At 43.1% G+C, this 133,102-nt stretch overlaps 6 protein-coding genes and 2 long non-coding RNA genes across 19 annotated transcripts; 1 reads left to right on the forward strand and 7 right to left on the reverse strand.

The window, feature by feature from the left end:
* Positions 1–2,447: 2,447 nt before the first annotated feature.
* Positions 2,448–3,456, reverse strand: LOC133954138 (uncharacterized). Its single transcript, XR_009920749.1, has 3 exons — positions 3,323–3,456; positions 2,636–2,704; positions 2,448–2,490 (listed from the first exon to the last, which is right to left on the reverse strand). It is a non-coding gene; the product is annotated as an uncharacterized LOC133954138 (long non-coding RNA).
* Positions 3,457–12,003: 8,547 nt separating this feature from the next.
* LOC133954016 (B-cell receptor CD22-like) lies at positions 12,004–17,765 on the reverse strand. 2 transcript variants are annotated; one of them, XM_062388266.1, is made up of 10 exons: positions 17,312–17,765; positions 16,994–17,221; positions 16,164–16,520; positions 15,872–16,069; positions 15,200–15,457; positions 14,835–15,095; positions 13,887–14,147; positions 13,589–13,673; positions 13,406–13,463; positions 12,004–12,926 (listed from the first exon to the last, which is right to left on the reverse strand). In XM_062388266.1, exons 1-10 carry the CDS (start codon positions 17,730–17,732, stop codon positions 12,849–12,851), a joined length of 2,205 nt encoding a protein of 734 aa, XP_062244250.1. In that variant the 5' UTR covers positions 17,733–17,765; the 3' UTR covers positions 12,004–12,848. The 2 variants fall into 2 exon arrangements, with proteins under 2 accessions (XP_062244250.1, XP_062244249.1); XM_062388265.1 differs by having other exon boundaries at positions 15,872–16,075; positions 17,312–17,764.
* A 2,191-nt stretch (positions 17,766–19,956) lies between these two features.
* On the reverse strand, positions 19,957–63,098 carry LOC133953995 (B-cell receptor CD22-like). Of its 6 annotated transcripts, none has more exons than XM_062388231.1 (14): positions 37,969–38,104; positions 37,750–37,782; positions 37,502–37,580; positions 36,707–37,063; positions 36,349–36,570; positions 35,042–35,398; positions 34,739–34,969; positions 34,338–34,604; positions 33,359–33,619; positions 32,267–32,536; positions 31,638–31,716; positions 31,461–31,521; positions 27,054–27,226; positions 24,453–26,026 (listed from the first exon to the last, which is right to left on the reverse strand). In XM_062388231.1, exons 3-14 carry the CDS (start codon positions 37,554–37,556, stop codon positions 25,957–25,959), a joined length of 2,403 nt encoding a protein of 800 aa, XP_062244215.1. In that variant the 5' UTR covers positions 37,557–37,580; positions 37,750–37,782; positions 37,969–38,104; the 3' UTR covers positions 24,453–25,956. The 6 variants fall into 6 exon arrangements, with proteins under 6 accessions (XP_062244214.1, XP_062244215.1, XP_062244216.1 ...); XM_062388228.1 differs by lacking the exons at positions 34,338–34,604; positions 34,739–34,969; positions 35,042–35,398; ... (3 more) ...; positions 37,750–37,782; positions 37,969–38,104 and adding exons at positions 56,411–56,671; positions 56,982–57,242; positions 57,349–57,606; ... (3 more) ...; positions 61,933–62,289; positions 62,943–63,098 and having other exon boundaries at positions 24,463–26,026; XM_062388226.1 differs by lacking the exons at positions 34,338–34,604; positions 34,739–34,969; positions 35,042–35,398; ... (3 more) ...; positions 37,750–37,782; positions 37,969–38,104 and adding exons at positions 56,411–56,671; positions 56,982–57,242; positions 57,349–57,606; ... (3 more) ...; positions 61,933–62,289; positions 62,943–63,098 and having other exon boundaries at positions 24,463–26,026.
* Positions 42,588–115,566, reverse strand: LOC133954005 (B-cell receptor CD22-like). 6 transcript variants are annotated; one of them, XM_062388248.1, is made up of 13 exons: positions 115,402–115,566; positions 114,394–114,750; positions 114,083–114,310; positions 111,882–112,238; positions 111,597–111,794; positions 110,815–111,072; positions 110,463–110,708; positions 102,858–103,118; positions 101,778–102,038; positions 101,472–101,556; positions 101,288–101,345; positions 100,661–100,749; positions 42,588–43,011 (listed from the first exon to the last, which is right to left on the reverse strand). In XM_062388248.1, exons 1-12 carry the CDS (start codon positions 115,454–115,456, stop codon positions 100,669–100,671), a joined length of 2,445 nt encoding a protein of 814 aa, XP_062244232.1. In that variant the 5' UTR covers positions 115,457–115,566; the 3' UTR covers positions 42,588–43,011; positions 100,661–100,668. The 6 variants fall into 6 exon arrangements, with proteins under 6 accessions (XP_062244232.1, XP_062244229.1, XP_062244235.1 ...); XM_062388245.1 differs by lacking the exons at positions 42,588–43,011; positions 100,661–100,749; positions 101,288–101,345; positions 101,472–101,556 and adding exons at positions 82,395–83,494; positions 83,583–83,770; positions 84,205–84,265; positions 84,828–84,909 and having other exon boundaries at positions 115,402–115,541; XM_062388247.1 differs by lacking the exon at positions 42,588–43,011 and adding an exon at positions 99,899–100,424.
* LOC133954039 (B-cell receptor CD22-like) lies at positions 70,857–81,042 on the reverse strand. Its single transcript, XM_062388301.1, has 10 exons — positions 80,158–81,042; positions 79,325–79,681; positions 77,353–77,583; positions 76,973–77,224; positions 76,603–76,863; positions 75,560–75,820; positions 74,750–74,840; positions 74,573–74,633; positions 73,391–73,533; positions 70,857–72,279 (listed from the first exon to the last, which is right to left on the reverse strand). The coding sequence occupies exons 1-10, from the start codon at positions 80,210–80,212 to the stop codon at positions 72,207–72,209; spliced, it is 1,785 nt and encodes a 594-aa protein (XP_062244285.1). The 5' UTR covers positions 80,213–81,042; the 3' UTR covers positions 70,857–72,206.
* Positions 103,846–106,398, reverse strand: LOC133954084 (uncharacterized). The gene is made up of 3 exons (XM_062388378.1): positions 105,573–106,398; positions 105,209–105,436; positions 103,846–104,254 (listed from the first exon to the last, which is right to left on the reverse strand). Exons 1-3 carry the CDS (start codon positions 106,027–106,029, stop codon positions 103,866–103,868), a joined length of 1,074 nt encoding a protein of 357 aa, XP_062244362.1. The 5' UTR covers positions 106,030–106,398; the 3' UTR covers positions 103,846–103,865.
* A 10,892-nt stretch (positions 115,567–126,458) lies between the features above and the next one.
* atpv0e2 (ATPase H+ transporting V0 subunit e2) lies at positions 126,459–129,376 on the forward strand. Its single transcript, XM_062388438.1, has 4 exons — positions 126,459–126,804; positions 127,737–127,784; positions 128,727–128,822; positions 129,238–129,376. Exons 1-3 carry the CDS (start codon positions 126,701–126,703, stop codon positions 128,818–128,820), a joined length of 246 nt encoding a protein of 81 aa, XP_062244422.1. The 5' UTR covers positions 126,459–126,700; the 3' UTR covers positions 128,821–128,822; positions 129,238–129,376.
* Positions 127,799–132,517, reverse strand: LOC133954140 (uncharacterized). The gene is made up of 3 exons (XR_009920751.1): positions 132,401–132,517; positions 129,212–129,342; positions 127,799–127,872 (listed from the first exon to the last, which is right to left on the reverse strand). It is a non-coding gene; the product is annotated as an uncharacterized LOC133954140 (long non-coding RNA).
* Between the last annotated feature and the right edge of the window lie 585 nt (positions 132,518–133,102).

A 133,102-nucleotide genomic window follows, 5' to 3' on the forward strand; every position in this document is an offset into this window, starting at 1 on the left:
GCTGTGTTCTCTCACCTCTACAATTCTCCCTGTATACCAACAGCTGCACCTCCAGTCACCAGTCCGTCAAACTCCTGAAGTTCGCGGATGACACCACCCTCATTGGGCTCCTCTCTGATGGGGACGAGTCCGCCTACAGGTGGGAGATTGACCGTCTGATGACCTGGTGTGACCAGAACAACCTGGAGCTCAACGCGCTGAAAACAGTGGAGATGGTTGTGGACTTCAGAAGGAACCCAGCCCCACACACCCCCATCACCCTGAGAGACGCCCAAGTCATCACTGCGGAGTCCTTCCGCTTCCTGAACATCAGCTCCATCACCAAAAGAGGACAACAGAGGATGTACTTCCTGCGACAGCTGAAGAAATTCAACCTGCCAAAGTCAATGATGGTGCACTTCTACAACTGCATCATCGAGTCCATCCTCACCTCCTCCATCACCATCTGGTTCGCTGCTGCCACCACAAACGACAAAAGGAGGCTGCAGCGTATCATCCGTTCTGCTGAGAAGGTGATCGGCTGCAATCTGCACTCTCTACAGGACCTGTTTGCCTCGAGGTCCCTGAGGCGTGCAGGCAAGATTATGGCTGATCCTTCCCACCCGGGTCACAAACTCTTTGAGGTTCTTCCCTCAGGCAGGAGGCTGCGGTCCATCAGGACCAAAACCTCCCGCCACAAGACCAGCTTCTTCCCAGCTGCCGTTGGCCTCATCAACAAGGCCCGGGACCCCCACCTGACTCAGACTTTTATTCCACTCCCACACCTCAAGGATGTGTTAAATTAATAAATTAACACATTATCTCATATCATATTATACTGTATTACATTGCATATTGCAATCGGACACTGTTTACTGTTTTGCATTTCACTTTTTACTTCACTTTTTATATCTTTTATCTTTCATATATTTTTTTTCAGAAATGTTTATGTCAAAATAAATGATACTTTGTATAAATATTGGAAAAAAGTGAGTAAATAAGAAGTAAACAGTGAGTAAATATATACTGGTTTTCTATTTTTTATTGCCTTTCCTATGTATGTTGTATTTATTGCGTTTTATGTTTCTATGTATGATTGTAAGCACCAATAACCAGAGCAAATTCCTTGTAGGTGTAAACCTACTTGGCAATAAAATACTTCTGATTCTGATTCTGATACAAGGCTTTCTTTTCTACAGAAAATCTTTTTCCTGAGTTGATGTCTCTGCTTATTGCTATCTAAAATGTAAAAACCAAATATATTTTTTGTGTACCCATATAAGATGTCCAATGTTACACCAATAAAATCCTGTCTACTACACTAACATTTTAATACCTCTGTTATAGCGAGTCGCCGGAGGCATAACTGCATGTTTTCGGGTTGTCTAACTGTGTATTTGTCTTAAAGTCAAAAGGTCAAGGCCACACTGACCTCATCTTATGGTTTCAGTTGTCAAGAGACACAGTGTCATTTATATGAGAGAAAATATGTAGAAATATGAAGACGGACACTGCACTGGTTAGCGGAGTCATACAACGCAGTGCGGTAATTCTAGTGTAGTTTTTTTTTAATAAATGGGTTATCTTTTTCTACAATCTACCAGTGTTAATTTCGTTGACGAAGACTATGACGAAATATAGGAGGAGATTGGCTCCAATCAAGGACCCTTTTTCCATGACGAAGACGAAGATGTAACGAAAACGAATCTTTGGAAATAGAAACTTGACGAAATCTATTTTAATTTTCGTTGACGAGACGAGACGAAAATGTTGGTGGTTGACTAAGTCACAATCATTTTTAAAACATCATCGTATCAGGCCGTCATGAAGTATCAGGAGCGGGCGAGTGAGTGTGTCTGTGTGTGTGTGTGTGTGCGCCCCATATAGCGCTCCGGTCCGTAGCTCCGCCCCCCGCCCCGCGCACTCGCTCAGAGAGACACAGTGAGATCAGAGGTCGTTTTCTATGAGCAGCCTCTCAGTGACCGACTGCTTCTTAACTATGGAAACAGTGAAAACACAGAGTTTCTCTGGTCTCAGCTGATCAGAGATCAGCGCCTCAGCTTCTTCATCTGAGCAGAAGCTGCAGTTGGTTCCTACCGAGCTTCAGTTTCTGTGTCCGGCTCCAGTCTGACCTGCTCTCCCTTTTTGTTTTCACATTTAAAATTAAATAAATATTTTTAAGCTATTAGGCTCCAGCTATATGTTTTTATAGAAAAGGAGTTTAATGTGGCTATTAAATGTGACTAAAATTAGACGAAAATGGAATTAGTTTTCGTCGACTAAAACTAAGAAGGATAAAAATGACTAAATGTGACTAAAACTAATATGCATTTTCGTCAAAAGACTAAGACTAAGACTAAATCAAAAATACCTGCCAAAATTAACACTGCAATTTACGAAAAGTTATCTATACATTTGGTCACAGAATGATGTCTTGCTGTCTCACCAGTGTGACGATGCAGCTGAAGCCTCCATCAAGGGCGTTCTGCAGGTAATTTGGATTGTTTGTTTCTTGTGAAGAGGAGAATAACATGAATTCATACCAATATCAGTTTATAATCAAACCTTTTTGTGTTGACCTTGTGTAAACAGGGTCAACGTACATTGTGCAACAATGACACACATTTTTCCACAGTACCTGTCGTTCACTACTGACCTTCTGACACCCATTACTGGACTGTGTCTTCCTGTAGAGTGGTGATGTTCTCAACGCTCTTTTCACAGTCTGTCAAAACAAAATTAGATTTACAAATGTTAATGCCCCACAACCCATTGCAGATACGGTTGTATTTGCACACCACATCGGATCAAAACAAAACTGCAGTCTGTGAAACAAGCAGTTTTGGTAGATATAAGTGAAATGCTAATATGTCTACATTAAACATATTCAGTCCCTTAAGCAAAATAACAATGATGGCAGGCCGCAACCTTGATGCCTTCGTCTACTTTGCTTACAGACTAGTTTGCAGAGTCTCGTGCTGCCGCCCACTGACCGATACATCATCGCTTTTTTCTGAAACTAATGAAGGCAAATTCACACATGTAGACAGAAATAATCAGTATAAATTAAAAGGTGTAAAGATTGCTAACATTATGTTTGATGGGGTCATCATTATACATAACAGAGGAAAACTTTGCACATGTATTCCTTAAATTTATTTTCATTCCTGTGGAAAAAGTTGTTTTCCGAGTTAAACAATCACAGCAGGGAAGCATGATTGATCAAAATTCTTTCAGTGTGATATTAACTTGTATTTCAGCAAGCGTACTTTGGGGATTTAATAAAAATGTCTATTTGTCATATTTTATAAAATGGTGTTTCTGGTATGTAACTTAAAAGTACCTCTTTAATGGTAGGATCATTTCTCTCCCTCATCTTCCTCGTGGTACGTGGATGATGGTAGTGGGCTCAACCCGGCTTCTCTTTCTCTCCAGGCTGCCCTTCCTGCTCTTCATCAAGCAAAACAAAGTGTTCGGTCCAAGGTATTGACGTTAATGAAACTCCTGTAGCTTCACTTGGATCCTCATTGATTAAAAAACAGAACATAGCAATTGTTTTATAAAATTAATCGCAACTCCATAACATGAAAATATTATTGTCATATTGCATACTATACATTAAACCAAATTGACCTTATATTGTGGAGTAATGGTAGAGAAATACAATCCTTATTTATCTAAAGCATTCATAAATCAAATTCATGTTTATATTTATATTGTAGCGTCCCTCAATGATGAGCTAAGCGTCTTGAACTGGTTTCAACAACCATGTATTCACCTCCCAGGTAGCACAGGCTACGTGGGGCTGTAGCATGTGTCTAACAATGGTGTATTAGCTGATGAATAGCATTGTGTGTATCAACGGACTGTCTCAGCACTTGCACTGTAAACCTAGATTGTAACGATCTTTAAAAACAATAAACTGCTTACCTGACAGGAGGAAGATGACATCGTGGCCTTCCAAGCGCTACGTGTTTATGACGCAGCTGAGTTAAAGGACCAGATGTTTACAAAAACTTTTTTTACGACAGCCACACGTCATGTCCGCTCGCGCACTCAGTCCGGTGGCGGACTCGGACCCGCCTCTGTATGAATAGACTCACAGGATCCTTCGCATTAGAGGTGTAATCTATCCTCAAATATTAATATTGTATAACGTGAATTACATTCACGATCACTGAAGGACGCCACGCAGGGACGGTGCGACCTGGTCTTCCGCATGGCAGCGTCATGGCAACCCTCATAGCAACGATAAAAAACATTCGTGATAACTATTAAAATATTTATCATAAGCACGAACTGGCTGAAGACTGTGGACGCAAAGAGCACATTTCTCGCTGGAAATGGTGTCAGAATGTATTTTTATGCCCAAACTAAGTTACAAAAATATATTTTTATCTGAAAAAACAAGGAATCTCCGCCATGTTTTCCAGATTGTTAGATGGTAACGTCGTTCCAAGTGGACCAACGTTGCCACTGAACGTTTTCTGATGAGACTGGGTTGTCTCTAACAACCCACCGTTGTCTGGTGTTCAGACAACGGTTCGTCACAGAGTCTTTGGTTGTTTCCAACAAGGTTCAACCAGAGTCACTGGTCCCAGTAAAACCTGACGAGAGGGGACATGTCCCACACAGCAGGAACCAGGAGTTCCTCAGGGTTTCTCCTGGGATCCAAATGGAGCTCAGTAACTCCTCAGTGACGTTTCAACTAAATCTAAATCTTTTAACCTTCTTATATTCAAAGTGTTTACAAGGTTGGGTTCTGGACCCAGTGCAGAACCCGTCTCTCTCTTTTTCTTTTCTCACACATTCAGCTGTCGGTGTTGTCAGGCAGAAAATCCTCCTGCTCCCCCTCATTCTTTGTAAATCCCCCTGTGATGTGTCTCGGTGCAGGGGTTGGGGAGGGGAGGGGAAATAGTCTGTCTGGACGGGTCAGAACCAGAGGAGCTTATTTATGTATTTGAACACATTTGTATAAAGTGAGTTTCATGTTCAATTTTCTCAGAACAGCTGTGCTGTGTTCCTGCATCACTGAAGCCCAGGCTGGTTCTGGTCCTTCATGTGGAGGGCAGAGTCCGCTGGATCCAACGGTCCGGGTACCGCATCACCAGCTTGGTGCTCCCCAGCTCCACCCCCTGGCCAGGAGGACACATAGACGTTACATAATGTCTATAAAAGGCACAAACATGGGACGATGGCCGGGACAGTGACATTCAAGAGTAATGTGAAGGGGCTCCAGCTAATCTCTGGAACAGCTTACATCTTCATTTCAGAACCGCTCAGACCCTAGAAATGTTTTACTCAATCTTAAAGACCCAAACTTTCATTAAAAGTTTGAGACCTGGATTGTATCTGTTACTGTGCATTATTTTCATTCTCACATACACTACCGTTCAAAGGTTTGGGGTCATTTAGAAATGTCCTTATTTTTCAAAGAAAAGCACTGTTTTTGTTTTAAATAAAGATAACATTAAATTAATCAGAAATACACTCTATACATTGTTAATGTGGTAAATGACTATTCTAGGTGGAAACATCTGGTTTTTAATGAAATATCTACATAGGTGTATAGAGGCCCATTTCCAGCAACTATCACTCCAGTGTTCTAATAGTACATTGTGTTTGCTAATCGCCTTAGAAGACTAATGGATGATTATAAAACCCTTGAAAACCCTTGAAAACCCTTGTGCAGTTATGTTAGCACAGCTGAAAACCGTTTAGCTGGTGAGAGGAGCTATAGAACTGGCCTTCCTTTGAGCTAGTTGAGTATCTGTAGCATCACATTTGTGGGTTCGATTATTCTCTCAAAATGGCCAGAAAAAGAGAACTTTCATGTGGAACTCGCCAGTCTATTCTTGTTCTTAGAAATGAAAGCTGTTCAATGCGAGAAATTTCGAAGAAACTGAACATTTCCTACAACAGTGTGAACTACTCCCTTCAGAGAACAGCACAAACTGGCTCTAACCAGAGTAAAAAGAGAAGTGGCAGGCCCCGGTGCACAACTCAGCAAGAAGACAAGTACATTAGAGTCTCTAGTTTGAGAAATAGACGCCTCACAGGTCCTCAACTGGCAGCTTCTTTAAATGGTACCCGCAAAACGCCAGTGTCAACGTCTACAGTGAAGAGGCGACTCCGGGATGCTGGCCTGTAGGCAGAGTGGCAAAGAAAAAGCCAAATCTGAGACTGGCCAATAAAAAGAAAAGATTGATATGAGCAAAAGAACACAGACATTGGACAGAGGAAGATTGGAATAAAGTGTTACGGACAGACGAATCAAAGTTTGAGGTGTTTGGATCAAACAGAAGAACATTTGTGAGACGCCACCTGTCCAGCAGTGTTGTGCATGAACGAACGCAAAAGAACGCTCTTGATATGCCAACTGATCAGCCAATGAGAGCCTGCCATCCCACAAAACTCTACAGCCATTGGCCTAGAGCTGTCACGTGCCCCACCCCTACCTTGTCACCATGTCGTTGCTCAGTGCCCGTGAAATGTCCGCGATGTAGCCTAACCTAAACCAACTAACTCGACTTCACACTACGTTACCCATGATTCATCGCCACACACATGCAGACCAAACAAGCAACGTATTCCAAGTGTTTTCTTCTCTGGCCAGTGTCTCGGCTCCAAACCGTAGTCTGCTCACTGGTTATCTTGGCTCGCTGTCTGGCCGGTAACCAGCCGTCCGGACCGCTCCGTGAAGAAGGAGGAGGAGGAGATGTTTCTTTACTTGGAATGCGGCCACTTTATTTCTCAGATATACAGCAGGAGCAACACTCACCTCTAGGTGGTCCATCACTTCTCGTTTTACACTTTTAGTGTCTTTTCCCATAATACCCAGGTGTACTACATCACATACTACAAACTTTTCTTAAAGGGGTATCGTATATCTTGGACAGCCGAGAGGTCGATGATGGTGAAGTTGATGCTGAAGGAAGAATTCTCCACAACTTGCTTGTATAGTTAAAGTTTATTACACAGCCTTCACAGGTCAGGACGGACTCTAGAAATCCAGAGACATTCACACGCCGATAGTGAAGCCCGATTTGCAGGCGTCAAACATACAATATATTTGCCTACGCCCATGGCAACATCCCACATCCCATGGTTGAGAGGTGCATGACTGAGCACATAACATGTAAATGTAAGGATGAATTCATAACAACATGCCTCGTGCTTAATAGACGGAAACCCATTTTCTACACTCATCCATTAAGGGGTCACAGATCATACCCTATGGGAGAGAACTAACAAGAAATGCATAGAAGAACTACTGAGAGTCTAAAGATGGCGGCGGCATGCTTAAACATGTGATTCTGGTTCATACTAAGGTTAAAAGTAGCAGAATATACTACAGGGGCAGGCCACACCTGCAACACAACAGCTCTCGGTCTCATATACAGATGGCAAGAGAAAGCAGAGACGCAGACTCAGCAACTACATCCGATGCACCTTATTATTATCTGAGGGATGTTTACACACTGTCTGATAAAGATTCCGACAGTAAAGGCAAGGGGTAGTGATGGATAAGGTTTTCTTTAACAAGTTAAGTCTTTCATTCTCACTTTCCACCTTAAAACTATGAAATGAACTGAACTATGAACTAGTTCAGAATTTAAATGGTGAACTATGAACTTAGACTATTCATTTTTACTTGTGTGAACTGAACTTTGAACTAGTTCATGAGAGTTGTGAACTTGCACAACACTGCTGTCCAGCATGGTGGAGGTCATGTAATGGTCTGGGGCTGCTTTGGTGCTGGTAAAGTGGGCGATTTGTAAAAGGTAAAAGGGATTTTAAATAAGGAAGGCTATCACTCCATTTTGTTACGCCATGCCATACCCTGTGGACAGCGCTTGATTGGAGCCAATCTCCTCCTACAATAGGACGATGACCCAAAGCACACCTCCACATGATGCAAGAACTATTTAGGGGAAGAAGCAGACAGCTGGTGAACTGTCTGTAATGGAGTGGCCAGCGTAGTCACCAGATCTCAACCCAATTGAGCTGTTGTGGGAGGAGCTTGACCGTATGGTACACAAGAAGTGCCCATCAAGGCAATCCAACTTGTGGGAGGGGCTTCAGTAAGCGTGGGCTGACATTTCTACAGATTACCTCAACAACTGTTAACAGCAGGGAGCTAACGCTAGCTTGCTGTTAGTTTGTGTTTAAAGTTGCAGCACTTTCTGGAATGGACCCGGGTCTGTCCGGGTTCTCCTCCGTGGGGACTGACGGTCCGTGTGCGGACATGAAGCCGAGTCGTTCAGCCGCTAACAACATCGCCGTGCTGCGTTCAGGGTAACTCGGATATCTGACCTCCTGCCACATAGCGAACATGCAATAGTTTTCATCGATGGAAATACACACAGACACACACAGACATACACACACAGAGTGCATTGTTTTCTATTAATAGGTGCTGCGTTTACCGGGACGAAACACACACACACACACACAGAAGCAACAGATCTCTCCCCCACCTCCCAGTCCGATGCTTCCCGGCCGGGGTATCCACATGCAATACTGTTGTAAATATGTTCACAAGCAGCCATTCCAGAAAGTGCTGCAACTTTAAACACAAACTAACAGCAAGCTAGCGTTAGCTCCCTGCTGCTAACAGTAAACAAACACCGACAGGTCCACCAGAAGCGAGCAGCTGACATTGAGCTAGCATCCCGACGACATCACATAACGAGCCCGGACTGAGGAGGGGGCTTGGGCTTGTCACTTACCCCGACCGCAGGCTCTGCTTCTCGGCCAGATATCCGCCTTTCACCCCGGTTGACATGCCAGATACCCACATTAACGTGTAGAAGCACTACAAAAGTGGATTTTTCATAATATGTCCCCTTTAACAGGAGTTACAGTGTTTAAATCTGTTTCCAGCGCTTGATCATCTACAATAAGATCTTTGGGGGGGGGGGGGGGGGGGGGTTGTCCTGTGTGCTCCTACCTGGCTGCTCCTGGCCTCCTTCTCCTTGTTCTCTCTGGTGATCTGCAGCCCTCTGCTCCTCGGGCCTTTGAGTTTGATGTGGCTGGCGGTGTAAGCCACAAACGCACTGCTGACGTCCCACTCTGGCTCCTGCAACACCAACAAGCACCACTGGGAACTCAGTACAGCAGACTGGGTGTGATTACTGGGAACACAGGAGGACGCCTGCAGCCTGAACCCTGAAGCGACCCAGGATATTTCCCACGGACGACATTCAGATCACATTTTTATCTCACATTTTATTTAGATTTTGAATGAATGGGTGAAATAATCAACCGGCCTGGGTACACCCCCTCTCCTCTGACGTCCTGTGGGGGAACTTGCAGTTGTTCTTGTTCTCTGTGGTCCTGACGCCGGGGACTGATTCAGGGTTCCACTTGTTTGAGGGTAACTGCAGTCCTTGGCTCCTCCTCTTTGTAGTCCTCCTGACTGTTGCTCTCCGTCGCAGCTCCTCCAGACGCTTCTTCTTCCTGTTACAAGTTAAAAGCATATTAATAATAGAAGCAATTCATATAGGAAATCACCCCAGGAGGCCAGGACGGCCAATATCCTTATTGTATTGTTATTACAGAGGTTGTATTGTAACTTTCTGGGTTCACATAGTGACTGGTAACAAATAGCTGTGTTTACCTCCCTGGTCAAGTTTCAATAACACAAGATAAGAAGACGGAGGTAGTTTAGACGTGTGAGCTCTCACCTGCTCTCAAGCATCCTCCATCCTCTCCTCTCGCTCCAGTTTCTTGCGCTCCTTCTGCCTCTGAAAGGACAACATGGACACGTGGCTGTGGGATGGACACGGACAGGGATGGACACGGGTGTGGAAGCGATTGGGGGTGTGGCATGAACAGGGATGAAGAGAGCGTGGTCACAGGTGTGGCGACAGGCGAGGCGACGACTGACAGGTGTAGAGACGGGTGTGGTGACGTGTGGAATGTGGTTCAGTCGTTAGCAGATGAAATAAACCAGCAGCTGCTCAACATGCTGACATCACAGATTCACAGCTTTGTTCAAGTGTCATTAACTTGTTCTGACAACAAAGCAATTGAATGTTTTAGTAGTTTTTACAGATCTGTAGATGAAGCTTCTGCCTCAACATGAATCTCTTACACTGAACCTGAGCTTTCTGTTCTTTACTCTTTGTGGGTTTATTTTGTTGAGTTGTATAATACTTCAGCTGAAGGTAAATTAATGAAATTAGTCCGATGTGTGTAACTTCTCCTCTGATGGTCGTCAGGTAGATTCCATTCACCTGCTCCGGCTGCACTTTATAAGCTGCTGGCAGCCAGAGTCCCACTCTTCACTCCTCCACAGTGTTTGATTTGATGGCTTCCATTTCCATTTCAATTTCCATTTCAAATGGTCAAGATAAACTTATTTTTAACTCATGTGTGGTCTGTCTCACTTTGTCCAGCCTGGAGCCAGGTTCTGACAAAGGGACAATATGAACACAAACATGGATCTGTCCACTACTTCCTTCTCCTTGAATTATATGTTGTTATTCCAAACCTGAGTTTCGTTTCCCTGTCCGGTCCTGCAGGTTTCTTTTTACTCACTTTCCTCTTGGCTCTCCTCCTTTCCGCTCTCCTCTTTGCTCTCTCCTTCTCATCCAGACCCTCCTCACTGTTCACGATGACCTGTTCCAGGACACACAACATGCACACAACAACACTCAGGTCACAACAGACACGTCTTCTTCAATCTGCGCTGGAAACAATTAAACATCAGAATTTATTGCTGGAGTTTAACAACGCAGCAATAATCCTGAGAGACAGAAACTAGCTCTTGAGATAAAAAATCCTCTGGGGAAATATTAGTTTTAATGTCTGAAGATAAGTTGGCACCTTTTAAATGGAGCTCCATTATAACACCCAGTGGTATTTAGTGATACTGCATCTCTGAGTGCATTAGGAGATTTAAGAGATTAAGAAATATGGTGAGAGCAGATGATAAGACTGCATATCAGTTTAAGCCATTTTAACACACACATGATCTGTATAATATTCATATAACTGAATATATATATGATGCAGTTTTTCCATATATTTACCTCTGGTGAGCTTTGGCCTCTTCTTCCGTGTGCTGGGCCATCCAGCTCCTCCTCTCCTGCCCCTTTAACACACACATGGATACAAAGGGGTGCACCGCGGCTCCATATGCAAGATGGCTGCGTTTTTTGGCTTCATTTCCAGGAAGTGCAGACGTGGCATCCATCATTATTCACACGTTTCCGATTTGAGTTTTACAGGATGAAAGATTTGTTGCTTTCCTGTGCCCCCCCCCCACCCCCACAGATTATAGTAAATATAACCTTGACTCTTCTTACCATCTGTTTACAGAGCTTATTAAAGTTTCTCGCCCGTCATCATATCAATAATCATATTGCGTTTCATTGGATTAAAGCAGCACGTGGTTCAACCTGTGCTGCTTGAACGACACAGTTCTGTTTATTCAGGGCTGACCAGTAAAGCTGTGGTCAAACCAGTTCCTGTACATTCTTGCGAGGTTACTGGACAACTCCTTATCCCATCAACGACTTTCAGTTGTGCTGTAACTTACAAAATAAGGTTTTTAATTACAACAGTGAGTCTATGACAGTGGTCAGTGCTCTCCACACTGATTGGACATTCATTCAGTTTAGACTTGTGTCCTGCACCTAGACTGGGAAGCTGTGAGCAAACAGGAATATAATGTTACTTTATTTAAAAAAGGGCACTTTCTCTCGAGGAAGGAAAAGGGGTGTGGCTCCAGCCCCCTTTGGTGTCTATGTGTGCACATGCCAGCCTCCATCAATTCAATCTCCCTCAATTCAATCAAGCTGCACCAGAGTTCAATCACTCATAGAAATCAGTCCTCTAAATAATCCTGACTGTTTTCATCAGTCTCACAACATTAAAGAAAGTGATACAAAAAGGCCCCTGGCTCCGCCCCTTTATCAGGATTCCTGCACAAATTTAATGAGTTGTGAAAAAATCAGTTTTTTAGTTTTCTGTTGTACTTCTGCTGATAAACAAAACAAACAAATAGATAAGGAGTGAAAACAAAAGATCAAAAACATTTATTTAAGAAAGAATCATAAAATCATGATACATAATAATTCATTATCCATGTAATAACCACATTAATATCATGTATAAGACACAAGATGAGTCACGTGGTGTTACCACAGCCTCAAAGGCTCATCACCAAGACGTCCAACATAGTTCAGAGAGTAACAGCTAAAAAAAAATATCTATTTATTGCAGAAAAGACAACAACTTCAACAACAGGCCGGCAAAATGGACTAAAGAAGGAAAACCCAACACACCAACCCACAAAGGGTCGTAGGATCTGAGAATCTTCCTTCAACCTAAACCAACATCAGAACTAAAGCTCACAGAAAAAAAGCTCCTGAAACTGGACGACTGGACCCATCAGAAAAGAAAAAGAAAAGACACAACACAACAATACTTGCTCTAAAGGTCATGCTGTACAAACTGCTGCTGCTGCAACCGGGGATGGAAAGAGATACTTCCTGTTCCCTCCTAAATACTTTCATCAACCAATCACAGTGCAGCTGAGGAGAAAAGTAAACAGGAAACCATGGTTAGAAAGGAAATGTACGGGTGTTTTCCTCTTTATTAAAAAGCGTGGTCGTTTAGTTTGAGAGCTGGACTTGCACGTTCAGATTTCGTGGTGTTTTTACTCAACACCCTGCTCTTGCACTCACACAGCTCCTGCTGGTGCTTAGATTCACTCTGCTTGTGCTCAAACTCTGCGCTTGCACTCAGATATTTTGCTGCTTGGACAGATTTCCAGTATTTTATAACTACACACTATGGTTTCAGTAAAACTTGCTTGTACGGATGTACTCTGAAGTCGTCCATCTTGATTCTGTTTGTCACAGGTTTTCATAATCATCTGTGTCTTCTGTCTGTGCTGCAGCAGCGAAGTTCTCATACACAGGACAGTTGTCTGACTGATGGGGGAGAGAGGAGAAAATATTAAGCGTCACTTGACTTTATTCATGAAACCTGCAAATAATCACAGTTCATTCAAAACCGTTTGAACTAGTTGCGCCCCCTGTCCTCCGTTTGTTTGTTCATCAGCAGGATTACACAAAAACTGATAAACTGAGTTCAACAAAACCTGGTGGAAGGATTGGTCACCCATTGGTTTCTGAGCTGTCATTTTGAATCCTCCATTTTTGACATGTTGTTCAGCGCCACCAGAATTAACCGTATTTGGAGGAGAGGGGGGTGGAGCCTGACTCAAGGCCCAGGGACACTGCTTGCCCACTTAAACCTGTGACCTGCACCCAGTACTAGCTGGCAATCACACAGTATCCATACCCCAATGCCTGCAGTGCTTTATGGTCTATTTGACTCTAAATGGATCATTCACTTCACTTTCTAGAAAGTGACATGGAGTCATTCTTCTGGCCTCACTGTTTCTCACCTCTTTCATCTCCACAGCTTCATTCACTTCTGATTTCAAGCTCAGAGTTTTCTTCATCCTGGATTGAAAACAACAACAAACACAACATTTGACAAAATGAACTTCATAACACTGAAACTAGTGTTGAAGACATTTGAAGAAGACAGTAAAAGAGAAGAGGATGAACTGATGGATTTGTTTAACCTCGTCCACAGAGTCCAGACAAGCACTGGAACCAGCACGACCACCAGAGTCACCCAGATGATATGCATGATAATCACTGACTTCCCTGGACAACAGACAGGAGACATGAGCAGTGTGGTTAGACTGATGACTCAGTTTGCCAGGTGATGCTGTTGGTCAGTCAGTATTGTTCATGTGCATTATGATGGGCTTGATATACAGCTGTGACACATCTGGAAATCCTGAGTATTGATGGTTTAAGGTTCTGGTGCAATAAAACAGGGGGTGAAGGCTTTAAATGTCAGAGTGTTAAAATCACCTGCTCCAACAGTCAGATGTAAGGTGGCCTTACTACGTCCGTGTGTGTTCCGGGCCTCACACTGATACTTTCCACCATGTTTAGCTGTGATATTAGTGATGGTGAAGATTTGTCCTGATGCTGTTGGTGAGTCCTCGTCCTCCTTGTACCAGGTGTAGTTAGCTGCTGGGTTAGCATCACTGCTGCAGGTCAGAGTCACCGAGCTGCCCTCCATGATCTCACCAGAGGGACTCACTGACACAGAGGGAGGCTTTGGAGCGTCTGGTGTAAAACATGCAAGATCATGAAATCAACTCAGAAATATTCATGAACCAAAGTGAAGAACTTTTTAATCTCTGGTTTTGATAAGTGCTTCTTAAATATAGATGATCATTATTAATGCAGCTGATCGGTCAAAGGTCAGAGGTCAAGATGAGCAAAGATTTGATCCAAAAGACACATTTTCAAAGATATTTCCACAAATAGCAGAGAGACTAAATCATATACTGATCAGAACATTATTCCCCATCATATAATGATAGATGACTTATAAGTAATGTCACAAAGAAGTTACATCATGAATCCTTAAAACTGCCTTTCTGCTGTATTCCTGCCTCTAATAGGACTATAGAGACGACCTGAAGCTTATATACATTGAAAAATAATCTATGATCATATGATGGGAATGTCGTCACTATGAGTTTAGAAAATGACGTCATATAGTGTAGCTATGCAACAACAGATGTTTTCAAACCAGTGTGTTTGTTTGTTGGTTGTTGATTTTAAACAAGATTACACAAAAACTACTGAGTCGATTATCATGAATCTTGGAGGTAGGATGAGGAACGGGTCAGAGAAGAACTCAGTAAAGTTTGGTGTGAATCCAGATAAGGGGGCGGACCCAGGAACCTTCTGTAAGGTTGCGAGACAGTGCTGGGTTTCATGGACATGTGGATGTTTTCTACTCACACTGGACGTCTAAGTGTAGAGACGTGGAGTTGATCCGTCCGTACTGATTCTCAGACTTGCAGGAGTAGACCCCGCTGTCCCCAGAGCTGATGGAGGAGAGACGATAAACGCCCTCTGGTCCTTGAAGCAGAGCTCGGTTCTCCTTGTACCAGGTGTAGTTAGCTGCTGGGTTAGCATCACTGCTGCAGGTCAGAGTCACTGAGCTGCCCTCCATGATCTCACCAGAGGGACTCACTGACACAGAGGAGGACTGTGGAGCATCTGGATTTACATGGATTTTAATGGATTTGAAGAATTTTGCAGTATCTGGAATTTTGAAGATGTGCAAAACCTCTGCTTTTGAATATTTCTAAATATTTACTCACATTTCACATTTATTAAGACACGTTTAGACGCTGTCTTCCCCAGCTCATTCTCAGCTGTACAGTAATATTCTCCAGAGTCAGACAACGGGATGGATCTGAAAACCAGCTGAGCTGCTCTGTTGAGCAAAGCCTGGTTCTCCTTGTACCAGGTGTATGCAGGGGGTGGGTTAGCATCACTGCTGCAGGTCAGAGACACCGAGCTGTCCTTCAGAATGTCTCCAGGTTGACTCAGCTGCACTAAAGGAACCTTCGGAGCATCTGCAGGATATAATCACATCTTTACGTGAGAATGTGGCTTTATAGAATATAGTCTTTTAATAGTTTGCAGCCATCCCTGGTTCTCAGCATCTTTAGAAGAGTGTTTGATTTACTTTTGGACACAGGAAGGCAACTTTAGTGTTTAGTAGTTTTATCAAGTAATTACTGTTCACAAAACTGAACATGTCACCTCTGTCCTGTTCACATACATGCAAAATATGAAGGCCGGGGACATTTTTCATTATTTGAAGTATTGCTCTTAGTCTATATTCTGTTGGATATGAAAAGTGTTTTAATAACAAAGAATGATTTGTTCTTTTCTAGAGATTTTTCTTTTTACTATTATTAAAATATAGAAAAACACCAGGCTCAACCTGTCAAGTTTCCACTCGGGACATTTTGGAGTCAACTCACACACAGGGGACGAGTGGTGATGCTCATAAGCACAGGAATAGCTGTTTTCAGGTTGAAGGAATCCCCTGAAAGTTGGAGAGGTTTCCCCGTGAATTTCTGTTCCATTCTTGTACCAGACAAAGGAGGGACGACCAGAGAGAAGACAGCTGCTGTGACAAGTCAGTGTTGGACCAATCGGAGAACAGATCACCTGAACATCTGGATCTGTCAACAGGAAACACACATAGAAGCAGCTGTGGGACCCCAGGTTGAGAACCAGTGAACAACACAGTGACTTAGTGTTCCTCAGTACCTGTGACAGTCAGAGTTGTGCCAGGGAAACTTCTGTCCCATTCAAACCTCTGTGATTTGAATGTGAAGCGATACTGGGCTGAATCGCTCAGTCTCAGGTTCTTTATTGTCAGAGTGGAGCGCCCTCGCCATGAATCAAGAACCTGAACACGATGTGTGAACTCTGGGTCTTTGAGTAAGTCCACAGCTTGAGGACGATGCAGCTGCACATCCTCACGCTCAGCAACGAACCAGGACTTAGATGTGATAGGATCAGAGTGACTGCTGTAACTGCAAGAGATGTCCACTGAGGAGCCTTTAAAGGCACAGATGTTCCTGTCCATGTAATTCACTCTGTTGCATGAATTTCCATCGACACCTGGAAAACAAAATGATGACTGTTTCCTATGTCAGGAAATAAACAATTCAGAAGAGATCTGGTCCGATCTGGAGACATGCCCTCTTCTCCTGTTAAACTGAATAAACAGCGCAACAAGCAAGCCCCTGTTGGTGAGTCCATGTATTTTCCATAGTGAGCAGGGGTTTGAAACCTTTACTAATAGAAGAGACATTTTGCCCACTCTTCTGAGTGAGTGGGCGGGGTCGGAGCCAAGGGGACAGTGCACTCACACACACACACACACACACACACACACACACACACACACACACACACACACACACACACACACACACACAAACACACACAGATGGGGCTGAAGAGCCTCATTCTGCTCCAGAGCCGACAACTTGCATGGGTTTTCTTAAGTTGCTGTTCGTTGAGCTCTCAGGGCCACCGTACAGAAGGTTAAAGAGCAGAACATCATTGGTCATTGGAAGAAGTAAACTCACACACTGGAGCAGAGGGGAAATCCTCATGGCCTCTCACAGCACAGGAAATGCTTTCTGCTGAATAAAAGTAGGCTGTATCAGATTTTTCTCCCGATGTCTTTTGTCCGTTCTTGTACCAGATGTAGGACGGACTGGGAGTTGGAGAACAACTGGTTTGACACTCCACACGTGACCATGAACAGTCATACGTCTTGCAAGCTGATATTTTTGTGGTGAGCACCTGGACACCTGTGTAAGTAAAGAAACACACAGATCATTTTAGACAGAGCTGTCCACATAAACAAACCATAGATTCACTGTTTCCAACTGAAATGTTACCTGTGACAGACAAGGAGACTCCAGCTGAACCAGTTAAACTCCCAGTAGGTTGGTTTGTTATGAACCTGAACTGGTACACATCAGAGTCACTGTGTCTCAGGTCTGTGATGGTCAGAGTGCAGGCCTTGTTTCCACAGTCATACTTCACACGACCTGTGTACTCAGAGGCTGATCTCAGATCCACTGGTTCACCATCCTGCACTTTAGTGAACCAGAACATTTTCTCCACTGCAACATCATGGCCATCTATTCTGGATGGGTGCCTGTAGGAGCAACGTATTTGCACCTTCGATCCTTTTACAGCACAGATCTGAGTCGGAGTGCACCTCACTCCCCAGGGATCCGCCCCCTGCACCACTGTAACCACAGCACAAACTAGAATTACCACCCTGCTGTAGGATGCCTCCACCCACCAGAGCATTTTCAGTCTGTGTTCCTCTTTCCAGAATCATATGAGGTCACTGTGACGTTTGAGCTTTGACATGTAATTAGTTCATATTTATACTTACATTTTGAGGAAATTCTCCAAAGGCAGACTAGAAATATAATGATCGAGAGGCAAAAAACAGGTTTCATGAGGCCACTGTGACCTTGACCTTCAACCACCAAAACCTCATCAGTTCATCTTTGAGTCCAAGTGATGAACATTTGAACCAAATGTGAAAAAATTCCCTCAAAGGGATCTTGAGATATTGAGTTCACAAGAATCAGACAATGAGACGACCTGAAAACAAGATGCCTGAGGTCACTGGGTGTCACCGGCTCTGAAACACATTTCCATGAGCAGCATTCATAGCATTTCAACTAATGACTCCACACACTGATGACAATTCCTGCATCAAGAGGAGAGGAACTCAGTCACGATGATAATAATAATAATAATAATAACATGTTTCAGCCTCTGTAATATTTTGAGCTCTAGACGATAGAAACTGTGTAAAATAGAGTGACAACATGAATGTAGAGGTACAGTACCTGTCACAGTGAGAAGAAGGACAACAAATCCACTGGCTGCTGCAGTTACACTCATAGTAGCTGCTGCTCTCGTCTGTGACTTCAAACAAGAAAAACCTCCACAGATAAATAATGTGCACAAGATGAAACTCAGTCACATCACAGACACGTCTACCTACAACACAGAAGAGTCTGAGAATAAAGACAGATTCTGTAAGAGAAAGATACATTTAAACTATTAAACACCCCCAACTTCCTTCCTCTTTCCACTGAACTGCTTGCTGAGCCAGAAGGTGTTAGATTAAACCTAAAACAAAGAAGTATCTTGTGTTTTGTACAAACTGTGAATTTCTTCATTTAACAGAGTCTGAGAAACGACTTCAGTGTCTGTTCCCATCAAACCTGAATCCTCCTCAACTGAAGCTGTGATCAGCACTGAACAGGCCTGCCTACGGAGGCGTATTGCATTCCCTTGAAAAAAAACACCAAAAAAAAACCCTGATTAAGATCCTGTTTTTTCAACTAATTTTTTTTGTCATGGTCGCTTAAAACGGTCAGACTCTCCTTCTATATAAATAAAAGTGAACTACAAAAGACCAATGCAGACGAGTGGTTTGTTCTCTTATGCTGTCAGGAGGCCTCAGCCCAGAGAGGACACGAGAGATGGTTATTGCATCGGGACATCACACTCGTTTATTTCCCACTTCAAATCTTCTCTATTGAGAGAACTCTCTTCCGTCAGAACCCTTTCAAAACAAGAGTCCCATCCATCAAACTGCTTATAACAGGAAATACACATCGATCTTCCATAATAAAGCCACTAACCGGACAAAAAAGAAAGCTATACTCTACCTATCTGTAGCATGTCCCCCGAAAGACAGTCGAGACTTTCAACTGATGTTTTCAGGTTTATTTGAAACTTCCTGAAACACCACAGTAAGAGCTTGTGCCTGTTAGGAGGGTCGCTAAACATAAACTTGATTATATAAAATTAATCTTTTTTATGTTGCTGGATGAGCGGGTGACTTCTGCAACAATATCCTGCTTTCTGTTTTTCCCTGCTGGTCACCAGCTCATCTTCTTATCAGATGAACCCAGTGTCACCACCATGAACTTCACATTTTACTCCCTAACTAGATTTACTGCCCTTCAGTTGTGCACCTCCTCCAACCAGTTTCAGCTTTTAGTTAGACTAAAGGAATATGACCTCCCAAGACCTCCATGGTCTGACCCTTCTCATCAAATCACATGATGCAGAATGCCACCGGTTAATGAGGCAGCCTTGAAGAGTGGAGATCAAGTGCTTTGAAATGAAACTACTCATTTACCTGCGCTCTGTCTTCTGGTATCTCAACAAACTCACGCTGAAGGACTTGTTTCTTCTAGATGGGAGGAAAGAAATAAACAGTTGGATGAACTGAGAGAGAAAGAGAGAGAGAGAGAGAGAGAGAGAGAGAGAGAGAGAGAGAGAGAGAGAGAGGGAGGAACTGTTCAGTTTGAGAGAGAGAGAGGCGATCAGAGGGGTCAGGTTGTGTGTGTGTGTTTGTTTGTGTGTGTGTGTGTGTGCGCGTGTGTGTGTTTGTGTGTTTGTGGGGTTGTGTGTGTATTTACCAGAACTTGGTTTGTGTTTGTGGTAGTTTGTATTCTTGTTATATGCAACAGGTTTTCTGTCCTCGAACCATGTTGCTTTTATTTTGAAAATCCAGCCTCTAGTCACACTGGTTGATGAGGTCTTATCATGAACTGTATGTCTCTATCCAGTAGTGTCACTGTGTGACTGTGTCACCTGATCCACAGGAAGACAGTGAGGAGGATGACCACCAGGAGAAGAGCTGTGGTTGTTCCAGTCACTGCTGATTTCCAAGCACCTGGAGAAATCACACAATGGATGAACAGGGAATGTTGCAGGATGTTTGACTCGGAGCTGAAGTCAATCCACAGCTCCAGAATCTTTAAAGCTGTTAGGACTTCACATGACTCACCTGCTCCAACAGTCAGATGAAACGTGGCCTTACTACGTCCGTGTGTGTTCTGGACCTCACATTGATACTTTCCACCAAGTTCAGCTGTGATATCAGTGATGGTGAAGTTTTGTCCTGATGTTGTTGGTGAGTCCTCGTCCTCCTTGTACCAGGTGTAGTTAGCTGCTGGGTTAGCATCACTGCTGCAGGTCAGAGTCACTGAGCTGCCCTCCATGATCTCACCAGAGGGACTCACTGACACAGAGGGAGGCTTTGGAGCATCTGAAAAAGAATCTATGATCATATGATGGGAATGTCGTCGAGTTGACATCATATAGTGTAGCTATGCAACAACAGATGTTTTCCCCACAGTCCATTTGTTTGTTTGTTGTTGATTTTAAACAAGATTACACAAAAACTACTGAGTCGATTATCATGAAACTTGGAAGTAGGATGAGGAACGGGTCAGAGAAGAACTCAGTAAAGTTTGGTGTGAATCCAGATAAGGGGGCGGACCCAGGAACCTTCTGTAAGATCGAGAGACAGTGCTGGGTTTCATGGACATGTGGATGTTTTCTACTCACACTGGACGTCTAAGTGTAGAGACGTGGAGTTGATCCATCCGTACTGATTCTCAGACTTGCAGGAGTAGACCCCGCTGTCCCCAGAGCTGATGGAGGAGAGACGATAAATGTGTGAGAAACAACTTCAGTGTCTGTTCATATAAAAACTTGTATCATCCACGTCACAACATCTCACTGACACAAGAAATACAAAAAAAAACGAGACTCGAGAAAAATTGAAAAAATCTGTTCTGTGGCTCATTAAGATGCATAAAGATTCACATGAAATAGACAAATTAAAGAAGGATTTAAAATTGAACTGGAAAATAAACTGCCAGTTATACTGTTGGAGCCATTACATTTTTGGACAAGTTTGACTATAGCTGACCAGCTGAGACTAAAACCAGTCAGTGACGTCACAGCAGAATGAGGTCAATGGAACCAGGTGTTGACGAGAGACAAAGACGCTGCAGAGAAACAGATTTTCAACCTCACGCTCCTCAGTTTGTTGATTTTCATTAATTACCGTTTGTTATATTGCTACTTTGAACTTGGACATAATTTAATTAATATACGTTAAGCTTCCAGTTGACTTGAACTAGATGTCAGGCCTCCTCATATACACACATTCACACCACACGCAAGTGTAGACCACTGTTACGAACCGTGTTCTTCATGTCCTGTATGTGTACATGTATTGTGTTCTGTTTTGTGTTGTTGTTTTGTCTCCTCCTCCTGGGTGAGTGGTGATGCCTGCAGGGACCTGAAGGGGAGCTCTCGGGCAGGACGCGTCAGTGAAGTGGCCACAGAGGAAGAAGCATCATGGCCGCTCATCTCACCTGGTTCTAATAATAAAATAACCACACCTGGTCCAGATCTCCAACCAACCCTTCCCCTTTAAATAGTCCTTTGTTTTTTGTTAGCGAGAGAGGAGGCTTTTTGGGTTGAGCTGCGGCAGAGTGTTGATGGTTTTTGTTTGGTTTAGCTTAGGTGTTTGCTGGTTCAGTGATTTAATTTTGTCTTTATTATTTGAGTTGTTAGCCGCCTACTTTTGTCTTCTCTTTGTGAATGTTTGTTTGTTGTGCACACAGGGACAACGAGGACAGCTAAGATACTCCGGGGTCTACATATCACACACACGTAGGTTTACTTCTTGTTAATACCCCAGGTTAGAGTGAGCACCACCCGCTGTACTTTTGGGTGCTATGCACCTGTAAAGGGGGGGTGGGCTTTATTTGTGTTCTTTTCTTTGGTGCCACTGATAGTCCTTGTTGATCCCTGTGTTGCTTTGTTTAAATAAATACTTTATTTTGCCTTATATCGTGTCATGGATTTTGTGTGACTGCAACCTCACTTCCCCAGATGGGTTGCATTTATGCTATGCCCCACTCCGAGCCACCAGGGGGCGTAACAACCACACAAGAAAAGCAGCGAAAACACATTCCTAAAGCTGCAATATTGTATGCTCTATTGTAAGTGCTATCAGAATCAGAATCAGGTTTATTGGCCAAGTAAGTTTTCACAAACAGGGAATTTGACTCGGTAAAGTGGCTCTCAGATGCTTACACAGAATACACATCACAAAAACAAACATAACAATACTAAACAATACAAACAGTCCGAACAGTGCGACGGTCTAAGAAAAGAAGCGCAGGTATGCATATTACAATTATCCAGTGAGAGTGAAATAAGTAAACATAATTAAATATAATTATAATATATATTATACATAATATAATTCCGGGAGTAACTGTACAGTGGTTATTATAAGGATCCAGGGTTATTGCACAGTGCCAGAGTGGGTTGACTGTTCAGTAGTGAGACGGCGAGGGGGAAGAAACAGTTTTTGTGTCTGGTGGTTTTGGTGAACAGAGATCTGTAGCGCCTGCCAGAGGGGAGGAGTTGGAAAAGGTTGTGTCCAGGGTGAGAGGGGTCTGCAGTGATCTTTCCTGCCCGTTTCCTGACTCTGGATGTGTACAGGTCCTGGATGGTGGGCAGGTTGGCACCGATGATCTTTCCTGCAGACCTGACTGTCCGTTGGAGTCTGTTCTTATCCAATTTGGTGGCCGATCCAAACCAGACAGTTATGGATGTGCAGAGAACAGACTCGATGACTGCAGTGTAGAACAGGATCAGCAGCTCCTGAGGCAGGTTGTGCTTCCTAAGCTGGCGCAGGAAGTACAACCTCTGCTGGGCCTTCTTGAGGATTTTATTGATGTTGGGTTCCCACTTCAGGTTCAGGGAGATTGTGGATCCCAGAAACCTGAATGATTCCACAGCCAACACGGTATTGTTTAGTATGGTGAGGGGGTGCAGTGCTGTGGGGCTCCTCCTGAAGTCCACTGTCATCTCCACGGTTTTAAGCGTGTTCAGCTCTAGGTTGTTTCGACCGCACCACAGGACCAGCTGTTCGACCTCCCGCCTGTATGCAGACTCATCATTATCCTGGATGAGGCCGATGACTGATGTGTCGTCTGCAAATTTGAGGATTTTAACCGATGGGTCTCCTGAGGTGCAGTCGTTGGTGTAGAGGGAGAAGAGCAGTGGGGAGAGCACGCATCCCTGAGGTGCACCAGTGCTGACCAGTGCTCCTTGTCTTCTGTCTCTGAAAGAGCTGGCACACATCCTCTTCAAGGACAGTCAGCGCTGGTGGGGAGTCAGGGAGGAGGGGGGAGGTGATAGCAGGGGGTGCTGATGGTTGTTCGAAGACCAGGTTGGAGCGGGTGAGAGGTGTTAATGTGGGGTGATCAAACCTGCAGTAGAACACATTCAGATCCTCAGCCAGTTTAGGGTTCTCCATGGGGCGGGGGGAGGTTTTCCTGTAGTCAGTGATGTGCTGCAGGCCTCTCCACACTGAAGCAGGGTCGTTAGCTGAAAACCTGTTTTTCAGCTTCTCAGAGTAGTTCCTCTTTGCCACTCTGATCTCCTTAGTCAGTGTGTTTCTGGCCTGGCTGAACAGGATCCTGTCCCCACTCCTGAAGGCCTCCTCTTTAGCTTAACGAAGCCGCTTGAGCTTTGCTGAGGACCACGGTTTATTGTTATTAAAGATGCAGTACGTTTTGGTGGGTACGCACATGCCTTCACAAAAACTGATATATGACGTCACAGTGTCCGTGAGTTTGTCCAGTGATGAAGATGCAGCCTCAAAAACACTCCAGTCAGTGCAGTCAAAGCAGGCCTGTAGCTCCAGCTTTGACTCATTGGTCCATTTCCTCACAGTTTTCACCACAGGCTTTGTAGATTTTAATTTCTGCCTGTAGCTTGGGAGGAGATGAAGCAGGCAGTGATCAGAGAGTCCCAAAGCTGCACGGGGGACACAGCAATATGCATTCTTCAGTATTGTGTAGCAATGGTCCAGTGTGTTTTTTTCCCTGGTGGGACACTTAACTTGTATAACACTGTAGTCGCTCATTGGGTGACCTGCTGTGATATTTAATAGCCAGTAGGGGGAGGCACCCAGTCGTCCTCTCTGGTGAATCTACTCATTTAAGATGACATTTAAGACTGGACTCACAGACTTTGAAGGGACTTATGTGAAATTTTGTTTCTTTCATTTATTAGTCTTATTATTTTGGGCAAATTTATGCTGTATTGTAACTATCAATCAAACCGACCTGCAGGTTGTGTTAATTCTTGTTTATGATATTCAAGTCCAGGGCTCCTGTTTACCTAGTATCTCTCATCCTGCTCCACATTTACACTCTTTCTAGTTTAACCAAGGGTCACACAAGCATTCATCCACCTGGTCTCTGCAGCGGGACCCGCAAGCAGCTCAACTCACGGGAAGAAGACAATAAATGTGTGTGTGATAGAAGTCTCTGATGGCGTCTGACTGGCTTTATTATGAAAAGGACGAACTAAAGACAGAACAAATACTGGAAGTGAGATTAAAATATAGTAAGAGTTTCAAAACAATAGCAAATATGAATAAATGAGCTTCACATTTAACGTAAAAATTAAAATATATGAACAGAATAGAAAACACTTTTAATGATCCCTGAAAGAAAATCTGCTTTGTTGCAAAACTGTACATTACAAAGTTAGAAAAGAGGAAGTGGTGCGTGAACAAACAAGTCTATAAATATGAATAATGTTGTGAAGAAAAATATAAGTATAATTAACACCAGTCTCCTAAATGTGCAGCAAACAAAGTTATGTTCCTAAAATTACCAAAACTAATGTTATAATAATGAATCAATCATCCTAATGAAGAATAAGTAATAATATATTATCAAGTTTGTGTAACTTATAAACCTGGATCACAGCAGTACAACATTTTTCTGTTTCTAACCCAACATTCGAGCTTCACACCCTGAGAGAGACGTCAGAGGAAAATGGCCGCCGTGTGAACATGGTGGATTTAAACACACTAACTCCTTCTTCTTCACGTGTTTAACACGTGATGTTAGAAATACCACAAAACACAGTGAAATCAATGAGCCTGATGCAAACTTTGAACAGACACCAGAGGCAACACAGCTCATCTGGTGTCAGCAGTTCACTTTGTGTTACCGGTCACATTCAAGGCGTTCATCACGTCAGTAGCAGCTCACATCCACATGAGACGTACTCCCTCCAGTCCTCAGAGGAAATGAGTTCAACTCCTGATCGGCTGATGATGGAAACGATGGAAACAATAGTGTAGAAACAGAAAGAAGAGAAAGGGACAGAATCCTCTCTGTGGTTTTATCAGTAAAACTCTTTACTACCATCTAGTGGCAGCAGTGTCACACTACAACTAACTAATAATGCTTGTTTTGATAATTTTATGAATAGAAAAAAGTTAATTACAAGTATATAGTTTGTCGACCGTCTGACACATAATGCAGATTTTTCATGTTTGAAGCTGCAAGTTATAAAATGTTTGATATTTCTCATTCAGGCTAAATGTGGCGTTTTTAACAACTTCTACAAGTTGATGATATATTTCAGATAAAATTCGAGTCACTGAAGTCATTTGGATTCATCCTCGGGGAAATTTATCCATTAGCTGTCAAGTCAAGTCACTTAAAACATAACATTCACTTCAACAGTGATGCTGGAGTCTGTCACCAAAGAAGGATTCATCCTGTGGGGACCATGAACAGTTGTATGAACTTCTATTCAAATCCATCCAGCAGCTGTTGAGATATTTCCATCGGGACTCAGGTGATTTCCAGACGTTGGTCTAAACAGCAGGTTTTTGGACTGTGCTGTACAATGCAGCTGGATCCTCTCCAGTGTCCTGACCTCTGGTTCTGAAAGGAGATAAAACTAATGAATGATCAGGAGGTCATAGAGACGTGGCATTAAAGGAAACATATTGAGTTTCAAAGTTCTGCAAAGTTAAAAAGCCAAAAGTCTGAGCTCCTCTCCTGGTAAAACGAGTTCCTCTGCTCCACAGAAAACATGAAGCTCCTGTAGCACCTCACCACTAGCCCCGCCCGTACCTCTGCATCATCGGCAGAAGCCAGGGCTGTAGCAAATGTAGCATAACCAGTATTTAAATGTAAACATATGTGTTACGAAGTGGTTCATCAATGTTAGCGGAGGAGGTCATTCTTAACGTTCTCATGGAAAACCTCTCGGAGGAAGATGATGTGAGTTAAAATACGTGTTGAATGCTTCAATACAGGCTGAATGTCACAGTCTCTGCTTCCCTCGTCTGGAACAGCAGCTTCTAACACCAGCATCTGGAGAGAACTTTAGAATCCATTGTGTCACTGCCTTTTAAAACAGTCGCTGCTGATTGGTGAACACCTCTGACACACCCACCAGACGAGAGCCCGCTGCACACGGGTTCAAACAAACATGTCCTTCACCACGGAAACTCTAGTTAAACTATAAGAAATGATTTGAGATTGAATGTGTCCCTCGTAAAGTGAGAGTGGAGGATTTCCTACAAACACAGGAAGTAGTTAACCAATCACAACAGAGTGGGCCGGATGACCAATCAGAGCAGACTAGGCATTATCAGGAAGGAGGGGGGCTTAAAGAGACAGGAGCTAAAACCAAGTGTTAGAGACAGAGGCTGAAAAGAGGAGCTGCAGCAATAGACAGTCTGAGGAAAGTGATGTTTCTGAACATTAAACATTTTAAAGTCAACACTAATAAAAATAATAAAAGTGAATATGAGCAGAATATGTTTCCTTCAACAATATACACATTTTTAAACAAGTAAGAAAATGAAAGTGTAAAAACAAATGACTTCTATAGGATTTATCTCTGTTTATGATGTTTTGTGGTGTTAGTGAGGATAATGGTCCTGAATGAAGAGCTGCTCACCTCGGGGCAGATCTGTTAAACTTGACAGAAGTGTACACAACCTCCTCCGCCTCCTTGTGTTCACTGGGATCAGCTGATCTGACGTTGGAGTAGATGGGATCCGTCTCACTCTTCATGAAGTGGACACTGGCATAGTTGAGGTCACAGTTTTCCTCAGACTGATTTTGTAGACGCTGCAAACACAGATTTGCTTTTGAATCTTGTACATGTGGCAGAACGGACAACGTTAGAGTCCAACTATAACACACATTGATTTTTTTTAAGCGCCTCCTTCTACACCAGACGTGTTTCAAGGACAGGAAACATGAGGTTCTACTTAAAAACAAAAGGAGGGAAGGTCTTCAGTTTGAATTCCAAACACTAACACTACAAACTTCTCCCTTAGTGTGTCTGTGAGCCACTTGTGTGTGCGCTGTCACATCGGTTGTGTCCAGACAAGACTACATCAGGGCGGTGGATGTTCACGTACTGCAGCCAAGTTTGGTCGAAACAAGTTGTGTAACATCATTTAATTAGAGGTCGAGCTACACACAATATAATCCCTAGACCCCAAAATTATATGTCAGCAAATCGTTGATAAAAAACTCTTTGAGCACTATATTGTGGGTGTATAGTGTGTATCATTTAATTTTAACACTTTAACACAACTGCAGGTCTACAGACACAGAGGCACTTAAAAAAAATAAAAGTCAGGCTCACAGAAACTTGAAGGAGCCAGAAGGAAGTGGGATAGGCCACACCCCCTTAACTCCCTTGTTTGTCTCAGTCTTGTTCCGACCAGCAACGAGTACACAACCTCGGTCACGCCGATGCAAAGTGCCTTTTCACCAACACACAATGCCACACAGCGCTATCTCTCCAAACTCGTAACACAATCACCTCAAATTCACGTCAAAGGGCGACATGCTCACTAAATACAGAAATGAAAGAAAACGACTGCTCTGTGGATCAACCTTTAATTATAGAGATGCATCCACACGCAGCCAACACCGACTTTATTTGTCCCAACAACACACTCTACGAACAGCAGTCTCACACACACTCAGTCTCATACAGAACAACGCATAATCAACATGTTACACAGACCCACCCAATGGTGATCTGCTCCACATTACAGTGCTCCACACTAAAGATATCTGAACCAATCAACACAATCTGTCACAAACTTCCACAAGATTTAAAGCAGCACATGTTACAAATCAACAAACTTAGAGCAGCATCAAGTGTCAGAGTTCAGAAAAACTGTTGAACAAACCGCACAGCACAGAAAAGTATAACACTCAGCAATTTTCTTCAATGGATAGATTACCAGAAGGAAATTCAAACATAAGATGATTGTTTTTACAATGATAATTTTGACTGTGATTTTATTAACTGTTTTTTTTTGTTTTTTTACCGTTTTGAGAAAAAACATTAGAAAAACAAAACAGACAACAAAACAAAAAAGTCCCACCCCACACTAACAGTAAGCACTGCAATATATATCTTTACACATATATATATGTACACACACACATATACATCCATGTATACACAAACATACATACATACACAATCAGCAGGATGACAGGAGACAGGAAAGTGAATAGCGTGTATAAAATAAATAGAATGAAACAAAATAATAAAAAGGCAGTCATGCCTCCCCTTCCAGAAAAATATTGTGAGTTATGATTTCTGTAAGAAGGGATGCACCCTGATCCTCCAAAACGTGACTGATTTGTGGTTAAGGTCAGAAGTCAACTTCTCAATATGAAAAATAGCAGAAATCTGTGATATCCACATGTCGACTGTGGGGACCTGGGGAGTTGACCACCTCAGCAAAATACAAACAAAGATTTGGTGTCCGCATCAAAGAGATGAGGAGGAGAAGGAGAAGTTCGGAGAGGCCATGGAGAAGGACTTTCGGTCGGCACCAAAGTGTTTCTGGAAGACTATCCGGCACCTCAGGAGGGGGGAAACAGGGAACCATCCAAGCTGTGTACAGTAAGGATGGGACTCTGTTGACCTCAACTGAGGAGGTTGTCGGACGTTGGAAGGAACACTTTGAGGAACTCCTGAATCCGAATAACATGCCCTCTATGTTGGAGGCAGAGCTCGAGGTTGATGGTGTTTCATCGTCAATTTCCCTGGTGGAGGTCACTGAGGTGGTCAAACATCTCCGCAGTGGCAAGGCCCCAGGGATTGATGAGATCCGGCCAGAAATGCTAAAGGCTATGGGTGTTGAGGGGCTGTCATGGTTGACACGCCTATTCAACATCGCGTGGGAGTCGGGTACAGTGCCAAAGGAGTGGCAAACCGGGGTGGTGGTTCCCCTGTTCAAAAAGGGGGACCAGAGAGTGTGTGCCAATTACCGGGGAATCACACTTCTCAGCCTCCCTGGTAAAGTCTACTCCAAGGTGCTGGAAAGGAGGGTTCGGCCGATCGTCGAACCTCAGATTGAAGAGGAACAATGCGGTTTTCGCCCCGGACGTGGAACTACGGACCAGCTCTTCACTCTCGCAAGGATCCTGGAGGGGGCCTGGGAGTATGCCCATCCGGTCTACATGTGTTTTGTGGATCTGGAGAAGGCGTATGACCGGGTCCCCCGGGAGAAACTGTGGGAGGTGCTGCGGGAGTATGGGGTAAGGGGGTCTATCCTCAGGGCCATCCAATCCCTGTACTCCCAAAGCGAGAGCTGTGTTCGCGTCCTCGACAGCCAGTCAGTTTCGTTCTCAGTGGATGCTGGTCTCCGCCACGGCTGCGCCTTGTCACCAATCCTGTTTGTGATATACATGGACAGGATATCGAGGCGTAGTCGTGGTGGGGAGGGGTTGCAGTTCGGTGGTCTGAGGATCTCGTCACTGCTTTTTGCAGATGACGTGGTGCTCATTGGATCATCGGCTTGTGACCTTCAGCACTCACTGGATCGGCTGGCGGCCGAGTGTGAAGCGGCTGGGATGGGGATCAGCACCGCTAAATCTGAGGCCATGACTCTTAGCAGGAAACCGATGGATTGCTTACTCCGGGTAGGAAATGAGTCCTTAGCCCAAGTGAAGGAGTTCAAGTACCTTGGGGTCTTGTTCGCGAGTGAGGGTACTATGGAGCGTGAGATTGGCCGGAGAATCGGAGCAGCGGGGGCGGTATTGCGTTCGCTTTACCGCACCGTTGTAACGAAAAGAGAGCTGAGCCGCAAGGCAAAGCTCTCGATCTACCGGTCGATCTTCGTTCCTATCCTCACCTATGGTCATGAGGGCTGGGTGATGACCGAAAGGACGAGATCACGGGTTCAAGCGGCCGAGATGAGTTTTCTCAGAAGGGTGGCTGGCGTCTCCCTTAGGGATAGGGTGAGAAGCTCAGCCATCCGTGAGGAACTCGGATTGCTGCTCCTTTACTTAGAAAGGAGTCAGCTGAGGTGGTTCGGGCATCTGGTAAGGATGCCCACTGGGCGCCTTCCTTGGGAGGTGTTTCAGGCACGTCCAGTGGGGAGGAGACCTCGGGGAAGACCCAGGACTAGGTGGAGAGATTATATCTCAACACTGGCCTGGGAACGCCTCGGGATCCCCCCGTCAGAGTTGGTCAATGTGGCCCGGGAAAGGGAAGTCTGGGGCCCCCTGCTTGAGCTGCTCCCCCCGCGACCCGACCCCGGATAAGCGGATGAAAATGAGATGAGATGAGATCAAAGAGATTGTCTAGGGCAGGGGTCTTCAACGTTTTTCAGGTCAAGGACCCCAGAACCGGTGGAGAGATGGAGCAGGGACCCCCTACTATATATATTTTATACACTTGTTTTTTATATTAAACTAGGCCTAGTGCCATATATAAGCATAGCTACCCTGTTATTGTGCATTCAATACTAAGCTATTCAAATATTACACAGGTTCATATATTCATGTTTTTAATTAAAACATGTGCACGGTACAGGATAGCCATGCCACTGCCATTTAGAAACATAAATCTTGAATACAAGACTGAGCTATTAAAGTAATTCACAGATTCATGTTTTAATTTTAAACATACATGTAGAAGAGACAGTGAATCCTCAAGCCATCTGTGGATGCCACACATACTCCCACATTAGTGAGATGTCGGACCCTGATGGGTAGCACACAACTTATCTAACCTTGGACGGATGGAGGTTGTCATATCAGCCTCACAATATGTCCAATGCATGTTAATGTGTATTTAAACACATTTCAATTTGTGGAAAAGGTTATGAGAAGGAAGAAGTCAGCAAAAATATTTTACCCGTGACCTCCTGAATTACAGTGTTCCCCCTTCCAGAAAGTCTGGATACGGTCACATGACCAAAACAAGTGAATAAATTATGTATTTTAATAACTAGTTCTTAATCTTCACATGACAGAGAAAAGGGTTTGACGTGAGAAATAGTGGCGTTTGAAAGGATTGAAGCTGAACTGTGTGTCTCACCTGCTCACTGTGGTCAAGTCTGTCCCCAGGATCAGCAGATTGATGAGAGTTTCTCTTTTTTCTGATCAATTGAACCAAATAACAAACAATATACAGAATAATTGAGTTGATTAAATTTAACAGGACAGATTTTCAGGAATTCATCGTACAAAGCTTTAGTGGAACAGATTTTCTCACCTGATCAGTAGGAACACGGAGAGGAGAGTCACAGCGAGGAAAACTGCAGCAGCTGATCCAATGAGTGCTGATCTCCATGCTGCAGATAAAAATATGATGAAATCACTTTTACTTTATCATTTCACAAAATACTTAAAGGTGCAGGACCAAACATTTACAAAATCAACCTTTTTTCATGTTTGCTAAACCTGTCTCGATGTTCTGACTGAATATAAAGACAGTTTCTATTTTAATAAAGTTCTCCGAGAGGCCTGTTTGTGGGGGTGTCTCTCAAACTGTTAATGAGCCACTGCTCCCCCTGCTGGGAGGTGTATGTGTGACGTGTGCACAGGAGCAGTGTTTTGTTTTCACCACTGTCTGTCTGCTGAGAGCTGTTTGCTGGTCATGTGAATGTGCACAGTGAAGGAAATATCTTTCAAGTTTACTGAGGATGGTGAAAACTTTATGGATGTTTTTACTGTCGCTGGGTGGATTCCTCTTTGTGCTGCTGATGGTCTGACTGGGAATATTTATGTGGCAGAAGTCAAATGACCCATATCTGCAAATTTAAAATGTAAAGGACAAAGAATGGCTAAAGTCAATCCACAGCTCCAGAACCTTTAAAGGTGTTAGGACTTCACATGACTCACCTGCTCCAACAGTCAGATGTAAGGTGGTGTTACTACGTCCGTGTGTGTTCTGGGCCTCACACTGATACTTTCCACCATGTTCAGATGTGATATCAGTGATGGTGAAGATTTGTCCTGATGCTTTTGGTTGAACTTGTTTATCTCCACTTCTCTTGTACCAGGTGTAGTGAGCTGCTGGGTTAGCATCACTGCTGCAGGTCAGAGTCACTGAGCTGCCCTCCATGATCTCACCAGAGGGACTCACAGACACAGAGGGAGGCTTTGGAGCGTCTGGTGTAAAACATGCAAGATCATGAAATCAACTCAGAAATATTCATTAACCAAAGTGAAGAACATTTCAATCTCCGGTTTTGATAAGTGCTTCTTAAATAAAGATGATCATTATTAACCCGGGGCGCCAGCACAGACAGAAGCAGGTACTGAGGGTTTTGTTTTCAACCCGTGTGTGTGAATGTACAAAATAACTCAACACATGAACCAAAATTACTGAATATTATAGTGAATATTAACTTTGCAGCTGATGGGTCAAAGGTCAGAGGTCAAGATGAGCAAAGATTTGACTCAATAGACACATTTTCAAAGATATTTCCACAAATAGCAGAGAGACTAAATCATATACTGATCATAACATTATTCCCCATCATATAATGATAGACGACTTATAAGTAATGTCACAAAGAAGTTAGAGATTTACATCATGAGTCCTTAAAACTGCCTTCTGCTGTATTCCTGCCTCTAATAGGACTATAGAGACGACCTGAAGCTTATATACATTGAAAAATAATCTATGATCATATGATGGGAATGTCGTCACTATGAGTTTAGAAAATCACGTCATATAGTGTAGCTAGGCAACAACAGATTTTTTCACACCAGTGTGTTTGTTTGTTGGTTTGTTGTTGATTTTAATCAAGATTACACAAAAACTACTGAGTCGATTAGCATGGAACTTGGAGGTAGGATGAGGAACGGGTCAGAGAAGAACTCAGTAAAGTTTGGTGTGAATCCAGATAAGGGGGCGGACCCAGGAACCTGCTGTAAAGTTGCGAGACAGTGCTGGGTTTCATGGACATGTGGATGTTTTCTACTCACACTGGACGTCTAAGTGTAGAGACGTGGAGTTGATCCGTCCGTACTGATTCTCAGACTTGCAGGAGTAGACCCCGCTGTCCCCAGAGCTGATGGAGGAGAGACGATAAACACCCTCTGGTCCTTGAAGCAGAGTTCGGTTCTCCTTGTACCAGGTGTAGTTAGCTGCTGGGTTAGCATCACTGCTGCAGGTCAGAGTCACTGAGCTGCCCTCCATGATCTCACCAGAGGGACTCACTGACACAGAGGGAGGCTTTGGAGCGTCTGTGAGAAAACAGAATGATGATAACAGATAACATTGTGTTTAACATTTGGGGATATATATATGATATGATGTGTTAAAGTCAAAGTTGCTCAGGTGAGTGGAGTCACTGAGTTACAAGAGCAAAGTTGTTAAACTGACACAGGTAAATTCTTCTTGTTGTTAAGTGAGAGGTTTTTTTCAATGATTTCCTGTTGCACTACTGTTTCCAGACTCTCCTAAATGTCCACAGATTTCCAAAAACCATAGTCAAGTTTTTAACGTGGACTTAAACGTGACATATTGTGACCCTTTTCAACAATTAGACAGAGTTTCTTTTTCATAAAATGTGTGAAAAATTCTGTTCAGAGTGGCCTGTTTGTGGACGTGTCTCTTAAAATGTTAATGAGCCACTGCTCCCCCTGCTGGGAAGTGTATGTGTGACGTGTGCACAGGAGCAGGGTTTTGTTTTCACCACTGTCTGTCTGCTGAGAGCTGTTTGTTCGTCATGTGAATGTGCACAGTGAAGGAAATATCTTTCAAGTTTACTGAGGATGGTGAAAGCTTTATGGATGTTTTTACTGACGCTGGATGGATTCCTCTTTGTGCTGCTGATGGTCTGACTGTGAATATTTATGGGGCAGAAGTCAAACGACCCATATCTGCACACATTTAAAATGTAAAGGACAAAGAATGGGACACATCAATATATCTTCTCTTAATAACCTGTGTTTCACTCACATGTCACAGTAATAGAGATGTTTGCTGAAGTCCTTCCCAGCTCATTCTCAGCTGTACAGTAATACTTTCCAGAGTCTGACGACCGGATGGAGCTGAGGACAAATTGTGTCTCTTCACTGGGAGGTTGAACTTGTTTATCTCCACTTCTCTTGTACCAGGTGTAGTTAGCTGCTGGGTTAGCATCACTGCTGCAGGTCAGAGTCACTGAGCTGCCCTCCATGATCTCACCAGAGGGACTCACTGACACAGAGGGAGGCTTTGGAGCATCTGAAGGATAGTTTATATTAACACACAGGATGAGAATACATCAAAACACTGTCTGTATTATTTGTTAAAAGTTAAAAGTTTAAACTTAAATAATTTCCACATTATTGTATCTTCATGAGGAGGAGTAAACTTACACACTGTAGGAGAAGGGAAACGCTCCTGTCCTTCTATAGCACAGTGATAGCTGTCTTCAGGATTAAGGTGTCGGAGGTGAAAGTATTTTTTTCGTCCAACAGGTTTATTGTTATTGTACCAAACGTAGGAAAGATGATCAGGGAGCTGACACCTGCTGTGACAGGTCAGCTCTGTCCAGGTAGAAGATGGATTGGCTGTTGATCTCCTCACATGTACCTGGAGCTGAGGGTCTGTGAACAAACATGTGATTTTATTTCAACATACACACTAACATTTCAAACTGACTCTAATGTAAATGTTACCTGTGACAGACAGAGTGACTCCAGCTGAACCAGTAAAACTCCCTCCAGGTTGGTTTGTTGTGAACCTGAACTTGTACACAGCTGAGTCGCTCTCTCTCAGGTTAGAGATTCTCAGAGTGCACTTGTTGTTTCCACAGAGATTCTCCACACGACCTGAATACTCCGGATCAGTCCTTAGATCAACGTAAATCCCATTACTCTCTTTAATGAACCAGAAAGTTTTCTGAACTGTAGTATCAAGGTGATTCAACCTGGATGGGTATGTGTAGGTACAGTTAATGTTCACTGTTGATCCTCTGAAGGCACAGATCTCAGTAGAAGTGTAACTCACACTCCAGCCATTCTGACTCCTCACCACTGTAACACAGAGCACATCAGAGAATCAGAAGATAAACTTATACATTCATAAAACTAACTTCATGTATTTTCTCTGGTGAATCACCAGTCGGCAGGTTTTCATTTTAAGATGATGACGATGCCAAGATGAGGAAACTTTCAGTTCACATAAAACACAGTGAAGTTCCCTTTAGACTTCAGTGTGAGGGAGAAACACACTGTTGGAGGTGAGGAACATGAGGGACCTTGTATAAGTTGCTCTTATAATGGAGCAAACTGGTCAATATGGAGGAAATGATCTGTATCTTTTATGCAGAGTCGACCAAAGATGGACGACACGTCTCCACTTCCTCCCACTCTCCAGATATGAAGCCTAAATATCCTGGATACCAACGCTGCCATCTTTCACATTTGGAACCACAGTCTGCACAGTAGTGATCGGAGATGGAGCCACAGTATCAAAGTCCCGCCCATACATGAGCTTGACCAATCCTGAGACAGCCTCAGCTGTCAATCATGAGGTTTAATCAAATTTTCATTTCATCAAATAACAAATTAAAACCAAACTTATGAGAAACATGAACAATAGAGTTTGATAAGAACGACCTAAAATGACAGAAACCATCATTTAGTAAACATATGTATTTTACTTTTTAGATTGGTCCATGTCCTTCCCACTAACATGGAGGAGACAGGATGTATGTTCTATACTGCAGCCAGCCACCAGGGGGCGATCACAATGCTTTGGCTTCACTTCTGGGAAGCAGTCATGTCTTCAGTCTTTATTTACACAAGTTGAATACTTGTACTGGTACTACACTAGTTTGTCTGTACTGACAGTAGTATCCCAATAGTTCCATGTGCCCATGAAGAAAAAAGTACTTAAAGACACATGAAGTTATGGTACAATGCATTATCTCAAATACTCCAGCAGATGGTGCTGTTAGTGAAATACTGTAGATTAAACTCACACATTGACGGAGAGCGGAAATCCTCGAGTCCTTTAACAGCACAGGAAACACTGGTTGTAGGATAGAAATAATCTGAATAAGATGCTCCTTCCTTCTTCTTCTGTTGATTCTTGTACCAGACGTAGTTCAGATGATCAGGAAGAAGACAACTGCTCTGACAACTGAGCTCTGACCAGATAGAAAAGTCATACTTCACTGATCCTCTCACCTGCACATGCAAATCTGTGTGTGAGAATAAGGAATTAATTTGAGTCCAAACTGACAACACACACATGCATATAAAAGTGCACACACACACTCAAGTGAACCAAACAAGATGTAGGAAATAAATGAATGAATGTTCAGATGTAAATGTTACCAGTGACAGACAGAGTGACTCCAGCTGAACCAGTAAAACTCCCAGTAGGATGGTTTGTTGTGAACCTGAACTTGTACACAGCTGAGTCGCTCTCTCTAAGGTTAGAGATTCTCAGAGTGCACTTGTTGTTTCCACAGAGATTCTCCACACGACCTGAATACTCCGGATCAGTCCTTAGATCAACGTGAATCCCATTACTCTCTTTAATGAACCAGAAAGTTTCCTGAACTGTAGTATCATGGTTATTAAATGTGGATGGGTATGTGTAGGTACAGGTAATGTCCACTGTTGATCCTCTGACGGCACAGATCTCAGTAGAAGTGTAACTCACATCCCAGCCATTCTCACACTGTACCACTGTAACACAGAGAATCAGATTCATAACGACACCAGAGAACACTTAGTTTACTTTTTACTTTCTGTAGAAAAGAAACACATTTCCATGAGCAGCATTCCATAGCATTTCAACTAATGACTCCACACACTGATGACAAGTCCTGCATCGAGAGGAGAGGAACTCAGTCATGATGATAATAATAATTATAATAATAATAACATCTTTCAGACTCCGTAATATTTTGAACTCTAGACGATAGAAACTTCTAAACAAAGATACAAAATAATTCTGATGATAATTCATTCATATATTTTCTTACTGCATCACTTTACAGGTGGTGATCTGAAATTGAATAAATGGTTCATTTATATTTTTACTTTCTCTCTCAAACTCACTTCAGGTGAATCAGAAGTCTGAGTGTAAAATAGAGTGACAACATGAATGTAGAGGTACAGTACCTGTTACAGTGAGAAGAAGGACAACAAATCCACTGGCTGCTGCAGTTACACTCATAGTAGCTGCTGCTCTCGTCTGTGACTTCAAACAAGAAAAACGTCCACAGATAAATAATGTGCACAAGATGAAACTCAGTCACATCACAGACACGTCTACCTACAACACAGAAGAGTCTGAGAATAAAGACAGATTCTATAAGATAAATTTAAACTGTTAAACACCCCCCACCTTCCTTCCTCTTTCCACTTACATGCTTGCTGAGCCAGAAGATGCTAGATTAAACCTAAAACAAAGAAGTAACTTGTGTTTAGAGTGTCAGAAAAAATCAGTCAAAGTAATTTAAGAGAAATGCAGGAAAAGCCCAAACATGAAGAAGCTGGAACCATGAGAAAGACTGGAACAATTATTCAAACACTTTTCATACAAACACGATATAACACAAAGTGCTTTCCTGTAAATGTAGATGTACCTGACACAGAAAGAAGGAAGATGACAAAGCAACTCGCTGCTTCTCTCAAACCCATCGTTGTTTCTCACGTCTCAGTGGTGAAGCCTCATCAGCAGCTAGATTCCACTCTTGAGAAACGATGTTTGTCAGACAGTCACGATGACAGATAGAAATCATAGATCAGTTAACAGCCTGGCTTCCTTCCTCTTTACACCATTAACATGCATGAACGGACAAAAACCAGTAAATCCCCTCGTTAAATTGAAGAAATGTTCTTTTTTTCAGAAATGATGCCTGAACTTATTCAAATGTATTTTCATGCAAATAACAGTGAGAGTAGTTTTGTAGCCTGACAGTGAATCTAACACTTTCTTTACTTTCTTGAGACTGGACCTAAAAAATCATGTTGAATTATTCTTTCTTTTAACCTCATGTTAGAAGTCAGCTCCTGTTTATTTACAGCTCCAGTCCATATGAAGACTATCTAATACAAATACATTGTAAAAGGTCATAATTATGCAAACTTACATTACTGCAGTGTTCTTTACTCATTTCTCACAAGATCTTGTTTTGTCTGATACACGCGTAAAACTGTTCACTTGTATAGACTGGACTTCATGAGCTCATGCACAGGTGCACGTGAGCAGGAGAGCGACACAGGAACCATCAACTGTTGGGTCAGATGGGCGGAGCCTCCCACTGTGCTCTGGTTGTGCATTAACGTGGAGTCGGAAAAATCAGAAGAACTAATTCCCGACTGTGAAATTCACATGAACTCCTCCTCAACTCTGGAGCTGAGAATCACTGATTCTACATTAAAGCTCAAGCAGAACGTGGAGAGAACGTTTTTATTTAAAAACGCAGTTATGTGGTTGTAGCCTGAGTAAACACAACTATTCATTTAAATCAGACTAGCAAGATTTACTTTGAGTCAACTTTACTTACCGTTTTTAAGTTGGAAAAATCTGACAATTAGGTAAATACAGTTTTTAAATTAAATGAATTAGTAGATATAAAGAAAATGGATTAACTTACCTTGTTCAAGTGGTATCAACATTGTGGTCTGTGTGTATTGTGAAAACTAAAAGTCGAAGTGTTCCACATCCACAATGTCCCATGGCTGCTTTTTCATCAATTAATAAAATCAGTCAGATAAATATGAAAACCGTTTTATTTTAGAAAGTGCTTTAAAAGTATTATAGACTTTTACTGTTATTACAGTTGTGCTGTAATGTTGGGCCAGAGTCCAGAGGCCGAGCACCAGACACTGGAGCCGATGTTGAGACAAAGGGTTATAAACTTTTGGAGGGAAAACATTCTCCAGCAGGCCTAAGAATCTCCCCCTGGTGGTTGGAAAATGTCCTGGGGAGCCTATAGGACCCCTGCTGAGTTCCAAGTCCCGCCCACTGAGGTCCAACTCTGACACTCAATTGGCTTAAAGCCAGCATCATCCTATGACCAGCACCTCAAGGAGGCAGGACCTCTCAGGTAGAATAAAACCACTGAGACTCCAAATAATCGCAGCCATTCTCCCTGCTAAGGACTTCGACCAGGGTCCTTCAGGGTCCTCCAGATGTTCCAGCTCTAGAGGGGGGCAACATCCACAAAAGTTTGTTTTATTGTTCATCTTTAACTTCATTTTCTTTTATTTCTTTATTCAGTCTACGTTTTATATTGACAGGACTATTTTAATTTTTTAACTTGAAAAGGCCGCGCACAGGAACTCGCTCTCAGGCCGAGCTCAGAGACTTTCTTTTCCACAATCCACAACTGCGCCACAGCGATCATCCCTGCAGAAGAGACGAGGCAGAATTCCGTCAGAGAAGGTTAATTCCGTTCCAAGAGCCAGAGAAATTCGCTCTATTCGGCCCAGCGCTGACCTCCGTTGCAACCACGAGACCCACCGGAGCACCGCTTAAGAGGCCAGGACTTCACTCATTTGTTTTCAAGGAATCCGCCCGTTCGTTCACCCAACCTGAGCTTTAACAAGAGATTCACTGGACTTCCAGAAAATCCTCGCCCCACGCGCAAGCAACACCGCGGAGGTCACAGTAAGAAGCTTTATTGTCTGGGCAGAGACTAGTTTAAATACTAAGCGTGTCATTTTATTTGAGTTTTTGGTTTGTTTGTAGATCGCTGATCTGTTTTTAGCCGTGTAAACGCGCGACGGACCGAGACGTCACATCCGGTTCCTTTGTTTACTGTGTTTTGAGAAGTGCGCGGTAACGAGCCGGCGCTTCCTTTTTACATGTTATTGTAAAAGATAAATCACACGTAACTGGACTGCCTGCTTCGCTGGAAGTTTGTCTCTGACGATGTTTTGAGAGCTTTCCTGATCTCTCTCTCTCTCTCTCTCTTTTCTCCTAAACCTGTTTTTACACACGTCCCGACCTACACTTACATATTTCATGTGGCATGGATAAATCTAGACTAAAAGAGCCTTAATACATCTCGACGCCATTCGGCGCCAGAACCAGGAGATAAGAAATCTCTTGTCTAAAGATCCCCTTTGTTTAAGGTCAGTGACCGGCAGCCATTTTGCTTTTCGCAACGTGGCTTCACTAGGCAACCTCCATCTTGAAAGTACGTGAATGTAACATCACCTTGAATTCGGCCAAAGGACGTCACCACGTGACCTCGTCATTACGCCATAGCCACTCCCCCTTTTCTTTCTTACACACCCACACACCCACACACCCACACACACACAGACAGGCAGACACACACACGACCACACACACACACAGATACTAAGTATCACCTGTGTGGTTCCAATTGTGATAAGTACTGCTGCTGTTGTTGCCATCTTTGAAATACTGGAGTTTGTTAAATGAAGAATCATTGAAATAACGTTAACTTTATTTCCCCTTTTTAATAAATACTTTTGTAATTAAAGTATTCGTATTTCTGTGATTATTTGTGCATATGTATGTGAATACAGCTGGATTACTATAGCCTGGGCTCGAACTTAAAACCCTTCATTGTTTATTATATAATCATTAATATTAAATATTGAGATTATTAATTTAACTTTTATCACTTGAGACTGATAACTATAGTTTGACTAGTTGGTCCCTGTAACCAGGGTGGTGCCCCGCTACGATAAGCAATGATTACAGATTGTATTATTCTTAATTGATAATTTTATTGTTTTCATTAATTATTTAACTATTATTAATGGATAACCGTATCATTTCTAATTAATTATTTTACTGTTCTTAATTAATAGCTTTATAATTTTTAATTATTTTTAATAAATAATTTTTATTTTAATAATCATATTTCATGATTATTAATAATTAGTCAACGTCAAATCTACTCCTACTATTGCACAAGAGTAACTTACAAAATAAAGATTTCAATTTCAACAGTGAGTCTCTGACAGTGGTCAGTGCTCTCCACACTGATTGGACATTCAATCAGTTCAGACTTGTGTCCTGCACCTAAAGCTTAAAAGGACAAACTCTGATTATTGCCTTTACTGTATCAAGGTGGCCCCGTCTGGCCCCGTCTGGCCCCCCTTAGCAGCTCCACTGCACTGAGGCCATTACTCCACAGGTCAACAAGTGACTTTGATCCTCTGATGTTTTCTAATCATCACATTTAGAACTGAACTTTATACAAACCTGATGAATTCATATTTATGTTCCTGGATGAACGGGGCGTCGCTTCTTCTGCAGCAAAGAAGTTAAAACACTGTGTTACATCGTGATCTGTGGAAGGAACTCTCTTCTCTTTGTGTGTGTGTGTGTGTGTGTTGGTCTCTGTCCCTCTTCACACAAACTGATAACCACATATATTTAGTTATTTGTCGATGCTGTCGGATCATGACTCCGGATGGTTCTCTCACTTTAACCTTGATGTCCTGACTGTGTCACGTCACGTCTCGTGTTGTGTTGTGTTGCAGGTTTAAACTTGTGTCTCATGAACTCTAAAGCAAATCAAACCAACACAAAGTAAACGTCCGTCCTGGAGGTGTCCTGATAACTTGTGATCAGTGCTGGTGTTTAATGTTAAAGTGAGCAGAGGTCAGAGGAGGAGTGAGGAGGAAGCAGACTCCGACAGAGACTCTGACACAGACCAGATCTTGATCAGACGAGTGTCTGTCCTGGAGCAGCGCTGTTAGAATTATTCAGAGTCCGAGTCATTGAAATGTCCCGAGCTCCAGTGCTCAGCTCTGTGCTGAGAGCTGAGAATTAGATTATTTATTATATTTCCATTATTTGTTTGACTGGGAAGCTGTGAGCAAACAGGAATATAATATCCATTTATTTAAAAAAGGGCATTTTCTCTCGAGGAAGGAGAAGGTAAGTGGCTCAAGCCCCCTCTGGTGTCTATGTGTGCATATGCCAGCCTCCATTTCAATCACTCATAGAAACCAGTTCACAACATTAAATTATAAGGAAGGTGATACAAACAAGTGCCTTGCTCCGCCCCTTTGTCAGGATTCCTGCCCAAATTTAATGATTTTGTGGAAAAATCTGTTTTTAGTTTTATGGTGTAATTCTGCCAAAAAACAAACAAACAAAATAGATACGGAGTGAAAACAATAGACCAAAAACATTTATTTAAGAAAGAATCATAAAATCACGATGCATAATAATTTATTATCCATGTAATAACCATATTAATATCGTGTATAAGACAACAGATGAGTCACGTGGTGTTACCACAGCCTCAAAGGCTCATCACCAAGATGTCCAACATAGTTCAGACGGTAACAGAAAAAAAAAAGGTCAATGTATTTTAGAAATGACAACAACTTCAACAACAGGCCGGCAAAATGGACAAAAGAAGGAAAACCCAACACACCAACCCACAAAGGGTCGTGGATCTGAGAATCTTCCTTCAACCAAAACCAACATCAGAACTAAAGCTCACAGAAATAAAGCTGCGGAAACTGGACGACGAGACCCATCAGAAAAGAAAAAGACAAGAAACAACACAACAATACTCTTGCTCTAAAGGTCATGCTGTACAAACTGCTGCTGTAACCTGGGATGGAAAGAGAGATACTTCTTCCTGTTCTCTCCTAAATACTTGCATCAACCAATCACAGTGCACCTGAGGAGAAAAGAAAACAGGAAACCATGAGTAGAAAGGAAATGTACGCTGGTTTTCCTCTTCATTAAAAAGCGTGGTCTTTGAGTTTGAGAGCTGGACTTGCATGTTCAGATTTCGTGGTGTTTTTACTCAACACCCTGCGCTTGCACTCACACAGCTCCTGCTGGTGCTTTGATTTTCTCTGCTTGTGCTCAAACTCTGCGCTTGCACTCAGATATTTTGTTGCTGGGACAGATTTCCTGTAATTAATAACTACACACTGTGGTTTCAGTAAAACTCGCTTGTACGTGTCAAGTCTCGTCCTGTCCGATAAGTTGTTTCCCCTGGGTGGTCATGATTTATGTTCTGTGTTGTGTGTCCCTACTCATCTCTCCTCTCGTTTCAGACTCCTCACTCCCTCCCTCGTGTGTGTTCCACCCTGGTGATTGTCAGCTCCTCCCCGATTGGTTGCACCTGTTCCTAATCACCCGGTGTATTTAGTCTCTGTGTTCCTGTGTCGCGTTGCCAGTTCCTCTTTGTATCTTCATGTTGTTAGCGTTCCAGCAGTTTTTTCTGTTGCTCTCTTGTTGCCGACCACTAAAAAAAAAATAATGTAAATTTGAGTTAAAACAAATTCCTGTTTCAAGGTGAAACATCAAAGTTTGACATGTCACCTTGGAAACTTGAATATATAACATGAACCTTTTTTGTGTTGCTGGATGAGCGGGTGTCACTTCTGCAACAATCTCCTGTTAAATCTTCAAAATGTACAAACTGTACTTTAATCGTCCAGACACATTATTAGTAATAAACTTGTTGACCTAGTTTTCATATCCAGTGCTTCATGATTCTCAGCTGACGACCTCAACAGTCCTTTAAATTATTATGTCTCAATTCTTTATTAGATTAGATTAGAATCCTTTAATAGTCCCTTAGTGGGGAAATTTGAGGGTTTACAACAGCAGCGCAGGTACAGTGCAACAAGAGCAAAAGAAAGAGCAAAACAACATAGTAAGAAACAAAAACATCAATGAGGAAAAAAGTAAATAGTAAATAAATTGTAAATAATAAAATAATAAAATAATAAAATAATTAAATAATTAAATAAAATAATTAAATAAATTGCACAAATTGTGTTGTGTGTTCAATGGGATCACAGCTGGTTGTACAGTCTGACAGCAGCAGGAAGGAAGGACCTGCGGTACCTCTCCCTCACATACTGGGGGTGAATCAGCCGGTGGCTGAAGGAGCTGTTTAGAGCTGCCAGGGTGTCCCGCATGGGGTGGGAGGAGATGTCCATCAGGGAGGAGAGCTTAGCAACCATCCTCCTGTCTCCTACCACCTCCACCGTATCCAGTGGACACCCCAGACAGTGCTGGCCTTCCTGATGAGCTTGTTAAGTCTCTTCCTGTCGGCTGTTGAGATGCTGCTGCCCCAGCAGGCTACTCGAAAGAAGATGGCTGATGCCACCATCGAGTCGAAGAAGGTCCTCAGGAGTGCTACCTGCACACCAAAAGACCTCAGACTCCTCAGCAGATAGAGTCTGCTCTGTCCCTTCTTGTAGATAGCCTGTGTGTGATCAGTCCAGTACAGTTTATTGTTCAGGTGAACACCCAGGTACTTATAAGATCTCATGATGTCAATGTCCGTTTCTTGGATGTTCACTGGTGTCGGAGGAGAGTGTTTACTCCGGCGGAAGTCCACCAACAGCTCCTTGGTTTTTCCAGAGTTGATCTAGAGGCAGTTCCGCTGGCACCATGTTATGAAGTCCTGGTTCAGTTCTCTGTACTCCCTGTCATCACGGGCGGAAATGAGGCCGACGATTGCAGAGTCGTCAGAGAACTTTTGCAGGTAGCAGTTAGTGGAGTTGTATGAGAAGTCCGAGGTGTAGATGGTGAAGAGGAATGGAGCTAGAACGGTTCCTTGTGGGCCCCCGTGCTGCAGGACACCAGGTCAGACTCAAACCCCTGTAGCCGCACATACTGTGGACGGTTGGTGAGGTAGTCCAGGATCCATGCGGTGAGGTGGTGGTCCACTCCGGTCTGCTCACGCTTGTCCCTCAGAAGTAGAGGCTGGATGCTGTTGAAGGCACTGGAGAAATCAAAGAACATGATCCTCACAGTGCTTCCAGCCTTTTCCAGATGAGAAAGGCATCTGTGTGGTGTCAGGCGTGTTGGTTTATCCTAAATATGAGAAGATGAGCCGAACTCGGTTTGTTCAATCAAGTATTTATTTAGAAAGCAATGAAAGGTAACAATCAGCAAAGCAATGGGCATCCAACAAGTCGCATCAGAACACGAGACCCATCAGAACGCATCAAACAGCCGGCGGATCTTGGTACTTCCCCCTCGAAAGTGCGCAGGCGTAGGCCATCCTCTTGGTATTGGAATAAGGAAGTGACAAGGAGCCACTCCCAAGACCTTGACACAGCTGATGGCATGTGGGCCAATGGTGTTGACAATTGAAGAAAAGATTATTGTGTTCTTGCTATATCAAAACAATATTCTGTTTGTACAGACATTCAAAACAATTTAACCAAAACAACGAAACAGAACTGTAACGCAGACACATTCTAATTTTCAAGATTACACACTAGGAAGGAAAAGGTTATTATTAATCATTTGCGTGAAGGCCTTATCTGGCTCAAACTGCTTCTATTTTTATTCATTTAGAGTTGAGTCAGACAGAGAATATAGGTAAAATATTGAAATCCTAACAGTAGCAGGTAGATGACAGCGTCATCCACCCCGATGCCAGACTGGTAGGCGAACTGGAGCGGGTCAAAAGATGAGCTCACCAGGGGGCGGAGATGTACAAGGACCAGCCTCTCTAGCATCTTCATCAGGTGGGATGTTAACGCCAACGGTCTGAAGCTGCTGAAGTCCTTGGGTTGCGGGGTCTTTGGGACTGGTACCACGCAGGAAGTTTTCCACAGCTGTGGTACTCTCCCCAGCCTCAAGCTCAGGTTGAAGACGTGCTTCACTATTCCACACAGCTGGACTGCGCTGGACCTGAGGAGCCTTGATCTGATCCCGTCTGGACCCGTGGCCTTCCTCACCTTCATCCTGCTCAGTTCTTTCCTCACCTGGGCAGTTGAGAGGGACAAGTTGGGGGATGGGGGCTGAGTGCCGTGGGTTGTTGGGGGGGGGGTTGGGGCGCTGATTGTGGACTGTGGTGTATGAGGAGTGGGGGAAGGGAGCCAAGTGTTGTCGGGGAGGGGGCGGGGGAGAGGGGGGGCAGTAGGGGCAGTCCACAGGGGGTTGCAGCAGCAGAGAGGACTGGATGGGGGAAGGGGTGGGTGGCTGATCAAATCTGTTGAAGAACAAGTTCAGGTCATTCACCCACTTCTGGTCCCCCGTAGGCTGTTGGTTGGGCCCCTTGAAACCAGACTTGGTCTTCAGGCCCTTCCAGACCCCGCTGATGTTGTTCATGCAGCTGGTCCTCCATCTTCATCCTGTAGACTTTCTTCCCGTCCCTTATCTTCCTCTTCAGCTCCCTCTGCACAGTCTTTAGCTCATCCCTGTTACCTGATCTAAAGACCCTCTTCTTTTCCTTGAGGAGGGCCTTTATTTCAGGGGTGATCCATGGTTTGCTGTTGGAGAAACACCGTACAGTCCTGGTGGGGACGGTGTTCTCCGTACAGAAGTTTATATAGTCCGTTATGCAGGTAGTGAGACTGTCGATGTCCTCCCCATGGTCATCACTGAATACTTCCCACACAGTAGAGTCAAAGCAGTCCTTCAGAGCCTCCTCGGCTTCCTCGGACCATCTTTTTACAGTGCGAGTCACAGCTGTCTGCCTTTGCACAAGAGGTTTGTACACAGGCAGGAGGTGCACCAGGCTGTGGTCAGATCTTCCCAGGGGAGGAAGAGGTGATGAAGAGTATGCCTCCTTGGTGTTGGCATATAAGAGGTCCAGTTTCTTATTGTCTCTGGTGTGTGTTTGTCAGGCGTGTTGGTTTATCCTAAATATGAGAAGATGAGCCGAACTGGGTTTGTTCAATCAAGTATTTATTTAGAAAGCAATGAAAGGTAACAATCAGCAAAGCAATGGGCATCCAACAAGTCACATCAGAACACGAGACCCATCAGAACGCATCAAACAGCCGGCGCCTGTCTATTTTATAACAGTCGATCTTGGTTCTTCCTCCTCGAAAGTGCGCAGGCGTAGGCCGTCCTCTTGATATTAGGATAAGGAAGTGACAAGGAGCCACTCCCAAGGCCTTGACACAGCTGATGGCATGTGGGCCAATGGTGTTGACAATTGGAGAAAAGATTATTGTGTTCTTGCTATATCAAAACATTATTCTGTTTGTACAGACATTCAAAACAATTTAACCAAACAATGAAACAGAACTGTGACGCTCACACATTCTAATTTCAAGATTACACAGTACGAAGGAAAAGGTTATTTATTAATCATTTGCATAGAAGGCATTATATCTGGCCCAAACTGCTTCTATCTTTATTCATTTAGAGTTCAGTCAGACAGAGACTATAGGTTAAATATTGAAATCCTAACATGTTGCGGGTGGAAATCAAAGGAGAGGAGTCGTCGTTCTCAAGTTGAAATTGAAGCAAGTTTATTCAGAGGTCACAGGTCAGGAAAACGCGGTGTCCAGCAATTGAACATGCATGGGTCTCTAGTTCTACGCAGGAGGCTGCACAGGAAAAATGGCGCTTAAACAGAGTGCGCACATAGGTTATATATCGATATATTGGCCGTGACAGGGGTTCTTCTTGGATTGGTCAAAACCAGATGGAGGCCGCTGCATCTAGACGGGGCAGTGCCTCATCCTCTTGGAATGTCGCGTGATGAAGATATCGTACGTGCAATCCATTGTCGTGGTTACCAGAGGTCATAATGATCCTGTGTCAGTGCAGCTGCCTTAGTGTGTTGTGTGGGAGAGATTTTAGGCCAAGGTCTGCTCATTATCTGTGTATGAATTGAAACAGGGAGCTGGGATGTGTGATATAAAGTGTTGACTGTTCATCAACAGAATGTATAAGGAATGTATGCGGTGTATGTCAATACATGTATGTGGTATATTTCAATATGTGGCAGGTGACATACTGGGTGAATGTGGGTAGAGTGGAGGACGGAGAGGCATGATTAAAGTCACCAGAGAGGAGGAGGAGTGCATTGGGGTGTTGGGTCAGCAGCCTGCTTGTCGCCGAGTGGATGACGTTACAGGCCGCCTCAGCATTAGCAGAGGGGGGAAAATACGCAGCCATCGCAATAACATGCGAGAATTCCCGTGGTAGGTAGCTTGGCCTCATTCTAACGGCTAACAGCTCAATGTCCTTGGTAAAGGTCCACTCCTGTGCCCAGGATTACACCATCTGTCAGTAACAAAAACTGCCAGACCTCCTCCCTTTCTTTTCCCGCTCTCCGTTGTCCTGTCCGCCCGTATGATGCAGAAAGCGTCCAGTGTAGCATGCGTGTCCGGGGTTAGCTCCGTTAGCCATGTCTCCGTTAACAACATGAGGCTACACTCACGGTAATCCATTTGATGGCGAGTCAGCGCTGATAACTCGTCCATCTTGTTGGGGAGAGACCGTACGTTTCCCATGATGATGGAGGGGAGAACGGGTTTAAAACGTCTCCTCCTGGCGCGACGTTTTTCTCCCGCTCTGCATCCACGTCTCTTCCTCCTTAGCTCACGGGAGACCTCGGGTCTCTCCCCAGGTAGCAGAGCCGTGTGCTGGTACGCTAACAGCTGTTCCCTGGAGTAAACAATGGGACCGCGGCTGCGTGCTGGATCCCCGGACACGGTGGTGAAAAGTGCAATAAGAAGTAAAAAGACAGCGACAAACTTGACGAGTCTTGTTGCCATAGTGCGCTGCAAAAATTACAAATGAAAGAGTAACAAAAATAACACAATAAAACAGAAAATAAACAGAAAAGGCTCAGTGGCGAGCAAGAGCTGCTGTGTAAAGGCAGCCACTCATGCGGCGCAGGGTGCAAATCAGATGTATAAATAGGACAAGAGCTATATATTTGTTGACTTGTGTACTTTACATTATCCAAAATATTGTTGCTGAAACCCCCCTCCAGAAAATTATTATTGGTCACTCCCATTGATTGATATACAATATTTTAGGTGTTATGATATTAGTTACAAATATTTAAAATTTATAATATTGTTATTTGTAAAATTTTGACAGTAGCATACATTACCGTTAACATTAGCCTAACCTGAGACTAACTCTACACGTGGTTGAGTCTGGGAAATATTTTCACTTGTGGGAGAAGAAGAACAACTTTCTTACCTTTAACTTTCGTGGCTTCCAAAGTGAGAAGTGAGAGAATTTGTAATCTGGGTTAACCAACCCATCAAGAAAGAGAACAAACCTTTACAAACACTGCACATGTCTATATGTTTTATTTCTTCTGGTTCCATGATAATGTAAAATCCACACATAAACAATAGATTCACTTTGTGTTTCTTCAGTGTTTGGTGACTGTGCTGTACACTGCAGATGAATCGTCCCCCTCTTCTTCACGTCTTGTTCTGTGAAGGCAGAATAAACCACTCACACCCACAGTTTTTAACCTCAATAAGTGTAGAGATGAAAATGTTCCCGTGTGGAGCTGCTCACCCTGTTGCTCTGTCAAATCGAACAGCGCTGTATTCAGCCTCCTCCTCCTCTTCCTCAGTTCCTCTCTGGGGTTGAACTCGACCTATGTTGGAGTAGAGGTCATCTGCCCGGTTCTGGGTGAAGCAGACGCTGGCGTAGTGGACGTCATGGTGCTGCTCTGCTGGTCGTGTGTGTGCCGCAGCTGGAATCTGGTCGTACAGTAAAACACGAGCTGGGATCAGGAATCTGTGTCTTACTCTTTAACTCTGTTGGGAACTGAGAGTTTCTCTTTGTTGTGGGCCTGATCCTACTCTGCTGGATCAAACTGTGATGGCAGCAGTGATCTTGGAGCTTTCTGTTTTTCCCTGCTGGTCAGCAGCTCATCTTCTTCACAGATGAACCCAGTGTCACCACCATGAAACATTCACTCCACATTTTACTCCCTAACTAGAATTCCTGCCCTTCAGTTGTGCACCTCCTCCAACCAGTTTAATCTTTTTGTTAGAGTGATATGACCTCCCAAGACCTTCATGGTCTGACCCTTCTCATCAAATCACAATGATGCAGAACACCACCGGTTAATGAAGCAGCCTTGAAGAGTGGAGATCAAGTGCTTTGAAATGAAACTACTCATTTACCTGCGCTCTGTCTTCTGGTCTCTCACCACTCTCACGCTGTTGTGTGAAGGACTTGTTTCTTGTAGATTAGAGGAAAGAGAGAGAGAGAGAGAGAGATAGACCAGAGAGAGAGAGAGGGAGAGAGAGAGAGAGATGTTTTTGATTTTTCACAAACACTTTATGTACATATTTTTCATTTTAACAAAACATTTGTTTACAGCATTCATTCAATAAAAAGAAAAAAAGTGCTGCTGTTAAAAAACCTCAGTCTGTTAAAAAGTGTGGAAAGGACAGCTCATTGTTGGTGACGGTGCAGAGGATGTCATTAAAACACCAAATTCTTTTAAAAGACTCGAGATCAGATATCATCGTGTAAAAACCGAACTCGAGTCTGAGTCTGGCCCGGAGGTTTACCACCCACACCGCCCCCGCTTCCTGCCCGTTCTTGTTCTCTTCCCGTTTTTTTCTACTAATGTAAATGGCCATCTTGGCCTCACCTGAGAGGTGGTTCAGGAGCTGCCACTTATCTTTATCTGTTTTGTTGTAGGCAGCTCCCATGATAAAAACCTTCTCAGTAAAAGTGACGTTAAAATCACTAAAAACCGCAGTTAAAAGAGCGAAGAAACTCGTCAGTCTCTTGCACTCAGTAAAAACGTGATAAATAGTCTCACGCAGGTCGCAGAATGGACACTTGTTAAGAACGGTGGGATTAAGAATAGAAATAAAAGCGTTGGAAGCGACGGCGCCGTGTAAAATTCTCCACTGGAGGTCGCCTGTTCTTTTCTTGAGGGGAGGTTTGTATAAAATCCTCCACGCCGGGCAGGGTCCATTCTCCCCCCACCTCCGTGACCACACAGTGGGGGGTCTGTTGCTCAGTCCGGTCTGGTGGATGCTTTTCACACAGTTCCTGTAAAGTGTCTCTTTGTCCATTTTGTATAACGTTAGTTTGTGTGTGTTTATTTCAGTTAGTAGGGGGCCGGTCTTTTCTCCCAGGCCTGGGCTCAGGATAATTTCTGGGTAGGGGTCTGCAGCCTCTGGTGTGGTTTCCCCCCTCTGGTAGGCCCTCAGGAGGTCCTTTTCCCGGATGGAGAGCCTCTGGGTCCAGAGCTCCAGGATTCTCTGGGCCATCCGGGAAGACTGCAGCCCCAGCAGGGAGCCCAGGGCCTGGGTGTTGTTGAGTGCCGGCCCCACTGCATCCACCAGCTGCTGTAGGGTCACTGTTCCAGACTGGGTCAGCGCCGCCATAAAGCCGGGTGTTGGTGTGCCGCTGACGTCCAGTCTGGCTCCATTCACGAGTGGTTCTCTCAACAACCAGTACAGAGAGTCTGCTTTTAGGCACCTTTTTTTGTTAAAAAGGGCCCATGATTTAAAAACACCTTGATAAAAAGGAGGCAACCCACTTAGTTTTAATAATTTAGAATCTGTTAAAAACAGAGCATCATCCAACCACAGGTTATTGGCACGCCTAAGGATGCTGCTGGCCACATCTCTCCACACCAGATCTGCTGGACCTGTGAGGTACTTTTTAATGAATTGAAGTCTAAAAGCTGCAGTCCGGCGTTCTCCCAGTTCTTCTTACGTATATCGTCATTTCCTAAAAACACCCCGAGGTACTTTATGCCCTCCCTCTTCCATTTCAGGTTTTGGGGGAGAACTGGGAGACCGCCAGGCCACTCCCCGACCGCGAGGGCTTCGCTTTTTTTCCAATTGACCCTCGCGGCCGATCCCACGCTAAAATCATTTAAGATTTTGGCTAAAACATCTACATCCGTCTGGTCTTTAATAAAAACAATAAGATTGTCGGCGTAAGCTGATAAAATCATCAGGATAAAATCAGGATAAAACACACCTTGCATGCTAGATCTTATTCTGCGGAGGAGAGGTTCCAAGGAGAGTGCGTAGAGCATCCCCGACAGAGCACAGCCATGCCTGACCCCTCTACCTACCCTGAAAGGAGCACTCAGACTGCCGTTGATTTTTAACACGCTCTCAACGTCACTGTACAGCACCTTGATCTTAGCTATGAAGCCAGCGCTGAAACCAAACTTCCCCATTACTTGCCACAGGAAGCTGTGTTCAACACGGTCAAAAGCTTTTTCTTGGTCTAGGGAAATCAAGCCTATATCTACATCGAATGAACTGGAGACATCCAAAAGGTCTCGAATGTGGTGGACATTGTCCACCATGGACCTGCCGGGCACGCAGTAGGTCTGGTCCCTGTGAATGACCTGCTCCATAGCCTTCCCCAGCCTGGAGGCCAGTGCTTTGGACAGAAGTTTGTAATCCACACAGAGCAATGACACAGGGCGCCAGTTCTTGATGTCCTGCAGGTTGCCCTTCTTCGGGAGCAGTGTGAGGACCGCCCTCCTGCAGGACACTGGCATGGAGCCAAATGCCAGACATTCGTTAAAAACCTGTAAAAGATTGTGCGATTAAATGCCCCAGTAAGCTTTATAAAACTCCGGGGTCAGTCCGTCAATGCCAGGAGCCCGCCGTCCCTGCATGCCCTGCAGGGCGGTCAGCAGCTCCTGCATCCGGAGGGGGGCAGCGAGCTGTGAGTTGGACTCTTCCGAGATCTGAGGTAGTTCTTCACAGAACTCCTCCCTGCCTGTGTTTTCTTCCTCAGAAGAGTACAGTGCTTCATAAAAACTCACAGCCCGCTCTCTTATCTGGCGTGGCTCCATCAGCTCTTCCCCTGTGTCTGAGAGCAGGGTGTGGATTAATCTGCTCTGCCCGTTCTTTTTCTCCAGACTGAAGAAGTAGCTAGTTGGAGCATCCATTTCAGCAATGTTCAGGAACCGAGACCTGACTAACGCGCCCTGTACTTTACGTTCTAACAGGTCGGCTAAAGCCATTTTTTTTTCTTTGAGATTTTCAATATAACCTTGATTTCCGGTGGATTCACTTAAATGTTCTAGTTCCACTATGTCGGTCTCTAGATCTTTCATAGATCGGGTGGCGTATCTTGTGACATTGAGGGTGTGTTGTTGACACAATAAGCGTATTTGCGTCTTACCGTGGTCCCACCACTGCCTAAGATTACTAAAATCGCCCTTCCTCTGTCTAAAAACACCCCAGAAATACGTAAGAACATCTGTAAAACTCTTATCGAATGTTAAAACAGAATTAAAATGCCAATAGGCGCTCTTGGGTAAAACATTCCTGATAAACACATGACATAAAAGCAGGGAATGATCACTAAAACCAGCCGGCATGATGGCGCAGCTTTTAAAAATGTTAAAATGATGTTTAAAACAATAAATCCTGTCTAACCTGGCTGAGGAGATCCTACTCTCTCTGATGTGGGACCAGGTGTACTGTCTGCAGTCTGGGTGCATCCTCCTCCACACGTCCACCATGCCATGAGAGCGGACCAGCTGCTTTAAGGCGTGCTGAGAGGCTGGATGAGGCTCTGCGTGGTTGCGGTCTAAAACCGCATCTTCAGTGCAGTTAAAATCCCCACCCAAGAATAAAAAATCCTCCATGGCACAATCATTAAGAATCTCACCTATTTTCAGTAAAAAGGGCTTCCTCTCTGCACCGGTTGCTGGAGCATAAACGTTAATAAAAACAGCAGTAAAATGGTCGAACTGAGCTTTGGCTAAAAGAAGCCTCCCCTGGATCACATGTTTGACCTCCAGCGAGTTTGGTTTAAAAGCCGTGGAGAAGAGGAAGCCCACTCCTGCACTCAGGGAAGTGTTGTGACTTAAAATGGCCTCCCCTCCCCACTCCCTCCTCCAGTCAGACTCATTATTAAAATCACTATGCGTTTCTTGTAAAAACATGACATCAATTTTTTTCATTTTCATAGTTTCATAAATACAAGTTCTTTTCTTTTGATCTCTTGCACCATTCACGTTTAAAACCCCAACTTTAAAAACATCCATGTTGTTTAAAATGTTAGAAATAAAAACAGAAAACAATAAATTAATGAATACAACCATTGCTGTCCTTTCCATCACTGCTCAGTTGTCTCTTTGCTCTGAGCACCAGTTTTTTTAACCTTAAAACTTCCTGGTCTGTGAGGCCAGACTCCTCCCTCTGGCTGAGATCTGAGATCTGGGAAGTGCTCCTCGAGTATGAGTTGTTGATTTTTTGTTTGCTGTAAAAATGATTTAAATTTGTCTACTGTGAACATTTTCTTTTTTTGACTGCTGTTAAAAGGCGGAAAGTCGCAGCTGTCAGACACACACTCACTTTCACTCACATCACTCTCCATTTGCACTTTACTATTCTTTGCTTCATTTAAAACTGTCCTAGCTGACCTCCTACGTCTTACTGTTTTCTTTTCTTTTATTGCTTCTTCCTCCATCTCCTCCTCCTCCACCTGTTCGCTCCACACCATCCTGCCTTCAGCTGCTCCTCCTGCTCAACACTTTTTTCTTCACCCGTGTGCAGTACCTGTACAAAACAACCGTTCACGGTGATCCCTGTCTCGACCACGGAGTTCACCTTCTCCACGCGGTCCAAAAACACGACCACGGCGCTGTTCATCCGAGCGGCCGACACCACACAGCTGTGACCGACCTTCTCCCCCACAGCGAGACCGATGCTCTCCACACTGCAGGGGAAACTCACACAAATCTTAACCCCGTGTTTGCGTGTCAGTGATTTAAAATTCCCAGTGGCCATGGTGGCCACCACGCCACCAGCAAGACGCTGGTGAGGGGAAACACACCCAGAGAGAGACCCAAACCACCAGAAAATAAACTATCGTGACTCTAATGTGATATGTGATTCAAAAAATATAACAAAACAACAAACAAAGAGAAAATAAGAACGAAAAACGCACTCGCTCCGACACTCACTCACGCAACAAACTCCCAGCATGCACCGAGAGAGAGAGAGAGAAATAGAGAGGGGGAGACAGAGAGAGGGAGAGAGAGAGAGAGAGAGAGAGAAAGAGAGGAACTGTTCAGTTTGAGAGAGAGAGAGGCGAGTAGAGGAGTCAGGGTGTGTGTGCGTGTGTTTGTGTGTGTGTCTGTGGCAGCTGCTGGCCCCTCATATCTACTCATATAGTGTGTGTGTTTATTTGTGTGTTCAATCACATGAAAGAGAGAGAAAGAGTGGAACTGTTCAGTTTGATAGAGAGATCGAGAGAGAGAGAGAAAGAGAGAGAGAGAGAGAGAGAGAAAGAGAGGGAGAAAGAGAGGGAGAAAGAGAGGAACTCTTCAGTTTGAGAGAGAGAGAGGCGAGCAGAGGAGGCAGGGTGTTTGTGTGTGTCTGTGTGTATCAGAACTTGGTTTGTGTTTGTGGTATTTTGTATTCTTGTGATATGCAATAGGTTTCTGTCCTCTGACCATGTTGGGGCTTTTATTTTGAAAATCCAGCCTCTATTCAGACTTGCTGATGAGGTCTTATCATGAACTGTATGTGTCTATCCAGTAGTGTCACTGTGTGACTGTGTCACCTGATCCACAGGAAGACAGTGAGGAGGATGACCACCAGGAGAAGAGCTGTGGTTGTTCCAGTCACTGCTGATTTCCAAGCACCTGGAGAAATCACACAATGACTGTTAATATTTATGTGGCAGAAGTTAAAAGACCCATATCTGCACATTTAAAATGTAAAGGACAAAAAATGGCTAAAGTCAATCCACAGCTCCAGAACCTTTAAAGGTGTTAGGACTTCACATGACTCACCTGCTGCAACAGTCAGATGTAAGGTGGTGTTACTACGTCCGTGTGTGTTCTGGGCCTCACACTGATACTTTCCACCATGTTCAGCTGTGATATCAGTGATGGTGAAGTTTTGTCCTGATGCTTTTGGTTGAACTTGTTTATCTCCACTTCTCTTGTACCAGGTGTAGTTAGCTGCTGGGTTAGCATCACTGCTGCAGGTCAGAGTCACTGAGCTGCCCTCCATGATCTCACCAGAGGGACTCACTGACACAGAGGGAGGCTTTGGAGCATCTGAAAAATAATCTATGATCATATGATGGGAATGTCGTCGAGTTTAGAAAATGACGTCATATAGTGTAGCTATGCAACAACAGATGTTTTCCCCACAGTCCATTTGTTTGTTTGTTGTTGATTTTAAAGAAAATTACACAAAAACTACTGAGTCGATTAGCATGAAACTTGGAGGAAGGATGAGGAACGGGTCAGAGAAGAACTCAGTAAAGTTTGGTGTGAATCCAGATAAGGGGGCGGACCCAGGAACCTTCTGTAAGGTTGTGAGACAGTGCTGGGTTTCATGGACATTTGGATGTTTTCTACTCACACTGGACGTCTAAGTGTAGAGACGTGGAGTTGATCCGTCCGTACTGATTCTCAGACTTGCAGGAGTAGACCCCGCTGTCCCCAGATCTGATGGAGGAGAAACGATAAACACCCTCTGGTCCTTGAAGCAGAGTTCGGTTCTCCTTGTACCAGGTGTAGTTAGCTGCTGGGTTAGCATCACTGCTGCAGGTCAGAGTCACCGAGCTGCCCTCCATGATCTCACCAGAGGGACTCACTGACACAGAGGGAGGCTTTGGAGCGTCTGAAAAATAATCAATGATCATATGATGGGAATGTCGTCGAGTTTAGAAAATGACGTCATATAGTGTAGCTATGCAACAACAGATGTTTTCCCCACAGTCCCTTTGTTTGTTGGTTGTTGATTTTAAACAAGATTACACAAAAACTACTGAGTCGATTATCATGAAACTTGGAAGTAGGATGAGGAACGGGTCAGGGAAGAACTCAGTAAAGTTTGGTGTGAATCCAGATAAGGGGGCGGACCCAGGAACCTTCTGTAAGGTTGTGAGACAGTGCTGGGTTTCATGGACATGTGGATGTTTTCTACTCACACTGGACGTCTAAGTGTAGAGACGTGGAGTTGATCCGTCCGTACTGATTCTCAGACTTGCAGGAGTAGACCCCGCTGTCCCCAGAGCTGATGGAGGAGAGACGATAAACGCCCTCTGGTCCTTGAAGCAGAGTTCGGTTCTCCTTGTACCAGGTGTAGTTAGCTGCTGGGTTAGCATCACTGCTGCAGGTCAGAGTCACTGAGCTGCCCTCCATGATCTCACCAGAGGGACTCACTGACACAGAGGAGGACTGTGGAGCATCTGGATTTACATGGATTTTAATGGATTTCAAGAACGTTGCAGCAGCTGGAATTTTGAAGATCTACAAAACCTCTCTGCTTTTGAATATTTCTAAATATTTACTCACATTTCACATTTATTAAGACACGTTTAGATGATGTCTTCCCCAGCTCATTCTCAGCTGTGCAGTAATATTCTCCAGAGTCAGACAACGGGATGGATCTGAAAACCAGCTGAGCTGCTCTGTTGAGCAAAGCCTGGTTCTCCTTGTACCAGGTGTATGCAGGGGGTGGGTTAGCATCACTGCTGCAGGTCAGAGACACCGAGCTGTCCTTCAGAATGTCTCCAGGTTGACTCAGCTGCACTAAAGGAACCTTCGGAGCATCTGCAGGATATAATCACATCTTTACATGAGAATGTGGCTTTATAGAATATAGTCTTTTAATAGTTTGCAGTCGTCCCTGGTTCTCAGCATCTTTAGAAGAGTGTTTGATTTACTTTTGGACACAGGACGGCCCCTTTAGTGTTTTGTAGTTTTACCAAGTAATTACTGTTTGTATTAAATACAGACTTCAAAAAACTGAACATGTCACCTCTGTCTCAGGAATCACTGAGTGGGATTTGCATGTGTCCTGTTCACATACATGTAAAATCTGAAGGGAAAAGTGGAAGTGAAAATGGAAGATGAGCCACTGTGATTAAAGCTTTTTCTCACTTCCTGTTATCTTGTCTTTCTCTGTGTGTGGATGGGTGATGAGAATCGTTTCTATTTGCTTTATTGCTCTTAGTCTATATTCTGTTGGATATGAAAAGTGTTTTAATAACAAAGTTTAATTTGGTCTTATCACAGGATTTTTCTTTTTACTATTATTAAAATATAGTAAATCACCAGGCTCAACCTGTCAAGTTTCCACTCGGGACATTTTGGAGTCAACTGTTGGGCCACAGTCCAGAGGCTGAGCACCAGACACTGGAGCCGACGGTGAGGACAAAGGGTTGTAGAACTTTTGGAGGGAAAACATTCTCCAGCAGGCCTGAGAATCTCCCCCTGGTGGTTGGGAAATGTCCTGAAGAGCCTTCAGGTCCCCCGCTGAGTTCCAAGCCCCGCCCACTGAGGTCCAACTCTGACACTCAATTGGCTTAAAGCCAGCATCATCCTATGACCAGCACCTCAAGGAGGCAGAACCTCTCAGGTAGAATAAAACCACTGAGACATCACTAATCGCTGCCATTTTCCCTGCTCTGAAGACGTCAACAGACCCCTCCGGGTCTCTCCAGATGATTTAGTTGCTAAAGTGGGCAACCAGAGTTATTTTCTTTCATTTCTTTCATTTTCTTTTATGTTAAGTCTGATCTTACTTTGATAGAGACTATTTTTGTTTTTAACTTGAAAAGGCCGTGCACAGGAACTCACTCGCTCGCTGGCCGAGCTCGGAGACTTTCTTTCCAAATTCACAGCTGCGTCAACCGCTGCTCATCCCTGCAGAAGAGACGAAGCCGATTTCGTTCCAAGAGCAAGAGACTTCGCTCTTTTCGGTCCAGCGCTGACCTCCGTTGCAACCACGAGACCCACCGGAGCACCGCTTAAGAGGCCAGGACACTGATTTGTTTTCCAGGAATCCGCCCGTTCGCACGCATCCTGAAGTTTAACGACAGATTCACTGGACTTCCGGGAAATCCGCGCCCCACGCGCAAGCAACACCGTGGATGTCACAGTAAGAGGCTTTATTGTCTGGGCAGAGACTAGTTTAAATACTTAGCGTGTCATTTGTTTGATTGTATGTTTGTTTGTAGATCGCTGATCTGTTTTTAGCCGTGCTACACGGCGGGCCGAGACGACACATCCGGTTCCTTTGTTTACTGTGTTTTTGAGAAGAGCGCGGTACAGAGCCGGCGCTTCCTTTTTGCGTGTTACCGTCAGAGATATTGTGCGGAGATTTACATCTGTTAAAAGATAAATCTCACGTAACTGGACTGCCTGCTTTGCTAGTAGTTGTCTCTGACGATGTTTCCTGATCTCTCTCTCTCTCTCTCTCTCTCTCTCTCTCTCTCTCTCTCCCTCTCTCTCTCTCTCTCTCTCTCTCTCCTCCTAAACCTGTTTTTACACACGTCCCGACCTACATTTATACCTTTCATGTTACATGGAGAAATCTAGATTTAACGAGCATTTATACATCTCGACGCCATTCGGCGCCAAAACCACGAGATAAGAAATCGCTTTGTCTTAAAGATCCCCTTTGTTAAGGCCAGTGACCAGTAGCCATGTTGCTTTTCGCAACGTGGCTTCACTAAGGTAACCTCCATCTTGGAAGTACGTGAATGTAACATCACCTTGAATTCGGCCAGAGGACGTCACCACGTCATTACGCCATAGCCACTCCCCTTTCTCTTTCTTCCACACACACACACACAGACAGGCAGACACACACGACCACACACACACACATAGATACTCCGTATTACATGTGTGACAATTGTGATAAGTGCTGCTGCTGTTGTTACCATCTTTGAAATATTGGAGTTTGTTAAATGAAGAATCATTGAAATAACATTAACTTTATTTCCCCTTTTTAATAAATACTTTTGTAATTAAAGTATTTGTATTGCTGTGATTATTTGTGCATATGTATGTGTATACAGCTGGATTACTATAGCCTGTGTTCGAACTTAAAACCCTTCATTGTTTATTATATAATCATTAATAATAAATATTGAGATTATTAATATAACCTATATCATTGAGACTGATATTTAAAGATTGAATTGTTGGTCCCTGTAACCAGGGTGGTGCCCCGCGACAATAAGCAATGATTATAGATTTGTATTATTCTTAATTGATAATTTTATTGTTTTCATTAATTATTTTAACTATTATTAATGGATAACCGTATCATTTCTAATTAAATGTGTTACTATTCTTAATTAATAGCTTTATCATTTTTGATTATTTTTAAGAAATAATTGTTATTTTAATAATCATATTTCATGATTATTAATAATTAGCCAACGTCAATTCTACTCCTACTATTGCACAACACAACTCACACACAGGGGACGAGTGGTGATGATCATAAGCACAGGAATAGTTGTTTTCAGGTTGAAGGAATCCCCTGAAAGTTGGAGACGTTTCCCCATGAATTTCTGTTCCATTCTTGTACCAGACAAAGGAGGGACGACCAGAGAGAAGACAGCTGCTGTGACAAGTCAGTGTTGGACCAATCGGAGAACAGATCACCTGAACATCTGGATCTGTCAACAGGAAACACACATAGAAGCAGCTGTGGGACCCCAGGTTGAGAACCAGTGAACAACACAGTGACTTAGTGTTCCTCAGTACCTGTGACAGTCAGAGTTGTGCCAGGGAAACTTCTCTCCCATTCAAACCTCTGTGATTTGAATGTGAAGCGATACTGGGCTGAATCGCTCAGTCTCAGGTTCTTTATTCTCAGAGTGGAGCGCCCTCGCCATGGATCAAGGACCTGAACACGAGCTGTGAACTCTGGGTCTTTGAGTAAGTCCACAGCTTGAGGACGATGCAGCTGCACATCCTCACGCTCAGCAACGAACCAGGACTTAGATGTGATAGGATCAGAGTGACTGTTGTAACTGCAAGAGATGTCCACTGAGGAGCCTTTAAAGGCACAGATGTTCCTGTTGATGTAATTCACTTTGTTGCATGAATTTCCATCGACACCTGAAAAACAAAAACCTTTTGACTATCACCACGACAAGTATAATCTTTACTGCTGTATTTAACTATAATTCACAGATGACTGTTTCCCATGTCAGGAAATAAACAATGCAGAAAAGATGCTACATTTTGCTTTACAGTAAAAACGATAATGTTTTGAATTCCAGATCTACATCTGTGGTTGTATTTGTGATTTGCTTTCATCACCTCCACCAGGAGGTTATGTTTTCACCCCACTCTGTTGGCTGGTTGGTGTGCGTGCACAATAACGCAACAGTTACTGGAAAGATGTTGGTGCAGATCCAGGATTTTATTTTTTAAATCAAATTCATGGATCTTGATGGAAAAGATCTGACATATTTAGAGGCCTGATATCGAGGAGTGTGTGAAATATGGAGCAGCTTGATTGAATTGAATGGACTGTTGGGCCTTGGTGGAGAAATGTGCTCTACTGCTACTGCCACTCTAGCTTGGACTCATTCAAATTCATTGTTCAACTGCAGAATATTTATCATAAAGGTTTGATAACAAACATCTTATGAGTCAATGACAATGTTCTTTTAATATATGATATGTCACCTGATCTGTCAGATTTGTTTTACTCAGCATCAGCCCTCAAGTGTATTTCTGACTCTACTCAGTGTTTGAGTTCAGAAGGTTGAAGAGCAGAACATCATTGGTCATTGGAAGAAGTAAACTCACACACTGGAGCAGATGGGAAATCCTCGTGGCCTCTCACAGCACAGGAAATACTGTCTGCTGAATAAAAGTAGGCTGTATCAGATGTTTTTTCCGGTGTCTTTTGTCCGTTCTTGTACCAGATGTAGGACGGACTGGGAGTTGGAGAACAACTGGTTTGACACTCCACATGTGACCATGAACAGTACCCTCTCCGGCAACTTAATGATTTTGGGATGAGTGCCTTGACACCTGTGTAAGTAAAGAAACACACACATCATTTTAGACAGAGCTGTCCACATAAACAAACCATAGATTCACTGTTTCCAACTCAAATGTTACCTGTGACAGACAGAGTGACTCCAGTGGAACCAGTAAATCTCTCAGTAGGTTGGTTTGTTGTGAACCTGAACTGGTACAGATCAGAGTCGCTGTCTCTCAGGTCTGTGATGGTCAGAGTGCAGGCCTGGTTTCCACAGTCATACTTCACACGACCTGTGTACTCAGAGGCTGATCTCAGATCCACAGGTTCACCATCCTGCACTTTAGTAAACCAGAACGTTTTCTCCACTGCAACATCATGGTCATCTATTCTGGATGGGTGCCAGTAGGAGCAGCTTATTTGCACCTGCGATCCTTTTACAGCACAGATCTGAGTAGGAGTGCACCTCACTCCCCAGGGATCCGCCCCCTGCACCACTGTAACCACAGCACAAACTAGAATTACCACCCTGCTGTAAGATGCCTCCACCAACCAGAGCATTTTCAGTCTGTGTTCCTCTTTCCAGAATCATATGAGGTCACTGTGACGTTTGAGCTTTGAAATGTGATTAGTTCATCTTTTCACTAAAATTTGATGAAATTCTCCAAAGGCAGACTAGAAACATCATGATCGAGAGGCCAGGAACAGGTTTCATGAGGCCTCTGTGACCTTGACCTTCAACCACCAAAACCTCATCAGTTCATCTTTGAGTCCAAGTGATGAACATTTGAACCAAATGTGAAGAAACTCCCTCAAAGGGATCTTGAGATATTGTGTTCACAAGAATCAGACAATGAGACGACCTGAAAACAAGAAGCCTGAGGTCACTGGGTGTCACCTGCTCTGAGGCATAACAATATCTAGAAACTCAGAATAACATCATCTCTACGCAGAGCAGAGACTAAAGTGACATCTTCACAATAACTGTTTTGTCCAAACTTCACAATAACTCAAAGTAATTTAAGAGAAATGCAGTAAAAGCCCAAACATGAAGAAGCTGGAACCATGAGAAAGACTGGAACAATTATTCAAACACTTTTCATACAAACACAATGTAACACAAAGTGCTTTCCTGTAAATGTAGATGTACCTGACACAGAAAGAAGGAAGATGACAAAGCAACTCGCTGCTTCTCTCAAACACATCGTTGTTTCTCACGTCTCAGTGGTGAAGCCTCATCAGCAGCTAGATTCCACTCCTGAGAAACGATGTTTGTCAGCCAGTCACAATGACAGATAGAAATAGATCAGTTAAGACCTTGGCTTCCTTCCTCTTTACTTCATTTTAACATGCATGAACGGACCAACACCAGTAAATCCCCTTGTTATTCAGAAATGATGCCTGAACTTATTCAAATATATTTCATGCAAATAACAGTGAGAGTAGTTTTGCAGCCTGACAGGGAATCTAACACTTTCTTTAATTTATTAAGACTGGACTTAAAAATCATGTTGAATTATTATTTTTTTCAACTTCATGTTAGAAGTCAGTTCCTGTTTATTTACAGCTCCAGTCCAGATGAAGACTGGGTCATAAAAATATATTGTTCAAGACCATAATTATGCAAACTTAAATTACTTTAGTTTTCTTTACTCATTTCTCACGAGGATTCAACTCATATGAGTCAAACTTGTTTTGTCTGATACTCGTGTAAACTCTTCACTTGTGTAGACTGGACTTCATAACCTCATGCTGTAGCGAAGGTTTTCTAAATTGTGTGTGTGTGTCTGTTTGAGTGTGTAGGCCTACTTACTCTCTTCCTCTGCTAGTATTTTCTGCATGTGGCCTAAGCTACTCCTCTCCCCGACTTCTCTCCTTCCATCTGTGTCTCTGCTCTCCCTTTCTTTTCGATAGGGCCTATATTCGTACTCCATGTCTCCCCCCCCCCCCCTCTGTCCCTCAGTTTGAACTCTATGTGTCTGTGCTCTCCCTCTGACAGTCTATTACTTTGACCGAGGCCTTTATCTGTTTCCCCGTCCTGTGTGTGTGTGCATGAGTGTGAGAGTGATTGTTTTAAGGCCCTTATTAAAACATGAAGAACCTTTAATTGCAGACATGTGACTGAGCTACTGGGAGGAGACCAGTATGTTTCCTGTTCAGTGGTCTTACCAGCTTTGTGCCACCTGTCCAGGGTGATGGAGTCATCTGATGATGATCCCGGCTGTGTGGTGAAATTCAAAGACACCTTTAATGCAGACCTTGCCAATCACAAAGAGAATACTAACCTGAAGATGCTGAGGATTGTGACTGTGTGACCCCAGGTTTAAGACTTGAAGTGCCTCCCGAAAGAGGAAAGAGGAAAGAGGAAAGAGGAAAGAGGAAAAGAGGAAAGAGGAAAGAGGAAAGAGGAAAGAGGTGAGGTAAGGTGTAGGCTTTTACTTTGCAACCTGATGCTAGAGGACAGAGGTGGGATGGGTTCTGCACCTGTGAGAAGAGAGACAGAAGCAGAGGATGTCTTCCTTCTTGTTGGCCTCCTCTGATACAGATTCAGAGGAAGAAGAGGAGGAGTCCCTTGACAAAGCTCTGGACCGTTACAGAATGGAGACAACATTGCAGATGGGGGACTGTCCACTACATTGTTGGTCAGGAAGGCAGCACACACATGAGAAGATGCAGTAATATCACAGAAACACCGGTCAACCCCAGCTACCACAGTGCCCTGTGAGCGGCTGTTCTCACTCTCAGGTCATATTGTCCAGAAGAGGAGAGCAGCACTGGCTCCAGAAAGTGTGAACAGGTTTGTCTGTCTCAGCAATTGGCTGAAAGTCGAAGATCATTAGGCACAATTCAGTTAAAGTAGCAGAGATCCTCCTGTTTTCATTTTCATGTTTGTTTGCACTTTAAGTTTTTGTACTTTAACATGACAGATTTAATTGTCAGTTCAGTTTACGGAGGCCACTTGTTATACTGTTGTTACATTACATCACATTTCATTTAGCTGACGCTTTTATCCAAAGCGACTTACAATAAGTGCATTCAAACCCGAGGGTACATACCAAGGACGACAAGAATCAAGAAAGTACAATTTCTTCAAAATAAAGCAAAACTACAAAGTGCTATAAGTAAGTGCCATTTAAGTGCTACTTAATTGTTAGTTTCAAAAGTTGTTAGTAGTTTTTTTTTTTTTTTTTTATTCAAGGTAAAGTCGGAAGAGGTATGTTTTTAGTTTTCGGCGGAAGATGTGTAAACCTTCTGATGTCCGGATGTCAATGGGGAGCTCATTCCACCATTTAGGAGCCAGGACGGCAAACAGTCGTGTTTTTGATGAGTGTTTAGCAGTGAGGGAGCAATGAGCTGATTAGCCGAACCAGAGCGGAGTGAACAGGGTGGGGTGTAACGTTTGACCATGTCCTGGATGTAGACTGGACCGGATCCGTTCACAGCATGGTACGCAAGTACTAGTGTTTTGAACCGGATGCGAGCAGCCACTGGTAACCAGTGAAGGGAGCGGAGGAGAGGAGTAGTGTGAGTGAATTTAGGTTAAAAACCAGTCGAGCTGCTGCATCCTGGATGAGCTGCAAAGGTCGGATGGCAGTAGCAGGTAGACCTGCCAGGAGCGAGTAACAGTAATCTAGACGTGAGATGACCAGAGCCTGGACCAGAACCTGCACCGCCTTCTGAGTGAGAAGGGGGCGTGTCCTCCTGATGTTGTACAGCATGAATCTACAGCACCGTGTTGTTGCAGTAATGTTAGATTAGATTAGATTAGATTTCTTTATTTATCCACACAATGGGGAAATTCACTTGTTACAGCAGTAATAGAAAAAACAGAATTAAAGTAACAGTGTCGAAGCACTGTAAAAAAAAAAAGTACACTTCTAAAACTACACATAATAGGAGTATGAAAACAAACAACCTGCAAAAACAGACACTGTACAAAAAGCAGGTGCTGGGGATAAAGTGGAATGATGTTTAGTGTTATTGTAATGAAAATAGAAAAATATGAAACAGTAGTGACCATGATACAGAAAATAATTAAAAATAATTAGAAAGTAAGTGACCATAATATAAATAATACTACAAGATAGCATACTGGAAATATGAATATTGCAATGTAACCATTTTAAGTGACCATGATATAAATATAGATGTTAAGTGTTGAATATTATGATGTGAGAGGTTTAGTGGAGAAAAAGATAAATAGACAGGGACTACAACATTATCAGGTGGTGCTGGTGTTGTAGAGCCTGACTGCAGCCGGGATGAAGGACCTGCGGAACCTCTCCTTCTTACACCGTGGGTGTAACAGTCTGCTGCTGAAGGAGCTGCTCTGGGACCCCACAATGTCATGCAGGGGGTGAGAGGTGTTGCCCATGATGGACGCCAGCTTGGCTAACATCCTTCTGTCCCTATCAACATCCTTATGTTGGCAGTAAGGGAGAGTTGGCTATCGAGTGTTACGCCCAGGTTCCTAGCCGTCTGAGTGGGGGTTAACACAGAGTTGTCAAAGTTAATAGTCAGGTCGTGGATGGGAGAGTCTTTCCCTGGAAGGAAAAGTAGTTCAGTCTTGTCAAGGTTAATCTTCAGGTGGTGTGCAGACATCCACTGAGAGATGTCGGTCAGACAGGCAGTGATTCGTGCTGCTACCTGTGTTTCTGATCGGGGAAAAGACAGGATTAGTTGGGTGTCATCGGCATAGCTATGGTAGGAAAAGCCGTGTGAGTGAATGACAGAGCCGAGGGAGTTGGTGCACAAAGAGAAGAGGAGAGGACCCAGGACAGAACCTTGAGGGACCCCGGTAGTGAGAGGACAAGGTTCAGACACAGATCCTCTCCAAGTTACCCTATAAGTGCGTTCATTGAGGTAGGAAGAGAGCAGGGAGAGAGCAGAGCCTGAGACACCCAGGTCCTGAAGGGAGGAAATGAGGATCTGGTGGTTCACTGTGTCAAATACAGCAGACAGGTCTAGAAGGATAAGGACAGAGGAGAGAGAGGCTGCTCTAGCAGTGTGAAGCTGCTCAGAGACAGCAAGGAGGGCAGTCCCAGTTGAGTGACCTGCCTTGAAACCCGACTGGTGAGGGTCAAGAAGATTATTGTGGTTAAGATAGGAGGAGAGTTGATTAAAGATAGCACGCTCAAGAATTTTGGAAACAAAGGGAAGGAGAGAGACAGGTCTGTAGTTAGTTACTTCAGACAGGTCGGGGGGGGGGGGGGGGGGGTTCTTCAGGAGAGGATTTACTCTTGCCTCCTTCAGAGAATTAGGGAAACAGCCAGTTGACAGGGAAGTGTTGATTAGATGGGTAAGAAAAGGAAGAAGGTCAGGGGCAATAGACTGGAGAATGTGAGAAGGGATGGGGTCAAGGGGGCAGGTGGTCGGGCGGGCGGAGGTTATCAAGGTCAGAACTTGATTGGGAGACAGGGGGTGAAAGAGGAGAGCGATGAAGATGAAGTTGTTGGAAGTGTGGTTATAGAAGGAGGATCAGAAAATGAAGAGCGTATGTCATCTATCTTTTTTGTAAAGTAGTTGACAAAGTGGCTTGGTAGAAGGGAGGAAGGAGGAGGGGGACTGGGAGGGTTGAGGAGGTTGGAAAAGATGGAAAAGAGTTTTTTGGGATTAGAAAATGAGGCTTGAATTGCAGTTTGGTAAAAAGTGCTTTTGGCTGTGGAAATAGAGGCAGAAAAAGAGGAGAGAAGAGACTGATAAGCTAGCAGGTCGTCCAGGTGTTTAGATTTCCTCCATTTCCTTTCTGATGCTCGCATAGTGGCTCTGTCGGCACCGAGTCAGACAACCACGGAGGACTTGTGGACCTGTTGTGACGTTAGAGGACAGAGAGAGTCAAGAGAGGAGGACAGAGTAGAAAGGAGAATGTCAGTGGCAGAGTTAGGATGCATGAGTGAGAAAGAGTCAGTGGAAGGGAGGGCTGATAGAACAGAGGAGGCTAGAGAGGAAGGAGAGAGGGGACGAATGTTGCGACGGACAGGTGCCGACTCTGTGGATGTGTTAAGGTTGTCAGTTTGAGATAATGGGAGAGAGTAAGAGATAAAGAAGTGGTCGGAGACATGAAGTGAGAGCAAGGAAATCAAGCGATTGCTGTGTAGCAAAGCCAGAGATGAAGTCTGCCTTGCGGGTAGCTGACTGGCAGTTCCATAGGCCCCCTGTGACAAGGTGTTGGGTATGTGTGGAGCGGGTTGGATAGATAAGACAGGAAAGGTTACGGTGTTGGTGTGAACGAGTGCAAGGCCTATAGTAACTACGATGAGAAATGCGCACAGAAATTATTCACATATTAAAAATAAAAATGCAGCTTTATACTCAGCCTCCAACGAAAGACTCCTTTGTCTTTATCCTCCGAGTCTTCATACGATGAGTCTTCACAGACGCTGAAGCTGACGCTCCAAACAATTCCTGGTTTTGAACCAGAGTTGAGTTAAATAACAAGGGAGACTTGTCCCCTTTTCCCTGTTGTGTGTGTTGTTCAATGTTAAAGATGAAAGTACCAATGGTGTCTCAAATACACCTTCTTTTTTCTAATCTGGATGTGTTAAAAAAAAAAGCTGGTTAAGGGTAGTTGGGGCCCCCCATCCCAACCGCGCCCTCAACTACACCTCCATAGATAGATAGCATATTGTTATTGATAGGCCTGACATGTCAAGGTTAGGCTATTCTTAGGCCCATACAGACAATTATTTGTACTTTTTTGAATATTTATTATTGTTATTATTATTATGACTGATCAGTAGTAGTAGGCCTGTTAATAGGCTATTAATATTAGCAACTATGTGAGCCTGCATGCTTTCTTATTATAATAATCATCATTATTATCACCATCATTACATTATTATTATTATCATCATAATAATAATAAGTGTTATTATTGCTATCATTAGGATACTGTTATTATTATGGGCCTTTTGTGATCTTTAAAAACAAATCTTGCAGGTCTGTCAATGTGAGACATGAGCCTGCTTTGCCTTGCAAAGGTCCTTTAATCTTGGGGCAATGTTTGACAAACATAACCTCAGGTCATCCTCGATCTGTGCGCGGTTGCAATATTTAGTTCTGAGCGCAGTCAGTCTTGAAAAGCCTCGCACAAATAAGTCGACGCGAAAAGGAGGATCATTTTTAAGGCTATGTCGCAATGCTACCCAGAATGAAGAAAGAGTGGAGGTGGTAAACAGATGCTTTAGTCTACTGTCACTCTTCAGCTCAATAAGCTGCTCTTGCATGTCTATTGACAGCCCGTCTCCTGGCAGAGGACCCCAAACAAACGGGAGTTAAGTGGACGAGCTTTAATATGGTTAATTATTTTCATGGCCTGGTGAAGCACTGACTCGAAGAGCGGTGGCATTTTCCTGGCAGCAAGTGCCTCGCGATGGACCATGCAGTGTGTCCATTGCCCAAGTGGAGCAACTTGCTGGACGCCCTGTCATCGACCGCGCTGCATCTGGGCAGAGGCCAATACACTTTCCCCAGCCCAAACCACTGTCTTGGATGAACGAGTCAAGGACATCAAAGATTGCCTCCCCTGTTGTACGGGTCTGAAGAGGCCGGCAAAACAGGATGTCCTCCTCAATTTCCTTTTCCCGCACATACCTAACGTAAGTGAGTGTACTAGTTGCTCTTTGATATCATTAGACATTTAAATCAGTGTTTCAGCATTTGTATGGGGTTTGCCAAGCTTAGTAATTCTATGAGCAACTACAGACGATGCCTCCAGACACTGCTTGGAGACAGTGCTATGCTTGGAGATGGTGGTTTGTTCTTTCTGGAGGCCATCACGTTTACGTTTAAAGAAGTCCACAGGCTTCTCTTTCAAGTCAGAGTGTTTGGTGTCGAGGTGCCTTTTTAATTAGCATGGCTTCATGCTGTCATTAGCCAGCACCTCGGCACACAAAACACACTGAGGACGTTGCTCAGTCGTGCCAGTGACGGTGAAACCAAACTGCAAATAGCTCTCGTCATATTTGCGAAGCTTTGGCTTTTTCGCAACTGGCGCATCGGTTGCCTGACTTTTACGAATCAGAAACTTGTCCATGGTTGTGTTTGTTTGCTGATACAGTGTGTGTGATGTTAATAAAGTTGTAATTGCAACGTCTTGGTCTTGTGAGTGTGTTTGTATGTGTGGCTGTGAGTGACTTGCACACGAATAATGAATAAGGCTGTTCTAGGCAATGGCTCCTATCAAAACGAACAGTACACATTGTAGACAGGGACAGCACAGAATGAAAAGGAAGGAGTGAGTCTTTAAAAGACTGTTTATAAAGCAATGAATATCTGAATAATAGAGGAAACAAGAGCAATGGCACAAACTCTGCAGGGTGTCGTCTCAGTGAGGGTGAGCGCTGACCATGCCTGCAGTTACTTTTATACTCGGAAGCGTACGTGCAACTCACGTTCAAATGATAACACTCCTCTTTTGATTGGTGGATCAGGAACAAAACAGTATTTGATTTGTTTGTGTCAGTCCAGCCCCTTGCATTTCGCCACTGAAGGAGCTTTCACTAACCAGTGACAGGTCGTTTAAAAACAAAAAAAACTGAGAACCACTGGTTTAGAGTTTCAGTTCTAATGACATTTTAACACTCATACAGAGAAAATCTAAAATTTAAAATCCCAACACTCTTCACTCCACGGTGTGGTAGGACAGACACTGTACAAAGACGGATTGGCCCCAACGATTAATCCACCAGTTTGACATTTAAGACTGGACTCACAGACGTTGAGGGACTTTTTTGTGCACACTTTTTTTTAAATGTATCTATTTTTGTTTGTTATTTTGGGTAAATTTATGCTGTATTGTAAATATCAATCAAACTCGAACTGTAGGTTATGTGTTCTAATAGAAGTTCATTCAAAGTAATCCAGTTGTTAATTCTCGTTAATGATATTCAAGTCCAGGGCTCCTGTTTACCTAGTATCTCTCATCCTGCTCCACATTTACACTCTTTCTAGTTTAACCAAGGGTCACACAAGCATTCATCCACCTCGTCTCTGCAGCGGGACCCGCAAGCAGCTCAACTCACGGGAAGAAGACAATAAATATGTGTGTGATGGAAGTCTCTGATGGCGTCTGACTGGCTTTATTATGAAAAGGACGAATGAAATACAGAACAAATACTGGAAGTGAGATTAAAAATTAAAAACAATAGCAAATAGGAACAAATGAGCTTCATGTTTAAAGTAAAAATAAAAATATATGAACAGAATAGAAAACACATTTTTAATGATCCCTGAAAGAAAATCTGCTTTGTTGCTAAACTGTACATCACAAAGTTAGAAAAGAGGAAAGTGTGAGTGAACAACAAATTAAACAAACAAGACTATGAATATGAATAATGTTGTGAAGAAAAATAAAAAGTATTAACATCAGTCTCCTAAAGGTGCAGCAAACAAACCTATCTTACTAAAATTATCAAAACTAATGTTATAATAATGAATCAATCATCCTAATAAAGAATAAGTTATAATATATTATCTTTTTTGTGTAACTTATAAACCTGGATCACAGCAGTACAACATTTTTCTGTTCGTAACAACATTCGAGCTTCACACCCTGAGAGAGACGTCAGAGGAAAATGTCCGCCGAGTGAACACGGTGGATTAAAACACACCTCACTCCTTCTTCTTCACATGTTTAACACGTGATGTGAGAAATACCACAAAACACTAAAGTGAAATCAATGAGCCTGATGCAAACTTTGAACAGACACCAGAGGCAACAGAGGTCATCTGGTGCCAGCAGTTCACTTTGTGTTAGCGGTCACATTCAAGGCGTTCATCACGGCAGTAGCAGCTCACATCCACATGAGACGTGCTCCCTCCAGTCCTCAGAGGAAATGAGTTCAACTCCTGATCGGCTGATGATGGAAACGATGGAAACAATAGTGTAGAAACAGAAAGAAGAGAAAGGGACAGAATCCGCTCTGTGGTTTTATCAGTAAAACTCTTTACTACCATCTAGTGGCAGCAGTGTCACACTACATCTAACTAATAATGCTTGTTTTTATAATTTTATGAATAGAAAAAAAGTTATTTACAAGTTTACAGTTTGTCAACTGTCTGACACACAACGCAGATATTTTCATGTTTGAAGCTGCAAGTTATGAAATGTTCGATATTTCTCATTCAGGCTAAATGTTGCGTTTTTAACAACTTCTACAAGTTGATGATATATTTCAGATAAAAGTCGAGTCACTGAAGTCGTTTGGATTCATCCTCAGGGGAATTTATCCATTAGCTGTCAAGACAAGTCACTTAAAACTGAACATTCACTTCAACAATGATGCTGGAGTCTGTCACCATAGAAGGATTCATCCTGTGGGGACCATGAACAGTTGAATGAACTTCTATTCAACTCCATCCAGCAGCTGTTGAGATATTTCCATCGGGCCTCAGGTGATTTCCAGACGTTGGTCTAAACAGCAGGATGTTTTTGGACTGTGCTGTAAAATAAAGCTGGATCCTCTCCGGTGTCCCGACCGCTGGTTCTGAAAGGAGAGAAAACTAATGAATGATCAGGAGGTCATGGAGACGTAGCATTAAAGGAGACATATTGAGTTTCAAAGTTCTGCAAAGTTAAAAAAAAACAAAGTCTGAGCTCCTCTCCTGGTAAAACAAGCTCCTCTGCCCCACAGAATAAGCAGTATTTAAACGTAAACAGATGTGTTACAGTGGTTCATCAATGTTAGCTGTATAATCCATTGTGTCACTGCCTTTTAAAACAGTCGCTGCTGATTGGTGAACACCTCTGACACACCCACCAGACGAGAGCCCGCTGCACACGGGTTCAAACAAACATGTCCTTCACCACGGAAACGCTAGTTAAACTATAAGAAATGATTTGAGATTGAATGTGTCCCTCGTAAAGTGAGAGTGGAGGATTTCCTACACGCACAGGAAGTGGTTAACCAATCACAACAGAGTGGGCAGGGTGACCAATCAGAGAACACTGGGCATTATCAGGAAGGGGGGCCTTAAAGAGACAGGAGCTAAAACCAAGTGTTTGAGACAGAGGCTGAAAAGAGGAGCTGCAGCAATAGACAGTCTGAGGAAAGTGATGTTTCTGAACATCAAACATTTTAAAGTCACAACATTAATTAAAATGATCAAACTGAATATGAGCAGAATATGTTTCCTTTAACAAGATTAAGATTAAGATGCATGTATTAGTCCCAAACACATGCACAGACATGCAATGGCACACTCGTAGGGAAATTCAATCTCTGCTTTTAACCCATCTGGTGCAGGACACACAGAGCAGTGAGCGACCATGTACAGTACTCGGGAAGCAGATGTTGGGGGAGTAAGGTGCCTTGCTCAGGGGCACTAGACAGGGTAGGGAGACTATTGGATTTTTGGACAGATCAATCCAGGTTCGTCTTTTGTTGTCTCTCCGTGGAGTCGAACCAGAGACGAACCAGAGACCTTCTCTGCCCATAGTCCAAGGTTCTGCCACTAGACCACTGCCTTTAAATACACATTTTTAAACAAACAAGAAAATGAAAGTGTAAAAACAAATAAATTCTATAGGATTTATCTCTGTTTATGAGGTTTTGTGGTGTTAGTGAGGATAATGGTTCTGAATGAAGAGCTGCTCACCTAGGGGCAGATCTGTTAAACTTGACAGGAGCGTACACAACCTCCTCCGCCTCCTTGTGTTCACTGGGATCCGTCTCCCTCTTCCTGAAGTGGACACTGGCGTAGTTGAGGTCACAGTTTTCCTTAGACTGATTGTGTAGACGCTGCAAACACAAACTTGCTTTTGAATCGTGAACATGTGGCAGAATGGACAACGTTAGAGTCCAACTATAGCAGCTCTTGATTTATTTAAACCGACTCATTCTACACCAGACGTGTTTCAAGGACAGGAAACATGAGGTTCTACTAAAAACCAAAAGGAGGGAAGGTCTTCAGTTTAAATTCCAAACACTACAATCTTCTCCCTTGGTGTGTCTGTGAGCCACTTGTGTGTGCGCTGTCACATCGGTTGTGTCCAGATAAGACTACATCTGGGAGCTGGATGTTCATGTACTGCAGCAAAGTTTGGACAAAACAGGTTGTGTAACATAATTTAATTAGAGGTCGAGCTACACACAATATAATACCTAGACCCCAAAACTATCTGTCAGCAAATCATTGATAAAAACTCTTTGAGCACTATATCGTGGGTGTATAGTGTGTATCATTTAATTTTAACACTTTAACACAACTGCAGGTCTACAGACACAGAGGCACTTAAAAAAAATAAAAGTCAGGCTCACAGAAACTTGAATGAGCGAGAAGGAAGGGGGATAGGCCACACCCCCTTAACTCCCTTCTGTCTCTCAGTCTTGTTCCGACCAGCAACGAGTACACAACTCTCCGTCTCGCCGATGCACCGCGCTCTACTCACCGACACACAATGCCACACAGCGCTATCTCTCCAAACTCGTAACACAATCACCTCAAATTCACGTCAAAGGGCAACATACTCACTAAATACAGAAATTAAAGAAAACGACTGCTCTGTGGATCAACCTTTAATTATAGAGCAGCATCAAGTGTCAGAGTTCAGCAAAAACTGTTGAACAAACCGCACAACACAGAAAATTATAACACTCAGCAATTTACTTGAATGGATAGATTACCAGAAGAAATTCAAACACCAGATGATTGTTTTTACAATGATAATTTTGATTGTGATTTTAATAACTAGTTTTTAATCTTCCCATGACAGAGAAAAGGGTTTGACGTGAGAAATAGTGGCGTTTGAAAGGATTGAAGCTGAACTGTGTGTCTCACCTGCTCACTGTGGTCAAGTCTGTCCCCAGGATCAGCAGATTGATGAGAGTTTCTCTTTTTTCTGATCATTTGAACCAAATAACAAACAATATACAGAATAATTGAGTTGTTTTAATTTAACAGGACAGATTTTCAGGAACTCATCGTACAAAGCTTTAGTGGAACAGATTTGCTCACCTGATCAGTAGGAACACGGAGAGGAGAGTCACAGCGAGGAAAACTGCAGCAGCTGATCCAATGAGTGCTGATCTCCATGATACAGGTGAAACTATAATGAAATAACTTTTACTTTATCATTTGACAAACTCACAATACTTAAAGGTGCTAGACGAAACATTTACAAAAACAACTTTTGTCATGTTTGCTAAACCTGTCTCGATGTTCAGACTGAATATAAAGACATTTTATTTTCTAATAATACAAGTGAAGAGTTCTAAGTTGTCAGAGAGGCCTGTTTGTGGGTGTGTCTCTCAAACTGTTAATGAGCCACTGCTCCCCCTGCTGGGAGGTGTATGTGTGACGTGTGCACAGGAGCAGGGTTTTGTTTTCACCACAGTCTGTCTGCTGAGAGCTGTTTGTCCGTCATGTGAATGTGAAGGAAATATCTTTCAAGTTTACTGAGGATGGTGAAAGCTTTATGGATGTTTTAACTGACGCTGGGTGGATAAAATGTAAAGGACAAAGAATGGGACGGATTCAATCTATCTTCACCTACTGTACTTTAAATGTCCAGAGAAATTACTAGAAATAAAATTGTTGACCTAGTTTTTGTGTCAGGTGCTTCATGATTCTCAGCTGACGACCTCAATAATCAGTTTGCCAGGTGATGCTGTTGGTCAGTCAGTATTGTTCATGTGCAATATGATGGGCTTGATAAACAGCTGTGACATCTGGAAATCCTGAGTATTGATGATTTAGGGTTTTTGTGCAATGAAAAGGAGAGGGGGGGGGGGGTGTAGGCTGTAGAAGTCAGAGTGCTAAAATCACCTGCTCCAACAGTCAGATGAAACGTGGCCTTACTACGTCCGTGTGTGTTCTGGACCTCACACTGATACTTTCCACCATGTTCAGCTGTGATATTAGTGATGGTGAAGTTTTGTCCTGATGCTGTTGGTGAGTCCTCGTCCTCCTTGTACCAGGTGTAGTTAGCTGCTGGGTTAGCATCACTGCTGCAGGTCAGAGTCACTGAGCTGCCCTCCATGATCTCACCAGAGGGACTCACTGACACAGAGGGAGGCTTTGGAGCGTCTGGTGTAAAACATGCAAGATCATGAAATCAACTCAGAAATATTCATTAACCAAAGTGAAGAACTTTTTAATCTCTGGTTTTGATAAGTGCTTCTTAAATAAAGATGATCATTATTAACGCTGGGCGCCAGCACAGACAGAAGCAGGTACTGAGGGTTTTGTTTTCAACCCGTGTGTGTGAATGTACAAAATAACTCAACACATGAACCAAACTTACTGAACATTATAGTGAATATTAACTTTGCAGCTGATCGGTCAAAGGTCAGAGGTCAAGATGAGCAAAGATTTGACTCAATAGACACATTTTCAAAGATATTTCCACAAATAGCAGAGAGACTAAATCATATACTGATCAGAACATTATTCCCCATCATATAATGATATATGACTTATAAGTAATGTCACAAAGAAGTTAGAGATTTACATCATGAATCCTTAAAACTGCCTTTCTGCTGTATTCCTGCCTCTAATAGGACTATAGAGACGACCTGAAGCTTATATACATTGAAAAATAATCTATGATCATATGATGGGAATGTAGCTATGCAACAACAGATGTTGTCACCCCAGTCCGTTTGTTTGTTTGTTGTTGATTTTAAGGAAAATTACAAAAAAACGACTGAGTTGATTAGCATGAAACTTGGAGGTAGGATGAGGAACAGGTCAGAGAAGAACTCAGTAAAGTTTGGTGTGAATCCAGATAAGGGGGCGGACCCAGGAACCTTCTGTAAGGTTGAGAGACAGTGCTGGGTTTCATGGACATGTGGATGTTTTCTACTCACACTGGACGTCTAAGTGTAGAGACGTGGAGTTGATCCGTCCGTACTGATTCTCAGACTTGCAGGAGTAGACCCCGCTGTCCCCAGAGCTGATGGAGGAGAGACGATAAACGCCCTCTGGTCCTTGAAGCAGAGTTCGGTTCTCCTTGTACCAGGTGTAGTGAGCTGCTGGGTTAGCATCACTGCTGCAGGTCAGAGTCACCGAGCTGCCCTCCATGATCTCACCAGAGGGACTCACTGACACAGAGGAGGACTGTGGAGCATCTGGATTTACATGGATTTACATCGATTTTAATGCATTTGAAGAATGTTGCAGCATCTGGAATTTTGAAGATGTGCAAAACCTCTCGGCTTTTGAAAAATATTTACTCACATTTCACATTTATTAAGACTCGTTTAGACGCCGTGTTCTCATTCTCAGCTGCGCAGTAATATTCTCCAGAGTCTGACGACCGGATGGAGCTGAAAACCAGCTGAGCTGTTCTGTTGAGCAAAGTCTGGTTCTCCTTGTACCAGGTGTATTTAGCTGCTGGGTTAGCATCACTGCTGCAGGTCAGAGTCACTGAGCTGCCCTCCATGATCTCACCAGAGGGACTCACTGACACAGAGGGAGGCTTTGCAGCGTCTGAAGGATAGTTTATATTAACACACAGGATGAGAATACAATCAAAACACTGTATGTATTATTTGTTAAAAGTTAAAATTTAAAATATTTCCACATTATTGTAGCTTCATGAGGAGGAGTAAACTCACACACTGTAGGAGAAGTGAAACGCTCCTGTCCTTCTATAGCACAGTGATAGCTGTCTTCAGGATTAAAGTGTCGGAGGTGAAAGTATTTTTTTCGTCCAACAGGTTTATTGTTATTGTACCAAACGTAGGAAAGATGATCAGGGAGCTGACACCTGCTGTGACAGGTCAGCTCTGTCCAGGTAGAAGATGGATTGGCTGTTGATCTCCTCACATGTACCTGGAGCTGAGGGTCTGTGAACAAACATGTGATTTTATTTCAACATACACACTAACATTTCAAACTGACTCTAATGAAAATGTTACCTGTGACATTCAGAGTGACTCCAGCTGAACCAGTTAAACTCCCAGTAGGTTGGTTTGTTGTGAACCTGAACTTGTACACAGCTGAGTCGCTCTCTCTCAGGTTAGAGATTCTCAGAGTGCACTTGTTGTTTCCACAGAGATTCTCCACACGACCTGAATACTCCGGATCAGTCCTTAGATCAACGTAAATCTGTTCCCTCACTTTAATGAACCAGAAAGTTTCCTGAACTGTAGTATTATGGTTATTAAATGTGGATGGGTATGTGTAGGTACAGGTAATGTCCACTGTTGATCCTCTGAAGGCACAGATCTCAGTAGAAGTGTAACTCACATTCCAGCCATTCTGACTCCATACCACTGTAACACAGAGCACATCAGAGAATCAGAAGATAAACTTTTACATTTACAAAACTAACTCCATCTATTTTCTCTGGTGAATCACCAGTCGACAGGTTTTCATTTTAAGATGATGACGATGCCAAGATGAGGAAACTTTCAGTTCACATAAAACACAGTGAAGTTCCCTTTAGACTTCAGTGTGAGGGAGACACACACTGTTGGAGGTGAGGAACATGAGGGACCTTGTATAAGTTGCTCTTATAATGGAGCAAACTGGTCAATATGGAGGAAATGATCTGTGTCTTTTATGCAGAGTCGACCAAAGATGGACGACACGTCTCCACTTCCTCCCACTCTCCAGAAATGAAGCCAAAATATCCTGGATACCAACGCTGCCATCTTTCACATTTGGAACCACAGTCTGCACAGTAGTGATCCGGAGATGGAGCCACAGTATCAAGGTCCCGCCCATACATGAGCTCCACCAATCCTGAGTCAGCTTCAGCTGTCAATCATGAAGTTTAATCTAATTTTAATTTCATCAAATAACAAATCAAAACCAAACTTATGAGAAACATGAACAATAGAGTTTGATAAGAACGACCTAAAATGACAGAAACCATCTTTGAGAAAAATGTATTTTACTTTTTAGATTGGTCCATGTCCTTCCCACTAACATGGAGGAAACAGGATGTATGTTATATACTGCAGCCAGCCACCAGGGGGCGATCACAATGCTTTGGCTTCACTTCTGGGGAGCAGTCATGTCTTCAATCTTTATTTACACAAGCAGAATACTAGTACTAGTACTACACTAGTTTGTCAGTACTGAGAGTTGTATCCAAAGAGTTCAATGTGCCCATGCAGAAAAAAGTATTTAAAGACACATGAAGTTATGGTACAATGCATTATCTCAAATACTCCAGCAGATGGTGCTGATAGTGAAATACTGTAGATTAAACTCACACATTGACGGAGAGCGGAAATCCTCGAGTCCTTTAACAGCACAGGAAACACTGTTTGTTTTATGAAAAGTATATGATAAAGATGCTCCTTCTTCCTTCTCCATCTTATCTCCATTCTTGTACCAGACGTAGTTCAGATGATCAGAAAGACGACAACTGCTCTGACACCTGAGCTCTGCCTTGTTAGAATATTCATCCCTTACTGTTCCTCTCACCTGCACATGCAAATCTGTGTGTGAGAATAAGGAATTCATTTTAGTCCAAACTGACAACACACACATGCATATAAAAGTGCACACACACACTCAAGTGAACCAAATAAGATGTAGGAAATAAATGAATGAATGTTCAGATGTAAATGTTACCTGTGACAGACAGAGTGACTCCAGCTGAACCAGTTAAGCTCCCAGTAGGTTGGTTTGTTGTGAACCTGAACTTGTACACAGCTGAGTCGCTCTCTCTCAGGTTAGAGATTCTCAGAGTGCACTTGTTGTTTCCACAGAGATTCTCCACACGACCTGAATACTCCGGATCAGTCCTTAGATCAACGTAAATCCCATTACTCTCTTTAATGAACCAGATAGTTTCCTGAACTGTAGTATCATGGTTATTAAATGTGGATGGGTATGTGTAGGTACAGGTAATGTCCACTGTTGATCCTCTGACGGCACAGATCTCAGTAGAAGTGTAACTCACATCCCAGCCATTCTCACACTGTACCACTGTAACACAGAGAATCAGATTCATAACCACACCAGAGAACACTTAGTTTACTTTTTACTTTCTGTAGAAAAACACATTTCCATGAGCAGCATTCCATAGCATTTCAACTAATGACTCCACACACTGATGACAAGTCCTCATCGAGAGGAGAGGAACTCAGTCATGATAATAATAATCATAATGATAATAATGATAATAATAATGATAATAAGAATAAGAATAAGAATAAGAATAACATTTTTCAGACTCCGTAATATTTTGAACTCTAGACGATAGAAACTTTTAAACAAAGATTGAAAATAATACTGATGATAATTCATTCATATATTTTCTTACTGCATCACTTTACAGGTGGTGATCTGAAAATGAATGAATGGTTCATTTATATTTTTACTTTCTTTCTCAAACTCACTTCAGGTGAATCAGAAGTCTGAGTGTAAAATAGAGTGACAACATGAATGTAGAGGTACAGTACCTGTCACAGTGAGAAGAAGGACAACAAATCCACTGGCTGCTGCAGTTACACTCATAGTAGCTGCTGCTCTCGTCTGTGACTTCAAACAAGAGAAACGTCCACAGATAAATAATGTGCACAAGATGAAACTCAGTCACATCACAGACACGTCTACCTACAACACAGAAGAGTCTGAGAATAAGGACAGATTCTGTAAGAGAAAGATAAATTTAAACTGTTAAACCCCCCCCCCCACCTTCCTTCCTCTTTCCACTTACATGCTTGCTGAGCCAGAAGGTGTTAGATTAAACCTAAAACAAAGAAGTAACTTGTGTTTTGTACAAACTTTTAATTTCCTCATTTTATAGAGTGTTAGAAACGACTTTAGTGTCTGTTCCCATCAAACCTGAATCCTCCTCAACTGAAGCTGTGAGCAGCGTTGAACAGGCCCCTTAAAAGTAATTTAAGAGAAATTCAGGAAATGTCCAAACATGAGAAAGACTGGAACAATTGTTCAAACAATTTTCATACAATCACGATATAACACAAAGTGCTTTCCTGTAAACGTAGATGTTCCAGACACAGAAAGAAGAAAGATGACAAAGCAACTCGCTGCTTCTCTCAAACCCATCGTGGCTTCATCGATCAGTTTAGACCTTGGCTTCCTCCCTCTTAACATCATTAACATGCACGAACGGACAAACACCAGTAAATCCCCTCGTAAATTGAAGAAATGTTCTTTTAATTTGGAAATGATGCCTGAACTTATTAAAATATATTTTCATGCAAATAACAGTGAGAGTAGTTTTGCAGCCGGACAGTGAATCAAACACTTTCTTTACTTTCTTGAGACTGTGAGATCGTTTTTGTTTAAAAAGGCAGTTATATGGTTGTAGCCAGAGTAAACACAACTGTTTAGTTAAATCAGACTAGCTAGTTTTACTTTGAGAGTTAACATCACCTGCCGTTTTAATTTTAATTTAGAGAGCGTGGCCTAGGGGATAGAGCGGGTGCTCTGCAACAAGAAGGTTGCCGGTTCGAATCCCACTCTATCCCATCTGCATGCCTAAGTGTCCTTGGCAAGATACTGAACCCCTAGATGGCCCCTCATAAAATGATGAGTGTTCTAAAAAAATGTAAGTCGCTTTGGATAAAAGCGTCAGCTAAATGACATGTAATGTAATTATTCTGACAAAATTAGGTGAATACAGTTTTTAAATTAAAGTAATAAGTAGATATGAAGAAAATGTATTTAGTTACCTTTTTCCAGGTTTCATCACTTAGATGGATTGAAGTCAGGTGTGCCTTGTCCAGCCGCAGCCCTGAGCCAGCCACGCCCCCTGTCACTCAAAACACACAGGGAACCACAGAAACACACTACACCCCACAAAACACAAACACCACAGATATTTGTCGATGCTGTCGGATCATGACTCTGGATGGTTCTCTCACTTTAACCCTGATGTCCTGACTGTGTCACGTCTCGTGTTGTGTCGCAGGTTTAAACTTGTGTCTCATGAACTCTAAAGCAAATCAAACCAACACAAAGTAAACATCAGTCCTGGAGGTGTCCTGATAACTTGTGATCAGTGCTGGTGTTTAATGTTAAAGTGTAAAGTGAGCGCAGGTCAGAGGAGGAGTGAGGAGGAAGCAGACTCCGACAGAGACTCTGACACAGACCGGATCTTTAACTAGTGTCTGTCCTGGAGCAGCTGTTAGAATTATTCAGAGTCCGAGTCGCGATGCTTCTAATAACAGAGAAATGTTCACAGCTCCAGTGCTCAGCTCTGTGCAGGAGACGTGGAGGGAGGGGGGGTTCAGAGACTAGTCTAATCTCCCCACCTGATAATTAGATTATTTATTTTATTGCAATATATTTGTTTGACAAGGAAGCTGTGAGCAAACAGGAATATAATTTTACTTTATTTTAAAAAGGCCACTTTTTCTCGAGGAAGGAAAAGGGGTGTGGCTCCAGCCCCCTTTGGTTTCTATGTGTGCACATGCCAGCCTCCATCAATTCAATCTCCTTCAATTCAATCAAGCTGCACCAGAGTTCAATCACTCATAGAAACCAGTCCTCTAAATAATCCTGACTGTTTTCATCAGTCTCACAACATTAAAGAAAGTGATTCAAACAGGCCCCTGGCTCCGCCCCTTTATCATGATTCATGCCCAAATTTAATGAGTTGTGAAAAAAATCTGTTTTTAGTTTTCTGTTGTACTTCTGCTGAGAAACAAACAAACAAATACATCAGGAGTGAAAACAAAAGACCAAAAAACATTTATTTAAGAAAGGATCATAAAATCATGATACATAATAATTCATTATCCATGTAATAACCACATTAATATCATGTATAAGACAGGAAATGAGTCACCTGGTGTTACCACAGCCTCAAAGGCTCATCACCAAGACGTCCAACATAGTTCAGAGAGTAACAGCAAAAAAAAAGGGCAATGTATTATCATGTTGTGTAGGTACAGTTAATGTCCACTGTTGATCCTCTGAAGGCACAGATCTCAGTAGAAGTGTAACTCACACCCCAGTCAATCTGAATCCTCACCACTGTAACACAGAGCACATCAGAGAATCAGAAGATGAACTTATACATTTATAAAAATAACTTTTGTTATGTATGTATGTATTTTCTCTGGTGAATCACCAGTCGGCAGGTTTTCATTTTATGATGATGACGATGCCAAGATGAGGAAACTTTCAGTTCACATAAAACACAGTGAAGTTCCCTTTAGACTTCAGAGTGAGGGAGAAACACACTGTTGGAGGTGAGGAACATGAGGGACCTTGTATAAGTTGCTCTTATAATGGAGCAAACTGGTCAATATGGAGGAAATGATCTGTGTCTTTTATGCAGAGTCGACCAAAGATGGACGACACGTCTCCACTTCCTCCCACTCTCCAGAAATGAGACAGATATCATTTGCCGTCACTTTGGGGGTAGCCGTCATGTTGTCCATCTTTATATTCATTATCAAACATGAAGTTTAGTGAAGATTAGATGTTGTAAATTTGAATTACGTAACCTGAGGCTAACTCTACATGTGGTTGAGTCTGGGAAATATTTTCACTTGTGGGAGAAGAAGAATAACTTTCTTACCTTTAACTTTCGTGGCTTCCAAAGTGAGAAGTGAGAGAATTTGTAATCTGGGTTAACCAACCCATCAGGAAAGAAAAGAAACCTTCACAAACACTGCACATGTCTATATGTTTTATTTCTTCTGGTTCCGTGATAATGTAAAATCCACATATAAACAACAGATTCACGTTGTGTTTCTTCAGTGTTTGGTGACTGTGCTGTACACTGCAGATGAATCGTCCCCCTCTTCTTCACGTCTTGTTCTGTGAAGGCAGAATAAACCACTCACAACCACAGTTTGTAACCTCAATAAGTGTAGAGATGAAAATGTTCCCGTGTGGAGCTGCTCACCCTGTTGCTCTGTCAAATCGAACAGCGCTGTATTCAGCCTCCTCCTCCTCTTCCTCAGTTCCTCTCTGGGGTTGAACTCGACCTATGTTGGAGTAGAGGTCATCTGCCCGGTTCTGGGTGAAGCAGACGCTGGCGTAGTGGACGTCATGGTGCTGCTCTGCTGGTCGTGTGTGTGCCGCAGCTGGAATCTGGTCGTACAGTAAAACACGAGCTGGGATCAGGAATCTGTGTGTTACTCTTTAACTCTGTTGGGAACTGAGAGTTTCTCTTTGTTGTGGGCCTGATCCTACTCTGCTGAATCAAACTGTGATGGCAGCAGTGATCTGGGAGCTTTCTGTTTTTCCCTGCTGGTCAGCAGCTCATCTTCTTCACAGATGAACCCAGTGTCACCACCATGAAACATTCACTTTTCATTTTACTCCCTAACTAGAATCACTGCTCTTCAGTTGTGCACCTCCTCCAACCAGTTTAATCTTTTTGTTGGAGTAAAGGAATATGACCTCCCAAGACCTTCATGGTCTGACCCTTCTCATCAAATCACAATGATGCAGAACACCACCGGTTAATGAGGCAGCCTTGAAGAGTGGAGATCAAGTGCTTTGAAATGAAACTACTCATTTACCTGCGCTCTGTCTTCTGGTCTCTCACCACACTCACGCTGTTGTGTGAAGGACTTGTTTCTTCTAGATGGGAGGAAAGAAATAAACAGTTGGATGAAGAGAGAGAGGGAGAGAGAGAGAGAGAGAGAGAGAGAGAGAGAGAGAGAGAGAGAGAGAGAGAGAGAGAGAGAGAGAGAAAGAGAGAGAGAGAGAGAGAGAGGGGAAAGAGAGAGAAAGAGAGGGAGAAAGAGAGGAACTGTTCAGTTTGAGAGAGAGAGAGGCGAGTAGAGGAGTCAGGGTGTGTGTGTGTCTGTGGCAGCTGCTGGCCCCTCATATCTACTCATATAGTGTGTGTGTTTATTTGTGTGTTCAATCACAGGAAAGAGAGGGAGAAAGAGTGGAACTGTTCAGTTTGAGAGAGAGAGAGGCGAGCAGAGGAGGCAGGGTGTTTGTGTGTGTCTGTGTGTACCAGAACTTGGTTTGTGTTTGTGGTTTTTTGTATTCTTGTGATATGCAATAGGTGTCTGTCCTCGAACGATGTGGGGGCTTTTATTTTGAAAATCCAGCCTCTAGTCACACTTGCTGGTGAGGTCTTATCATGAACTGTATGTCTCTATTCAGTAGTGTCACTGTGTGACTGTGTCACCTGATCCACAGGAAGACAGTGAGGAGGATGACCACCAGGAGAAGAGCTGTGGTTGTTCCAGTCACTGCTGATTTCCAAGCACCTGGAGAAATCACACAATGGATGAACAGGGAATGTTGCAGGATGTTTGACTCTGAGCTGAACTCAATCCACAGCTCCAGGGGTCTCATTAATAAAAGAGTGCATTCATAACTTTTACTTTATCATTTCATGAATTCACAATACTTAAAGGTGCAGGACGAAACATTTACAAAAACAACCTTTTGTTATGTTTACTAAACCTGACTCGATGTTCTAACTGAATATAAAGAAACTTTCTATTTAAATAAAACAAGTGAATCTGTTTGTGGGATTGTCTCTCAAACTGTTAATGAGCCACTACTCACTGCTCCCCCTGCTGGGAGGTGTTTGTGTGACGTGTGCACAGGAGCAGGGTTTTGTTTTCACCACTGTCTGTCTGCTGAGAGCTGTCTGCTCGTCACGTGAATGTGCACAGTTAAGGAAATATCTTTCAACTTTACTGAGGATGGTGAAAACTTTATGGATGTTTTTACTGACGCTGGGTGGATTCCTCTTTGTGCTGCTGATGGTCTGACTGGGAATATTTATGGGGCAGAAGTCAAACGACTCATATCTGCAGATTTAAAATGCAAAGGACAAAGAATGGCTAAAGTCAATCCACAGCTCCAGAATCTTTAAAGGTGTTAGGACTTCACATGACTCACCGTCTGCAACAGTCAGATATAAGGTGGTGTTACTACGTCCGTGTGTGTTCTGGGCCTCACACTGATACTTTCCACCATGTTCAGCTGTGATATCAGTGATGGTGAAGTTTTGTCCTGATGCTTTTGGTTGAACTTGTTTATCTCCACTTCTCTTGTACCAGGTGTAGTTAGCTGCTGGGTTAGCATCACTGCTGCAGGTCAGAGTCACCGAGCTGCCCTCCATGATCTCACCAGAGGGACTCACTGACACAGAGGGAGGCTGTGGAGCATCTGGATTTACATGGATTTTTTGCAGTATCTGGAATTTTGAAGATGTGCAAAATCTTGAAGATGTGCAAAATCTATCGGTTTTTAAAAAATATTTACTCACATTTCACATTTATTAAGACACGTTTAGATAATGTCTTCCCCAGCTCATTCTCAGCTGTGCAGTAATATTCTCCAGAGTCAGACAACGGGATGGATCTGAAAACCAGCTGAGCTGCTCTGTTGAGCAAAGCCTGGTTCTCCTTGTACCAGGTGTATGCAGGGGGTGGGTTAGCATCACTGCTGCAGGTCAGAGACACCGAGCTGTCCTTCAGAATGTCTCCAGGTTGACTCAGCTGCACTAAAGGAACCTTCGGAGCATCTGCAGGATATAATCACATCTTTACATGAGAATGTGGCTTTATAGAATATAGTCTTTTAATAGTTTGCAGCCGTCCCTGGTTCTCAGCATCTTTAGAAGAGTGTTTGATTTACTTTTGGACACAGGACGGCCCCTTTAGTGTTTTGTAGTTTTACCAAGTAATTACTGTTTGTATTAAATACAGACTTCACAAAACTGAACATGTCACCTCTGTCTCAGGAATCACTGAGTGGGATTTGCATGTGTCCTGTTCACATACATGCAAAATCTGAAGGGAAAAGTGGAAGTGAAAATGGAGGATGAGCCACTGTGATTAAAGCTTTTTCTCACTTCCTGTTATCTTGTCTTTCTCTGTGTGTGGATGGGTGATGAGAATCGTTTCTATTTGCTTTATTGCTCTTAGTCGATATTCTGTTGGATATGAAAAGTGTTTTAATAACAAAGTTTAATTTGGTCCTATCACAGGATTTCTTTTTACTATTATTAAAATATAGAAAATCACCAGGCTCAACCTGTCAAGTTTCCACTCGGGACATTTTGGAGTCAACTCACACACAGGGGATGAGTGGTGATGCTCATAAGCACAGGAATAGTTGTTTTCAGGTTGAAGGAATCCCCTGAAAGTTGGAGACGTTTCCCCGTGAATTTCTGTTCCATTCTTGTACCAGACAAAGGAGGGACGACCAGAGAGAAGACAGCTGCTGTGACAAGTCAGTGTTGGACCAATCGGAGAACAGATCACCTGAACATCTGGATCTGTCAACAGGAAACACACATAGAAGCAGCTGTGGGACCCCAGGTTGAGAACCTGTGAACAACACAGTGACTTAGTGTTCCTCAGTACCTGTGACAGTCAGAGTTGTGCCAGGGAAACTTCTGTCCCATTCAAACCACTGTGATTTGAATGTGAAGCGATACTGGGCTGAATCTCTCAGTCTCAGGTTCTTTATTCTCAGAGTGGAGCGCCCTCGCCATGAATCAAGAACCTGAACACGAGCTGTGAACTCTGGGTCTTTGAGTAAGTCCACAGCTTGAGGACGATACAGCTGCACATCCTCACGCTCAGCAACGAACCAGGACTTAGTCATAGAATAAAAGTGACTGTTGTAACTGCAAGAGATGTCCACTGAGGAGCCTTTAAAGGCACAGATGTTCCTGTTGATGTAATTCACTCTGTTGCATGAATTTCCATCGACACCTGAAAAACAAAAACCTTTTGACTATCACCATGACAAGTATAATCTTTACTGCTGTATTTAACAATAATTCACAGATGACTGTTTCCTATGTCAGGAAATAAACAATGCAGAAAAGATGCTACATTTTGCTTTACAGTAAAAACGATAATGTTTTGAATTCCAGATCTACATCTGTGGTTGTATTTGTGATTTGCTTTCATCACCTCCACCAGGAGGTGATGTTTTCAACCCAGTCTGTTGGCTGGTTGGTGTGCGTGCACAATAACGCAACAGTTACTGGAAAGATGTTGGTGCAGATCCAGGATTTTATTTTTTAAATCAAATTCATGGATCTTGATGGAAAAGATCCAACATATTTAGAGGCCTGATATCGAGGAGTGTGTGAAATATGGAGCAGCTTGATTGAATAGAATGGACTGTTGGGCCTTGGTGGAGGAATGTGCTCTACTGCTACTGCCACTCTAGTTTGGACTCATTCAAATTCATTGTTCAACTGCAGAATATTTATCATAAAGGTTTGATAACAAACATCTTATGACTCAATGACAATGTTCTTTTAATATATGATATGTCACCTGATCTGTCAGATTTGTTTTACTCAGCATCAGCCCTCAAGTGTATTTCTGACTCTACTCAGTGTTTGAGTTCAGAAGGTTAAAGAGCAGAACATCATTGGTCATTGGAAGAAGTAAACTCACACACTGGAGCAGATGGGAAATCCTCGTGGCCTCTCACAGCACAGGAAATACTGTCTGCTGAATAAAAGTAGTCGCTATAAGATTTTCCTCCCGATGTCTTTTGTCCGTTCTTGTACCAGATGTAGGACGGACTGGGAGTTGGAGAACAACTGGTTTGACACTCCACATGTGACCATGAACAGTACCCTGTCCGGCAACTTGATGATTTTGTGCTGAGCACCTGGACACCTGTGTAAGTAAAGAAACACTCACATCATTTTAGACAGAGCTGTCCACATAAACAAACCATAGATTCACTGTTTCCAACTGAAATGTTACCTGTGACAGACAAGGAGACTCCAGTGGAACCAGTTAAACTCCCAGTAGGTTGGTTTGTTGTGAACCTGAACTGGTACAGATCAGAGTCACTGTCTCTCAGGTCTGTGATGGTCAGAGTGCAGGCCTGGTTTCCACAGTCATACTTCACACGACCTGTGTACTCAGAGGCTGATCTCAGATCCACAGGTTCACCATCCTGCACTTTAGTAAACCAGAACGTTTTCTCCACTGCAACATCATGGCCATCTATTGTGGATGGGTGCCAGTAGGAGCAGCGTATTTGCACCTTCGATCCTTTTACAGCACAGATCTGAGTAGTAGTGCACCTCACTCCCCAGGGATCCGCCCCCTGCACCACTGTAACCACAGCACAAACTAGAATTACCACCCTGCTGTAGGATGCCTCCACCCACCAGAGCATTTTCAGTCTGTGTTCCTCTTTTCAGAATCATATGAGGTCACTGTGACGTTTGAGCTTTGAAATGTGATTAGTTCAAATTTACACTTTCTCTAAAGGCAGACTAGAAACATCACGATCGAGAGGCCAGGAACAGGTTTCATGAGGCCTCTGTGACCTTGACCTTCAACCAACAAAACCTCATCAGTTCATCTTTGAGTCCAAGTGATGAACATTTGAACCAAATTTAAAGAAACTCCCTCAAATGGATCTTGAGATATTGAGTTCACAAGAATCAGACAATGAGACGACCTGAAAACAAGAAGCCTGAGGTCACTGGGTGTCACCGGCTCTGAGGCATAACAATATCTAGACACTCAGAATAACATCATCTCTACGCAGAGCAGAGACTAAAGTGACATCTTCACAATAACTGTTTTGTCCAAACTTCACAATAACTCAAAGTAATTTAAGAGAAATGCAGGAAAAGCCCAAACCTGAAGAAGCTGGAACCATGAGAAAGACTGGAACAATTATTCAAACACTTTTCATACAAACACGATGTAACACAAAGTGCTTTCCTGTAAATGTAGATGTACCTGACACAGAAAGAAGGAAGATGACAAAGCAACTCGCTGCTTCTCTCAAACACATCGTTGTTTCTCACGTCTCAGTGGTGAAGCCTCATCAGCAGCTAGATTCCACTCCTGAGATACGATGTTTGTCAGCCAGTCACGATGACAGATAGAAATAAGACCTCAGCTTCCTTCCTCTTTACACCATTAACATGCATGAACGGACCAACACCAGTAAATCCCCTTGTTATTCAGAAATGATGCCTGAACTTATTAAAATGTATTTCATGCAAATAACAATGAGAGTAGTTTTGCAGCCTGACAGTGAATCAAACACTTTCTTTACTTTATTGAGACTGGACTTAAAAAATCATGTTGAACTATTCTTTCTTTTAACCTCATGTTAGAAGTCAGCTCCTGTTTATTTACAGCTCCAGTCCAGATGAAGACTGGGTCATAAAAATACATTCTACAAGGTCATAATTATGCAAACTCACATTACTTTAGTTTTCTTTACTCATTTCTCACGAGGATTCAACTCATGTGAGTCAAACTTGTTCCGATAATACTGACACTTCATTAAAGCACAAGCAGAACGTGGAGAGAGATTGTTTCTGTTTAGAAACTCAGTTATATGGTTGTAGCCAGAGTAAACACAACTATTCAGTTAAATCAGACAAGCTGGTTTTACTTGAGTTACTTGAGTTAACTTCACCTGCTGTTTTTAAGTTGGAACAATTTGACAAAATTAGGTAAAACAGTAATTCAATTTCTAAGTAGAAATAAACATTTATTTAGTTACCTTTTTCGAGTTGGATCAACTTAGTGGTCTGGGTGTGTTGTGAAAACTAAGAGTCAGACAAATGGAAATAAATCTGTCATGTTTAATATTTACCCAACAAATTGTTAAAAGAGACAAACTGTACCTGACAGGTGAGGGCCGTGTGCACACTACCTGAGGTTTAATGTTACGATCAGAGTTTATAATGCAGGGAAACATTTTTACGAGTATCAGATGAAGGTTCAGTTCTTCAGTTCGAGCTTCTCTAACATCACACTTCTTTCATCTGTGATTATCTGATAGTGTCAGAAGAAAGAAGACGGAGTCCCTCATGTCTGGACACAGAGATAAGACTGATAAGTGTCTCTGGTTCCAGAGCTGAGTTAGTAACAAGGAAGTGGTCATGATGAAAAAGAGCCTTGTGTTTTCTTCGTGGTTTAGAAGTCGTGAGAAACAGAAATGAATTTGCTCTGACCTTCCACGGCTTCTTCTCTCTCACATACAAGCTTTGTGGCCTGACAACCTGGATGACATCAGCCCATCTTAAAAACTGTGAAGCAAACACAGTGAACTCAGAAATGTTTTTAAAGGCATGTCGGATCGCTAGAGAAGAAACATGGAAAACATCAGTGTTTATTCATTTATTGTTTTGTGCAAATACTAATAAAAAGGAAATAACTTCATTTGGCAGCAAAGCAGCAGTGGTGTTCAGACAACGGTTCGTCACAGAGTCTTTGGTTGTTTCCAACAAGGTTCAACCAGAGTCACTGGTCCCAGTAAAACCTGACGAGAGGGGACATGTCCCACACAGCAGGAACCAGGAGTTCCTCAGGGTTTCTCCTGGGATCCAAATGGAGCTCATTGACTCCTCAGTGACGTTTCAACTAAATCTAAATCTTTTAACCTTCTTATATTCAAAGTGTTTACAAGGTTGGGTTCTGGACCCAGTGTAGAACCCGTCTCTCTCTCTTTTTCTTTTCTCACACATTCAGCTGTCGGTGTCGTCGGGCAGAAAATCCTCCTGCTCCCCCTCTTTCTTTGTAAATCCCCCTGTGATGTTTCTCGGTGCAGGGGTTGGGGAGGGGAGGGGAAATAGTCTGTCTGGACGGGTCAGAACCAGAGGGGGTTATTTGTGTATTTGAACACATGTGTATGAAGTGAGTTTCATGTTCAATTCCCTCGTGTGACTTTTGTAGAACAACGTGGATGGTGAGTGATTTCCTCAGAACTCTGTGGAAGCTGTGCTGTGTTCCTGCAGCACTGAGGCCCAGGCTGGTTCTGGTCCTTCATGTGGAGGGCAGAGTCCGCTGGATCCACCGGTCCGGGTACCGCATCACCAGCTTGGTGCTCCCCAGCTCCACCCCCTGGCCAGGAGGACACATGGACGTTACATAATGTCTATAAAAGGCACAAACATGGGACGATGGCCGGGACAGTGACATTCAAGAGTAATGTGAAGGGGCTCCAGCTAATCTCTGGAACAGCTTACCTCTTCATTTCAGAACCGCTCAGACCCTAGAAATGTTTTACTCAATGTTAAAGACCCAATCGTTCTCACTGACTTTCATTAAAAGTTTGAGACCTGGATTGTATCTGTTACTGTGCATTATTTTCATTCTCACATACACTACCGTTCAAAGGTTTGGGGTCACTTAGAAATGTCCTTATTTTTCAAAGAAAAGCACTGTTTTTGTTTTAATAAAGATAACATTAAATTAATCAGAAATACACTCTATACATTGTTAATGTGGTTAATGACTATTCTAGGTGGAAACGTCTGGTTTTTAATGAAATATCTACATAGGAGTATAGAGGCCCATTTCCAGCAACTATCCCTCCAGTGTTCTAATAGTACATTGTGTTTGCTAATCGCCTTAGAAGACTAATGGATGATTAGAAAACCCTTGAAAACCCTTGTGCAGTTATGTTAGCACAGCTGAAAACTGTTTAGCTGGTGAGAGAAGCTATAACACTGGCCTTCCTTTGAGCTAGTTGAGTATCTGGAGCATCACATGTGTGGGTTCGATTATTCTCTCAAAATGGCCAGAAAAAGAGAACTTTCATGTGGAACTCGCCAGTCTATTCTTGTTCTTAGAACTGAAGGTTGTTCAATGCGAGAGATTTCGAAGAAACTGAAAAGTTCCCACAACAGTGTGAACTACTCCCTTCAGAGAACAGCACAAACAGGCTCTAACCAGAGTAAAAAGAGAAGTGGCAGGCCCCGGTGCACAACTCAGCAAGAAGAAAAGTATAGTATAGTCTCTAGTTTGAGAAATAGATGCCTCACAGGTCCTCAACTGGCAGCTTCTTTAAATGGTACCCACAAAACACCAGAGTCAACATCTACAGTGAAGAGGCGACTCCTGGATGCTGGCCTTCTAGGCAGAGTGGCAAAGAATAAGCCACATCTGAGACTGGCCAATAAAAAGAAGAGATTGATGTGAGCAAAAGAACACAGACATTAGACATTAGTTCTGGGGCTGCTTTGGTGCTGGTAAAGTGGGAGATTTGTACAAGGTAAAAGGGATTTTAAATAAGGAAGGCTATCACTCCATTTTGTAACGCCATGCCATACCCTGTGGACAGCGCTTGATTGGAGCCAATCTCCTCCTACAACAGGACGATGACCCAAAGCACACCTCCACATGATGCAAGAACTATTTAGGGAAGAAGCAGGCAGCTGGTAAGCTGTCTGTAATGGAGTGGCCAGCGCAGTCACCAGATCTCAACCCCATTGAGCCGTTGTGGGAGGAGCTTGACCGTATGGTACACAAGAAGTGCCCATCAAGCCAATCCAACTTGTGGGAGGGGCTTCAGTAAGCGTGGGCTGACATTTCAACAGATTACCTCAACAAATTAACAGCTACAATGCCAAAGGTCTGCAATGCTGTGATTGCTGCAAATGGAGCATTCTGTGACAAAAGCAAAGTTTGAAGAACAAAATTAATATTTCAAATAAAAATCATTATTTCTAAACTTGTCAATGTCTTGACTATATTTTCTATTCATTTTGCAACTCCTTTGATAAATAAAAGTCTGAGTTTTCATGGAAAACACGAAATTGTCTGGGTGAACCCAAACTCTTGAACGGTAGTGTAGTTTTTTCATATTCCCTGTTTCATATATATGACACTTTTTAATCTTAGCAAAACTAACTCCCACCTACAAAATAACTTCTGTTCTAACTACTGCAATTCCTCAACTGCATTGAGTGCAAAGGTAAGACACACAGACTGTAAATAAAGATGGTTGACACGTCTACACTTCCTCCCACTGTTCAGAAATCAAGCTATAACATCCCAGACACAAACGCGGTCATCTCCTGAGTCACAATCTGCACAGTTTAGTGATCAGGGGATTGAGCCGAGGTGTATGTGACCTATACTCCTGCCAGCCACCAGGGCGCAATGGAGACAATTTGGCTCCACTTTTAGATAGCTGTCCTGTCGTCCATCTTTAGTTACATTCAAAACAATCAGCAGGCTTCTATTGAGATATTAAATACTTACACTATATGGACAAAAGTAACACAACATCAGTACAACCTGGATCACACACACATGCACACATATTGATTTTACGTTTTGAAGAGATCCCAGACGTCTTTCTCTGTAACTTCTACTGTAATGTTCCCAACCCACAGAGAGCGACAGCTCCTGGAAGACAGAGGGGGAAAGGAGGAGGTGGAGATGGGGAGGGGGGGAAAGGGAAGGAGGTGAATGTGAGGAGAGTCATGGATCACATGAGATGAAAATGTGTGAGAGAGTGAAACATAAAAAAATCCTCATCTTCATTACCCACAGAGGAGACTGTTTACTCTACATTGAGACTTTTATAATATAAATACAGTTAATATCTTCTCACATTCAAGCTCCACAACATATCCTGTATATAATTTCTTCTTCACATCTAAATGACGATGGTGTGATTATGAGTATTGTTCATAACCATAACACTTACCCACTCTGCTCCTGCAGAGATGTTTGCTTCAGTGCTGAAGAGGAAACAGAAAATAGATGATGTGAGTGAGACGTATTTAAAAGTTTCATTACTGTGGTCTGATGTAATTTAATATTTTCCTCTGGCTGGAATAGTATGAAGCATAGACATATTTTAAAGTGTATCTGACTTGTTATTTTGGGCTTCACTTTTGGGAACCGTCACGTCTTCATCTTGACATATAGTCCATTGAATTAACTTTAAAATCATATTAATAAAAATAATTTGCAAACAGATGATTCATGGATGAACCCCCCCAATAGGAACCGAAGAGCAGTGCTGCCTTCATGTGGACAGGTATGGTACTGCATCTCACCTTTGGCCTCAGAGGAGGTTAGGACGCCTTGAACCGTGTTGAACTTCTCCAGCAGCAGTTTACTCTGCTCTTCCTCAAAACCCATATCCTACAGTACAGAAACAAACATTATATTAAAACTTAAACAAAAGAGTCCTCATGTATTTACCTTTTAAAATATATATATATATATATATATATAAATAAATAAATATATATATATATATATATATTCAAACGTGATAACTGTTCACTGATCTACTTGTCATTTTAAGATGGTGCTTGGCCCACGACTTGAATTCTCACTGCTTAAGGAATTTGTCTCGTTCACACTTGAACTTAGTGCTGACTGCTTCTGACCAGAATGTTAAAACTAGGGTTCAGGGACAGTTCAAACAACTTGAATTCATAAACGTTTAAAGTAGTCGTGAAAGAGGAAGTGGAGTGTGTTGCTCTCTTGTGCAGTTCTCACCATGAGCTGCAGAATCCGACAGGTGACGAGTTTACTGGACGCCTCGTTAATGTGCTGATCCAACTTTAACACCTGCTCCATGGCCTCCTCCGCCTCTTTGTACTGCTGCAACATGACACACACACACACACACACACGCACACACACACACACACACACACACACGCACACACCATCATCATCATCAGAGGAGGAGGGGGCGGAGCATGTCAAAGAGTTTCAGGAAACAGCACACCAACACCCAAAACCTGTACCCATTGGACAGTAATACCTGTCAATCACACTGTGGTATCCACTTCCAATACATCCGCTGCTTTATGGTCTGTTTGACTCTAAATGATCATAATTAACTAAATGAATATCAGCTGTTTGAAGAAGAATTGAAACTAGAGACTGAGACAGAAACTCCGTAATGTTTACTGACGTTATAAAGACAGAAGTAGAGTGAGTCACTTTCTCAATGACTTATAGAAACTACCAGAGGACCCCTGCTGGTCAGTAGAGAGAATACAGGGAACAGGCACTTTTCAGACCCAGAGTTAAAGGGGACATATTATGCCCATTTCACCACAGTTGATATGGCTCCTTGGGGTCTTAATGAAATGTCAGCAACATTTTTTTGTCAAAAAACCACAAGGATCATTTACCCTGTCTAAAACAGCCCTCCTCAGATTGACCTGTTTTGAGTGCCCCGCCCCCCCCCCCCTCACCGCCACGCCCCCCCTCTCAACAACAACCCACCCCCCCTCTCACCGCCCCGCCCCCGACACACACACACACACACACACACACACACACACACACACACACACACACACAGACACACATCTTAAAACTCCCCTTAGCATATTTAAGGTTGTTAAAATAATTTTAAGTCACTGTCCTACACATATATTTCTGTATCTGTTTGTTGTGTTTCTTCATTGAAGTTACAATTTTCAAACTATTACACCTTCTGATAAAGAAGCTTGTGACTTACCCCGACCGCAGGCTCTGCTTCTCGGCCAGATCTCCGCCTCTCACCCCGCTCACCGGCTGGGTTAGCGTCCCAGGTAACACCCGTGCTATGGCTCATAACGTAACCCGGTCTCCTCCTCCACCAGATCTCCACCTGTAGACTGACTATGACGTAAATTCTAATCGTATTCCCATTCTACACACTCTATCGTATAGTTTCTTACATAGAGGAACCACAACAAATCGCGGGAGTTGTTTTTTTCCAGAGTTTTTGGGACGGTTCACATGCCAGATACCCACATTAACGTGTAGAAGCACTGCAAAAGTGGATTTTTCATAATATGTCCCCTTTAACGTCCATTTATATACAGAGACTATATGCTTGAACAGCAGGTGCTGACCTTTAACCCCATCAAAGCACAACCCTTACGGAAGAATCCCTTTGGCCAATTGGGAGCCAGCTCGATTGACCTCTGAGCGTCCTTGAGGGCGGCAGAGTGCCGCTCCAGACTCAAGTTACAGTAAGAGCGATTTCCATAGAACCTGAGAGACGAGAGAAAGACACGTTGAGATACAGAGAGTTTGTTTTTCTCTAAAGTGAACGTGTGGGACGTCCTGGTTAGTGACGTTTACTTGGGGTCATAGGTCACAGCTCAGCTCACCTGTGGTCCTTAGGGTCACAGTAGATGGCTTCTGTAAACATGTGTACTGCCTGGCTGTACTGGCCACGCCCAAACATCTGAATGCCCTGTTCTGGATATTGTACTTGCACACACACACACACACACACACACACACACACACACAGAAACACACACACACAGAGATCAGATATTGATAATGATCGACTACGAGTCTAAATATTGATTCAAATATTCTCTGATAAATCCTAATGAAGCTGGAACCTGTGTCATCCGCCCCCTAGTGTTCAACGCAGGGACATTTATTTCCTTACAGATGAATAGAGATGTGGTTTTGTGGAAAATGCACCTGGAGCCATATCTGGACCAACACAGCTGCTTTAAGATTGATGGGTAAAGTGTGATTCTGTTTATAAAAGTTCTGTAAGGTGAGAAAAACACTGGGATTTGTTTATCTGTGAGTTCCTCATCAGTCCCTACAGAGGGCGCTGTTGCTCAGTAAAAGTAACAAATGTAGATTCACCTGTCAGAGACTTTCCCCTCCTCTTCATATCTTCTGGATCCTCGCCCTGCAGTCACAGGAGTAACAGTGTTTAAATCTGTTACCGGGGGGGGGGGGGGGGGGGGGGGGGGTGAAATAATCAACTGGCCTGGGTACACCCCCTCTCCTCTGACGTCCTGTGGGGGAACTTGTGGTTGTTCTTGTTCTCTGTGGTCCCGACGCCAGGGACTGATTCAGGGTTCCACTTGTTTGAGGGACGAAACGCAGTCCATGGCTCCTTCTCTTTGTAGTCCTCCTCACTGTTGCTCTCCGTCGCAGCTCCTCCAGACGCTTCTTCTTCCTGTTACAAGTTAAGTTAAAAGCATATTAATAATCAAAGCAATTCATATAGGAAATCACCCCAGGAGAACAGGGAGTCCCATATCCTTATTGTATTGTTATTACAGAGGTTGTATTGTAACTTTCTGGGTTCACATACGTCACTGGTAACAAATAGCTGTGTTTACCTCCCTGGTCAAGTTTCAATAACACAAGATAAGAAGTCGGAGGTAGTTTAGACGTGTGAGCTCTCACCTGCTCTGAAGCATCCTCCATCCTCTCCTCTCACTCCAGTTTCTTGCGCTCCTTCTGCCTCTGAAAGGACAACATGGACACGTGGCTGTGGGATGGACACGGACAGGGATGGACACGGGTGTGGAAGCGGTTGGGGGTGTGGCATGAACAGGGATGAAGAGGGCGTGGTCACAGGTGTGGTGACAGGCGAGGCGACGACTGACAGGTGTAGAGACGGGTGTGGTGACGTGTGGAATGTGGTTCAGTCGTTAGCAGATGAAATAAACCAGCAGCTGCTCAACATGCTGACATCACAGATTCACAGCTTTGTTCATGTGTCATTAACTTGTTCTGACAACATTTGAATTGAATGTTTGCGTAGGTTTTATAGATCTGTAGATGAAACTTTTGCCTCAACATGAATTTCTTAAACTTAATTTAAGTGAATGTATTGAAATTAGTCCGATGTGTAACTTCTCCTCCAGCAGGAGCCTGATGGTCGTCAGGTAGATTCCATTCACCTGCTCCGGCTGCACTTTATAAGCAGCTGGCAGCCAGAGTCCCACTCTTCACTCCTCCACAGTGTTTGATTTGATGGCTTCCATTTCCATTTCCATTTCAAATGGTCAAGATAAACTTATTTTTAGTTGAAATTCATGTGTGGTCTGTCTCACTTTTTTCAGCCTGGAGCCAGGTTCTGACAAAGGCACAACATGAACACAAACATGGATCTGTCCACTACTTCCTTGTCCTTGAATTATATGTTATTATTTTTGGCAGATTCCAAACCTGAGTTTCGTTTCCCTGTCCGGTCCTGCAGGTTTCTTTTTACTCACTTTCCTCTTGGCTCTCCTCCTTTCTGCTCTCCTCTTTGCTCTCTCCTTCTCATCCAGACCCTCCTCACTGTTCACCGTGACCTGACCAGGACACACAACATGCACACAACAACACTCAGGTCACAACAGCCACGTCTTCTTCAATCTGCGCTGGAAACGATTAAACATCAGAATTTATTGCTGGAGTTTAACAACGCAGCAATAATCCTGAGAGACAGAAACTAGCTCTTGAGATAAAAATCCTCTGGGGAAATATTAGTTTGAATGTCTGAAGATAAATTGGCTCCTTTTAAATGGAGCTCCATTATAACACCCAGTGGTCTTTACACACACAGACACACACACACACACGCACACACACACACACACACACACACACACACACACACACAAACATACTCAAACAGAAACACACACATATACACACACACACATACACACACGAAAGTAGAAGGTGTGATCTGAACACTGACTGACAGATTAAATGCTGACCGATGCAGATTTACACCTGTGCATCTCAGACTGTAAGATAACCCCCCCTCCATGTCAAACTAAAAAGTGTCAAATGTCAAACTAAAAAGTCAAAGTACGCGTAAAATACACTTTTCAAACGGGGGGTGAAGAGTCACTAGTCATGAGTCACGATTGGTCGAGTTCATGTATCGACAGCACCGTGACACCGCGGCTCCATCAGCAAGATGGCGGCGTTTTTTGGCTTCATTTCCAGGAAGTGCAGACGTGGCATCAATCTTTATTCACACGTTTCCGATTTGAGTTTTACAGGATGAAAGATTTGTTGCTTTCCTGTGTCTCTCAGCCCCCCCCCCCCCCCCCCCAGATTATAGTAAATATAACCTTGACTCTTCTTACCATCTGTTTACAGAGCTTATTAAAGTTTCTCGCCCGTCATCATAACAATAATCATATTGCGCTTCATTGGATTAAAGCAGCACGTGGTTCAACCTGTGCTCCTTGAACGCCACAGTTCTGTTTATTCAGGGCTGACCAGTAAAGCTGTGGTCAAACCAGTTCCTGTACATTCTTGCGAGGTTACTGGACAACTCCTTATCCCATCAACGACTTTCAGTTGTGCTGTAACTTACAAAATAAGGTTTTCAATAACAACAGTGAGTCTATGACAGTGGTCAGTGCTCTCCACACTGATTGGACATTCATTCAGTTTAGACTTGTGTCCTGCACCTAGACTGGGAAGCTGTGAGCAAACAGGAATATAATGTTAGTCTATGTGTGCACATGCCAGCCTCCATCAATTCAATCAAGCTGCACCAGAGTTCAATCACTCATAGAAACCAGTCCTCTAAATAATCCTGACTGTTTTCATCAGTCTCACAATTATAAAGAAAGTGATACAAACAGGCCCCTGGCTCCGCCCCTTTATCAGGATTCATGCCCAAATTTAATGAGTTGTGAAAAAATCTGTTTTTAGTTTTCTGTTGTACTTCTGCTGAGAAACAAACAAACAAATACATCAGGAGTGAAAACAAAAGACCAAAAACATTTATTTAAGAAAGGATCATAAAATCACGATACATAATAATTCATTATCCATGTAATAACCACATTAATATCATATATAAGACAGGAGATGATTGACGTGATGTTACCACAGCCTCAAAGGCTCATCACCAAGACATCCAACATAGTTCAGAGGGTAACAGCAAAAAAAAAAAGATCTATTTATTGCAGGAAAGACAACAACTTCAACAACAGGCCGGCAAAATGGACAAAAGAAGGAAAACCCAACACACCAACCCACAAAGGGTCGTAGGATCTGAGAATCTTCCTTCAACCTAAACCAACATCAGAACTAAAGCTCACAGAAATAAAGCTGTGAAAACTGGACGACTGGACCCATCAGAAAAGAAAAAGAAAAGAAACAACACAACAAAACTCTTGATCTAAAGGTCATGCTGTACAAACTGCTGCTGCTGCAACCGGGGATGGAAAGAGAAATACTTCCTGTTCTCTCCTAAATACTTTCATCAACCAATAACAGTGCACCTGAGTAGAGAAGAAAACAGGAAACCATGAGTAGAAAGGAAATGTACGGTGTTTTCCTCTTTATTCAAAAGCGTGCTCTTTTAGTTTGAGAGCTGGACTTGCACGTTCAGATATTTTGCAGCTTTGACAGACTTCCTGTATTTTATAACTACACACTATGGTTTCAGTAAAACTCGCTTGTACGGATGTTCTCTGAAGTCGTCCATCTTGGTTCTTTTTGTCCCAGTGGCTCTGACCTGATGCTTCACACCAGGTCTTCCTGCTCCTCTGTGTCTTCTGTCTGTGCTGCAGCAGCAACGTTCTCATACTCAGGACAGTTGTGTGACTGATGGAGGAGAGATGAGAAAATATTAATCCTCACTGGACTTTAAAACTTGGTGGAAGGACGGGACATGGACCAAGAAAGAAGTGTCAACGTGACGTGATGTCACCCATTGGTTTGTGAGCTGCCATTTTGAAACCTCCATTTTTGAAATGTTGTCCAGCACCATCTTGGTTCTTTGAAACCAGATGTAACCATATTTGGAGTAGAGGGGGGTGGAGCCTGTATCAGGGCCCAAGGACACTGCCCGCCCATCTAAACCAGTGACCTGCACCCAGTACTAGCTGTCAATCACACTGTATCCATGCCCCAATGCCTGCAGTGCTTTATGGTCTATTTGACTCTAAATGGATCATTCACTTCACTTTCTAGACCCAGAGTGTACGTCCATTTTAATATACGGTCAATGGAAAGAACCTTTTACATTTTGGGGCAGATTCAGAAAAAGTAGCTGATCCAAGAAATGTTTTCTCTCTTTCTCTAACATGGTGAGATGATAACAGTGACATGGAGTCATTCTTCTGGCCTCACTGTTTCTCACCTCTATCATCTCCACAGCTTCATTCACTTCTGATTTCAAGCTCAGAGTTTTCTTCATTCTGGATCGAAAACAACAACAAACACAACATTTGACAAAATGAACTTCATAACACTGAAACTAGTGTTTGAAGACATTTGAAGAAGACAGTAAAAGAGCAGAGGGTGAACTGATGGATTTGTTTTACCTCGTCCACAGAGTCCAGACAAGCACTGGAACCAGTACGACCACCAGAGTCAGCCTGATGGTATTCATGATTATCACTGACTTCCCTGGACAACAGACAGGAGACATTAGCAGTGTGGTTACACTGATGACTCAGTTTGCCAGGTGATGCTGTTGGTCAGTCAGTATTGTTCATGTGCAATATGATGGGCTTGATATACAGCTGTGACACATCTGGAAATCCTGAGTATTGATGGTTTAAGGTTCTGGTGCAATGAAAAGGAGGGGGGGGGGGATAGGCTGTCATAGGTCAGAGTGCTACAATCACCTGCTCCAACAGTCAGATGTAAGGTGGCCTTACTACGTCCGTGTGTGTTCTGGGCCTCACACTGATACTTTCCACCATGTTCAGCTGTGATATCAGTGATGGTGAAGATTTGTCCTGATGCTGTTGGTGAGTCCTCGTCCTCCTTGTACCAGGTGTAGTTAGCTGCTGGGTTAGCATCACTGCTGCAGGTCAGAGTCACTGAGCTGCCCTCCATGATGTCACCAGTGGGACTCACTGACACAGAGGGAGGCTTTGGAGCATCTGGTGTAAAACATGCAAGATCATGAAATCAACTCAGAAATATTCATGAACCAAAGTGAAGAACTTTTCAATCTGTGGTTTTGATAAGTGCTTCTTAAACATAGATGATCATTATTAACGCGGGGGCCAGCACAGACAGAAGCAGGTACTGAGGGTTTTGTTTTCAGCCCGTTTGTGTGAATGTACAAAATAACTCAACACATGAACCAAACTTACTGAATATTATAGTGAATATTAACTTTGCAGCTGATCGGTCAAAGGTCAGAGGTCAAGATGAGCAAAGATTTGACTCAATAGACACATTTTTCAAGATATTTCCACAAACAGCAGAGAGACTAAATCATATACTGATCAGAACATTATTCCCCATCATATAATGATAGATGACTTATAAGTAATGTCACAAAGAAGTTAGAGATTTACATCATGAGTCCTTAAAACTGCCTTTCTGCTGTATTCCTGCCTCTAATAGGACTATAGAGACGACCTGAAGATGATATACACTGAAAAATAATCTATGATCATATGATGGGAATGTCGTCACTATGTGTTTAGAAAATGACGTCATATAGTGTAGCTATGCAACAACAGATGTTTTCACCCCAGTGTGTTTGTTTGTTGGTTGTTGATTTTAATCAAGATTACACAAAAAACTACTGAGTCGATTATCATGAAACTTGGAGGTAGGATGAGGAACGGGTCAGAGAAGAACTCAGTAAAGTTTGGTGTGAATCCAGATAAGGGGGCGGACCCAGGAACCTTCTGTAAGGTTGTGAAACAGTGCTGGGTTTCATGGACATGTGGATGTTTTCTACTCACACTGGACGTCTAAGTGTAGAGACGTGGAGTTGATCCGTCCGTACTGATTCTCAGACTTGCAGGAGTAGACCCCGCTGTCCCCAGAGCTGATGGAGGAGAGACGATAAACACCCTCTGGTCCTTGAAGCAGAGTTCGGTTCTCCTTGTACCAGGTGTAGTTAGCTGCTGGGTTAGCATCACTGCTGCAGGTCAGAGTCACTGAGCTGCCCTCCATGATCTCACCAGAGGGACTCACTGACACAGAGGAGGACTGTGGAGCATCTGGATTTACATGGATTTTAATGGATTTGAAGAATGTTGCAGCAACTGGAATTTTGAAGATGTGCAAAACCTCTCAGCTTTTGAAAAATATTTACTCACATTTCACATTTATTAAGACACGTTTAGACGCTGTGTTCTCATTCTCAGCTGCGCAGTAATATTCTCCAGAGTCTGACGACCGGATGGAGCTGAAAACCAGCTGAGCTGTTCTGTTGAGCAAAGTCTGGTTCTTCTTGTACCAGGTGTAGTTAGCTGCTGGGTTAGCATCACTGCTGCAGGTCAGAGTCACTGAGCTGCCCTCCATGATCTCACCAGAGGGACTCACTGACACAGAGGGAGGCTTTGGAGCGTCTGAAGGATAGTCTATATTAACACACAGGATGAGAATAAAATCAAAACACTGTCTGTATTATTTCTTAATGGTTTTAATTTAAATTATTTCCACATTATTGTAGCTTCATGAGGAGGAGTAAACTCACCCAATGTAGGAGAAGGGAAACGCTCCTGTCCTTCTATAGCACAGTGATAGCTGTCTTCAGGATTAAAGTGTCGGAGGTGAAAGTATTTTTTTCGTCCAACAGGTTTATTGTTATTGCACCAAACATAGGAAAGATGATCAGGGAGCTGACACCTGCTGTGACAGGTCAGCTCTGTCCAGGTAGAAGATGGATTGGCTGTTGATCTCCTCACGTGTACCTGGAGCTGAGGGGCTGTGAACAAACATGTGATTTTATTTCAACATACACACTAACATTTCAAACTGACTCTAATGAAAATGTTACCTGTGACAGACAGAGTGACTCCAGTTGAACCAATTAAACTCCCAGTAGGTTGGTTTGTTGTGAACCTGAACTTGTACACAGCTGAGTCGCTCTCTCTCAGGTTAGAGATTCTCAGAGTGCACTTGTTGTTTCCACAGAGATTCTCCACACGACCTGAATACTCCGGATCAGTCCTTAGATCAACGTGAATCCCATTACTCTCTTGAATGAACCAGAAAGTTTCCTGAACTGTAGTATCAAGGTTATTCCACCTGGATGAGTATGTGTAGGTACAGTTAATGTCCACTGTTGATCCTCTGAAGGCACAGATCTCAGTAGAAGTGTAACTCACATTCCAGCCATTCTGACTCACCACTGTAACACAGAGCACATCAGAGAATCAGAAGATGAACTTATACATTTATAAAACTAACTCCATGTATTTTCTCTGATGAATCACCAGTCGGCAGGTTTTCATTTTAAGATGATGACGATGCCAAGATGAGGAAACTTTCAGTTCACATAAAACACAGTGAAGTTCCCTTTAGACTTCAGTGTGAGGGAGAAACACACTGTTGGAGGTGAGGAACATGAGGGACCTTGTATAAGTTGCTCTTATAATGGAGCAAACTGGTCAATATGGAGGAAATGATCTGTGTCTTTTATGCAGAGTCGACCAAAGATGGACGACACGTCTCCACTTCCTCCCACTCTCCAGAAATGAAGCCAAAATATCCTGGATACCAACGCTGCCATCTTTCACATTTGGAACCACAGTCTGCACAGTAGTGATCCGGAGATGGAGCCACAGTATCAAGGTCCCGCCCATACATGAGCTCGACCAATCCTGAGTCAGCCTCAGCTGTCAATCATTAAGTTTAATCTAATTTTCATTTCATTAAATAACAAATTAAAACCAAATTTATGAGAAACATGAACAATAGAGTTTGATAAGAATGACCTAAAATGACAGAAACCATCTTAGAGAAAAATGTATTTGACTCTTTAGATTGGTCCATGTCCTTCCCACTAACATGGAGGAGATAGGATGTATGTTCTATACTCCAGCCAGCCACCAGGGGGAGATCACAATGCTTTGGCTTCACTTCTTGGGAGCAGTCATGTCTTCCATCTTTATTTAAAGAAGAAGAATACTAGTACTAGTACTACACTAGTTTGTCAGTACTGACAGTAGTATCCCAAGGGTTCAATGTGTCCATGCAGAAGAAAGTATTTAAAAACACATGAAGTTATGGTACAATGCATTATCTCAAATACTCCAGCAGATGCTGCTGTTAGTGTTAGTGAAATACTGTAGATTAAACTCACACATTGATGGAGAGCGGAAATCCTCGTGTCCTTTAACAGCACAGGAAACACTGGTTGTAGGATGAAAAGTACGTGATAAAGATGCTCCTTCTTCCTTCTCCATCTCATCTCCATTCCTGTACCAGACGTAGTTCAGAAGATCAGGAAGACGACAACTGCTCTGACACCTGAGCTCTGCATTGATAGTATACTCAGACCTCACTGATCCTCTCACCTGCACATGCAAATCTGTGTGTGAGAATAAGGAATTCATTTTAGTCCAAACTGACAACACACACATGCATATAAAAGTGCACACACACACTCAAGTGAACCAAACAAGATGTAGGAAATAAATGAATGAATGTTCAGATGTAAATGTTACCAGTGACAGACAGAGTGACTCCAGCTGAACCAGTAAAACTCCCAGTAGGTTGGTTTGTTGTGAACCTGAACTTGTACACAGCTGAGTCGCTCTCTCTCAGGTTAGAGATTCTCAGAGTGCACTTGTTGTTTCCACAGAGATTCTCCACACGACCTGAATACTCCGGATCAGTCCTTAGATCAACGTGAATCCCATTACTCTCTTTAATGAACCAGAAAGTTTCCTGAACTGTAGTATCATGGTTATTAAATGTGGATGGGTATGTGTAGGTACAGGTAATGTCCACTGTTGATCCTCTGACGGCACAGATCTCAGTAGAAGTGTAACTCACATCCCAGCCATTCTCACACTGTACCACTGTAACACAGAGAATCAGATTCATAACATACCAGAGAACACTTAGTTTACTTTTTACTTTCTGTAGAAAAGAAACACATTTCCATGAGCAGCATTCCATAGCATTTCAACTAATGACTCCACACACTGATGACAAGTCCTCATCGAGAGGAGAGGAACTCAGTCATGATGATGATAATAATAATGATAATAATGATAATAATAATGATAATAATAATAAGAATAAGAATAAGAATAACATTTTTCAGACTCCGTAATATTTTGAACTCTAGACGATAGAAACTTCTAAACAAAGATAGAAAATAATACTGATGATAATTCATTCATATATTTTCTTTCTGCATCACTTTACAGGTGTTTATCTGAAAATGAATGAATGGTTCATTTATATTTTTACTTTCTTTCTCAAACTCACTTCAGGTGAATCAGAAGTCTGAGTGTAAAATAGAGTGACAACATGAATGTAGAGGTACAGTACCTGTTACAGTGAGAAGAAGGACAACAAATCCACTGGCTGCTGCAGTTACACTCATAGTAGCTGCTGCTCTCGTCTGTGACTTCAAACAAGAAAAACGTCCACAGATAAATAATGTGCACAAGATGAAACTCAGTCACATCACAGACACGTCTACCTACAACACAGAAGAGTCTGAGAATAAAGACAGATTCTGTAAGAGAAAGATGCATTTAAACTGTTAACCCCCCCACCTTCCTTCCTCTTTCCACTTACATGCTTGCTGAGCCAGAAGGTGTTAAATTAAACCTAAAACAAAGAAGTATCTTGTGTTTTGTACAAACTGTGAATTTCTTCATTTAACAGAGTCTGAGAAACGACTTCAGTGTCTTTTCCCATCAAACCTGAATCCTCCTCAACTGAAGCTGTGAGCAGCGTTGAACAGGCCTACGATTTGGTCCATGTCCCATCCACTAACATAGAAGAGGCCAGGTTTATGACAAACACTGCAGCCAGCCACCAGGGGGGGACAGATATCATCTGGCTTCACTTTGAGGGTAGCTGTCATGTTGTCCATCTTTATATTCAATATCAAACGTGAAGTTTAGTGAAGATTAGACGTTGTAAATTTGAGTTAAAACAAATTCCTGTTTCAAGGTGAAACATCAAAGTTTGACGTGTCACCATGGAAACTTGAATATTTAGCATTCATCTCTTTTGTGTTGCAGGATGAGCGGGTGTCACTTCTGCAACAATCTCCTGTTAAATCTTCAAAATGTACAAACTGTTCTTTAAACTGTTCATGACGACCTCAATAGTCCTTTAAATATTATTATCTCAGAATTTTTCATTAGATTTATAAATACAACAAGACCTATATATTTGTTGACTTGTGTACTTTACATAATCCAAAAGATTGTTGTTGAAACCCCCCCCCCTTCAGAAAATGATTATTGGTCACTCCCATTGATTGATATGAAATCATTAATTTGCTCTAATATAAGTCACAACTTATTACAATTCATAATATTTAGAATTGAATCGTATTGTTATTTGTAACATTTTGACAGTAACATAAATTACGGTTAGCGTTAGCCTAACCTGAGGCTAACTCTACACGTGGTTGAGTCTGGGAAATATTTTCACTTGTGGGAGAAGAAGAACAACTTTCTTACCTTTAACTTTCGTGGCTTCCAAAGTGAGAAGTGAGAGAATTTGTAATCTGGGTTAACCAACCCATCAGTAAAGAACACAAACCTTCACAAACACTGCACATGTCTATATGTTTTATTTCTTCTGGTTCCATGATGCTGTAAAATCCACATAAACAACAGATTCACGTTGTGTTTCTTCAGTGTTTGGTGACTGTGCTGTACACTGCAGATGAATCGTCCCCCTCTTCTTCACGTCTTGTTCTGTGAAGGCAGAATAAACCACTCACACCCACAGTTTGTAACCTCAATAAGTGTAGAGATGAAAATGTTCCCGTGTGGAGCTGCTCACCCTGTTGCTCTGTCAAATCGAACAGCGCTGTATTCAGCCTCCTCCTCCTCTTCCTCAGTTCCTCTCTGGGGTTGAACTCGACCTATGTTGGAGTAGAGGTCATCTGCCCGGTTCTGGGTGAAGCAGACGCTGGCGTAGTGGACGTCATGGTGCTGCTCTGCTGGTCGTGTGTGTGCCGCAGCTGGAATCTGGTCGTACAGTAAAATACGAGCTGGGATCAGGAATCTGTGTCTTACTCTTTAACTCTGTTGGGAACTGAGAGTTTCTCTTTGTTGTGGGCCTGATCCTACTCTGCTGGATCAAACTGTGGTGGCAGCAGTGATCTGGGAGCTTTCTGTTTTTCCCTGCTGGTCACCAGCTCATCTTCTTCACAGATGAACCCAGTGTCACCACCATGAAACATTCACTCCACATTTTACTCCCTAACTAGAATCACTGCTCTTCAGTTGTGCACCTCCTCCAACCAGTTTCAGCTTTTAGTTAGACTAAAGGAATATGACCTCCCAAGACCATCATGGTCTGACCCTTCTCATCAAATCACATGATGCAGAACTCCACCGGTTAATGAGGCAGCCTTGAAGAGTGGAGATCAAGTGCTTTGAAATGAAACTACTCATTTACCTGCGCTCTGTCTTCTGGTCTCTCACCACACTCACGCTGTTGTGTGAAGGACTTGTTTCTTCTAGATGAGAGGAAAGAAATAAACAGTTGGATGAACTGAGAGAGAGAGAGAGAGAGAGAGAGAGAGAGAGAGAGAGAGAGAGCGAGAGGGGAAAGAGAGAGAAAGAGAGGGAGAAAGAGAGGAACTGTTCAGTTTGAGAGAGAGAGAGGCGAGTAGAGGAGCCAGGGTGTGTGTGTGTGTGTTTGTGTGTGTGTCTGTGGCAGCTGCTGGCCCCTCATATCTACTCATATAGTGTGTGTGTTTATTTGTGTGTTCAATCACAGGAAAGAGAGAGAAAGAGTTGAACTGTTCAGTTTGATAGAGAGATCGAGAGAGAGAACTTGGTTTGTGTTTGTGGCATTTTGTATTCTTGTGATATGCAATAGGTTTCTGTCCTCTGACTTTGTGTGTGTGTGTGTGTGTGTGTGTGTGTGTGTGTGTGTGTGTGGGTGAGTGTGTGTGTGGGGGTGTGTGTGTGTACTAGAACTTGGTTTCTGTCCTCTAACCATGTGGGGGCTTTTATTTTGAAAATCCAGCCTCTAGTCACACTTGCTGGTGAGGTCTCATCATGAACTGTATGTGTCTATCCAGTAGTGTCACTGTGTGACTGTGTCACCTGATCCACAGGAAGACAGCGAGGAGGATGACCACCAGGAGAAGAGCTGTGGTTGTTCCAGTCACTGCTGATTTCCAAGCACCTGGAGAAATCACACAATGGATGAACAGGGAATGTTGCAGGATGTTTGACTCTGAGCTGAACTCAATCCACAGCTCCAGGGGTCTCATTAATAAAAGAGTGCATTCATAACTTTTACTTTATCATTTCATGAATTCACAATACTTAAAGGTGCAGGACGAAACATTTACAAAAACAACCTTTTGTTCTGTTTACTAAACCTGACTCGATGTTCTGACTGAATATAAAGACAGTTTCTATTTTTAGAAGAATTCTGAGCTCTCAGAGTGGCCTGTTTGTGGGCGTGTCTCTCAAACTGTTAATGAGCCACTGCTCCCCCTGCTGGGAGGTGTGTGTATGACGTGTGCACAGAATCAGGGTTTTGTTGTCAACACAGTCTGTCTGCTGAGAGCTGTTTGCTCGTCACGTGAATGTGAAGGAAATATCTTTCAAGTTTACTGAGGATGAAACTTTATGGATGTTTTTACTGACGCTGGGTGGATTCCTCTTTGTGCTGCTGATGGTCTGACTGTGAATATTTATGGGGCAGAAGTCAAACGACCCATAACTGCACATTTAAAATGTAAAGGACAAAGAATGGCTAAAGTCAATCCACAGCTCCAGAACCTTTAAAGGTGTTAGGACTTCACATGACTCACCTGCTGCAACAGTCAGATGTAAGGTGGTGTTACTACGTCCGTGTGTGTTCTGGGCCTCACACTGATACTTTCCACCATGTTCAGCTGTGATATCAGTGATGGTGAAGTTTTGTCCTGATGCTTTTGGTTGAACTTGTTTATCTCCACTTCTCTTGTACCAGGTGTAGTTAGCTGCTGGGTTAGCATCACTGCTGCAGGTCAGAGTCACTGAGCTGCCCTCCATGATCTCACCAGAGGGACTCACTGACACAGAGGGAGGCTTTGGAGCGTCTGAAAAATAATCTATGATCATATGATGGGAATGTCGTCGAGTTTAGAAAATGACGTCATATAGTGTAGCTATGCAACAACAGATGTTTTCACACCAGTGTGTTTGTTGGTTGGTTGTTGATTTTAATCAACATTACTCAAAAACTACTGAGTCGATTATCATGAAACTTGGAGGTAGGATGAGGAACGGGTCAGAGAAGAACTCAGTAAAGTTTGCTGTGAATCCAGATAAGGGGGCGGACCCAGGAACCTTCTGTAAGGTTGTGAGACAGTGCTGGGTTTCATGGACATGTGGATGTTTTCTACTCACACTGGACGTCTAAGTGTAGAGACGTGGAGTTGATCCGTCCGTACTGATTCTCAGACTTGCAGGAGTAGACCCCGCTGTCCCCAGAGCTGATGGAGGAGAGACGATAAACACCCTCTGGTCCTTGAAGCAGAGCTCGGTTCTCCTTGTACCAGGTGTAGTTAGCTGCCGGGTTAGCATCACTGCTGCAGGTCAGAGTCACCGAGCTGCCCTCCATGATCTCACCAGAGGGACTCACTGACAAAGCGTCTGGATTTACATGGATTTTAATGGATTTCAAGAACGTTGCAGTATCTGGAATTTTGAAGATCTACAAAACCTCTCGGCTTTTGAATATTTCCAAATATTTACTCACATTTCACATTTATTAAGACACGTTTAGACACTGTCTTCCCCAGCTCATTCTCAGCTGTGCAGTAATATTCTCCAGAGTCTGACGACCTGATGGATCTGAAAACCAGCTGAGCTGCTCTGTTGAGCAAAGCCTGGTTCTCCTTGTACCAGGTGTATGCAGAGGGTGGGTTAGCATCACTGCTGCAGGTCAGAGACACCGAGCTGTCCTTCAGAATGTCTCCAGGTTGACTCAGCTGCACTAAAGGAACCTTCGGAGCATCTGCAGGATATAATCACATCTTTACATGAGAATGTGGCTTTATAGAATATAGTCTTTTAATAGTTTGCAGCCGTCCCTGGTTCTCAGCATCTTTAGAAGAGTGGTTGATTTACTTTTGGACACAGGACGGCCCCTTTAGTGTTTAGCAGTTTTACCAAGTAATTACTGTTTGTATTAAATACAGACTTCACAAAACTGAACATGTCACCTCTGTCTTAGGAATCACTGAGTGGGATTTGCATGTGTCCTGTTCACATACATGCAAAATCTGAAGGGAAAAGTGGAAGTGAAAATGGAAGATGAGCCACTGTGATTAAAGCTTTTTCTCACTTCCTGTTATCTTGTCTTTCTCTGTGTGTGGATGGGTGATGAGAATCGTTTCTATTTGCTTTATTGCTCTTAGTCTATATTCTGTTGGATATGAAAAGTGTTTTAATAACAAAGTTTCAGAGCTATTAAAATATAGAAAATCACCAGGCTCAACCTGTCAAGTTTCCACTCAGGACATTTTGGAGTCAACTCACACACAGGGGACGAGTGGTGATGCTCATAAGCACAGGAATAGCTGTTTTCAGGGTGAAGGAATCCCCTGAAAGTTGGAGACGTTTCCCCGTGAACTGCTGTTCCATTCTTGTACCAGACAAAGGAGGGACGACCAGAGAGAAGACAGCTGCTGTGACAAGTCAGTGTTGGACCAATCGGAGAACAGATCACCTGAACATCTGGAACAGGAAACACACATAGAAGCAGCTGTGGGACCCCAGGTTGAGAACCAGTGAACAACACAGTGACTTAGTGTTCCTCAGTACCTGTGACAGTCAGAGTTGTGCCAGGGAAACTTCTCTCCCATTCAAACCTCTGTGATTTGAATGTGAAGCGATACTGGGCTGAATCGCTCAGTCTCAGGTTCTTTATTCTCAGAGTGGAGCGCCCTCGCCATGAATCAAGAACCTGAACACGATGTGTGAACTCTGGGTCTTTGAGTAAGTCCACAGCTTGAGGACGATGCAGCTGCACATCCTCACGCTCAGCAACGAACCAGGACTTAGATGTGATAGGATCAGAGTGACTGTTGTAACTGCAAGAGATGTCCACTGAGGAGCCTTTAAAGGCACAGATGTTCCTGTCCATGTAATTCACTCTGTTGCATGAATTTCCATGGACACCTGAAAAACAAAAACCTTTTGACTATCACCATGACAAGTATAATCTTTACCAGGCCCGGCCCTAGCACATTTGGCGCTCTAGGCAAGCTTCACTCCTGGGCTCTGATCATGTGACAGGATTTGGGGACCAATTGCACAAACTTCATTTTCAGACCGACCACTAGGTGGCGCTATCACTATTAGTGTGTATGCAGTAATAGTCTTGACTTCATCAGGTGTTGACTCTGATCATGTGACAGAATTTTGGAGTCGATTGCTCAAACTTCATTTTCACACAGACCACTAGGTGGCGATATCCCCTTCTGAAAACCAATGTTAGACCTCACCTGGACTTGATCTCTCCACCTCTGGGTCACTGCCCCTCCGCTCTACCCACTGAACCACCTGTGTTGATTAACACCTTTGAAGTAGTTTATAAATAGATCTCACTGTCTCCTTTCCCCCTCTGGCCCCCCTCCTCAGCGTGTGTGACTCCACTAATGACGCACCTGTGACACAGAGTGACAGATTGGACCTGAGGAGAAGGTCCCAAACAAAATGCTCTAATTCAAAATCTATAACTCCTATCCGTTAAATGAAAACACCCTGAGAACCACTACACTTGGACGAACAAGGACATATCTATATCATTATTTAGAGCCAAAAAAATGAGGCCATGCGAGCAGTTTAGAAACGTACTTCTCATTTTATAAATCTCCTCCTTTTGCTATCATTAGTTTTAAATTAAGTGATTTTTCCACCCTCTAGCACCGTCATCAAACAAATACTTGTAACTCAAAAACTATAAGTCCTATCTGGAAAATGAACACATTTTGAGAATCACAAGAGTTTACACTATAACCAGACATATTTTGTATCCGTGAAAGCTGAGAAATGGAGCCGTGGGAGCGATTTACGTTTTATTTTTCAGTTTTAATCTTCAGAATTAACATGGGGCTCCAATGAGAGAAGGATCCGGAAATAATTCCTCGAATTTTCGATGCGGATATAAGCCCAGGTCCGAGAGATTTGAGAGTGACATGTCTGCGAAGGAAACAATCTCACCACCTCAAATATCTAAAAATCATGTCTGAGGACCTCCGTTTGGGGATTTGAGAGCAGTTTTAGTTTTAGTTACGGAAAAAGGGTCTTGAAACACTGATTTTCAGCCTGTCGCTCTTTTGGGCGAGAGACCTTGAGTCCCATTCATCGTTTTTGGTCGTGTTTTCGCGACCAAAAACAGGCTTCGCCCTGCAAAGCGTTGCCTAGAGGTGCCAGCCACTAGGCGGCACCCATAATCATTCACAGTAAATACGATGATGTTTTGAATTCCAGATCTACATCTGTGGTTGTATTTGTGATTTGCTTTCATCACCTCCACCCAGAGGTTATGTTTTCACCCCAGTCTGTTGTCTGGTTGGTGTGCGTGCACAATAACGCAGCAATAACTGGAAAGATGTTGGTGCAGATCCAGGATTTTATTTTTAAAATCAAATTCATGGATCTTGATGGAAAAGATCCAACATATTTAGAGGCCTGATATCGAGGAGTGTGTGAAATATGGAGCAGCTTGATTGAATTGAATGGACTGTTGGGCCTTGGTGGAGGAATGTGCTCTACTGCTACTGCCACTCTAGTTTGGACTCATTCAAATTCATTGTTCAACTGCAGAATATTTATCATAAAGGTTTGATAAACATCTTATGACTCAATGACAATGTTCTTTTAATATATGATATGTCAGCTGATGTGTCAGATTTGTTTTACTCTGCATCAGCCCTCAAATCAACTTCTGACTCGTCAGTGTTTGAGTTCAGAAGGTTAAAGAGCAGAACATCATTGGTCATTGGAAGAAGTAAACTCACACACTGGAGCAGAGGGGAAATCCTCGTGGCCTCTCACAGCACAGGAAATACTGTCTCTTGATTCAAAGTAGGCGCTATAAAATGTTTGTTCCCATGTCTTTTGTCCGTTCTTGTACCAGATGTAGGACGAACTGGGAGTTGGAAAACAACTGGTTTGACACACCACACGTGACTTTGAACAGTCAGACCACCAGCAACCTGATGATTTTGGGATGTGCGCCATGACACCTGTGTAAGTAAAGAAACACACACGTAATTTTAGACAGAGATGTCCACATAAACAAATCATAGATTCACAACTGAAATGTTACCTGTGACAGACAGAGTGACTCCAGTGGAACCAGTAAATCTCCCAGTAGGTTGGTTGGTTGTGAACCTGAACTGGTACAGATCAGAGTCTCTCTCTCTCAGGTCTGTGATGGTCAGAGTGCAGGCCTTGTTTCCACAGTCATACTTCACACGACCTGTGTACTCAGAGGCTGATCTCAGATCCACAGGTTCACCATCCTGCACTTTAGTAAACCAGAACGTTTTCTCCACTGCAACATCATGGTCATCTATTCTGGATGGGTGCCAGTAGGAGCAGCGTATTTGCACCTTCGATCCTTTTACAGCACAGATCTGAGTGGGAGTGTACCTCACTCCCCAGGGATCCACACCCTGCACCACTGTAACCACAGCACAAACTAGAATTACCACCCTGCTGTAGGATGCCTCCACCCACCAGAGCATTTTCAGTCTGTGTTCCTCTTTCCAGAATCATATGAGGTCACTGTGACGTTTGAGCTTTGAAATGTGATTAGTTCATCTTTTCACTTAAACTGATCAAATTCTCCAAAGGCAGACTAGAAACATCATGATCGAGAGGCAAAAAACAGGTTTCATGAGGCCTCTGTGACCTTGACCTTCAACCACCAAAACCTCATCAGTTCATCTTTGATTCAAGTGATCAACATTTGAACCAAATGTGAAGAAATTTCCTCAAAGGGATCTTGAGATATTGAGTTCACAAGAATCAGACAACGAGACGACCTGAAAACAAGAAGCCTGAGGTCACTGGGTGTCACCGGCTCTGAGGCATAACAATATCTAGACACTCAGAATAACATCATCTCTACGCAGAGCAGAGACTAAAGTGACATCTTCACAATAACTGTTTTGTCCAAACTTCACAATAACTCAAAGTAATTTAAGAGAAATGCAGGAAAAGCCCAAACATGAAGAAGCTGGAACCATGAGAAAGACTGGAACAATTATTCAAACACTTTTCATACAAACACAATGTAACACAAAGTGCTTTCCTGTAAATGTAGATGTACCTGACACAGAAAGAAGGAAGATGACAAAGCAACTCGCTGCTTCTCTCAAACCCATCGTTGTTTCTCACGTCTCAGTGGTGAAGCCTCATCAGCAGCTAGATTCCACTCCTGAGAAACGATGTTTGTCAGCCAGTCACAATGACAGATAGAAATAGATCAGTTAAGACCTTGGCTTCCTTCCTCTTTACTTCATTTTAACATGCATGAACGGACCAACACCAGTAAATCCCCTTGTTATTCAGAAATGATGCCTGAACTTATTAAAATGTATTTCATGCAAATAACAGTGAGAGTAGTTTTGTAGCCTGACAGTGAATCAAACACTTTCTTTACTTTATTAAGACTGGACTTAAAAAATCATGTTGAACTATTCTTTCTTTTAACCTCATGTTAGAAGTCAGCTCCTGTTTATTTACAGCTCCAGTCCATATGAAGACTGGGTCATAAAAACACATTGTACAAGGTCATAATTATGCAAACTTACATTACTTTAGTTTTCTTTACTCATTTCTCACAAGGATTCAACTCATGTGAGTCAAACCTGTTCTGATTAGTCTGATACTTCATTTAAGCACAAGCAGAACGTGGAGAGAGATTGTTTTTGTTTAGAAACACAGTTATATGGTTGTAGCCAGAGTAAACACAACTATTCAGTTAAATCAGACAAGCTGGTTTTACTTTGAGTTAACTTCACCTGCTGTTTTTAAGTTGGAACATTGTGACAAAATTAGGTAAAACAGTAATTCAATTTCTAAGTAGAAAGAAACATTTATTTAGTTACCTTTTTCAAGTTGGATCAACTTTGTGGTCTGGGTGTATTGTGCATTTATTGTAAGTCGCTTTGGATAAAAGCGTCAGTTAAATGAAATGTAATGTAATGTAATGTGAAAACTAAAAGTCAGACAAATGGAAATAAATCTGTCATGTTTAATAATTACCCCCCAAATTGATAAAAGAGACAAACTGTACCTGACAGGTGAGGGCCGTGTGCACACTACCTGAGGTTTAATGCTATGATCAGAGTTTATAATGCAGGGAAACATTTTTACGAGTATCAGATGAAGGTTCAGTTCTTCAGTTCGAGCTTCTCTAACATCACACTTCTTTCATCTGTGATTATCTGATAGTGTCAGAAGAAAGAAGACGGAGTCCCTCATGTCTGGACACAGAGATAAGACTGATAAGTGTCTCTGGCTCCAGAGCTGAGTTAGTAACAAGGATGTGGTCATGATGAAAAAGAGCCTTGTGTTTTCTTCGTGGTTTAGAAGTCGTGAGAAACAGAAATGAATTTGCTCTGACCTTCCACGGCTCCTTCTCTCTTCACATACAAGCTTTGTGGCCTGACAACCTGGATGACATCAGCCCATTTTAAAAACTGTGAAGCAAACACAGTGAACTCAGAAATGTTTTTAAAGGCATGTCGGATCGCTAGAGAAGAAACATTGAAAACATCAGTGTTTATTCATTTATTGTTTTGTGCAAATACTAATAAAAAGGAAATAACTTCATTTGGCAGCAAAGCAGCAGTGGTGTTCAGACAACGGTTCGTCACAGAGTCTTTGGTTGTTTCCAACAAGGTTCAACCAGAGTCACTGGTCCCAGTAAAACCTGACGAGAGGGGACATGTCCCACACAGCAGGAACCAGGAGTTCCTCAGGGTTTCTCCTGGGATCCAAATGGAGCTCAGTGACTCCTCAGTGACGTTTCAACTAAATCTAAATCTTTTAACCTTCTTATATTCAAAGTGTTTACAAGGTTGGGTTCTGGACCCAGTGCAGAACCCGTCTCTCTCTCTTTTTCTTTTCTCACACATTCAGCTGTCGGTGTCGTCAGGCAGATCATCCTCCTGCTCCCCCTCTTTCTTTGTAAATCCCCCTGTGATGTGTCTCGGTGCAGGGGTTGGGGAGGGGAGGGGAAACAGTCTGTCTGGACGGGTCAGAACCAGAGGAGCTTATTTATGTATTTGAACACATTTGTATAAAGTGAGTTTCATGTTCAATTCCCTCGTGTGACTTTTGTAGAACAACGTGGATGGTGAGTGATTTCCTCAGAACCCTGTGGAAGCTGTGCTGTGTTCCTGCGGCACTGAGGCCCAGGCTGGTTCTGGTCCTTCATGTGGAGGGCAGAGTCCGCTGGATCCAACGGTCCGGGTACCGCATCACCAGCTTGGTGCTCCCCAGCTCCACCCCCTGGCCAGGAGGACACATGGACGTTACATAATGTCTATAAAAGGCACAAGAATGGGACGATGACCGGGACAGTGACATTCAAGAGTAATGTGAAGGGGCTCCAGCTAATCTCTGGAACAGCTTACCTCTTCATTTCAGAACCGCTCAGACCCTAGAAATGTTTTACTCAATGTTAAAGACCCAAACTTTCATTAAAAGTTTGAGACCTGGATTGTATCTGTTACTGTGCATTATTTTCATTCTCACATACACTACCGTTCAAAGGTTTGGGGTCACTTAGAAATGTCCTTATTTTTCAAAGAAAAGCACTGTTTTGTTTTTTTTTAAATAAAGATAACATTAAATTAATCAGAAATACACTCTATACATTGTTAATGTGGTAAATGACTATTCTAGGTGGAAACGTCTGGTTTTTAATGAAATATCTACATAGGTGTGTAGAGGCCCATTTCCAGCAACTATCCCTCCAGTGTTCTAATAGTACATTGTGTTTGCTAATCGCCTTAGAAGACTAATGGATGATTAGAAAACCCTTGAAAACCCTTGTGCAGTTATGTTAGCACAGCTGAAAACCGTTTAGCTGGTGAGAGGAGCTATAGAACTGGCCTTCCTTTGAGCTAGTTGAGTATCTGGAGCATCACATGTGTGGGTTTGATTATTCTCTCAAAATGGCCAGAAAAAGAGAACTTTCATGTGGAACTCGCCAGTCACAAGTTACAGTAAGAGCGATTTCCTTAGAACCTGAGAGACGAGAGAAAGACACGTTGAGATACAAATATCGTAATATGTCCCCTTTAAATCTCCTAATGCACTCAGAGATGCAGTATCACTCAAGACCACTGGGTGTTATAATGGAGCTCCATTTAAAAGGTGCCGATTTATCTTCAGACATTCAAACTAATATTTCTCCAGAGGATTTTTTATCTCAAGAGCTAGTTTCTGTCTCTCAGGATTATTGCTGCGTTGTTAAACTCCAGCAATAAATTCTGATGTTTAATCGTTTCCAGCCCAGATTGAAGAAGACGTGGCTGTTGTGACCTGAGTGTTGTTGTGTGCATGTTGTGTGTCCTGGTCAGGTCACGGTGAACAGTGAGGAGGGTCTGGATTAAAGGAGAGAGCAAAGAGGAGAGCGGAAAGGAGGAGAGCCAAGAGGAAAGTGAGTAAAAAGAAACCTGCAGGACCGGACAGGGAAACGAAACTCAGGTTTGGAATCTGCCAAAAATAATAACATATAATTCAAGGACAAGGAAGTAGTGGACAGATCCATGTTTGTGTTCATGTTGTGCCTTTGTCAGAAACTGGCTCCAGGCTGGACAAAGTGAGACAGACCACACATCAGTGTTAATTTCGTTGACGAAAATGTAATGAAATATATTCGTTAACGACCATTTTTTCATGACGAAGACGGGACGAAGACGGATCTTTGAAAATAAAAACTATGACTAAATCTATTTTAAACTTTCGTTGACGAGACGAGACGAAAATGTTGGTGGATGACTAAGTCACAATAATTTTTTAAAACATCATCGTATCAGGCCGTCATGAAGTATCAGGAGCGGGCGAGTGAGTGTGTGTGTTTGTGTGTGTGTGTGTGTGTGGTTCCAGATAGCGCACCATAGCCCCGCCCCCTGTCCCTGCGCATTCGCTCAGAGAGACACAGTGAGATCAGAGCTTGTTCGGGTGGAGCAGCCGCTCAGCGACTGACTGCTCTTTAACTATGGAAACAGTGAAAACACAGAGTTTCTCTGGTCTCAGCTGATCAGAGATCAGCTCCTCAGCTTCTTGATCAGAGCAGAAGCTGCAGTTTTTTCTACCGAGCTTCAGTTTCTGTGTTTGCCTCCAGTCTGACCTTTTATTGGTTACATAACTGTTACGGCTTATTGTTTCTGAAATAAGAGGCCTGACTGCTATGTTCACAGCAAACTTGAAAAAAAGAAAATATTAACTGCACTATAGGGTGAGTCCTTGTTAACCTGAAATGAGCACTTTATAATTTTATTTTGTACCGCCCTGTTTGGCAATGTTGTTTTTCAATAAAATAAAACATTTGCATAAAGCAAGCCAATCCACTTTTCCAAGTTGATACAGCATAAAAAGTTAAAAACCCCCAAAAAATTATGGAGAAAAAATAAATGAAGGAACATTAAGAATAGATAAAAATTTGCGATTAATCGCGATTAATTTTGAGTTAACTATGACATAAATGCGATTAATCGTGATTAAATATTTTAATCGTTTGACAGCACTAGTTCTTATAGATCTGTAGATGAAACTTTTGTCTCAACATGAATCTCTTACACTGAACCTGAGCTTTCTGTTCTTTACTCTTTGTGGGTTTATTTTGTTGAGTTGTATAATACATCAGCTGAAGTTAATTTAATGAAATTAGTCCGATGTGTGTAACTTCTCCTCCAGCAGGAGCCTGATGGTCGTCAGGTAGATTCCATTCACCTGCTCCGGCTGCACTTTATAAGCTGCTGGCAGCCAGAGTCCCACCCTTCACTCCTCCACAGTGTTTGATTTGATGGCTTCCATTTCCATTTCAATTTCCATTTCAAATTGTCAAGATAAACTTATTTTTAGTTCAACCTCATGTGTGGTCTGTCTCACTTTGTCCAGCCTGGAGCCAGGTTCTGACAAAGGGACAATATGAACACAAACATGGATCTGTCCACTACTTCCTTGTCCTTGAATTATATGTTGTTATTTTTGGCAGATTCCAAACCTGAGTTTCGTTTCCCTGTCCGGTCCTGCAGGTTTCTTTTTACTCACTTTCCTCTTGGCTCTCCTCCTTTCTGCTCTCCTCTTTGCGCTCTCCTTCTCATCCAGACCCTCCTCACTGTTCACCGTGACCTGACCAGGACACACAACATGCACACAACAACACTCAGGTCACAACAGACACGTCTTCTTCAATCTGCGCTGGAAACAATTAAACATCAGAAAAAATCGCTGGAGTTTAACAACGCAGCAATAATCCTGAGAGACAGAAACTAGCTCTTGAGATAAAAAATCCTCTGGAGAAATATTAGTTTGAATGTCTGAAGATAAATTGGCACCTTTTAAATGGAGCTCCATTATAACACCCAGTGGTATTTAGTGATACTGCATCTCTGAGTGCATTAGGAGATTTAAAGGGGAGATATTATGAAAATTCACTTTTGTAGTGCTTCTACACGTTAATGTGGACATCTGGCATGTCTACCGTCCCAAAAACTCTGGAAAAAAACAACTGCCGCGATTTGTTGTGGTTCCTCTATGTAAGAAACTATACGATAGAGTGCGTCGAATGGGAATACGACCAGTCTACATGGCATAGCCCCCCCCCCCCCTCTGGAGGCGGAGATCTGGTGGAGGAGGAGACCGGGTTACGTTACAAGCCACAGCACCCTCCTCAGCTCGAGGCTGCGGGTGTTAGCTGGGAAGCTAGCCGAGGGGGGACGCTAACCAGCCGGTGACTGGGGTGAGAGGCGGAGATCTGGCCGAGAAGCAGAGCCTGCGGTCGGGGTAAGTCACGAGCCCAAGCCCCCTCCTCGGCTCGGGCTCGCTGGGTGATGTCGTCTGGGATGCTGGCTCCATGTCAGCATCTCGCTTCTGGTGGACCTGTCGGTGTTTGTTTACGGTTAGCAGCAGCCGCCTGACTGATCTCCCCACGGACAGGGGAGCGTTGACGGTGCGTGTCTCGTGTCCAGTGATGCCAGTAACGCGCTACTCAGTAATGCGTTACTCTAATCTGACCACTTTTTTCAGTAACGACTAATCTAACGCGTTACTATTTCCAAACCAGTAATCAGATTAAAGTTACTTGTCCAAGTCACTTTGCGTTTCTATTTTGGTATTTGTAGTTAAACCGCTGGGCCCTGTCGCCCTCCACACGTCCGGAAGCTCGTTGTGCTGCACGCCTCGTTTTTTTTGGGGGGGGGGGGGGGGTCCTCGTCCGCGGTGCCTCAAGGCGTCGCTGGTGCGCGGGCTTTCCTTCTCTTGGGCTGCGGGGTGGTGTCCGTCGGCGGTGCGGAAGGTGGAGACCGGTTGGAGGAGACCGGGTACGGCGGTCGGCGGCAGCGTCTCTGGACGCGTGTTGGTCTCGTCTCGCGGATCACATCAGCTACGGCGCCCGCTGGGGGAACCCTCCTTTTCGTGCGGGGGGGGGGCGGGCTCCGGCTGTTTCTAATAAAGTGAGTGTTTTCAAAACAAGTTGTCATTTTAATGTTGAGCTGGCGGGGTGTTTTCGGCAGCTGCTGAATGTAACTAATAAAGTAACTTTTAATCTAACTAAGTTACTTTTTTAAACCAATAACTTGTAAAGTAACTAAGTTACTTTTAAAATCAAGTAATTTGTAAGTAACTGTGGCAACTCTGCTCGTGTCGCAGTGACTGTCTTCAACTAGAAAAGCTGTTGTTTTGTTTCGGTAATTGACGGTGACATGTAAGCTAGGTGGTGTTAGCCTCATAGCAATCAATGCCCGGGTTGCCGGCCGGCTGCTCGATGGCGGGTTGGATCCCGGGCGGCTCACTGCGAGGCTGGCGATGCTCCGCTGACTTCACACACCTGAGAGCCGGACACATCTCACCGGCTCAGGGTTCCCCACGTCTGCAGGGTATGTCTCATTTTCATCATTGATCATTATCGATCTGTGACAAATCTCCAGCCTGTGTGTCCCGCTACGGTTAGCAGCAGCGAGCTAACGCTAGCTTGCTGTTAGTTTGTGTTTAAAGTTGCAGCACTTTCTGGAATGGCTGCTTGTGAACGTATTTACAGCAGTATTGCATGTGGAACCCCGGCCGGGAAGCATCGGACTGGGAGGTGGGGGGAGAGATCTGTTGCTTCTGTGTGTGTGTGTGTGTTTCGGCCCGGTAGACGCAGCACCTATTAATAGAGATCAATGCACTCGGAGGCTAACCCGAGTCGTTGCTTCTGTGTGTGTCGCCCGGTTGAAACAGCAGGTTTAACTTAAAACTGCTGTTTGTGGAGCTTTGTTAGAAAATAGCACCGTAACGTGTTCCAGGACCCCCCCATCTGTGGTAAAATGGGCATAATATGTCCCCTTTAAGAGATTCAGAAATATGGTGATAGCAGATGATAAAACTGCATTCAGTTTAAGCCTTTTTAACACACACATGATCTGTATAATATTCATATAACTGAACACACAATGATGCAGTTTTTTAATATATTTACCTCTGGTGAGCTTCGGCCTTTTCTTCTGTGTGCTGGGTCAGAAGCCTCATCCTGATCCTCCAGCTCCTCCTCACCTGGTCCTTTAAGAAACACATGGATGCAAAGGGGTGAGACGAGGGGCCTGACATGTTAAGATACTCTGACAGCAGGTTTTAAAGACCAACACGTCATGTTTGTCTCGTGTGTTGTGCTTGTGTGTGTGCGTGTGTCTGTGTGTGTGTGTGTGTCCCATGCAAACTGGACAGGTGAGCTTGTGGCAGCTGGCGGATGATGCAAACATCGTGTTCTGAGGTTTCTGTTTCTGGACAATACAAATATTCCACTTTATGGGCAGCGATGTAGCTAAACCACAAATATTCAACTAAAAGCCCACTCAGTCAGATGACGGGCATTCGACCAATAACAACAGGGATGTGGTCTGTTTGTGGGGAAATGGCTCGAAGCATATTCAGCACGTTGAAGGCTGATCGGTGTGAGAGGTGTGTCTGTGTCTCCCTCAGCAGCCTGAGTTTCTTAAAGAGCGATGATAATGTCCAACAATGCCTCAGTGCAGTAAACATGAATAATGATGGTGGACGCTGCTCTGTACACTTCAAATTTAAATGTGCAGCTGGTTCCGTCTTCATTTGATTAAACTGAAAAACATGCAAATGAGCAGGAAGTTCCGCCTGCAGTCACACGGCTGTTAGCAGAACACCAGAATGGAATCACATTGTCAACAGATATACATGAAGAAAAGTTTAACCTTAAACTTTATTATAAACAAATATGAGTGAAAAAGAAAATACAACCAGATAGATACAACTTGTATTAAGTTAGTGATCTTGGTTTTTATAATGTATTTATAATGCACAATTCACAAACCAACCCATTCAGACTCTGATTTCAGTTTTACAGATTTTAGTAAACATAACCTTGACTCTGTTTTTTCCAGAGCTTATTAAAGTTTCTTGGCCGTCATCATATCAATAATCATATTCTGTTTCACCGGATCAAAGCAGCACCTCGTTCCACCTGAGCTGCTTGAACGCCACAGGTCCATTTATTCAGGGCTGACCAGTGACGCTGTGGTCAAACCAGTTCCTGTACATTCTTGCAACTTACTGGACAACTCCATATCCAGACACCTCATTGGTCGCACTGCAGTGTAGCCGGAGCTTCCCCATTGGCTGTTGCTCACTCAAAACCAATCAGTACTAGAACAGCTTCTTTTTCTACATCATCAGAAGACAATTAGAGTTCAGGGATGCTACGTGATGCTACGTGATGCTACGTGATGCTACGTGATGCTACGTGATGCTACTTGATGCTACTTGATGCTACGTGATGCTACGTGATGCTACGTGATGCTACGTGCTGCTTAGCCCCTCGGGACAAATCTAGCAACTTTTCAGGACCAAAATTAATTAAATTAATGTGCAATATATCTTAATCTTATTTCTATATCTCCTAAGCCCAGCAGCCAGCACAGATCCCGGGTGAACTTCATCAGCTCGCACCGCTCCACATCCTCCGGACGCTCCCTCTGGAATCCAACCTGCGAGCCCGGGCGACGCGACCCGTCCTCGGGCTTCCTGCGGCGCTGACACGTCCCCCGGGTGGAGCCGCCGGTTGACGTTGGCCGCCGAGGTAGTTTCATATAAAAAATGATATGTATAAAACATAATCCTTAATAAAAACCTTATTGATTAAGTTTCTCTACCGCGCCTCTATTTTCTTTATTACATTTTATTTACACTGCATTATTGATGCTCTGAAACTATATTATAATCTTTGTTTTCTTCAATTTGTTATATTGTATTTTATTCTATTCTAATTTATTTTATTTCATGTTATCAGAGACAAGAGTTTAACATGATCCTGATACTATTAAAAAACTTGAATTGATTACTTTCTCTACTGTACCTTTACTTTCTTTATTATATTTAACTTATTAAACTTATCACTGTATTTTAGTCTTGTTTTGTCTTGTTTTCTCCTCAATTTTATTTAATTAAACTTGGAAAGTATATGTTAGAAATACAACCTCTAATTTCTCCACTGCACCATTATTTTCTTTTCTAAATTGACTTGATAAAACATATCACTCTCACTGATCTGTTATTGTACTTTGTTTTCTCTATTGTGTATTTTATAATTTATTTATACAATTTTATTTCATCTTATTTTTGCCTTATTGGAAATTACATTAAACAAAACTCCTAAATAAATCACTATTTTATATGTTAAACATTTCCAATTGAATACACATCGCTGCACTCTTGTTGTATTTGAGTTGTTAATTTACTATATTTTCATATTATACAGGTGTTATGTACCTACATAACAAATACAAACCGTAATGTCTTATCAAATGTATATTTTATAAATTGAAAACAGCAATTAATGAATTCCTCAACAGCTCCTTTATTTTCTTTCCCTGTGCTCTTACTTCACTGAAACTGTGTTTTAGGTTTTGCTATTCTTTATAAATCTATGTAATCTAAATAGGTAGATATTATAAATAAAATTAGGAGTTTAGTTGATATCATCAAAGTGTATCAATTCTAAGTTAAATGAATTAGTACTAAGTGCAGATGCAGGTCAGCTAAATGCAAACAAAGGTCAAATGTATTTGCAAGAAACAATAGAACACAAGATTTGTCTTTCATGGAAATTCTTTGTGAAATCCGAGACACTTATAAACTCAGAACAGCAGATCTGGAACCTCGTCTCTATTTTCCCGTTATGGGCAAAGTGAACAGTCTTGCCAAGAAAGGAGAAATATCCTGGGAACATCAGGCCGTCAGACATCTGGTATTTCCTGGCAGGTTGACCCACTTACAGCTGGACAGCAGTGGTCTCTGGTCTGGATGGAATGAATATATGTGGGTACAAATACAGTCGGATCACAGTGAACTGAGAGAAACTCCTCCAGATTGTGTGGTAACATCACATGTGTGACAGTGTAGTGAGGAGGCTCCAGATAGACTATAAAGATTATTCACATTACAGTAACGCTGTTTTGTTCAGTATTATTCTGCGAGCAAATGAATCAGAAGAGAAACCAAAGGATTTTTAACAGCCCCTGGTGGCTGGTTGCAATGTATGAATGTATCTCAAAGATGGTGATGCTGAGGTAAGTTCAAATGTATGTACGTTCATCACACACGAGTAAATGTGTGGACATTTTATTAATACAGCCATGTCACAGTTATAACATAATGTGCTGTTTTTAAAAACCTCTGCTAGTCTATGGCCCAAAGTTGAGTTAAACAGAATTAACTCTATAACCATCCCAACAATCTTTGGGAGGTTGAATGTTTCAGAATGCAACTCTAAATATATACTATGCTGTATGTGCACACACCTATACATGTGCATAGTGTACTATACAGTTTAAAGTATGTGTTTATATATAAATATACAAACACAATACACACATCAATATAAATATTATTATGATTTCTAATACAGGTCAATAGATTTACAGAATGAAATATCTGGTTTGATTTGTTTATTTGTTCTAAAATGCTTGACTGTACTTTTGCTATTATCATTCTTATTATCATCACAGTCGTAATAATAATAATATATTTATTTGTACTATCATCATCATTATTAATACTATGATTTTATCGTTATTAATCATAATATTATTATTTGTCCCTTGAGTAAATCCCTTATGATCAGTAGGGAATAAAAACACAAACACCTGCTGTCACACAGACAACGGTCCAATCCCTCCTGCTGTAATACTGACTGACAGCTCGCTGCACCAATCACAGCTCGCTGCCTCGCCGGCCTGGACCAATCACGTGGCGCTTCAGCTTAACTGGGCGTGTTCCCGCAGCAGAGGACGCAGTGTCTCCGCCGCCATTGAAGCTTCGAGCGTCTCGGGGACGAATCCACGTCCATTCCTCCAGATTCTCGTTTCCCGTGGACCGCAGCGATGGTGTCTCACTCGCTGGCGCTGCCGATGATCTGCTTCACCACCCTGTGGGGGCTGGTGGGGGTCGTGGCCCCGTTCCTGGTGCCCAAAGGACCCAACCGGGGGTACGTGCTCTGCTCCGCCGCTAATTGGCCTCAATTAACGGAGCTTTCATTCCTCTTTCCTCCGCAGACCCGCACGTCCCGCTGCGGGTTCATGATTCTGTGATTTAACTCGGATCCGTGCGGGGACTCGGTTTAGATACATGGACGCGCTCCTGCTCGTGATGGAGGCCCTGCGCGTCACCCTGCATCCTCCTCCTCCATCATCTATCCCCCCCCCCCTGCATCATCCTTCCCTCTAACAACCATCCCCCCATCATCTCGCTATCATCCATCTCTCACTCCTCTATCATCCATCCCTCTATCATCCATCCTCTCTCTATCACCCATCCCTCCAGCATCCACCCCTCCAACCTCCCTCTATCATCCACCCTTCCACCATCCCTCTATCATCCACCCCTCCATTTTCCCTCTCATCCCTCCATCATCTATCCCCACACTGTGCCCTTAAGGTTAAAGGGTCATAACAAGAGGGAAGGATGAACAGATCATGGGTGAAGAGAGAGAATGAAAGAGGAAACATTCTCACTGAAACATCAAAGTCTTTTTAATGAAGCTGCTGCTTTATGGAAGTTGCTTCATGTTTATCTAATTATTAACGGATAATCAACGCTTTGTGTCTGATAGTTTGAAAACTTCTAACTTGTCGTCATGTCGCATTTCTACTTTCAATCCCCAGTGGGACATGGACACTAAACTAACTATGATAATTATAAAGTAGTTATGGTGGCTGGGTCACTATTCAGTCATGTGATGATGCTGAAGTTCTAGAAACCAGAAGTTTTACAGGAAACACTTCACGACAGAGTCCTGGTTTCCTCTTCAGGACTTTAGTGAAACATTAGACGTAATAAATGAAGACATCCGGTCGAGTGCAGATGATCCACAGTGTTTCATAATAGACGAGTGACTGACGGCTCTGTTCTCTCCCACAGCGTCATCGTCACCAGTCTCATCCTCACAGCCGTCTGCTGCTACCTGTTGTAAGTAATAACTCTCCTCCTCTTCCTCCTCTTCCTCTTCTTCCTCCTCTTCCTCCTCTTCCTCCTCTTCTTCTTCGCTGTGAAGCTGCTGTAACTTTGCATGTTTTTATTTTATGAGTAATGTTACACAATGCACTAAATCTTCGCAAATGTAAAATACATAAAACCTTTAAAGAAAACATCCAGATCAAGAGAGAAAAGTAGAAACCTGTAAAGAAAACATAAAGTGTGGTCGTAGCAGTGGAGGGCGACCTTGTAGGATCGTTTATCTGCCACCAGAGGGCGCTCCAGCTCCTTCAGAAGATAACTTGTACGAAATAACAAAGGAAGTAGGATTTAAATGTTGAAATAATAAAATAACACGAGAGGAGAATACAAGTGATGAAATCTGAATCAAAATAAGGTATTCAGCCACAAGGGGTGAGAGAAAATAATAATCTGACATAAGTATCTAGAGTTTTCTAACTGTTTTATGTAGTTTTATAAAGTGTAATAGAGTTTAATATGTATTAAATGCAAAAATAAGACAAATATTTGAGGTAATTTCTGCTGGAGAAAGGATCTACAGAATAAATATATACATTTTGAGACTTTATGCTTTCATGATATTTTTAAACTAGAAATTTAACGTCAATGTCACATTCTCCTCTGACCGGACAGAGTTGAGAGTGAAGAGAGTTTCTTAAGGTTTTGAATCATGTAAAACTAATTAATTAGTTATTCTGTTGTTTCTTTATTTGTATGTATGTGTTTACGTCATAGTGAAAATATAATTGTTGAGTTTTTTTTAACCTATACTGCAGCCAGCCACCAGAGGGAACTCTCCCTGCTGTGGCTTCATAGTACATTATTATTAACAGTCTCTGGTTTGAGGAGAAAGTTAAAGTTCCTGCTTGTGAACTGCTGAGTCTTAATCTCTCTCTTCTTCATCCCGTCACTCAGCTGGTTGGTGGCCATCTTGGCTCAGGCCAACCCCCTGTTCGGCCCTCAGCTGAAGAATGAGACGATTTGGTATCTGCGCTACTTCTGGGAATAAAGGTCAGTTTGTCCGAAACGAGTTCACTTTCAGTTTCATTTGTGAATCTCCAAGTCGCCTCAAACCGGCTCAAGGCTCAATGAGCAACATGAGAGGAACAAATAAGAGGAAACAGAGATTTGAAAAGACACAAGAAACTCTGAAACACCTCAGTTCTCTTCTGATTCCTGAAAGATAAAGAAATCAGAAGTTTCTTTGAGGCCTGAATATTTATCAGCATAAAAAATGAGCCTGGTGAAATGTGGAAAAAGCCGTTTTATGTGTTTTCACGTTTGCTCCGAGCTACTGGAGCTTCGGTCCTGAGAGCTGCTGGTTCCCATCTCTGCTCCGACCCTCCCAGTCCACAGCTGTGACCCGGATGTTCACAATGCACAGATGATACAGAACTCACCGGGTCTCTCTGCTCTTCTTCTCCAGGTCTGTGCGACGCCTCCCTTCATTCCTCACGACCCTCCTCTCGTTCAGTGGATTTGATTTCAACATGATTCCGGAACATTCAGAACTCCGCTGCTCGTCTCCAGTCTGCAAAACCCACCACAGAGTTCTTATGTCTCAGCATTTTGTTTTTTAAACTCGAATTTCAGCATCAGGCGTCAACCTTGAGGAATATTAAGTATAAGTGTAGCATGTGTAATTTCAGATTCAGGCCTCATCCAAACTACTTTGATTTTGTCGGACAACTCATCATCTCCACGAGAAGCTAGGAAACGATTACATTGACCCTCACGACCTGCTGACGTTGTTGTCTTTGCTAACAGGCGTTGACTGAGTGGTCATGTGATCTTTGTTTTCAGGCCAGTAAGTTTAAAACGGAAAACGCTCGTGTGGACGGATTGTTTTCTGAAAACTCAGTATTTTGGATGTTGCCTCAGAGTTCAGTCGGACACAAGTTGAGTGTTTTTTAAAACAAGGTTGAATTCATCTCGTGGGCTCATGACCGGATTCGTGAGTGTAACTTAAACACTGGTTTTATTTTCATGACATCATCCGTCAGTTATTTATCTGAAATGTGCAATCCCTAAACATCCTGTGTTGTTGTTTACATTTTTGTTTTGTTGTGTCGCCGCCGTCAGGGAACTTCTGAGTGTTTGTATTTATTTTGGCCACCGGACGTTGCAATTACCTCAGAGTCGACTAGGCCGTGTTAGATGATTGTGTTATTATTTGTGATGTAATGTGTGTGTGGGTGTGTATGTGTGTGTGTGTGTGTGTGTGTGGGGGGGGGGTGCTTGGCAGTGAGAATCTCTTTAAAAAAAACTTTTTAGAACGTGAAGAGCGGTTCCCTCCTCTTTCGACCACTTCAGCAGCCCCCCCCCCCCCCCCCCCCACATTCCCCTCATGCTCCACACCGCGGAGGTCCTCGTTGCCATGGTGATCTCGTTGTACAATTCATTCCCCCCCCCCCCCCCAGGTTTTTCTCTGTGATAAGCTCCTGGCTGTTCTCCTGTGCACAGATGTGCTGTGGGTTGAACCGGGCCGCTCTGCAGGGACTCGCTCACCGAGCGACGCTGCCAGAAGATTTAACGACATGTCCAATATTTCATTTTTTGATTTCAGACCACATTTTAAGCCCCCCCCCCTCCGCCCGCCGGCCTTTCAAACAGCAGCTTCACTAAATCCCTCGTTTAAACTTAATGAATTCTGTTGGGGGTTGGCTGCCCCCCCCCCCCCCCCCCCCCCGTCTCTTCAGCCACAGAGGAGCAGTGAGAACAAACTGTACGTTTGAATCTGTTGAATCAGTCGTCAATCAGCAGCTCGGTGGTTTCCTCAGTGACGATGACTCGTTACAGTTTTCACATACGTCTGTGAAACAGCACGTTGGATGTTCTCTCCTGATTTCCTGTATATTTAATTTAACGTTTGCCTCGAGTAAGATGCTGGTGTGAGACTCACCTAACTCCTCAGCTGCCGCCATCACCACAACTGCACCTGCCCCCCCTCCCTCGCCCCATCTCCAGCCCTGAGAACCCCTTCCTCTCTCCTTCCTTCCTTCCTTCCTTCCTTCCTTCCTTTCCTTCCTTCCTTCCTTGACACTGTCCCTCCCCCTCTTCCAAACCACTTTGCTTCAGCCAAAAAGAAAAAAGAATCAAAGCCGATATACAGCTACTTTTTAGAAAGACCAAATTGCGTTGTATCTTTTCCTCCAGCCCTGTTTGGTGGTTGTGGTGGTGGCGTGCGAGTGGGAGTGAACACACAGGAGGGTTTACATCCGTGTGCTGTACAGTCCGTTACTGAGAGACGACCCGGGACCAATAGGGCGTGACCCCATCTGATCCTATCGGAACATAAAGATGGACGACACCATCCGTGGCTCCACTTTCTGACCACGACTGCTCTGAGTGAAAGATGGCAGTGCCCGAATTCTGACTCCTCTTCCTCCCACTATTCAGAAATAAAGCCAAAATATCCCGGATGTGAGCGCCGCCATCTTTCACCGCCTGAGTCTGCAGTACGGCATCGAACTCATCAGAACATTTGAGCAAACGTCTGTTTATTTTAGGTTTAGGGGTTCGGTCCATATCCTGTGGATGGGGGCAACATGTCGTCCATCTTTATTTACAGTCGGCAGGGCGGTTCCTCCTGAACCTCGGGTCTGACGGCGGTTCCCTTTCACCTTGTTTCCTCCTGTCAGGCTTTCAAACCATCAACTGCCAAAAACCCTTGTGTGTTGAGGTCTGTCTCCTGTTTGAATCACAACCCGGGTCCAGAGGGACAGAGTCACATGGTCGGTGTCGGTGGAGCGGTGAGAACTCCCGACCGGACTTGAACCTATCCCAGCACGTGGGGCGTGACCATGTGATGATCTTCTTTAATGTTTCTGGTTCTTTTGGAAACCAGTTGCTGTTTTACTGGTTAAATTATTCCTGGCAACGTAGATGGATGGAGAGAGATGTATGTGTGTGTGTGTGTGTGTGTGTGTGTGTGTTAGTGTCTGTGTGTGTTCAGCGTCACCATGGTAACAAAAATCCACTACATCACAGATCTAATTGTCGGTGCAGATGAGTTCCTACATGTGACCTTGTATTAGCGTGAAGTGCTTCTGTGTGAGTGGCATCGTATGTGAAACACCCAATAAAAGACACAATATGTCTAATGCAGTCTGATGACGTCGTTAATGTTCCTCCCGAGCGCACTGATAACACACACGTGCACACAAAATACACAATCACACACATATACACATACACGTACATTTGAATGAGTGGAAATCCTGGGAATGCAAAGACACTTCACCCTTACACAAGTCTAATCTTATCTCACCGAGGACACAATAACAAGTACACACATGTACACACAACTGGTTATTTCTGTTTCTTGTTAATATCTGAGGGGTTCGGGGGGGTTGTCGGGGGGGGTGATATCGCTCTGAGTCCTGTGTGAGTCTGTGCAGAGGAGAACATTAAAAAAGATGAAGCAGGAAGAGTCGACTCTTGTGTTGTCACTTCCCCGGGTTGAAGGGCCGAGGCAGTTTGATGAAGTAACCTTGGCAATGAAGGACAAGGCTGAACTCCCTCACACGCAACTCGCACAATGTGCACGGGGGGGCGGCGCGCATGCATGATTCATACATTGAACTCACCTCATCTATCAGGTGCAGACATTTTGCCGGCTGAACATTCAACAGTTTGCAGCAGAGATCTGAAAACCTGAAGCTGCTGAGGACGAGAGCTCGGGATCGATTGATTGTTTTATCGATCGGGGGGGGGGAAAGGCTTCAGGGAGGAGAAGTGACAGACGTGAAGGTAAGAGAACGTTCATCATGAGGCTGGAAACAATGATTGTGTTCACATATGAATTCATACCTTTCATCCTCACAAACACAATTTACATCACAACAGGACTCAAGCTCAGAAACGGGAAATAAATCAAGTAACATTTGAAATATAGGAGAGTAGCAGCTACGCAGTTTTGTTTGATATTTTACAGGGTTCCATAAAAACACTGAAAGGTTGTGTTCTTCTGATCACTGTGCAGGAGAGTGACTGAAAACATTGTGTGAGAATTCAAATGACTCAGTGCAATAAAATGTTCTAATAAATTCTGTTCATGTGAATGTTAGAATGTTTTTCCTGCTGTGGATGTTTCAGTTCACTGAAAACGATTCTGTCTCTGGTTCTTTCAGGCTCATTCAAACTAAACCATCCCCCAAATATATATAGAATATCTCCTCTAATACCTCATACTGATTTAGATAAATGTGTTTTGTGGAACCACGTGACATGATTATCTTTTTCATTGCATTTGGAACCAGAGTAGAAAACAGGTTTGGAGCTTCAATGTG

The sequence above is a fragment of the Platichthys flesus genome, chromosome 5 (genome assembly GCF_949316205.1).
Source record: "Platichthys flesus chromosome 5, fPlaFle2.1, whole genome shotgun sequence".
NCBI classification, from domain to species: Eukaryota; Metazoa; Chordata; class Actinopteri; order Pleuronectiformes; family Pleuronectidae; genus Platichthys; species Platichthys flesus.

What these genes read in the sequence shown, in the direction of transcription:
- LOC133954005 (XM_062388245.1), bottom strand. Translation starts at nt 115,456, where the DNA reads ATGGGTTTGAGAGAAGCAGCGAGTTGCTTTGTCATCTTCCTTCTTTCT. An exon ending in AGTCACTCTGTCTGTCACAG is followed by an intron (nt 114,311 to 114,393) that starts GTAACATTTCAG and finishes TTACTTACACAG; the next exon opens with GTGTCATGGCGCACATCCCA. An exon ending in CACAACTCTGACTGTCACAG is followed by an intron (nt 111,795 to 111,881) that starts GTACTGAGGAAC and finishes TTCCTGTTCCAG; the next exon opens with ATGTTCAGGTGATCTGTTCT.
- LOC133954016 (XM_062388265.1), bottom strand. Translation starts at nt 17,732, where the DNA reads ATGCTCTGGTGGGTGGAGGCATCCTACAGCAGGGTGGTAATTCTAGTT. An exon ending in AGTCTCCTTGTCTGTCACAG is followed by an intron (nt 17,222 to 17,311) that starts GTAACATTTCAG and finishes TTACTTACACAG; the next exon opens with GTGTCCAGGTGCTCACCACA. An exon ending in CACAACTCTGACTGTCACAG is followed by an intron (nt 16,076 to 16,163) that starts GTACTGAGGAAC and finishes TCCTGTTGACAG; the next exon opens with ATCCAGATGTTCAGGTGATC.
- LOC133953995 (XM_062388226.1), bottom strand. Translation starts at nt 62,997, where the DNA reads ATGTGTTTGAGAGAAGCAGCGAGTTGCTTTGTCATCTTCCTTCTTTCT. An exon ending in TCTACACTTAGACGTCCAGT is followed by an intron (nt 33,620 to 56,410) that starts GTGAGTAGAAAA and finishes GTTTTCTCACAG; the next exon opens with ACGCTCCAAAGCCTCCCTCT. An exon ending in TCCGTGTTCCTACTGATCAG is followed by an intron (nt 31,522 to 31,637) that starts GTGAGAAAATCT and finishes TCAATTGATCAG; the next exon opens with AAAAAAGAGAAACTCTCATC.
- LOC133954039 (XM_062388301.1), bottom strand. Translation starts at nt 80,212, where the DNA reads ATGAGTGTAACTGCAGCAGCCAGTGGATTTGTTGTCCTTCTTCTCACT. An exon ending in CCTTCTTCTCACTGTGACAG is followed by an intron (nt 79,682 to 80,157) that starts GTACTGTACCTC and finishes TCTGTGTTACAG; the next exon opens with TGGTACAGTGTGAGAATGGC. An exon ending in AGTCACTCTGTCTGTCACAG is followed by an intron (nt 77,584 to 79,324) that starts GTAACATTTACA and finishes GTTTGTTCACAG; the next exon opens with ACCCTCAGCTCCAGGTACAT.
- atpv0e2 (XM_062388438.1), top strand. Translation starts at nt 126,701, where the DNA reads ATGGTGTCTCACTCGCTGGCGCTGCCGATGATCTGCTTCACCACCCTG. An exon ending in CCCAAAGGACCCAACCGGGG is followed by an intron (nt 126,805 to 127,736) that starts GTACGTGCTCTG and finishes TCTCTCCCACAG; the next exon opens with CGTCATCGTCACCAGTCTCA. An exon ending in GCCGTCTGCTGCTACCTGTT is followed by an intron (nt 127,785 to 128,726) that starts GTAAGTAATAAC and finishes CCCGTCACTCAG; the next exon opens with CTGGTTGGTGGCCATCTTGG.
- LOC133954084 (XM_062388378.1), bottom strand. Translation starts at nt 106,029, where the DNA reads ATGGAATGCTGCTCATGGAAATGTGTTTCTTTTCTACAGAAAGTAAAA. An exon ending in AGTCACTCTGTCTGTCACTG is followed by an intron (nt 105,437 to 105,572) that starts GTAACATTTACA and finishes TCTCACACACAG; the next exon opens with ATTTGCATGTGCAGGTGAGA. An exon ending in TTTCCGCTCTCCATCAATGT is followed by an intron (nt 104,255 to 105,208) that starts GTGAGTTTAATC and finishes TCTGTGTTACAG; the next exon opens with TGGTGAGTCAGAATGGCTGG.